Source organism: Epinephelus fuscoguttatus, linkage group LG18 (assembly GCF_011397635.1).
Source record: "Epinephelus fuscoguttatus linkage group LG18, E.fuscoguttatus.final_Chr_v1".
NCBI lineage: Eukaryota > Metazoa > Chordata > Actinopteri > Perciformes > Serranidae > Epinephelus > Epinephelus fuscoguttatus.
In genome coordinates, this window is record NC_064769.1 from 20,947,123 (window position 1) to 21,076,791 (window position 129,669).

The 129,669-nt window shown below is 40.0% G+C and overlaps 5 protein-coding genes, 1 long non-coding RNA gene and 2 other non-coding genes across 14 annotated transcripts; 4 read left to right on the forward strand and 4 right to left on the reverse strand.

The window, feature by feature from the left end:
• The first annotated feature begins 4,944 nt into the window (after positions 1–4,944).
• Positions 4,945–11,369, forward strand: ccdc80l2 (coiled-coil domain containing 80 like 2). The gene is made up of 12 exons (XM_049604316.1): positions 4,945–5,507; positions 5,598–5,686; positions 5,811–5,984; positions 6,134–6,285; positions 7,471–7,803; positions 8,004–8,244; positions 8,390–8,546; positions 9,337–9,473; positions 9,923–10,074; positions 10,388–10,491; positions 10,637–10,717; positions 10,876–11,369. The coding sequence occupies exons 1-12, from the start codon at positions 5,219–5,221 to the stop codon at positions 11,208–11,210; spliced, it is 2,244 nt and encodes a 747-aa protein (XP_049460273.1). The 5' UTR covers positions 4,945–5,218; the 3' UTR covers positions 11,211–11,369.
• Positions 11,370–17,296: 5,927 nt separating this feature from the next.
• On the forward strand, positions 17,297–35,498 carry fybb (FYN binding protein b). Of its 3 annotated transcripts, none has more exons than XM_049604412.1 (19): positions 17,297–17,530; positions 24,005–24,953; positions 27,382–27,517; positions 27,625–27,695; positions 28,187–28,209; positions 29,031–29,080; positions 29,559–29,691; positions 29,844–30,003; positions 30,270–30,390; positions 31,392–31,411; positions 31,531–31,603; positions 31,760–31,846; positions 32,345–32,385; positions 33,700–33,778; positions 33,921–34,020; positions 34,295–34,457; positions 34,583–34,616; positions 34,705–34,736; positions 34,854–35,498. In XM_049604412.1, the coding sequence occupies exons 1-19, from the start codon at positions 17,528–17,530 to the stop codon at positions 34,874–34,876; spliced, it is 2,298 nt and encodes a 765-aa protein (XP_049460369.1). In that variant the 5' UTR covers positions 17,297–17,527; the 3' UTR covers positions 34,877–35,498. The 3 variants fall into 3 exon arrangements, with proteins under 3 accessions (XP_049460369.1, XP_049460370.1, XP_049460371.1); XM_049604413.1 differs by having other exon boundaries at positions 31,775–31,846; XM_049604414.1 differs by lacking the exon at positions 31,760–31,846.
• Positions 35,499–37,016: 1,518 nt separating this feature from the next.
• Positions 37,017–39,385, forward strand: LOC125906038 (uncharacterized). The gene is made up of 4 exons (XR_007451736.1): positions 37,017–37,142; positions 37,992–38,046; positions 39,029–39,127; positions 39,294–39,385. It is a non-coding gene; the product is annotated as an uncharacterized LOC125906038 (long non-coding RNA).
• A 695-nt stretch (positions 39,386–40,080) lies between these two features.
• pde6b (phosphodiesterase 6B, cGMP-specific, rod, beta) lies at positions 40,081–54,245 on the reverse strand. The gene is made up of 23 exons (XM_049604216.1): positions 54,090–54,245; positions 53,595–53,906; positions 51,083–51,235; positions 49,200–49,289; positions 48,967–49,107; positions 48,781–48,855; positions 48,613–48,677; positions 47,663–47,729; positions 47,507–47,554; positions 47,241–47,390; positions 46,230–46,373; positions 45,966–46,031; positions 45,616–45,765; positions 45,426–45,533; positions 45,172–45,281; positions 43,433–43,520; positions 43,207–43,307; positions 42,974–43,081; positions 42,830–42,893; positions 42,665–42,739; positions 42,280–42,363; positions 41,916–42,069; positions 40,081–41,611 (listed from the first exon to the last, which is right to left on the reverse strand). The coding sequence occupies exons 1-23, from the start codon at positions 54,243–54,245 to the stop codon at positions 41,556–41,558; spliced, it is 2,565 nt and encodes an 854-aa protein (XP_049460173.1). The 3' UTR covers positions 40,081–41,555.
• Positions 54,246–56,831: 2,586 nt separating this feature from the next.
• rbp4l (retinol binding protein 4, like) lies at positions 56,832–66,916 on the forward strand. Of its 2 annotated transcripts, none has more exons than XM_049604934.1 (5): positions 56,832–56,978; positions 65,333–65,450; positions 65,537–65,673; positions 66,193–66,305; positions 66,391–66,916. In XM_049604934.1, exons 2-5 carry the CDS (start codon positions 65,334–65,336, stop codon positions 66,612–66,614), a joined length of 591 nt encoding a protein of 196 aa, XP_049460891.1. In that variant the 5' UTR covers positions 56,832–56,978; position 65,333; the 3' UTR covers positions 66,615–66,916. The 2 variants fall into 2 exon arrangements, with proteins under 2 accessions (XP_049460891.1, XP_049460890.1); XM_049604933.1 differs by lacking the exon at positions 56,832–56,978 and adding an exon at positions 64,808–64,956.
• A 12,020-nt stretch (positions 66,917–78,936) lies between these two features.
• si:ch211-243g18.2 (uncharacterized protein LOC559906 homolog) lies at positions 78,937–100,951 on the reverse strand. Of its 4 annotated transcripts, XM_049604557.1 has the most exons (11): positions 91,553–91,866; positions 90,230–90,292; positions 88,066–88,338; positions 87,787–87,912; positions 87,203–87,285; positions 86,194–86,350; positions 84,087–84,251; positions 83,379–83,504; positions 82,249–82,466; positions 80,692–80,720; positions 78,937–79,563 (listed from the first exon to the last, which is right to left on the reverse strand). In XM_049604557.1, the coding sequence occupies exons 3-11, from the start codon at positions 88,327–88,329 to the stop codon at positions 79,448–79,450; spliced, it is 1,284 nt and encodes a 427-aa protein (XP_049460514.1). In that variant the 5' UTR covers positions 88,330–88,338; positions 90,230–90,292; positions 91,553–91,866; the 3' UTR covers positions 78,937–79,447. The 4 variants fall into 4 exon arrangements, with proteins under 4 accessions (XP_049460514.1, XP_049460513.1, XP_049460515.1 ...); XM_049604556.1 differs by lacking the exons at positions 90,230–90,292; positions 91,553–91,866 and adding an exon at positions 100,930–100,951; XM_049604558.1 differs by lacking the exon at positions 90,230–90,292.
• An 8,744-nt stretch (positions 100,952–109,695) lies between these two features.
• Positions 109,696–109,768, reverse strand: trnak-cuu (transfer RNA lysine (anticodon CUU)). The gene has a single exon. It is a non-coding gene; the product is annotated as a tRNA-Lys (tRNA).
• A 2,673-nt stretch (positions 109,769–112,441) lies between these two features.
• trnak-cuu (transfer RNA lysine (anticodon CUU)) lies at positions 112,442–112,514 on the reverse strand. Its single transcript has one exon. It is a non-coding gene; the product is annotated as a tRNA-Lys (tRNA).
• Between the last annotated feature and the right edge of the window lie 17,155 nt (positions 112,515–129,669).

Consider the following 129,669-nt stretch of genomic DNA (forward strand, 5'->3'; position numbering starts at 1 on the left):
CAAAAGACCTCCAACTTAGACGCTCTGTCACCCCTATGGCTTTTAAATGCCTTATTTCTGATCTTGTTTTAATTAAGTGTAAATACTTATATCTATACATCTACACTTTCACGTTTATCACCCTGTATAACTACTTTTAGCATTCATTTATTGCTATTGTTTTATATGATTTCATTTGTTTTAAGTGAGATGCATAATGGTTCTTTGTTTGCTAATTGATTGGTTTAATGTCTTTGTTCATGCTTGGCATCACTGGAAATTAACTTCTTCCTCAATTGATTTCCCGAGTCTTAAATGTAGGTTTGAATGAACTCAACATTAAAAAATGTACCTGCACATGGGCCTACATCTGAATATGCCTACACATATGTTGTACGTGCCTGAATAATCCCAATAAGGGAGCATCCATCCATCCATCCATCCATCCATTGTCTGTACTGTCTTATCCTTGGCAGACTTACAGGGTACTGGAGCCTATACTGGTTCACACTGGGCATAAGGTGGGATACAGCCTGTACAGATCAACTGGGCCTCTTGGTGTTGGAATAGAGCAGGAACCACCTTAAAAGGGAACACCACCTAAATCAAGAAAACTAGTATGCTATTCCCATGACTGAGAAAAGTTCAGTTACTATTTGTGAGCACAAGCTGCTCTCTGTTGAAGCCAGAAACCACAGAAGTAAATCTCAAAGTTGTGATGTAACAGAGCAGGGGTAGGCAACCTGTGCCTTTGGCAAAAAAAAAAAGATAGTCTTGAGTGAATCTTACACTTTCAGTTGTAAAAATGTGTAGCCTATACACAGAATAAAAAATGTTTTTACATTCCATCAACTACGTGTGCGTCATACGGCCTATCACATTTTCCTTTAAATTTTGCCGAACCTCAATAGCAATGGCTTGTCTTGGATCTCCCTGGCTAAGCTAGCTATGGATTCCAGATTGTTTTTTGTTTTTTTGTTTTTTGTTTTTTTAAAAGTCTTGGAGGACAATAGAGAATTTAACAGTGTGGACATATTAGTTTGCTCTTACTGCCAACCCTACAAAGTTAAAATACCAAACAATCATAAATAGCCACTGCAGAGAAAACATATTAATAAATGCTCATTTAGACCTATTAGCAATGTTGATGGGTGAATTTAGTCTTACTGTTACCCTCAGTATAAGGCTCAAATATGTTTTGCGACTCCAGGCAGATTATTTGAGAGCTTCTTTGGCCAAAAATGGCTCCTTGGATAGTAAAGGTTGCTGATCCCTGTTATAGGGTCTGGAGCTGCTGCATAGACAGTGAATACAAGCCTGATTTTGTGGACCAACAGAACATCTGTTTTCTTTTTTTTTATATCCAAATGAGCTTTATTCTGTTGTTGTGTTCTCAGTTCTGAAACATCCCTCAGGTGCTCTCAGTGTCATCACAAACATCTTTCCCAATTCATTCTCTATGTTTAGTTTCTGGGTTTGGGAGAGTTGTTCATTTTACTGATATTTTTGGACTCTCTTAGACCATAGGAATAACACATGAATTTTGAAAATAAGTGAAGTTCCTCTTTAAAGCCATTTTCATTTCAGTTGATGTTGTGCTTCAATGCAAAACAAAATTTTCAGTTAAATTAGCACAGACCAGTTGACACATAGTGAGGATGGGGCTTTAGAGGCCACTGGGGCACTAGGGAAAAGGGAAGTTGCTAATTTTGCCCAGTCGGTAACCCAGGCTTACAGATACAAGTACCAACATGTTTGATTACATCATTTTTGGAAATACATTTTCCCACTGCAATATTATGTTCAGGCATTTCAAAAGAAGTACATCTACTGATAGGCCTACACATAGCATACAACGGGCAATTTCTTTTAACATTTCTGCCCATCTTGGAGGGAGGGTTGTGCCTAAAAGCTTGTTAGCTGGACAATTGATGTCTGTGTATTTTTTAAATAGGTACAGTCACAGTAACAAGGTAATGTTAAATCTACTTTTAAGTAGCTTTGTTCACCAAAATTGTACACTATCTTAAAACATGTTTTAAGTATCATGAGTGCCCCCTTTCACCTGTATTTTTAGAGTAGGTGTGATTTCCTGTTACAATGTAACCATGATGTATTCCTTTTTGTGTACTGTGGTATGTTCTAAATATAATTGTTAGCTGCTTTTCGGTGTCATGGTGCGATTTGTATCTCTTATACTAAATGTGCTATCTAAAATATGTATGCATCTTCACTTTGCATGGCAGCGCCACCCTGATTCCCCTTTTGAACGCCTGGCCCTCGTTGTAAGACTGTGGAGATAATCACACACCACGGTATGAAATCCATTGTTTTCAGATATTTAATCATTGGAATGGTGGTGTGAGGTCACTGCAAAGAGGGCTTTGAATCAGTTGGGGTTGTACATTAATCTAAAGCAGAGCATCATGACAAACAGATGTAGGCTTATAGGATATCTGAACGGATGGGATACTTTCATATATGTAGCAGTATTTTAAGTAAAAACAAATCTCTAATGTTACTAAAGTTTTGTCTTGAGAAATGCAGTATTTCTTTTTGCTTTGCAAAAACACAGAAAGGATTAAAATAATACTATAAACTGCCTATAGTCCAGGAATTTACCCTTAGTTGAACTTTGGTTGCCCCCCTCCAGCCCTCTTCATGCACTAATCACATCCTTTCACACTATAAGCAGTGGTACAGTTCAAACACGTGGTGCAAGGAAGAGGAAGAGGTGCTTTTTTCCATTTCTCTCTCTCTTTTACTATTTTACATATGTCGTGTGAATTAATTTCCTTTGCCTTCTGTCTAATTTTTGTAATATTGCTTCTGAAAATGAGACACAGATAACCTGGTCTGATAAACTAATTACACTAATCATTAATTACGTAGAATTATCAATGACGTTTTAGACTTTGGACAGCATGTGTCTTGATGCTTAATGTCTTCCATGGTACATAAGGAAATAAGATATAAGGTCAGTGACGTGGAGCCTATTCTTTCCTCTCTAGCACCATCACACTATGATGTGTTTGCTGACAGCATATGCACATTGCAGCACCAATGTGCAATAAATTCTGTGCTTGTGAGGGACAAATTGTATCTAAAGGTCGTTTGCCTTCTTTTAACTGCAAATCTTTACTAATGAAAAGCTAGCATTGAGACAGAACCTGTGTTGACACTCATTCAAGCAACAGGAGCAATAGCTTCTTTATTTATCTACTCCCTCTGCACCAGAACATCCCTTGACTTACAGCATGATATATGTCCTGTATACAGTATATAGACTCTCTCACACACATATACTGGTCATCTGGTTCTCTTTATAAGGCTCAGAGAGTGGAATGCATTGTTGCTGCGCCTGGTTCTCATTTCAGCGTTTCACCCAAAAGACGGTTTTTCTAATTGCGTTGGCTTTGCTTGAACGTCTTTGGTTTTCTTTGTTTCCCCTTATTCTCTCTTCATTTATTCTTCTTCCTGAGTGACATTAAAACTGTAAGCTAAACCAACATGTGTTTATTTTGGGCTCAAGGAGCAGGTGGAGGAACACTGCTGTTTGTAACTCGTCACTGTTTTCAGTCATTTCAAAGTGTCGCTCTGTTTAGTAGATGCATGTGTTTCTAATATATCACTAGTTGCATATCCATCTTTTATTCTGAAAACTATCCACTCTTTCTCTTTCAGGTCATATGTGTTTTCCATTTTTTTTTATTCTGAAAATCAAGGACAGAATGGAGACGCTGTTCAACTGTTAAATGTCTATTGACTGATGTTGGATTGTTGTATATCAATTTCCTTCTAAATTTCTGGACTTACGGTGACTGATCCTGGTCTCACATCAAAAAGGGGTAAAGATGCATGATCCCAACAATATTCCCCTTCCTATATGTTTATTTGAGCCACTGAATACAATGTAAATATGCTACATTATTTGTGTATGTTTACTTTTATTTTACACCATAATCACTTTATCTTTTGCAGACCTAGAAAGCCCTACATTTTGGGCATCTAGTGTTAAAGGGATGACTAGTTTCATGCTTTGGTTTTAGCTGGTGAAGCCTTTATGAGGCGCATAGTGGGAGGGCAGAAAGTCTTCAGGGTTAACCTGCCTTAGGGCACATTTTCCTCGATTTAACACTTTGAACTGGCGTGAACTTTTGACTCCAACGTCCATCAGCCTGTCTGGGTTATTTATGATTGCAGGTATATACCTTCATTTAAAAGCTTTTACTCCTGTTGAACAAATGGCTTTAAGATGAACCACTCCAACTCTGATCTCCCACTTTTACTCCCTCAGTCTGTCAACACTCAGTATTTCTTTTTCTGTGAGGCAGCCTGCAGTAGGTCAGGTTTGTGCTTGTCTCTGATGGATAGCGACAGATGTGAAAATACAAAACTGTCAAATACAATCAATCTGCACCTGGTGTAATTATGCAAGTAATTTTATCCTTGCAGGGATATTGTCCTACTCCAGAGGGAGGTCAGGATCACAGCAGCATCTCTGATACAGCTAGGCATTTAGTAACTTCTTGATCAAATACTCAGCGGGACATTTGCTTTCTCACACCAGCTATTCTATTAAAAGCTGTGTGGTTTTTGCATGTGAGAAATCATTTTTTTTTACTGATAATGGACACCAAACCAGTCAGCTGTGGGACAAAGCAGCACCACACACATACACCGTGTGTGTGTGTGAGAGAGAGAGAGGCAGATGCAAAGAGAGAGAAACAGGGAAAAAAAGATTTTTCAGCAATAAAATGCTTTGAAGTCGCAGAAAATTCCAGGAGTTTCCTGTTAACGATCCTGGGGTATAATCTGAACCAGGAGTGTGTGTGTGTGTGTGTGTGTGTGTGTGTGTGTGTGTGTGCAAGAAGAGGGAAGTCTCCTCGGTCAGTCTCTGCTGGTTAGAGGGGTTAACATCACTGCAGTCTTTGCTGTCATTTTACCACTGAGGTTCGAATTCAGATTTGGTCCACCCGTTTTTTTAAGGATACAGACTTCTTCAGCCTTTAATGCGGATTTCATTTTGGATCAGTATATGGGAATTTTCTCAGTTTGGTGACTGACGATGTTGAGCATTTAAACTTTTAAGTAACTTTTAAACAGCTGGCGAATCCATCTCGTCTGTTTCAGATGCAACAGTACTGCTGATGATCTTGCACAAACGTATTATGTAACCAGAGGAGGATTTGTGAGCTGCTAACCAGTTCCAGCTGATCAGCAAACTCCTCACTCAACCATGTCAGTGAGGATGTTTCATTCCTATAAGTCACACTGGCCCCTGCTGTTGTTTGCAGCTCTGTGGAGCCTCAGCTACCCAAGTTTGCTTACCGCCTGGCCGGGCATCGGTCGCAGCAAGCCCAAGGATCAGCTGGACCCAAATGTGAGGGACTGGGGAGACTATTCAGACCTCCCTCCGGAGATCGAGCAGGGGTTGGGGTTGGAGGAAGAACATGTAGACAACAGACGAGTCGTAGAGTCATCATTGAGCCTGGCTCCAGAGCTGGATTTCCTGGCTGACTTTGCAGGTAAGACAAAAAGAACTGATCAGCTGATGCATCTACTTGTCTATTTACCAACTTACAGTACCTCCACTCACCCTCCACCCTCCCCTCCAGGTAAAAAGCGACTGTGGGTGATAACAGCCCCATCACACAATGACAACTACCTTCGTATGATGGAAAAACAGCTGGAAGACATGGAGCAGGTACTGTACTTTTTTATGATGCACCCTTTGGAGATTTAATTTGGGAAAACATTACAGAGCAATTTCCCTCCTTTCAATCTCTCTAACTGTCTTGCCTCTTTGTGTCACTTCCTGTCTCTCACAGAAAGGGTTAAATTGCCGTCTCGCAGAAAGAGACACATTCATCATCACCATCATCCAGAACGCAATGATGGAAGGTCGAGTCCAGAAAACAACTTTCCAAGGAGAGGCCACAGTAGAGAGCCTGGACCCTGACACAGTTAGCAAACTGCTGCACTACCTGGAGCTAACCGGGCAGGTGATCAGTCAGTCTCTTGACAACATATAAACAAGTTACAGCCCATTTTATTTGTTTCTTTAAATTCAATTTTTTCTGAAACTACCGATTTCTCCTTTGTGGGCACTTCTGCTTGACTTGTAGTATTTAAATCACACCAATTGTTTCAGGAGGAAGGGTTCACCATGCTGGTTATGAAGAAAAACCTTCGGGTCAGCGAACGCTTCCCGTATCCAGTTCGTGTAGAGGCGATTTTGGAGCTCATTGATCAGTTCCCTGTGAGGAAGCTGGAGAAAATGACCAGAAAAGGATCCAACTTGAGGTTGTAACTGTTGTGACCCCCTTTAAACCTTGCATTAAAATGCGTAAGATCCAATTGAGATCCGATTACTCTGTGCAGGACCTATGGTAGCCTTCTTCACCATTTCCTTAGCCATTGCTTCCTAAATTGCTTGGTTGCAATATGAATTGCCAAGTCTTGCTTGTATACTTTTGTCAGACCAAATTGAAAGCAAGTGTCGTCTTGGCATGTAACTTCCACGACCCCCATGACGCAAGAGGGGCTCTGCAGTCCAAACATGCCCCGCCCCTGCCTGTCAACATGCTTTATGATAAGAAACCTTTTTAAAATTATTGTCATTATTTAAAAAAAATATATATGATTACATAGGCAAGAAATCATGATACTGTCTGCCTTTTCAGAGACAATATTAGCATAGAAATAAACATTTAAAAAGAGTTTTGCTGGTCCCTAGTTTTGTTTGTTATATACATCCAAACCAGTCGTCCACGCAAATTAAACAGGTCCTCCTGATTGTAAAGGTAGTGACAGAAGAAATACATTACAGATAAGGGGGACACCGCAGTACTGTTAGAATCAGACAAGAAAGAGACCACAGTGCGCCCCCGCAGGTTCAACAGAGCTGCTGCTGCCTTGCCGATTTGGAACGTATTCTCGCCCGCTGGTTGTATGCTGATTGAAAACCCAACTGCGTTTACACTTGCATTCAATGTGGGCACAATGCATCCCTGACAACCTTTAGAGGTGGTTTAACTGATCGGATCAATACATTTTGGGTGCGTTTACACCTTTATTTTCATGTGGTCAAGCACTATCCCACTAAAATCCCATAACCCAAACTGCACTTAAATACAAGGTGTAAAGTGGGTCTGTGTCATTCAATGTACTAATCAAGAACCTAGGGAGAATTTAAGAATTTAATTTAAGTTCATTCTGTCCACTTCAAATTTAAAGCAGTGCTTTTGATGTAAGTTTGGAAAATCTGGGATAATTCCTCTTCAGGTTGTCACTTGTCTTGAGTTGTTGATTCACAGATGGAAAGAATGTGTCACATTTGTTGTGCAAGACGCCGATGTGTGTTGTTCAAGTGATCATGCAGTACAATTTTATCTGTCTTTTCTTAATGTAATTTTGGTTAAAGTTTTGAATAAAAATCTACACTAATCCTCACTGACGAAATGCTGTTTGATGCTGTTTTCTATTCAGGTGCAGAAGCTCTAAAAAAAAGGTTGTGATGAAAAGGAAAATGACGAAGAAGAAGATCGTACTGAGCCCTCAGAGGCAAGGGAATGTGACTTCAATTATGGCAATACAAAGAAAACCTCCTCTGGACAAAAAAGCTGCCCTGAAGAGTAAGATCCAGGACATACTGAGTGGACGGTCAAGGTTTGTTATCCGTAAGGCGCCTACAGTGGAATCCACGAAGGGAAAGGACTTGAGCAGTGGTAGTCGGGCCACTTCTAACGGACAAGAAAAAGTGCACAGCCCTCCACCTGCTCCACCTGTGTCAAAGAGCAATGAAGAAGTGAAGAAAGTCAGGTGCTGTCTTTTTATTTTTTTGTCTATTTTTAAAGCGTAGCAGATGTAAGAGTGTGGATGTTTGATTTCACTTAAATCCTGCTTGGATTTGTGTTCACATCTGGTCTGTCATGCCTCCTCATCCCCTTACACCAGACAGAAGTGGGTTTTTTCAGAGCTGGATGAACATCAAAGTATTTTTTTTTTCTATTCTACTGCAGGCCTGACCCCGCTGTGGAAGAAGGGAAGAGAAGACATGGAGAGAAAAACAGAGAAGATAAAAAAGAGCAGAATGTAAAGGATAACACACAGGAAAAGCCGAGCACCAAGAAAAAGGGTAAAGGGAAGAAAGGGAAGAAAGGGAAAGGAAGAGGGAAAAAGTCCAACAGAGAGGCCAGCGAGAAGGATAAAGTAGCCCTGAAGGAGTTTTTGGACAGTTTAAAGGGCAAAAGAAGGTTAATGGTGAGATCTTTCTCTTTTTGCATCTAATCCTGATGTAAATGCATGCTAAACATTAGACTTTTTAGAGATACATGCACCTGATTAGTATCATCATAATCATCCATTTATAATGATGTATCTGTTTGTGTGTTGACACTGATTCTAGTTGATCGCAACGCCCAGCAGAGATGCAACACTGTACATCCAGCAGAGGGACGACAACGACAAGCAACACTGTGACCTTGCAATTAGGAAGATCACCGTGGCAACCATTGTGGGCGAAGGAAGTCACACCTCCCTCACGCTGCAACACCACCAGCTCGGTAGGTACATTTCTGTGTGTGAATGATGTTTTTTGTTTGAACATTTGCATCTAAAACATTTGCTTAGGCTCTCTCTATGGGTGATTCAAGTAATCGGAAAATCTTGTGCATGTATTATCTTTTTATCTTTTTTTTTTCTTCTTTTTTTACATATACAACTACTACTACAGAATATTCCGAGCCAAAAAAGGAACACGCTGTATTTTCCACTAAGGCGTGACCAAAGGCAAATACGGTGCTTCCATAGGTAAAGCAGCAGAGGTGTAATTCCCTGTACAGTAATGGCCTGAAACTGTATATTTCTTCACGCTTGCATTCGCTGTAACAAGAATCATACTGGTGGTTGTTTTTTCAAGTTTCATCCTCTTCACTTCAATTTACTTCCCAAAAAAAATCAGCTGCAGACTGCTCTTTGATTGTGCTGCCAACATTTGTTATTGAGCTGTGGTGTGTTTACAGGCTCTGGGTACGTTTGACTTCCATTTGAGGACATTGTGGGGCTTAGCCCAGAACTTTGTAGAGGGTTTTTGATAAACAAGCTCTATTTTAATGCTTTTTAAGCACTCTAGCATCTTAGTTCTAATCTAAGTACAATAACAAAACAAAACAAAAAACAACTTGAATCAATTTATTTACATTGTGAATTAGAAAATGGTCAGCAGGCCACCTAGCTCCCAATTGCAAGCCAGATGTGGGCCACGTACCATAAGTTGAGTATCTGCATTATGGTATCCCCGGTATTTTGTCTACTCCCTTCACATCATTCATTCAAATGTTTTGTGTGTTTCAGAGTCGGAGCCTCCACTCAGTGACCAGTCGGATCATTTCTCAGATTCAGGCCTGATCTCTCTGTTGAGAGCAGAGCTCGGCCTGTCGTCCCCTGACCTCTTTTCCATGACTGTCACAGACTACGACATCAAGCCCAGTGTAAGACAATCTCCTTTTGCACTTTCTTCTGTCTTTTTGGAGGTTTGATAGGCGTGCATACTTGTTTCAGCACTTGTCTTACTCCTGATCACACCTGCCAGCAGTCTGCTTCACAGCTGCTCACATTAATGAGAACAATATTCACCTCGTCTGCCAAGACTTTGTAGGTCAGCGCGCGAGCCAAACAGGCAACATTTCTTTCAGACTTGTGTGGCAAAGCTAGTGCAAGCCATTCATTTATTTGTTCAAATCTAAAAGAGATTTATTTGTGTAGTAAGAGATTTGCAAAATCCCAATGTTTTAAAATCAAGCTGTGTTATAGCTGTGTTGTTGTTGTTGTTGTTGTTGTTGTCAGGAACCAGGAAAGGAATGTAATACAAACAGACTTAATAAGACTAGACTCTAAACTTTGTTTTTCCCCCTATAATTAGCTTTTCTCTTTCTCCTAGAGAGTCTTTGAGGCTCCTCCATCAGGTCCTGCTCTGTTCGAGTACATTGACAACTTTCCCTCAAGGCGCTCAGAAAAAGAGAAGGAAAGGAGGAGTCCCCCATCCTGCTCCAATGGCAGGCAAAATCCTGGAGCTGAGAATTCACTGCTCAGGTACTATGCTGTGATTCAGTGCTTATTATTTCCTAATACTATATAAAGACAAACAACATCTGGAGCCTCTTTAGAAATCACATCGAAGACCATTTAACATGCCCTGATATTTCATAATCATTATTTGTTTCTTAATATTGATTAAACAATAAGAGCTGTTTGCTTAAAAACTAATTTTGAGGGTGAGTTTATCTAGTTATAGTCTGACATTACTACACAACCTATGTCTCAACACATCTTGACTGAATGAATGAGGTTGACTGATGTATACTACAACATTCAAACTTATATCACCATTGTAATGGATGTTTAGGTTCATGTCTAAGAGGAGACTGCTGCTCATCTCCGCTCCATCTAAGGACGACTACTTCTTCCAGCAGCAGCTCTCTGCTCTCAGCGGACAGGAGTGTCACCTGGGTCAGTAACACACCATGCTCACATCTACTGAACAATACACTGTATGTCTGCTCTGTAGGTTTTTGGTGCAATATGGAAATGTAACCTTCATTCAGCTATTTATATTAAACCTATATAGACCTAACATTTTGGGCCTTTTCATCAGGTATTCGCCACTTTGCCATGTTGAAGCTGACTGGAACTGGAGACAAAGCATCAGGAACTGTTGAACTCTTTCCCCTAAATGGTGAGTCACAGTCATGTGGGGCAGTCTGGGTACATGGGACTGTGATGCTAATACGCTAATATGTTTAACAATTTTACATTTATAGTTGAAATACAAAGTTGTCTTTTGTGTTTTGTAAAATGCACAACTTACTTTTCACCTGATCGTTCTTCTTCCAGGGCGTAGTCAGAGTGAGGTGGAGCCGTTATCCCGGGACATGGTCAACAATCTGAGAGAACAGCTGAAGATCAGTAAGGACTACTTCAACATGCTCGTTGTGGGGAAGGATAGCGATGTCAAGGCGTGGTTCCCGTCACCCATGTGGTCCCTGGATAACATCTACGACCTGGTGGACTCCATGGAGCTGCGCCACCAGGAGGAGAAGCTGCAGAAGAGACTGGGGATCCACTGCCCTGAGGACAGAGGGAGAGGAGGCAGTGAGGGGGGGCCTTATCACGGCTACGACGAAGATGGGCTGGATGAGACGTACTTGTATCACCGGTCAGAGGAATAATGAGACAAGAGGAAGAAGATTCAGTTGTGTAAAGAAAGCAAGCTCATAAACAAAGACCTTGAAAACTTATCTGCAAGACTCACACGAGCAGGACTCACATCTTCACAGACCCACAATTATTAAGCTGTACATTTTATGTTTGCATATAATAAATTTCAAAAGCAGAGAAGAAAATATTGAAATGGTTTTATTGAAGAAAGTCTCCTTAGGTGGGGTTGTATGAGGGCCTTATTCATAGTCAGTGTATTACCTACAGTAGATGGCAGTCGACATGCCCCCAGTTTGGAGAAGCAGGCAGTACTGCTAAGCAATGCACTTTTGAGGAGGGGTCAGCAGCAAAATGTATTTTAGCCACCTAAAAAAAAAAGAATATTAGTTTAAAAGTACCCTATATTTAGTCAGCCCTTTCTGACAGGAAACTGAAGCTGTTATACTGCTCTCTCCAAAGCCAGACTCCATTGATAAAAACAGTAATTTAACATTGCTGAACACAGGAGCTGCTGGTCTACTGCTGCTTTGATCAGATAGTTTGTTTGTGTTGTTGTGTGACTTAGGTGTTTAAAAGGGATAGTTTGAATTCACAAAAGCCACACAATGACGCAAATAAACTAGCTGATTGTGGCAGTGGTAGATCTGCAGCTCCCATGTTCAGCAAACTAAAATTAATGTTTTTGTCAATGAAGTCTGGTGGCTTGATGAGAGCGTAGATGGGGAACTGAAGCCATTAACGGCTTCCCTGTCACAAAGCGCTGTCTATGTCCAGGTAAGGCAACATATATATAGCATACATTCACACCAGATTTTTTTCAGGTGGCTAAACTATGTTTTGCTGCTGCCCCCATCCACAGCAATGCACTGCTTTGCTTCCATCGTGATACTCCCACCTGCTTCTCCAAACTGGGGGCATGTTGACTGACAACTACTGTATGTAATACACTGACTATGGACAAGTACCTCATGCAACCCCACTTGAAAACATCTGAACTATCCCTTTGATGAAAGCATATGTGCAACCTTGAACTGCTTTTTTTATTTGAAGAAAATATGGTGTTCTGTTATTATTTGTTGATTACAGCACAGTGAAACAGGAACAAAGTCCATCCAAAGCAGAGCAGATTGTATTTTTTGGCAACACTTCTGTCCACTCGTCTTTAAACACATTCACTTTGTATATAGTGAGTATATAAAAGGAAAGTCCCTCTATTAAAATGTTGTGATGTTGAAATTGAAATTGTACTTAAACCAAACACATGCTCTTTGCTGTAACTCTAAACTAAACATCTGTTTTTTAAAGAGCTGCAGTCTTCAGACACCTCAGGGTCAGTAAAACAAAGAGTTATTGATGCCGGGCTTGTTGCATGCCTCGGGATATTCTTTTATAGCAGTTCTTTAAAAAAAGCATAATTCAGCTTGTTTGCAACAGCTTTCAGTGGTTCATCAGCGTACCCAAAAACTGCACCAGATCTTCCATTATAGGGCTGCACGATATGAGGAACATTTGCAATAACAATGTTGAACATCACAATAATAATATTACCTGTGACAAATAGATATTAAAGTATACATAGTCCTGCCTTTCTGCAGCTTTTGGTGTACTGTTAAAATAAAAAAATAAAAACAACAAAAACATGGGAACTGAACCTTGTGGTTGTGTGCCTCCACGGACCAGTGAAGTTGCAGTTACAGTTTACATCCATGTCTTGTCCAGACACGTCTTCAACCCGACAGCGCATAAGATCTATACAGTCGCCACAGTTTCAAAGTGGACACTCAAGATTAGTGTCACGATTTCAGAGTCTGACCAAATGTCTCCTCTTCTGTTCCTGAGTTATGGTGTTGAGTAATGGTGAGAAAGGTGTCTTTATCGAACATTATGATGTAACAGTGAAGCTGACATGTAATCACTTCATTATTTTATTTTCTAAAGACATTTTGGGAAAATGTTGTCATAATTAGCATATGAATTCTTGAGTTATGGCCAAATACTCATTTTGTGAGGTCCATCCTTGAGTCTAAATTCCTTCAAGGCCTTCCTGAGATACTGCGTTCACAAGACTGAGACAGAGGCCAATTTAATTAGTTAATCCTTGAGTCAAAGTAAATGTTTCACTTTGAAGTATCCCTCAAGACGTTCTGGAGATATTGCTTTCACAAGAGTAAGACGTGCGGACTGACGGACAACCTGAAAACACAATGCCTCCGGCCAGGGCTGTCACTGGTGTGAAGGCATGAAAGAGAATGACAGTTATATTTGAAAGTGCAGTTTTCTACTGACGCTCTCTTTAGACTAACTAGAAAAAAATCCTTAAGTGCAATATCACAGTCAGAGTTGACATTGTGATGATGATAAAAACATGTCATATTATGCAGCCCTATTCCATGGTCATTTTAATTTCATTGTACTACAGGGTTGGGTGACTAATTGAATTTCATTTTCAATCACTGTTTTGGCTTTCAAATATTATGAAAACAAGATAGCTGAAATAAAAAACGAATTGTGCTCCATTCTGTTTTGTAATGATGCTCTTGTTTCGTCTTGTGTTATAATTCAGCACACTCCTTTCCTTTACAGCGGCATCCTTTTGCCCCTCCCTGAAAGCCCAAACTCACCTTCAGCCAGGCTGCTTTATGTGTATTTCACCTCCAACTTGTTTTTCAATCAATAACTGCATGACTAAATAACTGTGATTATTATTTTTTCTGTTATCTAGCAGTCATACTGTCCTATGAGGAACACTTTTGTTTTCTTTTTTAACATTTTTCTATCATTTAGAACATGTGACAGGTCACCAAAGGCCATATAAACAAAAAATAAACCTCATTTTATAGTAAGAAGACAGCAATTAATTTCACATAGACATTGACCAATCCAGGGCCCAGTTAAGTGAATAGTGAATAGCCATGACACCGAAAATATCCTTAGGTAATGTTCAGTAAAATGATCAAGATGAGAAGATCTGCAGACTCAGTTTAGGGGAAATGTACCTGTGTAAAAATAAACAGCAAAAGCCACCACTGCACACATGTGGTTGTTGAGTCTTGCAAGTGCAGCAGCATCTTGAAATAAGATGGAAGTACAAGTAGATAATTTCAGGTTTGAAAACACCTCAGTAAGCAAATGACGTAAAAAAATAACCAAGACAAGTGTTGATGCTACAAATATCAGTCAAAGCGACAAAGATCTGACAGCTAACAGCAGCGTGTTGCACCTTTTCTGACCCCTACTACTGTCTGGTGTTCTCTTTAGTCAGGGTGATTAAAGCAACGTTTTACAACATACTGAGTGCCAGAAACTTAAAAGTTATACTATGCACAGTTTTCCTGAAAAACAATGTCTGGGCTCATACAGAGGTAATCCCTCTCAATCATCTCTTGTGACCCACGAGTGTGTGGTGGCGTATTTATTTGCAAAGACTCTGCCATTTGCCTGTATTTTCCCATTTTCTTCTATTTTCTGTGTTTATTGTGATGTTTATGGCGTGTGCCCCCACAGTGCTCAGGTGAGTTCAAGGCTTTACAAGAAGAAAGTGACCAAGTGCCAGACTGTAAGCAGCAGGCATTCACGAGACACAGCGCCGAAAAAAGCAAATGTAGCGCCGCCAAACGCTAAACAAGAGTGAATTTGTTGTTGGCTTTAACTTTCACTTTTTATGGTGAGCATGTTCACAAACAGTAACCAACAATCCTGCATAGTTTACCTTTAAAGGAATACTTCACCCACAAAATGATCCATGTGTCTTTGAATTCATACAGAAAACTTTTTCTCTCATGCCTCCATGGTGAACGAAGAACCCAAAAAATGGAGAAAATTCTTGATAAATTGGAGAAAAAGGAGGCCGTGTATAATATAAGCAAAACTTCATACCACTGAATAAATGAGACTTGTTCTGTGTCTCAAATCACATACTTCCCTTAGTACACTTCCATGTAGTATACTATGTGCACTATGTACTTATTGGAGTAGTGCGCAAATTTCGACAGGGTAGTGTTGTCTCAAACCAAACACGGCTATTGTGCACTTACCGGAAATGATGACTGCAAATTAGCTAGTTAGCAAACTAGCATTAGCATTCGCGTTATTGTTCGTGGTACCAAATCATTACAGACTGCTAAATTAACCCAATAAACATACTGCTGGCTTATATCCGACAACAGTATGGTGGTGCTTAGTGAAAACACATGTATTTGTACAATGCAGCAACCAGGCTCTTTAATTTGGATTGCTTATGTCATGTCTTGCTGCTATACTAGTCCTTGTACATTGCACTTTAAATTGTAGCTACACTCTCTTGTTGTCATGTCTTACTGCTATACTCGCCCTTGAACATTGCACTTTAAATTGCAGCGACACTCTCTTGCTGTTATAATTTGCTGCTATATTTGCTTGTACATTGCACTTTAAATTGCAGCTATACTTTCCTGCTGTTATAACCTGCTGCTATACTCGTCCTTGTACATTTTACTTTTAAATTGCATTTGTACTCTTTTTATTCTTTTTAATCTTTATTTTTTTTACTTTTTTATTTATTTTTCTGGTCATTTTGCTATTGTTGTATTGGACCACTGTGCTCCTAGGTGACGTTATTATATATGTATATTTTGTCTATGTCTTATTGTTGTACTGTATGTTGGCCATGGTGGCAATCCAGTTTCCCCTTGGGGATTATTAAAGTTAATCCAATCCAATCTTTCACGGTCGCACAGTCCTCGGCCGCCATTTCCAGTTTGAAAAGTGGTCCCTCCCCTTCCACTACGTAGCCAAGATGGCGACTATTTAGGGTGAGAAGTGTCCATAGTTCCACTTCTTGACCGTTTTGAGTGCACCATCCGGGTACTTATAGTGCACTGCATTTTTCCATACTTCTGAGTGTGAACGCATTTATGCACTCAAACTATTAAGTCTAAGTACAGGAGTATGCGATTTGAGACACAGCACTGGATTACACTGCACGAGTTGTGTAAGAGTTTGTAAACAGATGTTTTGATATAGTTTTGCTGTTGTTAAATATGGCCCCTGTTCACATCAATTCATGAAGAATGTTGGCATTTTTTGGATTCCTCATTGACCAAAGAGACACGAGAAATACAATTTTCTTCATGAATTTCAACATATGACAGGGTGATTAACTGATGTATAAATAATCATTTTGTGGGTGAAGTCTTCCTTTAACATACACCGGCTGACACTGAACCAAAACCTTGTCAAGTCCAAAGTAGCTACAGAGTCAACACTCAAAATCAGTACAGACCAGAGTTAGCTCACATCTGATCCTAATTTGCCACAATATCTCCATAGCTACAGTACTTATGTAGATGAACACCTGGGAAATTTTGTGCAGACATTTATGGACTCCAGATTATGAATGCTACTGACTTCAGTAAACCCATGGTGGTGATCCCCTGACATTACCTCTACTGCCATCATCAGGTCAAAATCTTAACTTGTCCAATACTTTGGTTTATGACCAAATCATTTACCTGTAAAACTACGGAAACTCCCAACAGCCTCAGCTGTACTTGTACTGGACTATGATACTAATCCGCAAAGTTTAGCATGCTTACACTCTTAGCTAAGATGGTGGACGTGGTACCTGTGGAACATTAGCATGCTAGCATTGTCATTGTGAGCATGCTGCCATGCTTGCATCAGTATTTTGCTCAGTGCTGCCACATAGCTCTGGTAGCATAGCTTTGGACTGTTACTCTTATGCAGCAAATATAGCCAGATTCTTTACTGTAGTGTCTACCAGCTGTTGCTTATTATGACTATATAGCTTTTAGTCCATATTTTTGCTTACCAAAATAATAACAATAATTAACTTTATTTATACAACATCTTTCAGAGCACAGATCACATAAAACTAAAACCTAAAATCATCATATTCAAAGTGTTTATAATGGTTGCTAAGGAAAATGTCTCACAATGCTTTTTCTGTTTACCTGCCACCGCGTGAGTGGGCATCAGTTGTTGAGCACAGAGGGAAACTGGAGTTTGCCAGGGATAGGCAAATTAATGAGATTAAAACACGCAGATAGCAGAGGCTGTGAGACTCACACACCCATACAGAACGCACATACTACTCAGAGAGGAAGTAGTCTGCCTGTGTCACCGACAGTCGGAGTATACATCCCCCCCACATACAAACACACAGACTGACACACTCAATGCTTTGTCACACTCTCTGTCATTCACTAAACCACGGTACCTCTCTCTTCGACAGAAACTCACACAGATACACTGAGCAAACACACTCTCCACCACCTTTTACGACAACCATTCGGACGTAGCAGAGGTGCCTGGGATTGCTGTCCCCAGTATGGTGAGTGCAACTTTTAACTGTCAACTAAAAATACTTAGAACTACTGTGGAGTGCCTTGGTAAGATTTAATGTAAGGAAGTTGCGATCAGAAATGTAAATAAAGGGTTATTGTGAGTATTTCTTTGCAACAACACTCTCAAGTACCCATTCATTTTTGTATACATGATTTTAACAATGTCATGTTTGAGTTACTAAATGTGTTTAGACTATAGACTATATCTAAATAGTACGCTTGCATTCAACAGTACCTGGACAACAAACACTTTAGTGATGTGTGGGCTTTTAGTTATCCCAATATAATGTTTAAGACCCATGAGATTATCTTAATTAGATTTTATGTCTTTGTTTCATTTCTTAACATATACTTTGTAAAAACAGTTGTCACCAATTGGGTAGTTGTTTTCAAGTGTCAACTTGATTGAGCAAGACAACTCTGTCCTCCGCTTTTCATCACACTGGAAATAGAAATCATGGTTCCTCTTTGCTTTGACCAGAAGACTTATTTCACTCAGTCATTGGACTTGTACTTGTGCTTAATAACTGACAACTAGCTGAACACTGAACCATCCAGCGGCTTAAATGTTTGAAGCCAGCATGCTGTGGTTCTCGCTTCTCCTCAAGAATTGACACAAATGAAAGTGACCCTGGGCTAAAACAATGGATTGTATACAGGGTAAACTAATGTAATCATGTGCTTAACCAGAATGTGCAGTCAGGTGTCAGTTTATCAGTCACACCTAGCCAAAACTAACACAGTCTAATACAACAGCCTACAATAAACCCTAACTTCATTACATTTGTTTGACCTGCCAAAGGGTCCAATATGGCACTGGATGACTTCCCACAACTAATATTGATGCACTTGTGAAGGCTAAGAGGTATCAAATTTCAGGAGCAAGTTAAACAGTGACTAGCTACTTCATGTAAAATACTGCTTCTCAGGCTTTTCCACCCAGACCAGAATACATTTCTCTGAAAAAACAGTCAATACTTATTGTGAAAAACCAACTCTTCATGCCGAATTACCTTGAATTCATGAAGAAAAGTTTGTTTTTCTCACATACCTCCACAGAAAATGGCAAAGATATTTACATACTTAGCAATTGGGGAACATGTTAACAGCAAAACTACATCACAACAAACTCTCACACAACTCCAAGTCTCATTTATCCTGTCGTATGCTCAGTACTTCCCAAACACATGCATTTGTGCAAAAAGCCCTTTGGTATTAGAGTCTGGCTTTTAAGAGAGCGAACTATTTTTTAAAAGTAAAGTTTTAGTAAGGTTATGTCTTTATTGAGCATACAACTAGATAACAATGAGACTTGGATTACACCGCGCAAGTTGTGTGAGAGTCTGTAAACAGGTGTTATGTAATAGCTTTGCTGTTGTTAAACTGGTCCCCCATCAATTAATAAATCAATGAATTTGCTGTTTTCTGTCGGGGCATGCGAGAAAAAAGTTTTGTTAACAAATTCACTGATGCAGCATGACTGATTCATAAACAAATGGCAGCAGCTCGGTCCGTAGGGACTTGCGTTGGGAACCGGAAGGCTGCCGGTTCAAGTCACCATCCAAGCCAAATATAGAGTGGTAGCTATAGGGCCAGTTGGCTTCCTGGATACTACCGAGGTACCTTTGAGCCCCAAACTGCTCAGAGCCCCATGGGCAGCCCCCTCGCTCTGACATCTCTCCATTTACTGCATGTATAGGTCCCATCTGTGTGTGTGTGTGTGTGTGTGTGTGTATGTATTTTGGGCCTGTGTGTATATGACAACAGGATGAAAATAATTGAATTTCCCTTTGGCGATTAATAAAGTATATCTTATTTTTCTGAAAACATCTTAGGCTGTTCATCATCTGTTTTTCACACTAAAAGACAGAGAATAAATTGGAGGTGCACATTTAACTTTATGGTCACCTTGGCTGCAGTTTGTGGTTCTGTTGAGCTGTGTTAATGGGGTTTTCCAGGATTTCAAAGCATTTTTAAGTTTTCAGAAAATTGCAACTGCACAATAATTTTAGAGAAGCGGTAATTGCTACCGTCTGGTGCAGAACATATTGGGTAATTTTTAGTTTACTGCAGTTGAGAAAGAGAAGCGTGATGAGGGAACTTTCCTCTAATTTCATATGCAACCACACCATTTCAGGCTAAGTGTTAACACCCGTCATTATGCCACCACCACAGGATGTTACTGGCACCCTCAAAGTGACAAACAACCCAAAAGCCTTCATTTGACTTGACTCAACAAAGAGAACAGCTATGGCTAGCTTGACTGCTGTCGTACAGAATTTAGTAAATGTGAGACGTTTACAACCATCAAATGGTGACAATTTTCCACAATGAAATGGAAAGTGTCACAATCCTCCAACATTATCCACTTCTCCATTGCCCACACACATGCCCAGTATGCTGTTATGTACTGTATTGTGCTTAACTATGACTAAATAAAGAGCTTCTGGGTTACATGAATGTCTCTGAACAGCCCAGGTGTTCAAACTGAAGCAATGTTTTAAAAGGAACATTTCAACACCAAATCAAATATGCATATTTTGCCTCTTAACTATAGTGCTATTCATCAGTCTAAATTGTTTTGGTGTGAGTTGCCGAATGCTGAAGATATTGGCTGTAGAGATGTCTACCTTCTCTTGAATATAATGGAACTAGATGGCACTCAGCTTGTGGTGCTTAAAGCACAAAAAACACATTTGAAAAACTCAACAGTAAAGTCTCTTTCCAGAAGTCATGAGCTGATACTTGACCTTGTTGTGAGCAGTTTCATGCAGGAACTATTTTCTTTCAACTGACCCACAATCACCACCCAAATCAGCCGTCAGAAAAAAGCGTGCATCCACATAGTAATACATCTACATTGTAGAGGCTCATGCTCATGACAGTGTGAGATGTCCATGTCCATGTTCATGGCGTCCTCTTCAGATGAGGTGTAACGTTAGCTAGCTCAGTGGTGCTAGATCGGCGAGCAGTAGATGCATCAGCATGGTGATACGGCTGGTGGCTGTAGTTGCGGAAGAAAGAAAATAGTTCCTGCATGTCCCATCCAGTTCCATTATATTCAAAAGAAGGCAGACATCTCTACAACTGATATCTCCGACACTCAGCAGATCACATCAATACAATCTAGATTGACAAACAGCACTACAGGTAAGAGGAAAACTATGTATTTTTGATTTTGTGGTGAACTGTCCTTTTACTATGATGAAATAAACAGCTTCTGGGTTACACTAGTGCCCATGTACAGCTCAGGAACTCAAACTGAAGCAGTGTTTGTAGCTACATTTTGGATGGCTATTTTGATTTGCAGAAGTTTACGAAGAACATATTCTGTAATGCAACAAAAGTTCAAACTGAACATTGCTTTCTCCACAATATCTGCTTGTGGCAACAAAAGCATGATTTAAGTTTCTTTATGGTTGAGTTAAGGCAACTCAGGTTAAGGTTAAGAAAAGCTCCTCTTCCTCAGTGTTTCACCAACACCAAAATCTTTTACTACAACCTCTATGCCATACAAAAGCACTTTGATGACCTGAAAAGATGTTGCCTGTGAACGTAGAGGCAGCAATTTAACTTCTTCTACAACATATAAGCCAAAAAAAAAAAACAAATTTCAGTGTATAAATATATTTTTTAGGAGACATCCAACTTATTCATAGTGATTTAAAAGGCTACCGAGAGGCCGTATATAATATCAGGCTATACAAAGCTTAACTTGGCTTTTCCATCGCACGCAGACACCATAATGCATCACTCTGGTTACAATCACACACTGTCGCTTCTTCTTTTTATTACTGGAAACTACAAGGTTTAGTGTAAGTGTGACTATTTTTACAATATTCTAGTCGGGTGATGTGTTGAATATTATTATAAGATCTGATGCTCAGTGTGGTTTAACTTCCCATTTAGCTTCATGCAGTACATCTGTACTTTCCGTTGTACAGTTTTCTCCTGCTTTCACTGTTGTGCTGTAGGAATATAGGAGCAGCTGTGTGTCCTCGTGCTGTTATCTTTACTTCCTGGTAGGGTGCTGACTCCATTCAAACCTGCCTCATTAAAATAGGTGTGGCTGCCCCTGGGTCAGTTCATTGTGGCAGCTTGTGAAGCTGCTGCATGACTGATTCTGGACCAAACCTGCTATATTGGGCACATTTTAGATGCAACATTTTGGATGGTCTGCGCAACTCAGGTTGCTGATAAGACTTTCAGTTTCCAGATGTATAAATGGTTTACCCATTCATGTCACAGCCAAAGCAACACTATATACTTCCTTCTATAGACTTATTTTAATTTTAATAAGCTATTGTCAAGGCCCGCTCAACCTCAAAACAGGAACACTGTAAATATCCCTCTCCCTCTTCATCAAAAGTAAATACTTAACAGAAGTTCCTTCAGCTTGCCTACACTGATAGAAGATATTCCAGGAAGTCATACAAACATTTGTCTGAGAAGTAATAAAGCTCTTTATATACCTGTTACCAGCAATGATGGCCTATGTTAGCTAGTTGATTGCTCACTAGTCAATGTTTTATCTATTTTATGGTACTCTTACTTTTATTTATCTGCTTGTGTAAACCTTCTCTTTTCAAATATCACATTTGCTTCTCATTTATACATTTTAACTTTGCTTGTGACATACATTTGAGTTTGGTTTCTGCTCTCACCCTCTGGTTGGCTGGTTCAAAACCAGAGCCATCTTGATTTGAGAACAGGGCTAACCACTGTACCACCATGCTGCCCTCTATACAGTATGATCCATTACCAATAGTATGATCCAATCACAATAGCGTCTATGTCAAATGAAGAGCTTTAAATTCAATGAATGAAGGGGACTCTGTCAGCTAGAGTATTGGACACGTGCTTTTGGTTGCTAATGGTGCTTTTGAGCACTCTTATCATGTGATGAAGTAGAATCATTACTGTCATTTTTACAAAAGAATTATGGTTAGATTTGATTTCATTACTTTCCTGTTAAAACCATTAACAACAAGATAAAGGTGATAAATTAGGGCTAACTTGGCAGCAACATCAGCCCTGGGTGGTTCAAACATTTTGGCAGTTAATAACAGAGTGTGACACACACACACACACACACACACACGCACACACACACACACACACACACACACACACACACACACACACACACACACATTTACACATCAATGGTTGCCATGTGAAGGTGCTAGCCTGGCTGCTAAGAGTAATTTGGGGTTCAGTGTCTTTAGGGTAACTTAGGTATTTTTCAACCTGGACCCCATTGTCCCATTTTTTGTGTCAAAGTGACTACTGGAGATAACAATTAATGAAACTGGTTCAGTATGAAATGAAATGGGCTGTTAACATTAGTTTAACGTTAACAGACGTTTCCCCCCTCAATTTACGTCCACTAAAAGTGCTTGCCTTTGCCACTGATAAGCTCAGACTGTGATTATAAGTGTCTGGCAATATTATGGAAAGAGTCCCAACAGAGAAAAATCATTTTTGTTGCATCAGAAACAGCCCCAATATCACTATCACCACACTCACCAATTTTATTACTGTAAAACACACTTCATTCAGAGTCAGCACAAACAAAATAAAATTCACAAAAACTGTCTTGGTTCACCTTCTCACTGTTTCAGCAATCACCAACTCTGGTTTGGTTGAAATTAACTCTTAATTCATCCAGTTAGATGTGAAAATATGCTGCTTCTATACATGCTAAAATTACTGTTTATTTAAATGGAGTCTGGTTTGCGATGGTGATTTGGGGTGTCTTTCTGGTTAGACACTTGGAATAATAATCTGAGCCTGTCAGTGGCAAAAACATGCACAAAGTGACATGCACAAATGCCATGAGTGGTTATACTACAGCCTGTTTCACGGTCCCCGGCTGCAGCAATCTCGCTCCGTACTGGACTGGTTTTTTAAAAAATGTTGATCCTATTGGTTATTTAGACACAAACACATGGGAAAATGGGTCCAGATTAAAAAATACCAAAGTTACCCATTAAGGACAATTTAACATGGTCGACCTGTACTTTCTGAGACACAGCTGTGTGTGAAGTTGTTCTATGTGTATTTGCCATGGTTTTTGTATACAAGGTTGTGTGGTTAATGAGTTGAGAAAAGAGAACAAACAGATAAGTCTGTTAAGTAAGCACAGAGAGAGAGAGCGGGAGTTGCAGTGATGGGATGAAAATTTGGAAATAAGAGAAGGAAATGCCCTGATTGGAAATAAGGTATTTCGAAGTGATGCAACTTTCTGTTCCCATGTTAACTTTCATGTCTAAGGATGGTCGTGTTTTCTTTTATTCCTCTTTTACTTTGTCCAACAGTTTCTGTTTCTGTTCAAGGACCTCTGTTTAGTGAAGTCATTAGATATTCTGGCATGCACAGCACATCCTCATCTTATTTTCAATTCTGGGTTTGTGTTTTGATTTTTAACTCTGCTTCTGAACCTCTTTTATTCTTTCCAGGAAAGAAAAGCTGATGTGAAGGCCATCATGGCTCGCTTTCAAACGAGTGGGGGAAGCACTGACGAGACTTCTTCCACACCGCTTGGACATGTCAAACAATCCCTGCACCCCACCCTCTCCTCCGGCCCGACCATACAGGCAAAGAAACCGGTCTTGGAGAGCCTCTCAGGCAGTGCGATAAATGTTCCTCCAAAACCCGCTTTTCTGAAAAATACAGTATCAACTAAAAGTGACACAGATGCACATGAACCAAACAAAGCTAAAGCCCTGGCTAACAGGTTTGGAAACATGCAGGAGGACACCAACAACAAACCTCCCATAGCTAATAAACACCAGACACCACTGAAGCCAGCTTTTTCACAGGCCGCTGACGCTAAAGGCCCTCTACAGAAGCCCCCTTTCAACAAGCCCCCGCTGAGCTCCACCCTGTCCGACTCCAAACCTGCCTTTCCGAAACCCTCCCCACTCAACCCCAAACCCAGCTGGGTGAAAGAAGACAGTGGTGGGGGTTTACAACAAAAACCGCGCAGCAGCATTGTAAAACTAAAGCAGCAAAATGAAGAGATGGCGGGTGCGGGCACAGAGACTGCAAACAAACCTTCTGTTCCAGTAAACTCCATTCCTAAGCCCTCCAACTTCAGGACTGCTCAGAATCTCTTCAACAAAGAGGCAGATAGTGGCGTGAAAGCAGAAGAAATCAAAAAACCACTCATCACTGCTACTAACTCTGTTACACCTCCAAAACCTCCGGCCAGTAAAAAACCTAGCGTAAAGAAGCCACCAAAGCCTTCTCCTCAGTCCAACAGCATTAACAGTGATGCCACTTCAAGCCCAAAGTGTAACCCCCTCCCCAACAGTTTAGCTTTGGGCCCTCCTCCTGCCAAGCCCAACCGACCCCCCAGAGTCGACCTGGAGAGGTTTAAAAGAGATGCTGAGGCCTCGGATAATGGTAAGTAGGCCTTCATTCGCAGGAATTAACAGCTTTGTTTGTTTAACAATGACACAACTGATTTTGAGTGGGTAACCACCAATAAGGGAATATCAGTATTTGCATATATCAATCGTCACTGTGGTGCAATGCATTACAACGTTGCATTTTGCTAAGTCGTATTTTCAAGTGTCCAAGTTGCTTCACCAAATAATAACATCTTTTAGGGATAGTTCAGATCTTTTGAACTGGGGTTGTATTAGGTACTCATCTATAGTCAGTGCATTACCGACAGTAGATAGTGGTCAACACGGCCCCAGTTTGTAAAAGCAGACAGGAGTACAACCATGGAAACTAAGCAATGCACTGTTGTGGACAAGGGGCTGCAGCAAAATGTATTTTAGCCACCTAAAGAAAAGGTGATTTATTTTTAGCTTCTAGCTTTTTTCTTTTAGCATCTACTCTATGTAATACACTGACATCATACAACCCTCTTTGGTACAACTATATTTGCAGTAACAGCCGTATGAGTACAGTGCAGGGCAGCTGGGATTAGCTAGCCAGTGGGATACAAACACACACACACACACACACACACACACACACACACACTAACATGCATGCCTGGCCCTAACGACTACCACAATAATGAGCAGAGAGACTCACCATTACTTCAGTACAGATTTGCATAGCAAAGTTGTTTGCTGCTATATTAATGCTGTGAATGTCACATACAGCTCCTTTAATCATTTCTTAGAGTGGTAGGGTTGGACTGCATGGACAAATATGGACTTATGACTCATGGCACGGTGTAGGTTACTAACTTATCTGGCTTTGATCTTTTGCATCGGTAATTTGTGCTCAGGTCTCTGCTGCAAAAGAGATACTGATCTGAATAAATAAAGCTGAACTTACTTACTATTCAGTCAAACACTACAGCTTTCCCAGACAAAATGTAAATCACACAATGTTATAAGGAAAAAAATGCACTGTAAAGTACATATTTTTCAGTATAGATAGCCTTCCTATCTAATTTTTATGAATTTGAAGGCAACGTGTTAAAAGAGTGACTTGACTTCAACAGCTGGAAAACAAAGTTTTAGGAGAGTAATTCTGGCAGCCAGCAGGTACACACATGTGGCCCCACAGGCAGGAATACTTCAACTATATCTGGCAGCATTGAGGTCATTTGTTTTTGGTCTCCTGCTCCCAATTAGTATGCAACATATACAGCAAACCAACCACTGCAAAAGGTTTCCGCATAATTTGTTTCCAAATTATATAATCAACACACTATAAGCTCCACCAGGCGCTTGCTGTCAAAAGGATTAAAAGATCGAGGGCAGTTAACAGTTTGCAGGTTTCGTTACAGTATGAAAAAGAAGGGGTTCCTCTTATTTTGTTGTCTTAAGTGGATTTCCTCGCTGTCACTTGCAGCACTACTTCTGACAAACTTCATGAACACATTCTAGAAGTGTGAAAGGACTTACTTCACAAGTCAATGTGGTCATAGTGACACAGAAATGTGTTGCCTGCAGAGTTGACTTGAGATTATCTGACCAAGTTGCAACACAAATTCTGCTTGTGCATAAGAGCTTTTAAAGTCAATTATTGTTGACATTTTAAGATCTGTACAGTGCAAATCATCTGAATTTGCATTTTGTACACACTTTAAAAAATTAGTGCAAGTCACACAGAAGCTGCCGCATAGTTATTCAGAGCTTCAGATAAGAGAGCAAAGTCACAGAAACACACTTGGTTCCTCTATTTCCCCCAGCCAAGTTCCCTGTCCTGTTTCTCCTTTCTCCTCCCCCTTCGCTCTCCGCTCTGATACAGCTGAGTTTGTTTCACCACATGAGGAAGTAAGTTCTAGCAAACAGGGATAGTTTCGAGTGAGAGGCTCCGTTTTTAGACACACACCTGATCTGAATTGATTGCCAGTCAGAAGTGAGGGATGGCTGCTGGCTGATCAAATATAACAGTTTTGATGCTGCGGGCAAGGACGAAGCCTTTGTACATAGGGCTTGCTCTATCCACTAAGCCACCGACGCCCCCATAACGCCCATTTTGATGCTGCTGGCTGAAGCACTCTCGCTCAGTCCTGGATACTGTCATTAGTCAGATGTAAAAATGAGACGTAAAAACATGAGAAAATAGGATAGTAATAGGACAATTTTGAGGTAGCTTGCAGATTGCAAAGTAACTAGTGGAGTAAAAATTAAATTAGTAATTGATTTCAAATGCAGGCTTTTACTGGTAACAGAGTATTTTCACTCTGTCAAATTGTTTGTTGGGAGCTGTCTGACTTGGGGTTTCTGTCTGCATGGTCAACCACCTAGTTACCCCTCTGGTGATTGATAACGTTATCTCCATGTGCAGTCATTAAAGGACGCTGGTAAAGACACTTACAATAACTTCTCTATTTCAACACCATGCGTTTTTGTTGCAGGCCCTGGCACCTTTAAGAAACCCACCATCCCACCTCCTCTGGCCTCTCACCCCAGTAACCTTAGCAACAATGTGCCCCCGACTCAACCCCCTCAGCCTGCAGTTCCTAGTCTGCCCCCACGACACCCTGGAGCCATGTAAGCACCACATTTATACACACACACAAACACACTTACAAATGATATATCCTGTGATGTTTTCTGAAAAACTGTGACAAAAGGTAAATCCTGACTCTAATTTTCAGGATCCCACAAGATGATTTCTATGATGATGTTGATGAATTAAGCAGCGCTCCTCCGCCTCCACCACCTGCAGGTTCAGTAACAGTCACTATTTGATCAACTGTGATGCGTCATGACTATGTGACAAGGCATTTATGTTTTTAGCGCCACAGGAAGACAGACGAAGACTGTACGGCACTGAACCTTGTACCATATTTACATATCAAAAAACACACTTAAAAGGAAATAAGTGTGTCCTACTGTTACAAACTTTTTACCTGCCTTGGTGTGCTTATTTCAGTTATTTGCATATGATGTACTATATGGCTAAAACTGTACATTTCTTTGTGGTTTCTATCAATAACTGTCTAGACAGTCTAGTTCCCATATGTGAAACTTAACACATGAGCCTAAATGTTGTTTTACATAATTCATAATCAAGTGATAAAATGTTTGAGCAACCCTGTGACTGTTACCAAAGGACCAAAAATAGTCAGATCTGAAGTGTGAGTCAGATCATGATGATCGCAACTACTCCAAAAGGATCAAATCCTCATGTAATGTTGATTCATTGTTTCTCTTTAGGTCACCCCAGTCAGAGGCCAAAGGTGAGACATGCTGATTTACTTTCACATATAAACAGATTTGCATGCAGTTATGTTTGCAGAGGCTGACACACACCCTCAGATAAGAACATGTATGTGTATGTTCAAAGTGAACTGACTCCTACTGAGCTATTAACCTTATGTAAAGCCCTTGTATAGGCTAGTTCTGTACTAAACTGAACGTGACATCGTCAGACTGAAATACTATAGAGCTAAAGACATTCAGTAATAGTGTTGAGCTTTGGTCGTATGTACGGTGATGCATTCACTTACTGTATACGTACTGTACTGAAGTGCTTTTGAGCTTAGAGGAAGTGAATGAACTGCAGAGTCAGTGACTTTGAACTTTTGAAGTTATCTTAACAAAGTGACTAGAATCAGCAAATAAATGTGTGACTTCGACCTGAAAAAGAGACGAGACTAATAAACCTAGTGGTGCATTATGTAGTGAAAACATACACCAACAACATAGTAAGTTAATAGGAAACAAAGAAAAGATGAGTACTGTAAAGGAGAATAACTTTCAGTGATGAACAAAGCAAATCAGGTATGTAAGTATTTGTTAGATTGACCTCAGAACACAGTATGAGAGATGTGTGAATAAAAAAATGTAGGATTAGCGCATTAAAAGCAGTAATCCAGTAGAAATTAAAAATGTTAAATATCTCATGCAAATATATGTGACTATAAAAAGTGGAAATAAAAAAAGTGAAAAGAACATTAGGGCAAATATAGAAAAGGTGGTGTAAAGGACATTCAGTATCTACTGTATGATTTAGAAAAGTAAACTAATTACTGCTGTTTTCATCCATTTTCTGGCCCAGGGGGAAAATGATTCTGATGGAGAGATGTATGAGGATCTGGATGAACGATGGTGAGACTGTTCGACATTAAATCCTTAGATTATCATCCCACACCTCATTGGATCTGTCCTGTCTTGGAATCTGGTTTAGTTTTAGGTTTATATTTATGAGTAAATGTGTATATGCCCAGAGCGAAAAACTTTTATCAACACTGCCCTCTGGTGGTCGTTTTGCAACACTACAAGAAGTCATTCATTCTAACTTGGATAAACTCTTATTCTAATTTGTGTTTCCAGCATTGTCTGTGTTTTCTATTTCCAGAAAAGCCCAGCTAGTGTGTTAACTGTGCAAGTTAACACAGGCTAAGATACAATTAGACTGACAAAAAGCCTCTCCTCGTTTAAATAGTAAAAAAAAGTTTTGGTATTTTAGGAGCAGCTTGTAGTCTGCCACCAAGTAAGCCACATCTTGCAAGGAATTTTGTTTCTCTATCAGTCTGTCACAACTTATAATTTCTGTCTACTATCAATTCTCTCTTCCACTCAAAAGGGAAGCGGCTGAACAAAAACAAGATAAGAGGAAAGAAAAAGAAGATAAGGAGGAGAAAAAACGACTGGAGGCTGAGAAGAAGGAGCAGAAGGAACGTGAGAAGAAGGAACAAGATGCCAGAAAGAAGTTCAAAGTGAGTAAACAAGACTGAACTGAGTATGAAGCAGGCAGTTAGCTTAGCTTAGCATGAAAAAGGACAAATATCTTGTTTTATCTGTATAAAAACAATCTATTGTTTTTTTGTTTTATTGTCTGTGTGTGTGTTTGTGCATGGCTGTGTGTTAGTTGGTCGGGCCCCTGGAGGTCATCCATCAAGGGAAGGCTCGTGTGGATTGCAAAAGCAGTAAGACCGACCTTGCTCTGAAGCAGGGAGAATGCGTGGACATCATCCGTGTTCAGGGCAACCCAGAGGGGAAATGGTTGGGACGGACGCAAGATGGATCCAGTAAGTTCGCACATGTATCCGTCATTGTTCTCATTGTCCTCCCTTCCCATCCATCTCATCTCATCGGGTCTCATCTGTAAATAGAGGATAAGACTTTTAGTAACATCTCTTACTCTTATTACCTTTATATTCTCAACCTATTCTCAATTTCTCATTTAATAGCCTGTATTTGCACAACAGACATGCAATAATAAATCATACCCCACTTCCTAATTTAAATCAAATAATCACATCAACAATTTCACTTTGCTTTTTGTTTTTAACAGTTGGTTATGTAAAGACCACTTCAGTGGAAATAGACTTTAACACTCTGAAGAAACATCAAGCTCAGCCGGCGTACGAGCCAGAGGTATACGATGACATCGATGTGGTCCCCTCTGATAACAGGTACTGAATTTGAGATTCAAACTCTGCATCAATAAGTTGCACAGGCAAGTTAACACTGCAGTGTGGCAGGGTGTTTTGTTCCAGGTTTGGCCCCAAAATCTTAAAGTAGTAGTTTGTCGTTTTGGAAAATGTTCACTTTCTTGGGGAGAGTTAGAGGAACAGATCAAAATGAAGCTAGAGCAAGCAGCTGGTTAGCTTAGCTTTGCATAGACTGGAAACAGGGAAAACTGCTAGCTTGTCTCTGTCCAAAGGTTAAAAAAAACCAACCACCGGCACCTTGAAATAAATATTTCACCTGCAAAATGATCATTTGCATGTTACTCAGCCAGTGTTACACTTAATCTGTGAAGAAAAAGTTTAATTTATCCAGTACCATGCTCAATACTTCCCAAACAAATGATTTTTGCTGAAGCCTTACGATCTACAACACTTCCACATTACCAGTCTCACTCATGGATGAGTATTGTGCCACTGCAGCTCAATGGAATGCACAAGTAGAGTTCATACGTACATGCTGGGCTAGACGCGCTACTTGTATACGGAAGTGTTAAATATAGTAAGGTTTTATCAGAAAGGTAGGTTACAGTAGCACTAAATATTTGACTGGTAAATTAGACTTGGATTACACTGCAAAGTTGTGGGACATTGGTAAACGCATGTTTTGATATAGTTTTGCCTTCGTTAAACATGGCCCCCATTTACTTCAATTCATCAAGAATCTTTGCAGTTTTTGGATTATTCGTTCACTGTTAAGGCATGCACGAAAAACAAAGGTTTCTTTGCAAATTTACCATAACATGAGGTGAGTAACTGATATACAAATGGTAATTTTTCAGGTGAAGTTTTCCTTTAAATTTAACTAATTAACAAGTGCATAACATTGCTAATAAAGTTTACCTTTGGACCCTGTTTATTACATGTAACACCTCTTTAATCTGTTGTAAGAAATGAAAGTTTACTATATTTTTAAATGTTTGTATAAAATTCTTTTCTCTCCACAGTGGGACCAAAGGACCAGGAGGTATGCTTAAAGCCTTACATTCAGATAATTTATTTCATTATATTCTGTTACAGTCTGCACTAAAAACATGTCACCAGTTACATGACGTTGCATATGTATTTGTTTTTTTTCCCCTGTAGTTGTCCTGCCCCCACTACCAGGAGAAGATGGAGAAATATATGATGATATTCTTGATCCAAACCTGGAAGTCAGGTGAGAACTGATTTGTTTATTTACAAGAAACGAGTACGTTAAACGCACTGAAATGAGTGTTTCAGTACAAAATGCTTGAGATGGATTCACAGGAAAGATTAAACAATGATACAGAAAAAGAAATGCAACTCTATTCATGCTTGGTTGGCTCACTAGTCCTGTGGACTCCAGGTCATCTCCTCCGAAGCCTCGTGGCTTCCTGCGGATGTTTGACCGGAACAGACGTCCAGCCAGCACTAAAGTGTAAAATACACTCAGTAGTAAGACTGATCACAGATCTACTATCCGCTGTTGTTAATCCCTCATCTTCCAGCCGTCGTTCCCCTTTAATGACTTAACAGTTCCTCTCAGATGAAGTTTTGCTTTTGAATGTTGATTTTCACCGCAGGTCAGATCAACCACTTCACCTCTAACTGAGTAACATTAAAGGATGTTATTTTGCGAACTGAATAAAAGTTCTGTGATTACAATCAGTGTAGCTGATTATCTATGATATGATTTTACTAATCTTCCCGAGTCATTTGCATGTCCGTAATCGATGCATGACTATTAACCTAATCAGAAAATCAAGGCACCATCTGCTAACACCATCAAGTGTACTAATTAAAATACTGTGTTGCAATACATGAATATTATTATTAATTTGGGCTGCTTTGAATCATATTAACCTCATTTTAATTGATGATATTGTGATGATATAAATTATGTAACACTTTAATAATTTTTCTTCTCTTGTGCCAGATTGCCTCCACCCAGCCAGTTCACTGCAGACGGGAATTCAGGTACCACTTACTGTGATGATACTACCATGTGTTGAGTGGGTTTTAATGGACAAAAGATACTATATATGTCCTTCCTCAGAGTTTCTTCTTCTCTATTAAAAACAAAGTAGATGTGCTGGTTTGAATCTATGTTGTGACTAAAGGAAAACATACTGTACTCTAAATTAATGTGGAAGTGCCCTTTTAGCAGGGTAAATCTACCCTTATGCAACTGGCCTTTGGTCATTTAAAAACAAAAGTCTTTGCCTGGCTTCGTGGTAGGCAATATTAAAGTGAGACTATAATTTCTGAAAGAAGATATAACTCTCACAAATATAAAAATTTAAATTCATAAGCAATTAAACATACTATTGATCAATTTAATACACACTGTGGTGTTGCTGCTACAGCATTATTTGGCCTAATATGACCAGTAGCTCCTAGCAGCTAATTGTTGTTTTTAAAATTGGGATTCCTGAATCATTTTACTGACTTTATGACTTTTCTCTACTTGTGTTTCTGTTATGCTACATTTTAGCATTATATTGTCATAATTTGTGATGGGTGTTCAAGTAAAGCTACAATTGTTTTTAAGAAAAACTCTGTTGACACTTTTATGAATTTTATCTAAAACAAGTAATGTTTTTACTGATCTAAATTTATTTATGACATTAAAACGGGTCTGAGCCGGTGGTGGAAGAATATTAAGATCTTTTACTTAAGTTAAAGTAGCAATACCATGCTATAGATGTACTCTCTTATGAGAAAAAGTCATGAATTAAAAATGTTATTCAAGTAAAAGTACATAAATATTAACATAAAAATATACTTAAAGTACCAAACGTAACAGTAGCCCAACCATATATAATAGTAGAATATCTGATGCATTAATGTATCCATCATGTCCATTAATGTTGCAGCTGGTAAAGGGGGAGATGATCTTAATTCATTTTTATATATTTTATATTACATACTCATGGTTTAAGTACTTACTTAGTTAATCTACACCTGCAAAGTAACTAATAACCAAGCTCATGCCTGACACATAGTGAAGTAATGTATAAAGTAGAGGAAAATAGAAATACTCAGTTAAAGTACAAGTATCTTAAATGTGTACTTAAGTACAGTACTTAAGTAAGTACTTAGTCACATCACAGGTATGAGCATATCTTTTTATGTCAGCTTTAAGCTTCACCAGTCAAAATTAAAATTGCCCCACACCTCCTCTTTACATCCTTTATAGGTGACTATTGTTGTTATAAAAATGTTCCCACTAATGTCAGAAGTCTAAACGATAAACGTGTCACATTACTAACTTCTTCTACATTGTCACAGACAAACCTGCACCAATTGATGAGGAGATATACGATGATGTTGACTCCCAAAACGCGCCTCCCCTTCCTCCCATCAGCAGGTACAACTACATCAATCTTACAATAACATAGCCTTACAATAATTTCCTTTCATATCCATGATTTCAAACTTTAAGAAGACATATTTTGCTCAAGTAAAGAAAATTATGAGTAACCCATTAGCCATTTGTTTTTGCTCTCCAGCCTTCCACACCTGAGAGGCAAAGGCAAGACTGAAGAGATGGACCCAAAGAAGCAGAAAAAGCTTGAGAAGGAGGAGAAGGAATTCAGGAAAAAGTTTAAAGTTTGTCTCTCTATTACGTCTTTACGCTTGTTTCTGTTTTGCTGTTATCAAGAACTTTAGACTGCTCTACAGTGGGAAAAAATGTGTTACTCCCTACTTTAAATATATTAATATTTAAATTACAAATAAAAAGAACAATACTTTTGGTCAAAGTTCATTACAGTGTTGAGTATAATCATCCAAGTGAATATAAAGTTGAACTTGAGTTCTAAAAAATGACCTTAAAATGAAATGAATTCATAGTCACAATACTGATGACTTAATTCTCTTTCAGTATGACGGGGAGATACAGGTGCTGTACCAGGTGACCATCGCCCCAACACTCACTAACAAGAAGTGGGGTGTGAAGGAGCTTCCTGTCAAAGCAGGAGAGAAACTTGACGTCATCGTTAAAGCCGTGGATAACAAAATGATCTGTCGGAACGAGGAGGGCAAGTGTGAGTATCTGCTGAAAATGAATCAAAACATGTATTCAAGACTCCCACACTGCTGCTTTCTTTCATTCCATGCACCATAAAATTGGACCGCCCAAGTCTAATATTTTTCTGTGTGTATTTTACAGTTGGTTATGTTTCGATGGGCCACATTGTGACGGAGTGAGTACCTCAAACAGTCACACATTCATACACACAGATAGACTCAACACTATGCTGTCTGTACTGATTGGTTCATTTTTGTTTACAGTGATGGTGATATCTACGACGATATTGGAGATGGTATGATTTACCGTTAATCATTCATTGGTTCATAATTTGTTGATATCCACACAGTGAACCTAAATCATGATTCATAATAGAGATTATATTGTAATCAATATTATATTTTCTTTTCAGATTGCATCTATGACAACGACTAGAAACATCCTGCACCGCGTTTATTGTATTACACTGATATTGTTCATGTTATTTATTATGTTTACTGATGGTATACATTGGGAGCTGCTTTTGGTTAGCCTGATAACCATTTCATTTCCCCTCGTTATTTATTAATCAGCATCTGTAATCCCTGAATAAATTGGGCATACAGATTATGTTTCAGGGATTTGGAATCAGGCTAACTTTAATTCATCTGAACAATGTGATCCTGTTAAATTTTGTTTCTTCAAACAACAGCAGAACGGTTTAATGGGGTTATGTTGATTGCAACATTTCAGTTAAGTGGGAAACATTTGTTATAAAAACAGTATTTGCATATCTCTGTCTGCCTTTAGTGGAAACTCAGCAGCATTGTATGTACGTGTATGCTTTTACTGTGTTTTGCATTTTTTGTTTTGTTCTGCAATTTTATCGCTACATGTTGTAACATTACTTGTGATTTAATTATATATATATTTTTTCATTTATTAATGTTCATGATATGATACTGTATGTGTATTTCTTTGGCATCTGTAAGGCCAACTGAATTTTTAACAGCTCCTAAATTAACCTCAGCATCTTTGTCTCAAGGTTTAACATAAATAAAACTGTCTCAGTGCCAAAGTTTCTCTACAATACTGTCCACACAACAAGGAAATACTTGAATACAAATATGATTTTCCTCTACACATCTTAGTTTGTCCTGTTGTTGAAGTAAAAGCACATCTGCTATTAAAGGATGATCCTGTTCCATGAGTATATCCAACAATAACATGCACAGTACACTGTGGTGAGATGCTTGTAAACTTGGGTAACGTGAGTGCAGGTGTGTGATGTGTATAGGGCTAAATGGACACCTTCTTTTCCTGCAACAAAGAAATTGCAACTCCTCAATCATGACATCCTCTGTGCAGTTTATCTGCAAGAAGGGAAATTGTAACATCTAGTGGCAGCCATCAGGAACTACAACAACAGCAAACTTAGAAATGGGATTTGAATTTAGTAGAAGTTTAATTTTTGCTGTGAGATATATTATAGAGAGTAGAGGTAATAAAATCTAAGAACTATAACTGGGATATCTACCCAAGTGTATATTTGTATAGCCGATACGATTACTGAAAATTGATTAATCGACCAACATAAAATGAATTGAATGATTAATTGTTTGAGTCCCTGTTTGAGCAAAAATGCAGACAATTTTATGAGTTTTTTTTGGTTTGTTTTCATGTCGTAAACTATTATAAACTAACTATCTCTTCAGTTTTGGACAGCTGGATGAACAAAACAGCAGATCTGAAGATGGGAAACTGATTAGTGCACATAGCAGATTAGCAATCAGAAAAATAATATTTGTTTGCAGCTTGTACCCACGGCTTTACCAAACTGACTCAGGTGAGGTGGTGCCACAGTTGAGGTGGAGGCTAGATGAGGCATGAAGTCATGTCCCCTTGACTGGCAGCAGAAGATTAAGACCACTAGTGATATCATGTAAACATGCCATGAATGAATCCAGAGGTGCCAATAAGTGGGAAAATGCTAAACAATTCAGGGGCCCTGAAACATGCATGGGATTTTACATATTTATTGTGCCTGAGATGTTTTCCAGCAGAGCACCTGAATGGTTTTCACATAAAAATTAAATTAAATTAAATTAAATTTAAAAAAATAAATTAAATTAATTAAAATTAAATAACTGTGTCTCATATAAGAACTGATGAGATGTATTAGGAGATGAGATGCTGCCTAGTATGAACAGGGTTTTTGTTTGGACTAAGGCTATTTCTAGTTTGACTTTCTTGTTTAAGTCATTTGCATATTTCCCTTATCTGAGTAGCCAACTTGTTGTATAACCTGCCCATTTCCTCTAGAGCGACACTAAATTAGTTTTACCACTTCAAATAAATATGATAAATGTTCATGTTCGAGCCACTACGTATTCATTAAGCTAACTGTGCACTTGTTTGCTAATTGTTTGGACATTATTACCTTGTAAAGCTGGTGGGTCCACTGAAACTGTTACTGTTTGTTGCTTTGGTCCATTGTTTGTTGTTGTTGAAAAGGGCAATAAATATTGCATTTAGGGAAAATATATTTGTCTAACACGGTAAAAAACAACAACAACAACAACAACAACAACGATGTAGTTTTAACGGTTTTTTTTTTCTCTCATGTCAAGTTAAAAAAAAATTACGCACTTCCGCTCTGCCCCGGAAGTCACTTCATCGCTTCACCATGGTTCCCCCAGTCGCAGTGTCGCCGCTTATCAAGGTAACAAAACACACATTATTTGCCCTTAAGATTGTCATTGCTGTTAATTTGTCAATTAAAATTAAATAAATAAATAAATTAAAAACGCCAGCTGTCCCCTTTAGACGCGCAGCTATGGCGTCACTGTCAGTTGTTCTAGTAGCATGCTAGCTAATGTTTGCTAGCAGTGACATTGACAGACTGTACAGGTGAACATCAATCTGTAGGTTAAAATCTGGGGCGTCTTCCACATTAGTCTGATGCAAAATTCGTGGTTATCATAGCTACTTGTACAGCTACACTGTGTCATATCAATGAACAGCTAATATCGTCATCCACTTTGTCAGAAAGGTCAGAGATAAAGTGGACTCTGCTCTTATCACGGCTTTAACAGTTAACTGAGCATGTGTTGTGTACAGCTGTGTGCCGTTATATTGTTAAACGGTGGACACACCCTGGGTATTGTTGAGACAGACCCTCCCCAAAAAGAGAGGTTGTTATCTCTTAGCTAGTTGTGTTTAAAAGTGACAGTCACGTCAATGAGGTACTGCAGCAGAAACATATTCAGCACTGACAGGGTTGGAAATTGGCACCAGCCACCAGCCATGCTGGTAAAATACGCAAATGGATGCTAGATTTGCTTAACTCACCTGCCAAAAAACAATAGTAATCTATTGAATGGCTGGTAGATTTTGTAATCCATCAGCCACAGTGGCAGGTGGACAGAAAAGTTAATTTCCAAGCCTGGATACAGTGACAGAAGAATATCTTCATCAAAAACTTGCCTTGCTACATGTGTCAGCTCACACAGTTTGCTGACTAGTCATAGTTGTTTCATTTGGTAACACCTGTGAATCATTTTGATTTCAGACGGCCAGGTGGTCTGCCCTCCTGCTCGGCATGTTCTATGGCAAACAGAGGTTTGGTAAGTTCATGTCTGTGCATGCACCAGCAGAGGGTTTCTGCAAATGTCTAAACTTCAGTGGCTACAGTTCAACAAAAATAGGGAATAGTGGAGTTTCCTGAATTCTGTCAAATACTTAACTTATACTTAGATACTCAAAAGAGCTATTTTAAAAAATGTATTATTTAGGGGGCGATTGAAATTAAACCCTGAGGCTACTTCATGAAGCAAGTTCACCATGAACATAAAACAAAACCAGTGCTTGAAATACAGGGGATTTTGGGGCCCTTAATTAACACCAGTGACCCCCTGAAAAACTCAAAGACGGTGGATCTACAAATGAAGCCTATTACTTGGTATTTATTGATATTATAAAGTAAATTTCATGTTGAAAGGTAAGGAAATGCACTAAAAATGGCGACTCGCAACAAAATGGGCAGCTAGGCTATATGTGGCTGGCCCTTCTCTTGCTAGTATGGATATAAAGGTGCTGTATTTTAGTTGCACATCATAGATGAAGGCTCATTTATATATTTAACTAATCTTCTGCTAAACTGCTTCATGTTTTGAAAACCTATTTTAAGTTTTTAAAGACCAATAAACAAGAAAGTGCCATCCTGTGTGCAAAAGATAAACATTTAGTATTTTAACAGTTCTTTTGTCATTTGACAAACAAATAAAAATGAAAAATAAGAAAGTACTACTGGACTACACTTACTTTTAGTTCAGAGATGAGTTCAAGTTTTCACCTTTTAAATGTTTTTTAAAATTTACTGCAACATTTCCCAACAAAGAATGTTTAATAATGCAATAGATTTATATCTACTTTAAAAGAACAGCTGTTATGATCTACAATGTTAATAATACAACCGAAGTAAAGTGTACACATGATGCTTGACCCCTGTCATTAACATATTTTGCACACTGCTTAACGCTAAGTAAGTGTTTGGGATTTGTTTTGAAAAAATGATTGGTTTTCTTGCTGGGTGTTTTTCTTGTTCAGATTACCTAAAGCCCATTGCTGAGGAGGAGAGGAGGATTGAGGAAGCAGAGAAGAAGATCAGAGAGGAGCAGGAACGCATCTACCAACAACTTTCTGAGGGTAAGACAGGACTCACTCTTTGTTCCTGTATCTTTACCTGTCTGTCACACAAACATACAGTAATGTTTATTGTTGTTTATTCCAAAGAGGCATCACACGTTCCAATATTATGTCCACAAAATGTCTTAATGACATGTTTTCCCCTCTTGTTCTTTCCTCTCTGCAGCAAATTCTGACACCATTCTCAAATGAATGATCTCTGGACCTGTGTCGTTATGTTCGAAGCTCAATAAACAAACATTATTTTTCATGTAATAATCAGTGTTCTTGATTTTTTTTTATGTGTATAGAGGGGGGGGGGGGGGGGGGGTCTATCCTCACTAAAATATAAAACATCAAAACAGTTAGTTTCATTAATTAATTAGGTCGTCATTTTCAAGTCATTCTTCAGGTGTAGTTTGTCAGTTTTCTGGAATACAATGACAAAGACACACTATAGCATGTATCTAGTTCCTAGAGCACAGGTGTGTGTGTGTGTGTGTGTGTGTGTGTGTGTGTGTGTGTGTGTGTGTGTGTGTTGATGTGAGAGTGTGTAGCTGTCCTTCAGTAGGAGATGAGCCTGGGGAAAGAGCATGGTTGTAATCCTGGCCTAGTTTAGCAGCAATCCCAGGATTGGGGTCAGCCACCAGTAGTAGAAAGTGCAGTGTGGACAGAAGTGTTCCCTCAATACTGTGTGTTGTGTAATATTTATAACCTTCATTATGAAGTCCACCTTAAAGCGTTATGTAGTTCATGCTATTGCATTGTAGTTGAGATGGCCAGCTGACTGTAGATGAGGGTTTAGTATATTTTATGTTGCTAGTGTTTTCCACAAGTTAAACTAGTGATATGTCTTTAACAAGTGGTGATTATGTTCAGCAATGTAAGAGAGTGTCAGTTTCAATATCCCAGGCAATTAATCCACTCAGTTACCTCATAAAAATACATTTGCTTTATTGGGTCATTGTTGTATACATGGAGCACTTGAAGACGCAAGCATAGAGTGAATTAAGTCTACTTAAAAATGTTAATGGGCATGTCCACAGCATATTAAGGTACATTGTTTGCCTAAGATTACATGGTTATCTCTGATACACCTGCTCTTTATCTCCATATGTGGAATACTTGTAAATTAAATTAGTAAATGGAGGCAAGCATAATAAATAAAAAAGATATTCAGTAATTTAAGGGAATTAGAAATTACCCAATGACTCTTTTGCAAGTTACAAATCCCACTATTTAAAAAATAAGCATCTATAGTTTGACTAGAAAAATATTTTTACATATGTATTTACAGGGAGGAATGAAATATGTACACATCATTACAAGGAGGGTGCTGTGCTACTACTGACTCCCTCTCCTACTTGAGATGATTGCAGAAGATGAATATCCCATTAAGGATTAATAAGTGATATATTTGTTGCTCTTGGAGAGACATAGTTGCCCCTGTTATTGTATTATGCTAAGAATCACCATTATGTGACAATCATTCAGTCCATAGCAAAGTTAATCTTATCTGGAACCAGCTTATTTCCAGAGACGTTTCAACGTGCACTCATTTAATAAGACATTGTACTTTTATAAAATATAATAATCTACTATTACTACTCTCTTTGAAGTAAGTACTGTTTGAAGGCATCATCATTAAGCAACTACAGGCTTCTCTGTGGGCAGCAAAGCAAAGTTTTTGTCATCTACCTTTGGCTCTCTGCGATCAAGGTAAACAAACTCATTTGTGACTGGAAGATGTCAACATGAAATTAATCTGGAATATATGTACAGTAGTTCAGTTACAGTTCTATCTATCTGAGTTTACATTCTGGATCCTTAAACAAGTATTACATTAATGTACAATATACAGTATGTTTGAAAACAGAGCTCCAAACATGATATACAGTCTACAGTTATTTGGGCTTTGCAGCAAAGAATTAATTCAACAGTGTGTCTCATACGTATTACTACACATGGGCGTCACTTACTACACAGATATATGTACAAGTTTTATCCTCTCAACAATCACACACACATACATGCTGCATCTTAACAGCTAACATTAATCCTCAAAATATAAGAATATTGAATATTGATATGATACTGTATGAGGCTAAGTGAGAACCTGAGATTCAAAAATCACCTTAAAATTCAAAGTAGATGATGGCTGTCTGTTTCTGTTGTTTCTTTGTGATGTTTTTCAAGGAGGTGGTGATGTCCTGCCTTTTTGGCTCACCTGGTTAGTGTCTTTTAATGATGCTCATCATTCAGGTTTTTTCTTTCCTGATCAGAGACAGTTTTTCTGAAGAAATACTACAGCGCTGTGCATTCACTCATGTATCCGTCCTCTTGACTTTATTGCATTTTCTTTTGGCGGTGAGACAGACTGTGGTGCTCGGGTCATTCTCAAGTCATCTGTCATGAGCCGTCCCATCTAGTGCATGGCTTTTTGACCTTTTTAGCTCACTGAGCAGGTCTTTGAGCCGGAGCCTCCACCGGTGTTGTTTGTAGTAGCTGGGAAGATAGAGACACATCAAAGAATAGAGTCAATATATTTGTAGATCAGCAACATTGAGGGGTCAGCCATGAACAGCTGGAGCACTTTGGAGGTTAGGTGCCTTGCTCATGGGCACCTTGGCAGTGTCCAGGCGTTTCTTGGGATATTGGTTGGTACTCCACATAAAGTCACTATTTAAAAAAAGCCATCAGCTGATACATGGCATGCAACGGAACACACAAAACAGCAACTGGGCAAACAACATCGCAGCAGTTTTAATTCATTTCACAGTTGTGTGATTATTCCAAAGAATCACTGCACCTTTGTTGGCTGTGGCTGCTTCTTTAGCAGCCTTCTCCTCCTCCAGGGCTTTGAGTGTAGCCTCATACTCCTCTTTTTTTGCATTCCACTCCTTCCTGTTATTCAGGATGCCGTCCAGCATGGGTGTGATTTGTGGATGGAAGCGAGAAAACTCCTGAATGGAAAAGAGTCAAAGACAAAATACATTAAAAAAAGTTTGCAAATATGAAAACAGAGTTCAGGCTCGTGGTTTGTTCACAACTGCAGATAGCTTTTATTTTGTCAGACCTGTGGGGACCTGCCAAATAAATATAAATAATTTGCTTAACTAAAAAGGACCATGTACTGTGTATTTCATCTGTCAAGATGTGACATGAAACATTACCTTGTAGACAAACGTGCAGACAAAGTCAATGAAACCACACTGTAGCTTTGGAAGCTCTGCTGCCTTGTTCCTGTCCATCATGGGCTGGTGGGTTATAGACAAAATTTTGAGGCACTCAAAAACATATTGACATCCAGGAAATCAATAATAACAGCAACAAGGAATAGTTTGTTATTTTTAAACACCTGCCTGACATAAACTATGTTCCCCTGCTTTCTGAGAAGGTGACATTCCCTCTGGTGAGTTAAAGTTTAACACTGCTATGTTAAGGAGCTTAAAGAGACAGTTCACCCCCAAATCAAAAATACAAATTTTCCTCTGTAGGTTGGTCAAAGATGCACCAGTAAGCCAAATTTATGTCCACGCCAACAATTTGTAAACTCACAATAGGTTGTTGTTCCAGTACTGTCCTCTCCAGGTCACCCTGCTCCCAGAACTCTGCTGCTACAGACAAGGCAACCTGAAAGATACATACACAGTCATCTGTAGAGACGCAGATCACAAACACTACAGCGATACGGCACAGTTATGAAACTGTTATGCTTCTCACCTTGCTCTGTACCTCCCAAGGCTTTGTGATGGCTGACAAGTCACATGCGGTCATCATCATAGCCCTAACACAGAAAAGACTTCCAGTAGAGGATCACAGAAATGTAAAGGAATAAAGAGTTGCGTACATGTTTGTTGTACTCACATGACGATTTCTTTTCTGGTTGTTTCTAGGGACATGAAATCGACCCACTTCTTTTCATCCTCATATGTGTGTGACAGGTCCACAATCTTCTGGAACATGGTTCTTTTCCTGGCAAGGTAACAGGAGAGGAGCTATTTTACTATTTATCATTATGTGTTTTTAAAGTCTGGAGATAAGAGAATGAGCAGAATGAGAGAATAAAGTGGGGTGAGTAAAGATGAGATCGTGCTGACTTGAAATAAAGAGCCAGGTCAGTGGCAATGATGGCGATGTCCATGAGATGAATCACGTGGTCTACCTGTCGTCTGTTTAGGTTTACGTAGATGTTCAATGACTGCAGATGAGATGAGAGAGATGGGCATCAGTCATAGTTAGTGACTGCTGAAAATGCTTCTTTTTCACATCCTCAAGAGTTTAAGTTTGGTCAAGTTATTATCTTGTTCACTTCTTCTTTCTTACCTCGTCAGCCAAGAGGAACTTTCCAAATTCTAGATGGTGTCGTTCCAAGATGGATGAGCCATGCAGCTTTGCCAGAGGGTTGCCAGATCTGTCAGAATTAAACACCAGATTAACAACAGTCACCATCAGATTAAAGTATAATTGTTCAGTACATTAACTACAAACTGTCAAAACATAGTCTACCATAAAAAAACTTGAAACTTGCTTGAAATAAATAATTTATCACAGTGAACATTATTTCCAATTTTATTGTAATCAAAGCTGTTACTCGTGGATGGTAATGAAGCTGAATGACTTAAAATGCTCTAAAAACTTTGAAAATTAGGCTGACTAACACTCATGTAAAATGTATTTTTCCAAGCTATATGTGAGGACATGGATGCATCATTAGTATAGGCTATTTAGAATCAGCATGACATTTTAACTGCATTGTTACTATTGATGCAACTGATTATTTTCAATATAGATTAATTTGCCCATTATTTTCTCAATTAACAAATTAATCATTTTGACAATAAAATGTCAGAAAATAGTGAAACATAGTTCATGCAATTTCCCAGAGCCAAGTTGATGTCCTCAAATAATGTTTTATCTGACCAACAGTCCAAAAATCCAAAGTTTTTCAGTTTATTATCACATATGACAAAGAAAAGCATCAAATTCTCAGATTTAAGAATCATGTAATCAGCATATTTGGCTTTTTTGCTCAAAAAAAATCACTGAGAGGATTATTTGATTACCAAAATAGTTGCTAATTATTATTTTCTGCATGATGTTCACTGTGAAAGATATCTCACTGCCAGCACAATTTAAGTGTTTGTGAGTTGATTGTCATGCTGTACTAAAATGAATGGAAGCTAACAGTGCCCTGGAAGGTATGACAACCAAACTCAGATGTAAAAAGACACTTACAGTGTCAGCTTGAAAAAGACTAGGGATGTTCCTAAAGACTGAAAGACTTGGTTTAAACAGAAGTTAAAACTTAGACTGGTTGACTAATCTAAAAGTATGAAAACACTCAGAAAACGGCAAAAATTGAGCACAATTTAATCTAAAGGGTTAAAAAAAATGTTTCTTATAATAATAAATTGTGTATATTATAAGAAACATTTGAAATTGTCAATCACATTTTCCACTAACCAAACTTAAATGCTGCTGAAATGTGTGGCACTTTGCCAACAACAACTCACTAAATAATAGTTAACAAATAATCTTTATATAAAACAACATTCTTTAGGAGACGTGCCTGATTGCTACAAGAGCATTTTCATTGGGTGAATGTAATGGCATTGCAATTAGCCGTCCTGCAATTTAAAATAAAAATAGTCCTTACAATGTGTATTTATATGTAATTTAAATCTGTACATTAAAAACATATTAGTTACTTTATTGTAGTATTTCTGGTGCCGACTAGTGAGGGTCGCAACATTTTATTGCCTAGTTGACGAATCATGCACATCCCTAAAAAAGACCCGACGTGACTACGACTGCATTTCATTGTACAATCTTATATTGTATAATGACAATAAAGCTGGACCTTGAATCATACACATTCAGACAGACATGTACGCACCTACATCATACAATTATTCAGCATTATTCTGGCACACAGACACAGCAGTGTTGTTATTGTACCTCTCTGAATGGGGCTGATTTTATACCCGGGAATGTTTAGCAAAGTGTAGGTTGGATTTTTTTTTTTTCTACTAAGAAAGGAAAAAGTTCCCAGCAGCACTCACTTGACTTGGTACAAGTTGTTGGTCCCTCTGTGATCAATATCGTGCAGGAAGCCTGCAGTTATCATGGCCATAACCTCCAAGTCAGTGTAGTACCGTTTCAGCATTCCCGTCTGAGCACACAGAGACACACACAAACTGATCAAACTAATAAAGTACACAACATTTTGTAGAGAGTTTCTCTTTTTTAGGCTTTCAGGTATTAAGATCTAAATAAAAGTGCTCTTATTGTAAAATAGATTCGACAGTGTTAATACCGTTAAGAGTGTGAACATGGTCTGTCCCACATTGAAGCCATGACGCCAGTTGTGGTATGTGATCCTCCTGTAGCCTTTACTGACTGAGTACATGAACCGAACCAGCACCTGTAAGAAGAGAACTGTTTAATGACAAAGACTTGGTGCTTTGTAATAATGAATAATAATGCTGCGTGTGCTTCTAGGTCACCTCCTGAGGGATCTGGAACTTCCTGACCACTCCAACCTCATAGTACATCTGGATCCCGCACTTCACCAGCTCCATCTCTGTGCAGTTAAAATCCGAAAAGCGGAACTCGTAGATCTCAAACTTCTTAATAAGTGGAGGTAGCATTGGTTTCTAAGAGGAAACGAGAGCAATAGCAGTGTAAGATGAAATAAAGTACACAGCACAGTCATACCGCTGGTAGACACAGTTCTGCTCGAATATGAGATGAACAGACAAATTATTTTCTGGAACACAACAATATTTGAATTGCTCAAATCTCCCTCTTCTTTTAAAGATTCGGTGCTACCCATGGGTCATAGTTTCTTTGTTACCAGGATTTCTAGGAGATCCTCCTCTTCACAGTCTCTTGGTTCAAGGCCATAGACTTCTCTGGTGTTCTGAGAGCAAGCACAAGTACAGAGGTAAATACAGGAAGTCCTACTGAAAAGAAAGCGTGCAACATGGAGGCTGGACTATTACTGTTGCCTTGTTGAAATGTGCTAGTGCACACTGGAAATTTTGATAAATCTAAAACTTCTCTGAATATGCAATATTTATAATGAGTTAATAAGTGAAAAAAATGTTACAGTGCTGACCAGGATATTCTGAATCTCATCATCCCGACATTTGACATGGTAGAGCACCATGTCTTGAGCGATGTCTTTGCGGTTCTCCAGCTTGTTCATCTTGTCGTAAGTGTCCGTGTTCAAGACGGACCAGCCCAGGAACTGTGTCAAAGCCTGGTGAAACGGATCAGCATAATATGTACAGAGTGTATCAGGAGAGGATCATTCATTCATTCTCATTCTTAACCATCTCATACCAAGATATCTCAGTTTCTGATTTTAAAGGTCCAGTGTGTAGGATTAGAGGGATATATTGGCAGAAAATGAATATAATATGTATATTTTCTTTAGTGTATAATGACCTGAAAATAAAAATTGTTGAGCTGTTTATATCTACATAGGGAGCAGGTCCTCATCTAGAGTCTGCCATATTGCACTGCTATGTTTCTGCAGTAGCCCAGAGTGGACAAACCAAACACTGGCTCATGATAGGGCTGTTCTTTATTTTGCATTGGCAACCATAGTCCTAAACCCCTCCACAATAAGCCAAATAGCATAGTTAAAAAAACACAGATTTTTACCGTGAAACTGATTTAATAAGTGTTTTGACCAGTTTAAATTACCAGGTCTGTTTGTTTTGGAGAGGAATGGACCTCTGTGGATAATTCAGCTCCTGATAAAAACCTCCTGAATGTCTGGATCTTAAATTATCAGAGAAAAAAGGTGCGCACACATTAGCAGGTGCTGGGCTAGTGGTAAGTCTGAGCTGAAAAGTGTCAGAGAAACACTGATTTGTAATGTGAAACTTCTTTAACCAGTGTTTTACCCATTTTAATCACCTGGTCTGTTTATTTTTGGAAAGAAGAGACATCTGTGGATATTTTGGCACCTGGTAAAAACATATTTGGCACATAGGAGAAGTTTTAGCTGGTTGCATTCTGTAATCCTCACCACTAGATGCATCCTGCACACTGCTCATTTAAACACAAAGACATCCAAAAAAAGCATTTCATTGAGTGACACAGCTCAGTGTTTATATACCTCCATGAGCTGCTCATCCTGATCATCAAAAGGCTTTCCATCCTTTCTGTTGTAAAAAGTGGCCACGCCCACTATCTCTTCTTTTTTGTTGACGATTGGCAGCGAGAGAACATTTTTTATGGTCCAACCACTGCTGTCGAGCGGCTCAGTCTGCAACATTGGAGACATAAGCAAAAACACGTCATAGGCCTAGTGTATGAACGTCTCTGACTTATTTTTGGAAAGTCGTCTCTCTGACCTTTTAGCTGAGTGTAGCCATCTCTTACCTGAAACTGGAACATCTCGTCAGCAGCTGCATTCATAATGTTACAGATCTAGGAGGCAGAAAAAAACAGATTGCTCGAGGTGGAGGATGAGCATTTATATTCCTTTGGTTTCTAGTGATTCAAGGGATTGTGGTAACGTATTGAGAAGAAACTCACAAAGCCGCTCTCGGCTACATAAGTAGGCAGGCCGCTAACCAGGGCCCAATGATCTGCAGGCGGAGTGCTGTGTGTGAAACGGGCAAGTAGATAGAAGTTAGCAGATGCGAGCACAGATGTGTTCAACCTGAACCTGATGCTTTTAAAATAAATACCATTTACAATTCATTAGCGTGGTTCATATATCAAGTTTGCTTCAATCCCTGTTCCCGATAATGTTGCTAGCCCTGTCAATGACTTTAAAGCTGGAGTGTGGAACTTTTGTCTCCCCTCCTGACAGTGAGAATAATAACACAAACAATGTCAACACATGCTTATAACGTATGCCTGCAAGTGGGCTTGCTACATCAGCCTTGTTTCAGCATATGGTTTTAATCCTTCTTCTAAATGCAGAGTTTCTGGAGCATCCACTCAAGAAACCTTTCTTGGATGCTTTTAGAATTTTCCATCATAGCTTTTACCATACTCCTCGATGCTACGCCATCATTATTGTTTCTTCCCTCTTCCTGTTCCATTTATCTCTGGCTGTTTGACATAAAACACACCACTTTTGGTGTGACAGTGCGGAAAAGTCGCCACATATACCAGAAACAATAACTCTGGTGTACTGCCAAATAGTGAGAACTTCTCTGACTATAATAGGCTTAATCAGCATTGTGTGATCATGATCGCCAAGGGCTTAAATATGTGCAAAGACACTTTTTGTTTTACTTAAAAAAGTTTGCGTCCAGGCTTCCTTAAATTTTGAGTTGACTGACTTTGAGAAGAAGCTGTAAGGTAAAACAATAAGTTTCTTTTCACAGTGTAGCAGATGTTCATTTATATGTAAAGGTCCCACACTCCAGATTTAAATAACTTGGGCTGATTTATTAGAATTTTGTTGTCATATTAACCGCATTTTTAATGAATATTTGGACTAAAGCAAACAGTCAAAAAAAAGATTTACTTACGGTATTACTTTAATGTCTTCTTTTCCATGTAGAATATAATCAATCACTTTGTAGAAAATGATCTCCTGAAGGACAAAATAAAACACAAAGATTAGTAAAAAAACAACTATCTACTGCCAAGCAAAGTGATGAGAATAATGTCAGATAAATGAAATTTGAAAACAGTACCCTGCCATCAGGAGTGACGGGGCCAGAGTACGGTGCCTGCTCTCCCATCAACACCGGCCAAATATCAAAGAACTCCTGAAGGAAGACAGACACAAAAATGCAAAGAAAAAGTCAGCGCTTCATGGTAACGACTGCATGGACACAAAACACAGAATATTATATTAAAGACACAGAAAGACACGGTACCTTCTCCTTCGTCATGTCTAGTAAACCAACAGAGTAACGGTCACAGTTGAGGTAGGCTCGGACTGTGTACAAGGCCTTGTGAAACTGTCGCTCAATGTCTGTCAGCTCTTCAAACACCTTGTTGGCCGACCACAGCAGCAGCTAGGAAACACAACGCACATACAGCAGTCATGTGAAGCATTCAGTCCAGTGTGCATGTAGTAATTCTGTATTTGCACGTTAACATCCCTCACCTGTCCTTTACGCGTCTCACAGCTGTGGAGGTAACTCAGGTGGTAGATCTTCAAGTTCAAAGTGGCAATCTTTAGATACTTTAAAAAAAGCTAAACAGACAAGAGGAAGGAAAGCAATATGAAAACACGAAATGACACATAACAAACAAAAGAAACATTATCACACTACGCAAGATGTGTTGATGTGGTGTGGACATAGGATACAGCATAATAAGATGACTAGGGTTGTTTTTTTTGACACAAACCCAAAACGTCCCATCAGTTTTAATAACTCAAGCTTTTGCTCATTGCAGCAAATAATGCAAAAGTAAATTAATCTGTGTTGATTAAATATTCTCTTTGCTTTAAAAGAATTACTATTAAGCATCATGACAATACTGAGGCTCGTGAAATATGTTGACATTAACTGCTGTTCTTTGACAAATATTCCCACAAACCAGGAAACTTTCTCATCTCTACGTGAAACAATTTTGTAGATTCTCCTTCTCTACTCTACATTTTCTTTTCTCTTCCTTTGGATTCTTCCATTATCTGTTCATATTAGACTCTTTTCGTGGCTAAGCATCTAAAAGAAAGCAAAAGTGTCATTAAATGAATTAAACAAAGTGCGTTTTTCATGTTTAATAAAAGGCCATCATAACAGAGATGTGGGAATCTTCTTAATGGGTTCATTTAAAAGTCAGAGACCAATAAAGACAAAAGACAATTAAAACTACAATGTAAAAATGCACCAAAATCTGAGTCTGAGTGTAACACAGTGTAACAAATTGCTTAATAATAGGATATATCTGGATTTCTGCTGCTGTCATTCAGATAATATATGGTACTGAACTTTTATTTGGCTAATGATGTCTTACCCATTTTATAGTTTCATTTTGTTGCTCACTTTATAACATTTAATGTAGCATATTAAGCATTAGTTAATGATTAATAACTGGCTTGTAAACTGTCTTTAAACATTATTTAGACGACTATTATAAAGTTGCAACTGATGATCATAGTACCCTCTTAAATACTGTAACAATTCAGCTTTATAATAGCCACCAAAATAATGTTTACAGTCAGTTTACAAACCAATTATTAAGGGTTTGCAAAGTGTTACAAATTTGTGATCTGTCTACGTTGTTTTTATTGTTTTTGTTTTTTACAAACAATTTCTGAAAGGTTTAAAAATCAAAAATCAAACTCTGTAATCATAAAAAAATATTTAATATGGTATATAAAGCGTTAGAATGTATACAATATTCAGTATGCAAATATTCAATTCACCATTTATTAATAGTGGTTATTATAAAGTGCTGACTTTATTTACAGACGGGGTCATCATTCACAAAAATCAAAATAATTTAAAGGTCAGTGTTATATATTATCTGCATGACAGCAGCAGAAATCAAGATATTCCCTATAATATATATCTATAGCATATACTTGTTTGTTATCTTGAAAGTTTAATTAAGTATCAGTCTATCATTTATGTTGGTTATTATGATGTGTAGCCATCAAGTCATTAATCGGCTGTAGATTGGAGTGTTGCATGGGCTTGACCACCTCAAGCTTATTTCCATTTTGAAGCTTAGTTTACTCCTAATTGGGATTAATGACCTGACATATACCGAACACACACTGGTGCCACGTGTAAGGACTTTAATGATCTACCTGTCGGCTCAAAGGGAATTCCCTCCAAACTGTAGTGATACACTGATGGCAGTTATCATCACAATATGATATACTATAAAGGACTTTCTTTTGCTTTGAGTCAAAAGCAGACACAGATTCTATACAACTGTTAACGCTGAATAAACTCTTATTGTATTCCGATGTCAGATCTGTGTTTCAGCCGCGTGTGCTTTGTGCTGCGGTGCGTGTGTGGCTGTGGGACTCACATCTTCATCTTCAGCAGTGAAATGTGGTCCTGTGGTCTTGTTCAGAGCCATGATCACAGCCACCATGTCTTTGCCGTTGAGGATGGGTGTAGCCAGAATGTTTCGGGTCTGGTACTCTGTGAGTTCATCGACGAATGAGCTGAAGTACTGATTCTTAAAGACAGAAAATACAGGTTTTGAGCACATATAAAGTACACTTGCAGGACTTACATTAATTGCTTACATTACTATTATTATGCACAGTTTTAGAGAAGAAATGTTGTCCAAAATTACATTAATTGCTCATATAATATGCAGTAATGTTCTCTAACCTGATATAATAGATGTAATTTTCATTTAATATATTGTAGGGTGTAGAGTCATGAGTAGAGGTATTAGAGGTTCATTGTGTTTCTAATCTATGGTGAGATAATTGACATTAATTACCTTGAAATTAGTGCTTTTATGAAGTAGAATGAAAGACTTTTGTCCTTTTGTATAACATCATGTGGTAGGTAGGTAGTTCCAGACCTCTATAATACCATGACCATTATTGTAACAGTAACCAGGATGACAAATCACTTGACAATAATGCCTTTGGGGAAGAATCTAAAATCAGTAAATTTAACTTGGCGAGTAACAATGACCGGGCATATTTAGTGCATATTTAATTAGAAGATGGCTCATTTGTACATTTAAACATAACATTTCAGAAAACTTAAAGTACAAACTTGACATACAAATGTAATAAAATGTAATATCTCCCCTTTACTATAGGCAAGTATGTATGGAAGCTGTGCCAAGTAAACTTGTTTTGATCTGTTTTAGATTCCTGCTGACTGCTGACTAAATGCCAGAGGCGTCTAATCCACAGCTAGAGCAGAGGCTGATGGGATCTGGAAATAAATGGATTATGTCTGACAAGGGGATTTACACTCTCACTTGGTCAAGTATAGATACATGTCACTAACTCTTCCTTCGCTCGTCTACAACTGTGAGCATAATGTAATTAATGGAAATGTACAGGTTCAATGAGGTCATGCTATTAACTACTGTCAAAACTTAACATCTGATAGAGTTACAGTTTGATATGCACCAAAATATTGGCTAGTTTTTACTTGATAAACAGAGGAGGAGGAGCTCAGTGTGCACAAACTATGTTTTAAATCTTGGCTGCTCAATACAGTGCTTTTACAGAGGTGAGCTATGAGGTAATGGTTGGATGATACACTCCACAGTTTGCATTACAATGAGCCTTTACTTAACAGTCAAAAGTCTTTTTTAGCCACTACCAATGAAATATCACTTGAAGTGGGGCTGGGTAATATGGAAAAAATAAAATATTACGATATTTTTTATCAAATACTTCAATATTGATATTGCGACAATACTGTAGGGTTAACTGTTGATGCTTTTACAAAATATTTATACAGTGACAATGACATTTTTGATAAATAATTATCAGTAATGTGAATATAATGACTAAGTGGGTAAAGGCAAATAATAGTTCAGAAAATTACATCATTCCACTGTAATACAGCCTTTAACACCCAGGAAAGACAACACTTATTTTATGATATGAAGATATCCAAAAACCAAGACGATATCTGTTCATCACAATATCGATATCTATCTTTCTGTTGCCCAGCCCTAATTTGTAGGTTGCGCCTTAGTAATTCCTTAATTCTATACATTTAAAACCATGTGCTATACGATACTAACAATTCAGTAATGATGGACGCCATAGCCTTATTGCCTTTTTCAAATGTGAACAATCAGCACCTGTCCATCTACAACAAGCTATTTTTAGGTTTGATCTATATCTGTTTCACTGGGATTACTTTTGGGGACAAGAGTATTGTCCAGTGTATTCTTTCAGCAGCATGCTAGTCATCTTGGATTTTGATCGTCTATTGAACATCATCATGTTGGTGCGGTAAACATAGATGAATTCAATTTTGCCCAATTTTCAAAACTGTCTGATAAAACTATATATATATATTTTTGGGGAAATATACCACAGTATGAATATGGCAAAGTCTTGCCACAGCTTATTTTCACTAAGGACTGGGAAAAAACTCCCTGACAATGGCCTTAATGGTGCGCTTTGTGCTGTATGTTGATATTTTTATATAAAAACTGTGCTATGTGCAGTTTTATCTTGTGTGCACATCACATTTTCAACAGTACAGCTTCTTAAAGGGGCAGTTTGGGTGAGTCACATTGTATTAAGGAGTTAATTACATCACCCTTACTCTTATGAGCTACAACGGCGTTCTCGTAGCAAGCGTTCTCGTAGCTTGCTTGCTACGAGATCAAGATTTAATTGTAAAGGAAATCAACTTTCTTTAAATCATTAGTTAAAGCCACTGTGTGGGATTTAAAAACTGAATGATGTGGCGACATCTGGTGGTAATATCAGGAACAACAGCAGTGCAGATATGCTTAACATCTGCATTTCTACAGATAGGCCGTCATTATTCTAATCTTAGGATTACTGATCATTGGTGCATTTTTTCCACTCCCCTCTTACCTCTGTGACATCTTTCACATTAACAGTCTTCTTGGTCAGGGCCACATGGCCGACTATTCCCATGTCCAGCGGATAGACGATCTCAGAGTCTGGTGGCACCACACAGTCCTCCAGCTCTGCATCTGTGCTGACGTTGAAGAGCCTTGTGGCGAGCTCTCCGATGCCGTTCCGCTGCCGGTACATGAACAAGCTGCACCGGTCTGCGTGAATGAGCGCGGCGATTCTCTTCAGGATCTTGAACACCACCTTCTCTACGTTGATGTTCTCCTGCATGTCTTTGATTAGGTCATACATGATTCTGCTTTCTTCGACCTTGAAACAGAGCAAAACAATAGCCCCTTTTTAGAATTTGGTTCAGTAGAGAAGATTTAGAATAAGTACAGAATTTTGCCATAAGTTATATGGCTAGGCTAATCACTTACGAGAAAGTTTGGTCAACAGTCTCTTCATGCTCTTTTTCCCATAATAAACAATTACTGAAATGATTAAATTTACCTGAGAGAGCTCCTGGAACTGGCTGAAGTCAATCTGTTTCTCTGAGAGTCCTGACACCTTTGATATGGAGGCAGGGCTCAACTTCTTGGAAAAGTACTCTTTAGCAAATGCAGGGTTGTCCTGGAGGAACTTTTCCACATCCTTTTGCGCAGCCATGCTTCCTTCTTCCTCCTTTTCTCCCAAATGCCCCTGTCTTCTCCCTCTTCAGCTCAGTGACGGAGCTCCTGCTCGGTCCAACGCTGCCCCGAACGAGCTACTTCCAAAGATATAAAAGAATAAGCAAAACAAAGCACAGCCACCAGTTTATCCAGTTAATTCCCTGCAGAAAGAAAATGTGACACAGGTCTTACACGCAAAAGGGGAAAACAAAAGTGGACACATTCAAATGCAGGTAAAAAATAATCCCCCCCTGTTAGCGGGATGAGCGGACTGAGTGAGGGAGAGCCCTGAGGAGAAGGCAGAGGGCTGAATCCATACAATCCTTCTGTCATCAGCAGATAGTGCTGAAGGTTAGCAGGGATCTGCCTATGCTAAACTTGTCAGCTGATCATCTAGTAACGGATATGCGAGCCAAATTATCCAGCAGCCAGTGTGCTGCAGTACATGCAGTGCCTCTGTAATCAGTAATATTAACAGCAGAATGAAATAAGGCTGGAAATAAATAGAATAAATCTACATAATCTTGGCTTGGTTACTTCTATCTTATACCCTAAAAGCAGACAAGAAAATATTCAAAATAAATTGATTAAACTTGTGAAATAAATGCTAAGAATAGCAGAAATCTTAAGCAGGTTTTGTGTAGCCTTAAAGAGAGACTGATCAACATGTAGTAGTTCCTGTATTTCCGGTAAATTTCATATTCAAAGGTAAAAATACAGATATGTATGAAAAAACAAACATTACACGTTCATGAATATTTTTAGTTTACCATAAGTATCTTCCAGTTTTTCAGTTTGCTATGTGTCATCATGTACAGTATACTGTGTCTGTCTATCCCTCTCACAAATGCAGGTCTACCTGTACAAGCTCTTTAAGTCCTTATTAAACAAGGCCTCCTCTGGCATAAAGCCCTATTTAGTTAGGACACTAGCTGATTATCCCAGCACCCCAACTCTCCGTCTTTCTCCGCATGCAATCTTAAATGCAGTCACCCCGCAGTGCCTTTCTTAGTTTCCACAGCAGTGACTGTCATTATCATATTTAAGAGACAGGTAGTCGGTGATAACCTGAAAAGAATGAGGGCGTAAAGCCAGCTAAATGCTAGACACCAGTTTAACTTTCATGAAGTAGTACTATCACAAACAAGCATACACAGACACAAAGTGGGAACAGAGAGATGTTTAGTGCTTCCGTAAGAAAGTTAATGATTTCATTCAGAGCAGGGAGGACCTGTCTATAATAAGGTTACATAAACACCTTAAACAAAAGGTCAGATAGATAATCTGCTTCCACTATAATATATTGCAGCAGGTCCAGGGTGTGCGTGTGCAACACAGAATGAGTGATGGAGGGAGGGCAGAGTGGTTTAGGTTGGTCAGTTTGATAAGAGTGTGTTATTTGATGTGTACCTGATGTGTCTTTAGTGTAAAACCCACTAAAACTGAACACTGGGCCAACTTGGGCGTTAATAATGTTTTGTGCAGCAGCAGTAGCTACTCCACTGGGGTTCCAGGTTTAAAAACAGCAAGCTAAAGAGAAAACAGTTGTTAATGTATTTTAGTGTATCTTAATGGAAGGGCCTTAATCTAAATTTAACAGATTATTCTATTAATATAAAATATGTACTACAGTAAAACTTCAGTTAAAAGCCTAGTCCCAATTAAACACCCAGTCCCTTATACTAGCCCAATGTGGCTACACATTTTGACAAATAAAGGCCTGTCTTAATTAGAAGTTCTTTGGATGTGTAAAACCAGATTATAATATAAATGTTTAAACTTTTGTCAATATGGACATGCTACATATCGTTAGCTCTGTTCATTTCATTTTACTGAAACCATGAGCACCAGAGAAGACTGTAATCTTATCTTACTATATAATGGTGAAAACTCTGTGTGTCTGTTCCACGTTTTTCTCCTCCCTGACTTGGTCAATCCATGTGAAATTTGGCACAGTGGTAGAGGGTCATGGGGGAATTCGAATGAAGCAATATTACATCAATTAGCCAAAGGGCGGCGCTATAGCAACCAACTGAAACTGCAAACTTTGAATGGGCATATCTCATGCCCCGTATATCGTAGAGACATGAAACTTTGCACAGAGATGCCTCTCCTCATGAGGAACAAATCTGCCTCAAGAACCCATAACTTCCGGTTATATAGGTTTTCCGCCATTTTGAATTTTTTTTGGTATAATATGTAGTTTTTCCACATAAAAATGTCTAACAACGACTAAACCAATATTATATATTTTGTTTAGTTGTGTACTTTGATTATCAGAAATGTTTCCAGCAATTTTTCAAACCCAGATAAATATGAAATATTAATAAAAGTTACGGACCGTGTCATTAGGTCGCAATGGCGATGTAACTCCAGTTACCATAGCCATTAAATGAAGGAGAAGAAGAAGAAGAAGAAGAAGAAGAAGAAGAAGAAGAAGCGGACCGGATGAGACGTCAGAGAATGAATGTTACTGTTGCTAGGCTAAGCTAACTCGTCATGGATCATGATTATGCATTGACGGTTGCTGCACCTTCACTGAAGCTGTCCCGGTAAACAAGCCGGTAAAACGGAAACGTACGGGTCAACCAAGTGATCCCAGAAGAATTTGGGATAAGAAGAGAGCTAAATCAAGGATAAATATTGGTGTGGCCTTTCCGAGATGGAGAGAGCTTCGTGAAAATCTAGGACTACAATTCGACGCCGACCTCACGTGTGTTCTACTAGACAGGTAAGCAAACATCTGGCTGATGTTATCGAATATTAATCATTTCCACCAGTGTATTGCAAGCACTGCTGCCCGCCGGGGCACCAGCGCTCCGGCCAGTGGCCTCCGCTGCAGAGCGGTGTGGAGCGGAGGCGGGCTAACCACAACATCTAACGATAGGTTTCTATAATGCTGAGCTGATGCTATATATATATAAAAAAATGATATATATAAAATCATATATATATATATATATATATATATATATATATATATATATTCATAGTATGGCAAGAACCAATCAGCTAACTAAAGAAAAATGAGTGGCCATCATTACTTTAAGAAATGAAGGTCAGTCAGTCCGGAAAATTGCAAAAACTTTAAATGTGTCCCCAAGTGGAGTCGCAAAAACCATCAAGCGCTACAACGAAACTGGCACACATGAGGACTGACCCAGGAAAGGAAGACCAAGAGTCACCTCTGCTTCTGAGGATAAGTTCATCCGAGTCACCAGCCTCAGAAATCGCAAGTTAACAGCAGCTCAGATCAGAGACCAGATGAATGCCACACAGAGTTCTAGCAGCAGACCCATCTCTAGAACAACTGTTAAGAGGAGACTGCGCGAATCAGGCCTTCATGGTCAAATAGCTGCTAGGAAACCACTGCTAAGGAGAGGCAACAAGCAGAAGAGATTTGTTTGGGCCAAGAAACACAAGGAATGGACATTAGACCAGTGGAAATCTGTGCTTTGGTCTGATGAGTCCAAATTTGAGATCTTTGGTTCCAACCGCCGTGTCTTTGTGAGACGCAGAAAAGGTGAACGGATGGATTCCACATGCCTGGTTCCCACTGTGAAGCATGGAGGAGGAGGTGTGATGGTGTGGGGGTGTTTTGCTGGTGACACTGTTGGGGATTTATTCAAAATTGAAGGCACACTGAACCAGCATGGCTACCACAGCATCCTGCAGCGACATGCCATCCCATCCGGTTTGCGTTTAGTTGGACGATCATTTATTTTTCAACAAGACAATGACCCCAAACACACCTCCAGGCTGTGTAAGGGCTATTTGACCAAGAAGGAGAGTGATGGAGTGCTGCGGCAGATGACCTGGCCTCCACAGTCACCGGACCTGAACCCAATGGAGATGGTTTGGGGTGAGCTGGACCGCAGAGTGAAGGCAAAGGGGCCAACAAGTGCTAAACACCTCTGGGAACTCCTTCAAGACTGTTGGAAAACCATTTCAGGTGACTACCTCTTGAAGCTCATCGAGAGAATGCCAAGAGTGTGCAAAGCAGTAATCAGAGCAAAGGGTGGCTATTTTGAAGAAACTAGACTATAAAACATGTTTTCAGGCTTTGTCATAGTGTGCAGTGTTGTACAGACTGTAATGTGGCACTGAATATGTTTGTAGACTCGTGGAAAAGGAACAAGAAACACTGATAAATATGCATGTATGTGAATTTGTGACGAATCTGCTGACGGAGGCGCAGCACATCTGCGGCTGTTCGGTAAGGAAACCAGTTAAATTGGAAACCAGTAAGGACACAACACCGGTAAATTCACGGAGTGAGGAACTGCAGATCAGTATGTTATATGACTACAACTCCCATGATCCCACGCTACTTCGTGACGTCATCCAACTCCGTCTTCTGTTATTGTTTTGGTTTGAGACCCCTGGCGGCAGAAAATTACATATTGCACGTTTAAAATTGATCTCTTCCTTGGAAGTTTGGCCGATCTGCATAAAACTCGGTGAACATAACCTCGGGACCAATATCTAAGGCTCCCTCTTGGCAAAAGTTGGAAAACTTACTAAAACTGAGCTTCTATAAGGCAATGAATATTGCGGAGAGCGTGGTTCATCACATAAAGGTGTATAACATCTCAAGGGTTTCACCGATCACCACACAACTTTGTAGGCATATGACCACACATAATCTGAGGGGACCCCTCCATTATTGACCCCATCAAACAAAATGGGGGCGCTAGAGAGCTAATTTCTTACCTAGGCCTAACCACCATATTGATTTTTACTAAACTTGGTAGATATGTAGAACAGGACGCCTCAAGGTGCCTGGAGAAATTTAACTCTAAGTGGCAACTGGGTGGCGCTATAACAACAGAAAAATGCTTAAAAATGGCTAAAATGTGACCGATCGCTGTGGCTCCCCCTGTGGCCAATGTTTTTTTCTCAGAAAAATGCTTAAAAATGGCTAAAATGTGACCGATCGCTGTGGCTCCCCCTGTGGCCAATGTTTTTTTCTGTTGTTGTTTTTGGTATGATTAAATCATGGTATTGTATGCTGTACTCAATGGGTATGGACTAGTTCCTTCAGATTTGGCGACTTCCTTCCTTTGTAGCTGTCATTAAATCAGAATATGTGTCCTCAATTACTCACTAAGTTATTTACATTTCTTTAGTCTGTAAGAGTCCACCAATCAAATTAACCAAAAGTGTTTTTCAGAAGAATTAATCCAAGTTATGAATATTGTTTTAACAGGATAAAGTGGTGTTGTGTCAGTATGCTGTGTCATAACATATCACATATGTTATTCAAAGCCTAATTTTTATACAAGTAATATTCATACTGGTTCAAATAAACAATTTGAACATATTTCCCATCTTTGCTGAGCAACAGCTTTGTGTACAAGGAATTAAAGACCTGACCCAAATATAAACCTGTTGCGCTCAGTGAATTAAGCATATAATAGCCTGTGCTGCTAATTGAAGTTTTACAGTAACGTTATATCAAAGTGGGCCAAGTTAGCAGTAAACTATAGTCTGCTTTGAGCGTTTCATTTATTCACTTATAAAGGAAAAACGCTCATTAACGTTAGCATCCTAACACGCTCACAATGCTAACAATGCTAACATGCTCATGATAAGCAGGTGCTATGACGTTTCAGGAAAATTAGGCTACTTAATTTAACATTTTTACATAACGTCACGATTCTTACACAGTTTAAAAAAAGGTGATAATTGGACGGTGCACAAAGTTTAACTGTTCTCCTCAGTTTCCTGCTGTACTAAACAATTCTTCCTTTATATGTGCTGTTAATTTGAGTAGCTTTGTTTGCTAACCTAAGCACGTGCAATGTTAGCCTGTTGTCTCACAGGTGTGGTAATATATCCTCTTCTCTTAGAAGGATGCTTGAGACCCTGAAAGCCTGTTCTTGACTAGATACATCACCAACCCCTTTGAATAAAACACATGGAAAGTAATTAAAATAAATAAATGAATAATAAAAAAATAAACTACCACTAATAACAATAATAATAATGATAATAAACTACTACTAATAACAATAATAATAATAATAAACTACTAATAATAACAATAATAATAATAATAATAAAAATGCATCGGCCATTTTGTCCTGGAGTTCAACTCCACCTTAAGGCTGATTTTTCAATTTGATTTGATTTAATTTAATTTACTTTATTTTATTTGATTTCATTTTCTACCAGAGGTTTGGTTTATAACAATATCCGGCTGGTGGTTTTCAAGGTTTTCTTCAAATGGCAGGCATTCTGAAGAAGATAATCGGCATCAGTCATGATGACTGCAGTTACTATTTTGTTTTAAATACTTTTTTCTGTAGTCCTTAAAATACCATAAAACTTCAATTAGTAGCCCGGGCTATTACTTGCTTAAATCACTGAAATCAACAGGCCTATATTTGGGACAGATGTCTGTATGGTACAGGTCTTTAATTCCTTTCACACAAACCTGTTGCTGAAAAGAAATTGGAAAATACTATCAAATTGTTTATTTAAACCAGTATGAATATTACTTGTATTTAAATGAGTCTTCAGATAATATGTGAATTATTCATTTGATCTAGCGTATGGCACCTGGCATACTGACACATCACCACTTTATCCTGTTAAAACAATACTCACAACTTGGATACATTTTTATGACAAACCCTTTAGATTTTTTGGATCTGGGGACATTCACAGTATAACTTACATGGTTATCGAGGGATGCACCAGACCAGGCATCTAATTGAGACAGGTGTTTATTTGTCAAAATATGTAGCCACAATGGGTTAGTAAAAGGGACTGGGCGTTTAATTGGGACTAGTCTTTTGATTTATGTTTTTAGGCTACTCATATCAACTGGCCTACGAACAGACAAACAGTCAGATTAAAGCGGGGTAACAGGTAATAAATATTTGGGGCACTTGACATTGCATGTTTGTGTCTGCCATCATTTAGTTACCTCTCAAGCTTGGTATTTACCATGTCAAACTACTCTGTTCAGCCACTGACCTAAATTATATTCAATAATGGATAACAGCAGCAACTGAGGAATTTTCAATACCATGCATTAATGAAGAATTATTCATTTTAAAATTACTCACTGCCACTAAAACGATGGTTTTTTTCCTTCTGCCAGCATGTGGGGCTAATTCAGAATTTTCTGTTTGGTAATTTAAATTAAAAAATACCTTACACCTTACAGCTGTAGCTTTCATTGAGTAGTGTATGTCAAAAATATTTTCCTCCTTATTATCCAATCTCTTCATACCATACTGGGTTTATGTAGATATTTGCCTTATTTCTGCTCAGTAGGTTTAATTAGTTTACACTTACTTCTTTTCAAACTGCTAAAAATTCAATAAGCCCTCACTGGCTGTCCATTGTCACTCATCCATTTGATTGATATTATTGCTATCGCTTCCTTAAAATGTACTGGTTGCAATGCTGCCGTTCACCACAAGATGGTAGCAGAACCATATCTAGTGCCTGTCCATGCATGCAAGTGTTTGACTTATAGGATGCTGCTTGACAAGAAATCTACCCAGGAATGTGAGTGCACATAATACATAATAATTAATAAATATATGTTACAGGTGTGACTTACTGACATCACCCATATTCTCTTTTGGAGTTATGCTTTTACTGTAACTGCTGTAAATGAGGAATGACAATAACAAAGGCATCCTGGCAAAGAAACAATTTGACATGGCAGATGTAAATGTAAATTATCAGTGTGAATATTTAACATATAGCACATAATGTAATGTATGTTGATTTGTTTTTTTACATACACTTTTTTCATGTCAGCTTCCTTGACTTTTCTAGCCCAAGGCCCAAAATCCGGTCTTCTCCTGAGACTCATGACATTTATCTCTTTTCTTTCTTATGTCACAGTATACCAAACGTAAGACCACAACCCTAGCTGCCAAGTAATGTCTTCATGTTTTGTGAATGGGATGTCCAGTACAAGCTTAAGTTTTTAGGCAGCGGATGCTGGCGCAGTCCCTGAACGTGACAGCACTTAAATAAACGTAAACATAAACAGAGTGCTCCTGATGGTCAGCACAGGGTTTAATCGCTGTGTTAGCCTTTGCTCCAGCTCGATCTGAAATATCAGCCAATCAAATTCAGATGATGATGATGATGACCTGAGGTTTGGAGGGTGCTCTGTCGTAGCATTCAGGAATGTAAAATCTGTAGTAAGTCTATTTTTGTCAATCCATTTCGGGCCTCACAAGTAGGATTATAGTACTGAGCAGCACAGACAGTGGAGAAATAGATAGTCTTGACTGGCTTGTCTGTCTGTGTCCTCAGTGTGGGCTGAGTCTGCACTTAAAGTATTAACATATTTTATTTTTTTGTACAAGAGCAACAGCTTAAATGCCTTTAATTAAGCAAGGAGAAATGGATAATCAAAGAACAAGCTTACACAAGGAGAAGACTTAAGATGTTATTACATGATAAACAGTGTTATGCCAGCAGTAATCTCATGTGACCGAGGTTAATCCGGGAAATGAGACTTCATAAGTTCACAGCTGAGAGAGCATTTGTCTGTGTGTGTGTGTGTGTGTGTGTGTATATGTGTGTGTGTGTGGGGTGGGTGATTCACGTATGCAAAGTTATAGTTATATTGATTCCCTTTTTTACTTTGGTCATGACATGTAAAAATAGGTCACCAACCAGATTTTTTTTTTGTGATAAAACCTTCTCAAATGTATTTTATTGTATGCAAGCCCTTATATAACTGTGTTATCAGTGTTGATGTTATTGGAAGATGATCATTCCATTGTTTAGAAAGTTTGGTCACACTTACAGGCTACTTCCAACCCAATAGCCACAATAAATGTTGGCATTGTACAGCTCTGTAAACCACTGATTTGTCACATTTGTATGTTTTATACTGTAGCTGGTATGTTGAAACCTTACTCTTTTTTTTACGTTTAAATTTTCAATTTATTGTTGTGACAAGGCTATGGTTAACATGTGTTTAAGTTTAGGCACAAGAATCGGTTAGGAAACTATCATGTTTTGGCTTAAAATACCCAGTTTGGTCGCTGCAGAAACAAAATTTCTTGCTTATGCCGCTATGAACACGTCTGGAAATGTCCCAACCTATTAAAAAATACCCACTTTTGTTGGTCTCAAACATTTGTTCGCTGCTGTCTGTTGCTTGGCAGATGTCTAGCCAAGGTGCCACACCATACTCCTGATGAGAAACTCAGCTCATATACATGTAATCTCAACTATGTGACTTTAGAAACATCGACATAGTACGTACAAAACACACAAATATACTCATGGTGTGCAGATACGTAAAATTCCAATATTTTTTCAGGCGACCTCGCTGCTGCTTCTTATGTGATTACACACTAATTGCTCAACAACAACAATACATAATAACTAGGTAGTCCTTTTCAATTCACTCTGTCAAGTGGTGTTAGATAATATCCTTAAACTGTGCTGAATTACACTTAACCCCTTTGCAGTAGAACTTTAGCAGTGCATGGATTTGTATGTAGAAGAATATATACATATGCATTATTTAGATTAATTTTATTTGTGATTTTCTGGGACATCTTTTGCAGCTACATCTTACCATAAAACAGAAAATGCAGCCTTCACATTTCCCTGTATTTCAGCCTGATTATGACATCTTTCAAATAAATTTATTGACATTGAATGGTTATTGTTCACACAGTACTTTCCAGTCATTGTATTGGTTGACTCAGTATCTGAGGAGTTGAGGAGATTGATACCTCTTTGCTGTGTGTACAGTTTAGTACATGCCTTTTCCAAAAATGAGTGGAAAAATTATTTTGTCTAAATCTAAAGCATTTTAAGACCAAATTTACTGGGGATGTTTACAATATTCATGCTCAAATGTTGTAATCAAGCCCTGATTGATTAAATAGCTGTTTTCACATTTGAATTCTTCAGTGTTTTAGCTTGTTTTCTTGTTGATGCGACACCGACTTAGAGGTTATTCAAGTTAAGTTTCACAGGCGGATTTGTGCCCTTTGTACCATTGGGGCACTCTTCCAGTAACTGTGTGGCTTACATCAGGAATTCACGCTTAGAAACAGCTTTATCATGACACACGTGGACTTGATAATTTTTGTTTTGTCTGGGCTTGAATTGCAAGCTGCGAAATGAAACAAGGAAAATCCCTTTTGCTGTCTACTTTGCATTTACAATAAAAAAATGTTCAGGCATGTATGAATTACATAATGATTTTCTTAATAAGCCAGCCATCAGAGCTCAAAAGTGCCTTTTGCTATCCTGTAAGAATTTTCCTTTAAGTAAATAAAAATTTCACACTTTTTTTTTTTTTTTTGCAGCAATTTATCTTTAATTATTAATACTGCAAACACATCTCATATGATCAGTGTCATGCCAGCATACAAATTCAGTTTGTGTGTATGCATCTTCACCTGCTTAGATACACATGTACCTGTTTTATTGTGCTCCCAATCAGTTACATAAAGACCTAATTGTTTTCATAGTAAGTCTTGGGCAGGTTTCAACATAGAAGCCAGATTATGGTAAGTATTTCAACCCAACAGGATTACCTCTAGATTTAAGCACCTTATTTAGTTCCAAGCAATGAAAATCAGCCATAAGCTTGTCTGTGGAGTGTGTATATAAAGGCTGCCTCACACACCAGACCCAATCTGTTGGACAGCCACGAAGACTAGTGGACTTTTAATCACTGTTGCTTGTTTGCCTCAAAGCAGGTAAGACTCTGATGTTTTACACATTTTACTTTGTACTCACTAGTTTGGGGATTTCTTTAAGTTTCAGCACTGGATCAGATGTGAGATTGTGTTTTCTAGGAATGCAAAATTTTTGTTCTGTTAGCTGTGAAATTAGAGGCTTTATAATCACTGGACTTTGTAATGTGGTGTTACGGTTTTTGTCTACTGCCGCTGCTTTCTTTTTCCTCACATAAAATAGTACAATATATTGTTGGTGCATTTATAGTACATTAGAATACAAGAGATCAGGGTTGTTGGACTATATTGTCCTGAGACCCAAACATGCAGTTTTGTGCCAAATAATTAGCCTTATATATAAACATATGGTCCTAATACACTGCTACTTTCATTATAGAATGGAATCCTCAAAGCTTGCCCTGCTCCTGGTCCTTCTGTCCTGCGTAGAACGCTGTTTCTCTGGCTCCTGTGTCGTTGACAGCTTCACAGTCAAAGAGGATTTTGACCCTAAAAGGGTAAGTTCATTAAAACATGCAAACAGCATGCACGCTGAAAAAAATCAGGTGACAAAGATGTCTCACTTTCTTCCTTTTCCCCACAGTATGTAGGAAAGTGGTACGCACTGCAGAAGAAAGATCCAGAGGGCCTGTTCCTGCAGGACAACATCTCAGCTGAGTACACCATTGACGACGACGGCTCCATGACCGCCTCCTCCAAGGGACGTGTTACTCTGTTTGGGTGAGTCAGAGGGCCAGAGGGTGACTTTTTTCTTCACTAATTGATTTTTTACAGACAAAATAGATATTTCAACAAGCAAAACCAGCCTTACGCCTCTTTAAACCCCTCCTGATTAAGGCAAACGGTCAGTTTGGTCACAAGGACCTTCTTGACTAAGAGCTGGGGAGATGAGGACAGCTCAAATGTTCAGTTCTGGTCCCCCCACAGATTTAAGACAGGAACAGATTCTGAACACATTCTGAACAGTATTAGCTGGATTATGGATTTTTCATGCAGGAATGTGTGCTTGAGTGCACGTTTACTAGCAGATTTGAGAGCTCATGACACGGACTTAAAGCAATCTAGGCTTTATTCAAAGAAAATGTAGAATATACTGTTTGCATTTTATGTCTATTCTGTATGTTGTTATTAGAATTATTGAAGTGAAAAGTTCATGTATTTGCAAGAAAATGGCAGAGACTGATTTGTTGTACGTTGTTCCCCTTGAAGCTAACATGTGTTTGCATCATCATGTTGCAGCTTCTGGGTTGTGTGTGCTGACATGGCTGCCCAGTACTCTGTCCCCGACCCTTCCACGCCCGGCAAGATGTTCATGAACTACCAGGGACTGGCCAGCTACCTGTCCAGTGGAGGTCAGACATATCTCCCTCACACACCTCTCTTATAACTCCTCATCCCTCTACACACTCCCTGACCTTTCCCTTCATTTTTAACCAGGTGACAACTACTGGGTGATCGACACTGACTATGACAACTACGCCATCACCTACGCCTGCCGCACCCTGAAGGAAGATGGCACCTGCGAGGACGGCTACGCCCTTGTGTTCTCCAGGAACCCCCGTGGCCTGCCACCTGCCATCCAGCGCATTGTCCGTCAGAAACAGGAGGACATCTGCATGGCTGGAGAGTTTCAGCCCGTCCTGCAGTCTGGAGCCTGCTAAAGAGGAAGAGAGAGGAAGGCAGGAGAGTTTGGAGCTGAGAGAGGGCTAGTTGCAAGCTCGGAGGCTTGAGAGCAAGAGGAGGGAGAATGAGAGTGCGTGTGACAGGAGGCGTGTATGTGAGAGTGGTACTATGAAAGAACAGATGCAAAACAGAAAAATGAAGCACAGACCTGCATCTGTTATTATGCATTTCCCCCTCTATCACTCTGTTGAGCCATTGTTTGTCCAAGGACAATGTTCACTGTTGCTTTGGTGTTTTGAGCGAATGTGAAAGTTAAAATAAAAAATATTTTTCTAACCAATATCACTGGAATTTTGTCCTTTTTGTGCTGTAGAGAATTCATTTTTCACTCTCAGAGCACATATTAAAAAATAAAAACATAAAACCTAACTGTGTGAAGCATAAAAACTTATTTGTCAGCAGCTGAGGCTTGAACACATGTTGTCTGCGATCCCTCCTGAGCTCAGGAGAATGCAGCCAAACCCAACACAGTACGCACTGAGCAGTAATAAGCTTACTGGTGGTCTGATGTTCAGAGAACTTAGTCCTATTAGACTAACTCAACTGTGAGGCCACTTAGCTGCAGGGGTCAAGGATCAGCACTTGATGCTCAAACAGTCCTGTCTGTGTTTCCTTCATTCTATAATGTTACATCACAACACAGCTTAAATGTTGTAAACTGAGAGAAAGGAAGACAGTTATAAGATGGCCGACGGTGAGGGAGTGAGAGAGAGAGCGACAGACAGACAGGTGGAGACTGTTTGTTTCTATAGCTGGTGTGTAATCCTGTTGATGTTATGCAACAAGATGGAAAGCAGTGTGCTAAAGCTAATAGTGGTCAAGCATTACTGTAAACCAATAAAATACATCTGATGTCCTGGCTGACAACATGGAGGGAGACAGTCAGATAAAACGGTTTAGTCTGCTTGGACATGAAACTCAAAATGCAAAGATAACACAAGGGGAAATTTTATTGAACTTGAAACTGGAAACAAGTTGAATTACTTCACTCTTTGCAGCATTAATTAACTTATTTTTGAGATGTAAAATCACACCAGCCACTAGTTCCCAACCTTTCATTAAGGGAACACTTTATTTTATCCTTGAGTAAACTGAGTCTCCTTTACTAAGTATGGATATTTCAAATTACTTGTACATTCAATGCATAATGATAACAATACAGAACAAGTTATAAACTGTACAAATAACCCAAGTAATGACTGCAATAACTGCAGGAAGTTTGTGAAAACAAGCGATAGGATGAATTTTGAGCAAAGTTCTTGTGAGATGAGTTTGCCTGTTATTTTTTTAGTAACTTTTAATACAATTCTCTGTATTATGTATTTTGATGAATCCAGTGTTTTCTTCTCCCTGTTTTATTAGGTCATTAGTTGTTTTAACTGCATACTTCTCTAAAGCAGGATGAGGCGGAGAGGGAAGGCTCTGCAAATATTGTATTCAGGTCTTATAGCATAGATAATATCCAGACTTTACAAAATAATTTCATTTAGTTTTCGCCACATAAATCAATGGAATGCTGAGATTTGGGCCAACTCTGTCTTTCTTTTTTAAAAATTGATTTATATCTCTTAAAATCAAGAAGACCTCGCAAACCCCCCTTGGAACTTTGGTGACTCATAGTTCAATCAGGAGAGACAGACGAATGAAGTAAAGATAATACTTAAATACAGAATATGAGTGAACTGATTTCAGGATGATTTGTGCTGATTATGATCCAACAGAAGTCTTTGGTGCTTGGACACCAGAGGGAGATTTTTTGTGATCAAGGGACATCTGAGCAGCAGCAAGATAAATCCCCTCATGGAGCACAGACACTGGTGGTGGTGGCTGCTGACTCTGAGGCTGCTGACTGCTGAGGCGGATGAGGCTGATGAATCCGTAAAGACTGGGTGGTGATGGGGAGGTGGCGGGCGTGCACGACTGCAGCAAGAAAGAACAACAGCAGAGAAAGAACCATATTTAAAATGAGAAACAGTAAGATGATAGGCTGACAGAGAAGGTGTTTTGCTGTGCTAATGGATTGACTGTGAATCAGCTGATGACTCAATGGACCTACCCAGACAATTACACTGAGAGATAGTGAGTGAGCACACATCCAAGGAGTGAATGGCAGGGTGAGAAAGAAACTTAGAACCTGAGCATGAAAAGTATCTTCCAGACTGAACTTTTATTAGAGCTTCATCAGGGGTCAGGTCCCTTTGTTGGAAAACACTGTTTTAAACTCTCAGCTCCATAAAGAATACATTATGATAGAGTGTGAACAGCACACCGTGAAAATAATCATGAAACCTGCTGTGCCACAATGTTTTATTTCAAAGAATTTACATTTACTTTTCTTCTATGTACTGCACTGCATTCATTTTTAAATATACGTCTTAAAATAACTCAGTTTTATTTGGAGGAGCATCCCAGTTGTAAAACAGGATTGTGTGACAAGGGATTGTAGATAATCTCTGTGAGAGCTGAGACTATTGGCAGGACAGTGTGTAAAGTCAGTCTGCCTGTAAACTAGCTTAACTCTGAAGGGATCAGCTGTTTGGACTTACTGGAAATGAGACCGTCTGCAATACGCAATTAAAAGCAGCTACATTGTTTTATATCTGGACAAAGGAGACTAACATTACATATGCATCACTTTGGATGGAAAAACAAAACAAAAAATAATGTGGCCTCACCTTTACTGCAGACAAAGACTTTCTGTTGAAACCCAGACTGTTTTCTCGTAAATAGTCTACAAGCTGGAGGTAAGAATATAAGTGGATTTATCTGCTTCAGTCTGGTGAAGCTCAAACTCAGATAACCCACGTCTGGAGAATACCAGAGTCAGAGTCAGGGGGGTTATGGTCCTTACATGGTTTTCTCTACAGCAGCCAAACAAGTAAAGTGACAAAAGGGCAGTAAATTTTTTACTGTCCCAGCAGACTGTATCATGTTGCTGCCACGGGCGGATCCAGGCGTTGTAAACATTAGGGACTCAGCCCAAACTTAGGGGGGTCACCACCTTATTTAAAATTGTACATCATCATTGTATTTCACAATAGGCCTTTGTCACAGCAGATGTTTAGACTTGTCTTTGAAGGAAAAGCACTGGCATTACAAATAACACATTCAACCGCCCCAGTGAGTGACAGTGACAGCGATACTATGAACCTCAGAGCAGATAAATGGAATTTAGTTATCATTTATTTCATGATTTAAACCTGTCATTTTCCTTCTGTGACAAGTCAAATTGTCTTCCTTTAATAGCACTATTGTTGCCTTATTGAATGAATTGTATATTGACTGCTATGGTAAGATCTTACCACCAGGGGGCAGTCAGACCACATTAAACAGTCAACACTGAGGGCTCTAGTTTCGCAGACCAGGCGCGGCGGGGGCGCAGCGCACCTGTGCTTCGCCAACTGGGTGTGGCCAGGCAGATTTTGTAAGTTTGGCACACCGTGCGCCTGGCGCAGCTACTCCTCTATCCCACCTCCATCCCTCCTACTGGCGCAAGTCGGAAAGAGGGAGGAGAGAAGGCGTGGAGTGGGTTTTACACACATCACACCAATCAAATGAGCCCCTCTCCTCGCCCTTAAATGCGCCGCTCGAAGGTATGAGAGTTTACTCAATTTACCATGGCAGAAGAGTATGGGGTGCCGTTTGTAAAGTGTCTCACGCTGAAAATAACATCAACATTTTGCCACATTTAGCTTCAAACAATGTTTAAAAAAGTATTGTGATTTTTTTAACGTCACCTTTTACCTCATTTACAGCAATATTTGTTAACTTAGAAATATATTAAATAGTTAAATCTAAATATTAAATGTGGCACCTAAATGTTAAATGTTAAATCTAAATATTAAATCTAAATCTAAATCTAAATCTAAATGTTAAATCTAAATATTAAATCTAAATCTAAATGCTAAATCTAAATCTAAATATTAAATCTAAATCTAAATCTAAATGTTAAATCTAAATGCTAAATATAAATATAAATATAAATGTTAAATCTAAATATTAAATCTAAATCTAAATGTTAAATCTAAATGTTAAATCTTAATGCTAAATATAAATCTAAATGCTAAATATAAATCTAAATGTTAAATGTTAAATCTAAATGTTTTGGGTGAAACTAAATATTTAGCTAATATGCAAATTCACACTGCTGGTCACCGGAAGTACCAAAATAAAAGCTCGAGATGGTCAGACTGTGTTTATAGAATCAAATAACGAATTAAAACCAACTTATCGGGGGAAATGGACACTTGAACATACATTAGCGTGATAATAACTACCTAAAATAACAAGAAACGTGTTTGGAGAAATTTTATTTGACGTGTACTTTGAGTTGTTAGCGTCCCTTCGGAGGGATTAACAACCTAAGCTAAGCTAACAACCGTCAGTTCTTAGCCCCGTTAGCAGTGTCTGTAATGACTCATTAACTCTTAAACGGTCTGTGAAAAAAATATTTTTTTCCAGCGGATATCTTAGTTACAACATGACTGACCTAGCAAAACAGTTTTGTGTTGCGATGTGTGGTATTTATTCAGTTTTGGGAAATCACGATGTCTAGATAGCATCAGTGGCCGCAGCAGCAGCAAAGCTATCAGGACGTCATCTGTTAAATGTCTCCCGTTGTCGGATACGACATTAAACTACTCCAGTTAGCTCAATCATGTTGTAACTAAGACATCCGCTGGAAAAAATATTTTCTTCACGGACCGTTTAGAGCTGGTGAGTCATTACAGACACCGCTAACGGGGCTAACAGCTAACAGTTAGCCTCGCTAATCTACGATAACCATGTTATTAATTTCAGACCGTGATAGTAATGTTTGTTCAGTCATAGTGTTTATAGGCGTTACAAACACCAGATTAGTCTAAACGGTGATACAGTGACGTGAAAAACGTGAGCTGTGCATATATATATATATATATATATATATATATATGTTGCTAAACTCCGCTGGTTTTCTACCCGGAAGTATTTGTAAACAACAAGGTGATTCCCTCAGAAGGGACACTAACAACTCAAAGTACACATCAAATAAAATTTCTCCAAACACGTTTCTTGTTATTTTAGGTAGTTATTATCACGCTAATGTATGTTCAAGTGTCCATTTCCCCCGATAAGTTGGTTTTAATTCGTTATTTGATTCTATAAACAGTCTGACCATCTCGAGCTTTTATTTTGGTGATCGGCAGTGTGAATTTGCATATTAGCTAAATATTTAGTTTCACCCAGAACATTTAGATTTAACATTTAGATTTAGATTTAGATTTAATATTTAGATTTAACATTTATATTTATATTTAGCATTTAGCATTTAGATTTAACATTTAGATTTAGATTTAGATTTAAGATTTAGATTTAGCATTTAGATTTAGATTTAATATTTAGATTTAGATTTAGATTTAGCATTTAGATTTAGATTTAATATTTAGATTTAACATTTATATTTATATTTATATTTAGCATTTAGCATTTAGATTTAACATTTAGATTTAGATTTAGATTTAAGATTTAGATTTAGCATTTAGATTTAGATTTAATATTTAGATTTAGATTTAGCATTTAGATTTAGATTTAATATTTAGATTTAACATTTAACATTTAGGTGCCACATTTAATATTTAGATTTAACTATTTAATATATTTCTAAGTTAACAAATATTGCTGTAAATGTGGTAAAAGGTGACGTTAAAAAAATCACAATACTTTTTTAAACATTGTTTGAAGCTAAATGTGGCAAAATGTTGATGTTATTTTCAGCGTGAGACACTTTACAAACGGCACCCCATAGAAGAGAGCAGCAGCGTCAGACGGCGAAACTTCTCCCAGGAGGAAACTGATGTTTTGGTCCTGGAGGTCTGCTCGCAGTGTCCGAATATACGGAACTGCGAGCAGACCTCCACGGGCTGATGATGCAAAGGTAGCCTGGGAGGAGGTCACCACAATTGTAAATCAATGATGTGTTTCTCTCGTGCGCGCGCTTTCTCTTTCTCTCTCGCAGTCTCACTCTGTTTCTTTTCTTTTGACTTTTCTAAGATGACAGATGCTGAATATATACTCCCTATCTGATGCTGTGGCTGTTTGTGGTTGGCTGAGAGGGCTGTGAACTCATTAGTTTGTAGCTGTGTTAATCAAATCAGGTTGAGTTTCCATTACCCATGCCAAACGTGCCAAATGGTGCCAATCCCCTTTGATCTGACATCACATGTGATGGGACAGTGGATATAGAGATACATTTATGTGCTGATTGCAGATAGTTGCATTGAATAGTGTTTTGTGGGTATTTATTGCATTATTATTAATGTGCCTGATATTCTGGAAACCTGCCTGTGAGGTTTTGGTGACGTGTGCGCACTGTCCGCTGGTCAGCCAAACTTCGGTTTATGTCGGCTGCGCTCCGCCTGCGCTGACAGTAGACCTGGTTTCAGCTGGCGAGCTTTTAGCGCACCTTTGGCGAAGCCTTTTGGCACAAAACTGTCACTGCGCCAAGCTGGATCTGCCGACACCTCCCCCTGCTGCGCCGCGACACCCATCTCAGCGCACCTCGGTCTGCCAAACTACCAAACTGAGCGCGCCTCGGGTTACGCTGCTCGAAACTAGCTCTGCGCGGGATTCGCCACCCTGCGCCACCCTGTGCTGTGCCGGGAAACTAGAGCCCTGAGCCTGAAGACCTTTTGGACTTAAAGTAGTTAATACTCATGTTTATGACTATTAGAAACATTTATCACAGTCAGTTTCAGTCATTTTCATCTTTTTCATCAACTTTTTCATTTATGAACCTGACAGCCGATCACCATAGTAACAAGGAACAACGAGGCCTTCCACTTGATTTTTATTCACAGTATACGTTTCTATTTTATTGTATAGTCTTTGTTTATCATGCCAATGCTGTGAGGTGCCGGTGCATGAAAGAGATGTACGTATGTCAGTGCTGTTTTTCATAGTGCAGGTTTGGCACTCTCCCTCTGTATAACATTAGCAGGATATGCAGGTGAAGGGACCGAGGGTGCAAGGCGACGGAAGATAATTGGTGCCATTGTGTTTGTGACTGTGGGATCAGGGTGGGGATGAGATTTGATCTGACTGAGAAGGTTTTTGTAGTACCTTTAAAATGTCAACCTGTTGTTGTGCACTCACATAACCATAAATGGTTACACAAGAAAGCAGAAAGGAAAATATGACTCTCAACTACAGTTTAGTTTGAAACTTTTTTAGTGTTGGGATCTTCTAGTGCCAGAACTCGGAGGATATTTGAAGGTGTGCTTGTTTCTGAAACATCACCAGACCGCTTAATCCAATGATCTGTCTGCCTCCTACTCACCTCTGTCGTCATTCTCTCTCTCACTCTGTCTCTCTGGAGGAAACAGGAAAGACAGAAGGTGACTGCTTGTGTACTGTACCTGGCATCATTTAAAAGATATCAGGAAACATGAACAAGCTTCTGCTTGTGGAATGGGCTTCATGAGTATTTTCTGTAGGGGAAGCACCGCAAAACAAAACAGCAGCACATTAAAGACATTCAGTATTTAACATACTGTTGCAGCTCTTCTCAGGAATTTCCTCTGTAGATCTGGGTTTTTTTTTATGAAACAAAGGTACCTGCACCAAGAATAAATGTAATGAACTCTTGTTGCCAGTAACAAGAATCTGGCTCTGGTTATTGATACTGTCAATGTACTTACACAGAAATAAACATGTCGGCTAACAATAAGGACCACAAGGAAGGTAGACATAAACAATGACTACTATATACAGATATATACTAAAAATTATTTGCATGCTGTAAGATTATATACACAAGATAGTTGAATTTGGCAGTAGTATACAGTGTGCTTATATTCATATTGACAGTGATGATGTTAAAAAACAGTGTGCATAAACTGTAAAAATATATAAGACTGATGTTAACTTTCCTTGTGGCTGGTTGTTTTGGTGTACAGTGCTCTGAGGGCAGAAGCAGGAACAGGATGTGTCCAGTGTGTGAGGAGTCTGCAGTGATGTTACCTGCCTGTTTCCTGACTCTGGAGGTGTATACTGGAAGTCTAGACTTGCACTAATGTTTTTTCTGCAGCCCTGACTGTCTGTTGTAATCTGTTCCTGTCCTTAATGTGAATATTTGCAAAAGAATAATATTCAGTCAGCCTTCAAGACTTGTTTTTATTACAGATGAGAAAAAGTAATTTGATGCTAAATGAGTGAGATGACTCTCACTCTGATCCCAATGCAGTTTTTCTTGTTTCAGGATTGGAATAAGTGTCCGGGCCGGTTGCGCAAAACTCCTTAAGTTTTCTCCTAAGTAAGGTTTACATGAAACACCTCACCAATAACTGGGGGAAAAGATCCCGCTGCATAAAACTGCAGAGCAATCATTAATTGTAACAGCGTTGGAAGAGTGCAGCTTTAGAAAGTTGAGTGATCCAACCTCAGAAAGTCACAATCATAAATTGACTTCTGGTCAAATTTATAGTGCAAATTAAATCTCACCATTAAGTGTGTGTCCATTGGGTTCTCCTGGTTGTGGGACACTTTTCTCAGGATGCCTTAGTTTTTCTCATTTATCTCTATAAACTCAGCCATGTTGCAGCGAAGATGAAGTCAGAGGTACTTCAGGTTTTTGTCCTTACTTTGGTTACTAAGGTTCCTCGTGTGAGAGTTTAACAACATTGAAGCAATTTCTTAAGATAAGACCAAAATAAGTAGAAAAACCTGATTCCTTAAATAAACAGATTAAAGAAACCTTAGGCAAAGACTTGAGGATGTTTTACACAACCAATGTATGTCACAGAAACCTAAACTCGAACTTTAAGGGAAATCTTAACTTAGGGGGCTTTGTCCAACAGGCCCCTGTATCTTTAAACAAACCAATTGCACTAAAAATATCCTAAATGCTGTTAGTCTCACAGAACAAAGACCATTTAAATGTCACATGTTCACTTTCACACAAATACTTCCCACTTAAGGGAAATAGTTATCATAAAGGGGTTACAGAGGGCATTCACTCTGACGTTACATACCAGATGCCAGTGAGAAGGGCAGATGTGCAAGACATTCAGATAATAAATGCTGCTGAAACTTGTTAAATTACTGCTATCATGATCACAGGGCACCAGTGTGTGACGTTTCTCAGAGTTTCTTCTTATTTACTTTATCGATCACCTGTGTCTCTGTTTGTGCTCCTGAGTCACCTGACTGTCTGTGTTTTATGACTCACCTGACAGGGACTCTAGACAAATCTGTCTAACTGCTCTGTAAACAGACGGCACCTTTACATGAAAGATCTACATCCAGGCTCTTTTTCTTTTTCATTTTCTTTACAGGATGTTTTTTTAAGAAGCGCTGTAAATGTAATGTATTAAAAAATGCCAGGTTTACATTGTATTATAGAGCTTTAAAACCACTGCTTTTTGAATGTACATTTGTCATAGACGAAGATCATCATCAGCTAATTTTCTGTGTCCTTCCTTTTGACTTTTGTTCATGAGCAAGGTGACCCCACTCCGAAAGATCATGATCCTAAATTACAGGGTTGATGGAAGCCACAATGGGGTTGTTATGTCACGATAAAGTGTGTGCTCAGGTAGGATGCTTGTTAGAGGATCATCAGATATATTAAACTCTTTCAAGTGGAGCAGAAAAAAAAAACCTGCGTGTGCAAAAACCAAACCTGAGGGCCACAGCAGTGTCAGTCATTCTTACAGTTAAAGCAGAGACACTACTCTCAGCTGCATGAACCAACACACACATTGCCTGCCACTGAATAATTTAATTTTACAACCCTGTCTTATCATAGTAATTGCAAGATGTGTATTTGATGAAAGAGCTGCAGCACATTTTCTGGCTGAGACATTACTTCACACCTCACCTCAATGACAACAGATGTGTCCCACTTCATAATAATAATAGTAATAATGTGTTGAGGTTTTGCGTGTTATCAAGAGTGCTAATTGTAAAGTAAAATGTTCTCTTCTTTTCATCTCTGTGTCTTTTGGTGTCATCTTTTCACTACAGCTACTTTTATCTTTCCCTCAAAACAGTTTAAAGGAGATCGTTCACTTTCATCACTGAAAGTTTACATGACTCATTACAGGAAATCCCAATGACCACAAGATTATGTGACAATCAAGCAACAAAACATGACAAACCAAAGGGTTTTCTCTGCTGATAAGAAGTATGTGTGAGCACGCTAACATGAGAGCTAACATTAGAGCCCCCCCGCGGCCGCATTTTCCTGACTGAACCCGGCCCAAGACAGTTATAACCGAGCCCGGCCCAACCCCAACAGACTTTCTGATTTTTAAGTCCAAACCCGACCCAAGGCAGTTTGTTACCTGACATGGTTACCTGCATGCAGGGCTGCCCCTGACCAAATTGGAGCCCTAAGCGAAATTTTATTTGGAGGCCCCCATCCCAAATGTATCATAGGTACAAAATGACCGTACAACAACTTGCCATTTAACTTGACAACCTTTATTGGCAATAACAAATGTACTGTAGATACAGTAGTTTGGCTGTATGAGTCAAATAAAATAAAAAATTCAACCCGAAATAAATAAATAAATATTAAATAAAAATAACTTCAAACTGAAATAAATAAATAAACAAATCTGAGTCACAAATAGCCATCAATTACTCATCAAAAGAAAGTAACTTCCACCACCTCAATCCCCCACCCTTGATTAAACATTGAAAACAGAAATAAAATACAGAGACATTCTTTTCTATTTCCATCTTCTTTAGCTATATTTCTCCCTCTCCCCTCTCTGGGAGCATCCGACCTCCCGGCCCCGCACATACCCCCGAGGCTCGGGTCTCCCCCTCCGTGGAGCCCGCCCGTCCTCCCGTCCCCGCACACACTCCTGAGGCTCTTTTGGACATGTCGACAACTCTTCACCTGCTGCAGCTCTGCAAGTGCCTGCCAGCGCACCCCTCTTATTGTTCAGATGTCCAGTGCTGTCAATCATTGCAGCGACACATGGGCGGTCAGGTCTCTTCTCTCCTTCCTCGAGCTGATTCTACGCGCGCCTCACGGTAGCGCATGTGTGCATCCATTGCGCATATGCGCAAATGCATCCCCTCGCGCAAAATGTGGCCCCCCATGGAAGATGAAGCCCTACGCACAGCGCGTGTTCTGCGTTTAGGGAGGGGCGGCCCTGCCTGCATTGTTTTTGGCAGTTTTAAACTTTCCTAATAGCAAGTTTTGTCTAGCATCCTCCATTTTTATTAGTTCAAACTAAATATTTGCCGCCTTTAGCCTGTGTTGCGTTCAGGCGTTGTCATGTAAATAACAAATTCTAGCACTTGAATAGGCCATGGTACAACACAGCAGCATGTCAAGTGGGAAACCCAGCAAAATTTCTGACTTGTAACCCGAAACCGGCCTGTCCTGTCAGGTTCTGACGCGTCCCGTCAGGTCCCGTCAGGCTCGGGTCGGGTATCCACACTCTAATGCTGATGTTAGCATTTAGCACAAAGCTATACTTGCACAATATTTTGTTATCTTCAGACAAAAAAGTGTAGATGTTTCTTTTACATGCTTGACAGTTTCGACTGTGACTCCAGTCTTCCTCAGAAGTGTCATCTGACATGTTGCTGACATTTCAGTACATGCTGCAGCTGCCATTTTGAAGCCTGTACTGTTGCGTATGTGTGCATACAGTTAAGACACTTTACAAAACATTGTGTCTGACCTTTGACCCTCTTGCTCATATATGTGATGCCAATTCAAAGTATACATTTTGGTACACAGCACATCATAAACGTTACCTTTAATATACAACAAAACAGTATTTGTTGAGCTCTGCCATTGCTACTTTGCAATGTGCGTAGTCTTAACTTTCAGATTATAACTAGGCGACATACACTGCAGATTGTTTGTGACTTGATTGATAGTAGTCATTGTAGCTTCTGTCAGCTGTCAGTGAGCTTTCATCTGTCTGTGGGTCAGTCGATGTGACATTTCTTCAGCTGTGCAAAGGATTGTGGGTCAGAATAGCCAGAAAAGCATTCTGGCTTGCACTCTGCAAAATGTGACTGGATGCAGTAGAACATGCTGGCATTTTAGGCATACTGAATTTGACATACTATGTATTGGGACATACCACAAATATTCTTCTGGAGCACTATGGTAGTGTGTGTATTGGATTGCACTTAAACTGCAGCTAGCAGCAATTAACAGCAACCTGCAGCAGCATCACAACCACCTGAGAACTGAGTTCACTGAAGACACTGTATATTGACATTCGCTAATTTCACTTGAAAAGCCATAACATGTTTATTCTGAGTTACATAAGAACGGAAGGGTACAAATGATATTAAGGAGACTTTATTTAGACAGAGTACAAACACAAAAACAGCCAAAGACAATTCAATAATCTTGTAAAATAAGTAAGCATATGTGTTATATTCACTAAAGTAAACTTTTCCACACAAAGAAATAAACATCTTGTTTAAGTACACAGTATATAATTAGTAAGACAGTAGGAACTAGTTAGTTGGGTGCTCTCACACAAATGCATGTCTCTACTCTAACTTAAGCATGCAGAGCTACAGCAGTACTGGACATATACAGCATGTTTGTGGCATTATCACCAGAAACAATTCAATCAACTGTGGAAAAACATTTCTCTGAAAACACAAAGCATTCATAGTCAAGCAACGCCCCCACCCTCCAAAATTCCCCATTCAAAACAATATCTTTGTAGTAATAAATGATGCTCGGCAGCTCGTGTGTAATATTCTGACACTCCTCTCACTCTCTCTTTTCTTCCTTTTCACATCCCTTTCCGTTTTAATTTTCATCTTTACTTCCTCTATTTCTTTATTTCTTGGTCTCCTCGATCTGCTCCACCTCGCTGGATTCGTCCACCACTTTGCCGTTGACCATCGTCTGAGTCACCACCTTCACAATCTTCCTGGTGCGAACGTCAGGCTCCTCTGCACAGACAGAGATGAGATGAGATGAGATGAGATGAGATGAGATGACATATGGTAATATGAGTTTAAAAGGGATAACATGAGATTTACACAGGTGAGAAAGTAAGCTGCAATGAAAAGAGATGATGCAAGAAGAGATAAAAGATAAAGATATGGAAAGGTTTGATGGCATGAGATTAAATGAAGACGACAAGAAAATTATATCATATGGGACAAAATATTGAATAGTACAGTGAAAAAGATGAGTTGAGATGCGATGAGGTGGAGACGATGATATGAGAGGGGAGAAGAGACAAAAAAACATTGAAAGCAGTGAGATGAGGAGGGAATTTAAAGATGAGTCATTTTAATGTTATATTCCTTTGTAATTTGTGTCGATTCATGTACATGAGTGTGGCCTGAGTCACTGCTGTCTCTCTTTTATTTCTCCTGATAGTTCAATGTGTTGCACATTGAACTTTCATGTGTATGAACTGTGCTGTGTAAGATGTCATGTCTCAACAGCTTCTGGTTCAGTACATGCAGTTCTCACTAAAACACTTTTGTACAAACAAGCTTTAACTATTTGACTCCTCTGTCTCACGCAGGACGCTTACAGGCGTCACGGCTTTTGACTCTGTGTTGTCTTTCGTCTTCTTATGTTGAACATGTTCAAAACACCTTGCAGTTTGTTAATCCAGCAGCGTGACTCAGGTGGATTACGACACAGTTACAGCACTGGGATAAATGTTTTCACACCCACATTTGTTGCAATAGGAGCTGAGCTGCTGGGGGTGTTTGCATTGTTTTTTGAGGTTCTTAAAACAATAATTAGTTCTGCAGAACTTGGGTGTGTGAATGGATATGTTTGTGCCTGTCTGTCAGCTTCGCTACTTTGCTGTCAAATTACAACATAAACATTTGCACGACTTATCTGCGTCATCAATACAGCGTTAGTCACCCTTTACCTCGCTGATGATAAGATAAGCTGCATTTAAAATGAATAAATGAGCAGTGCTTCACTTTTTTCTGTGCTAATGTACTGTTATATTATATAATACTGTGCTTATATGTCGTTCTGTTGTTTGGGCACACAAGTTGTGACTTTGCGTTTTTCAATTGGCAAAAAATCATAAGCCAATTACTCACTCTTTGGTGGAGGAGGAACTTCTTTGACTCTGAGGGAGAGACGAAATATGTTAGTGGCTTTAAAATTCACATGAAAACATTTTGTGACATATGCTTATTTTTGGAGAGTATGATGAGTAGATATACCACTCTCATGTCTGCGCAGTTACTATGAGGCTGGAGCCAGCAGCTGGTTAGCTTAGCTTAGCATAAAGACTATAAACAGAGAGAAACAGCTCGCCTGGCCCTGTTCCAGGGTGACAAAATCTGCCTAACAGCACCTCTGAAGCCCACTAATTAACATGTTCTATCTCATTTTTTATACAATTTGTGGTTTCACTGGCGTTTTGTCATCTTTGGAAAGAGCCAAGCTAGCTATTCCCCTGCTTCCAGTCTCTGTGCTAAGTTAAGATCTAACAGAATGCAACCTTTAACCTTGCATGATCCTTTTTCATTCCCTCATTTCATCATGAGACTGGTGAATATCATAGACTGTATAAAAACAATGGACACTGTCACATCACCCATTGGTTTGTGGACTCCCATTTTGAAACCTCAATGGCATTTGGCTGTCAACATCTTGGGTTTCTGAACCCCGAAGTGGTGATATTTCAAGCCCTCAGCCATTTTGACATGGTGGCTAAATGGTGGAATTACAACTTCCAGTTCTGTCACATGATGCCATGGGGCCCAAAAAGATTTTTTCCATAGCCTCATGTCAAAATTCGGAGTGAATGGAAACCAGGCTCTTTGCCGTATGTGAAGAGCCTGGTTTCCATTCACTCTGAATTTTGTCTGGATTCTGGTTCCGGTCTAGAGAGCAGATCTGGAATTCACCAAATTCATCAAAGTAAAAGTGTTCACCAAAGTAAACTTTAAATTCTGGCGCACCATTGATTTACAATAAAAGAAAAAGGTTAACTTAATGGCTTGGGGCTTTTCTTGTAAATTATATTCTTTAAATTAAAAAGTTTCACCACATTTTTATTAGCTTGGTGCTTTTATTTTGACGGAAAGGCGCATCCATCGAATTCTGGATCCTGTCTCTCTTGCCCGGTTCCAGTTCCTTACCAAAACGGCCCCTAAACGGCCCCAGACTACTTTTTGCCATACACTTACATTGTGAAAAAGATGTCTGTTAATCAGTGGACATTTTTTTTTAGCATTACAGTCCCTGTGAAATGACTCGTTTCACCATCAGGATTGGATCCATTTGGTCTGGTGACATTTAAAAGTCTAGAAGAGCTGCATGATTAAATTACTGTATCCCCACTCAAGATAGCAGGGGCTTTACTGGACGTTAGCCAACTGGCAAGCAAAAGTCTCTTGTGCACCTGCTCTATGGGTCTCCGTACAGTTGTCAGAAATGGGTTAATTAATCAAAGCAATCTAAACAGTTTTATACATGTCTGTAAACATGTTTATTTCCTTTGTAAAGTTGGGCATTTTAGCATGCAGGTCTAAGAGGATTGACCCGCTTTTGGAGCCTCAAGTGGTCATTTGAGGAACTGCAGTTTTTGACATTGCCAGTTGGCTCAATTTTCCAGCTTCAGAGGTTGCCGCTTGGTAAAAACTCACGTCTCCTCTCCCTCCAGCAGGCGCCTATAGGTGGCAATCTCCATCTCCAGGTTCTGCTTGATGCGGAGGAGCTGCTCGTAGTCAGTCTTGGTGCGCTGCATGTCCAGCCTGAGCTGGGAGAGGTCGTCCTCCAGCTGGCTCAGGGTGGCCTGCAGCCGCTCCATCTCAGATGAGTATTTCTGACTTGTCTCGCCCAGGTTACCCTCCAGCGCTGCTATCTGAAGAGAGAATGGGAGAATAATAAGACAGTTGACATTCCTTATGGTCTAATATTACTATTGTGTGCATTTATGTTGCCCAGAATCATATCAGTTTATATGTTAACATCTACCCATCATCACAGTGCCTGTACTGACTGTATTGTAAGCAGTGTGCAGTAATGTGATGCTTCATGTTGGCTGCTATTAAAAGTTTTGGCTTTTCATCCTCCTCACATTTCCTCAGAAGATGTCTGCCAGTAGAAATCAAACCTCAGTGTCTCCTGATTCTGAAATTACTTCCCAAACCATTATCAACAAATACCTGTGAGCTGACAAGGCCCTGGCATCCAAAACAAACATTCGCCGCTCAGACACGATTATCCATCTCACCACCGAAACTCACCCCCATACAATTTAGCAACAGAATCCGCTATGGGTCCTGCACGACTTATCAGCGTGGGAGAGCATGTTTACTGTCAACACAGGATTACGAGAGAGAAAAACAAAATAATTTTTCTCAGATGCTGATGTCAAGTTAAAAAGAAAACAGGTGTGACTGAGACTCAGTCTGAACTTCTGTAAGGATTTTCTGTGTTGTTATTTAACAAAGCCCTTATAAACCCTGCCTTATTGCGGCTTTGTGCAAAGGTAATACTCATAACCATATTTTAACATCATGGCTGTGATGTTTGCGCTTCTTTGTGTGCATTAGAATTGTGTTTGCACAGCTCCAAATGTAGAAATATCACCTGCACGATTATTTTAAAACCAAAACACCACCACGGTACCGCCTTCTGCTTTCAGGGAAGAAAATGACATTTATCTTTCACCAAATTTCATCCTACTGTATGTCGCATAAAATCCTCTTGTGTGTGTTCATGGAATCATTTGCTCCACTTTTCAGCTCCCTCCTCAGGTGTAGGAGCTCACCTGTTTGTGCAGGCTCTCCAGTTCCACCTCCAGGGTCTGCAGGAAGCGCTGCCTCTCGGTCAGCTCGCTCTGAGCTCCTCTCAGAGCCTCGTTGCTCTCTTTCACCTCGTTCTGCACAGTCTCCAGCTGGACAGGACACAACGTACACACTTACATGAAATGCATGTACCGGACTGCAAGATGAATTTAACAATTGTGGGTTTCCCCTCCTTTCTTTTCTGAATATAGTATTATATTAAGTTTTTGTCTGACTTTGTTAAGGCTATTTAAGTCATAAACACTGATACAGTAAGATTAGACAGGTGGCAAGTCTTAGCAACAAAATATTTCAGTGTTGACACAAAACAATTTGTAATTAACTGACTTGTCGATTGACAGAAAAAAAATTGGCAACCATTTTAATAGATCAATCACCTCAGTCATTTTTCAAGCTTATTAAAGCTTCTCAAATGTCAGGTTTTGCTGCGTTACTTGAATATCTTAGGGCTTTGGACTTTTTGTTGACATAAAGACATCAAACTGGCCTCTTAGAAATTGTGATGGGCATTTTTTAAACCTATTTTTGGACAGATCACACACTAAACAGTGACACAATTCATTTAAAAAACCATATCAGTAAATTATTTGCTGATGAAAATAATAAGTTAGTTGCAGTTTCTATTAAACTTTCTCTTGCCATGAGAAAGAAATGGCCCTTTCTTCACACACCTTCTTGCGGTACCACTGCTCCGCTTGGTCCTTGTTCCTCTTGACAATCCCCTCATACTGGGAACGCAGGTCAGACAGAACGGTGCCCAGCTCAGGCCCAGTGGCCGAGTCCACCTCCACATTCACCTCATCTCTGGCAATACGAGACTTCATCTGCTCCAGTTCCTGTGGGGTGACAAGTATGTATGTATGCGTTTATTTTTGATTGAAAAGACCATCATGGATGCACTGTGTTGTGCCATATGTGTGACTACACAGGCAACAAAAGGAACCAGGGACAGTTGGGTGAATCCTACACCGCAAGGTGGCAGAGAGGATGTGAGGACATCTTCATAATTTAGAGGTTCTCTATCAATAGTTGATGGGGCATAGCTCACCTTACCTCTGGCTTTTCAACTCTCTGTCTCTCCCACACACACACGCTAAACTCTATTCAACTCTGTTGCTGGATCTCTTTCACTCTCGTTTCTCAGTGACATCGTTAGTGTCACCCAAAGTAATTTTGCAGGCCTCTGAAAATCTTGGGGTGGCACCAAAACCAAAAGCCATAACTAAATTTTTGGAATTTTATGATGCTGTTTTTGTATATAAGCTAGTTATAAAACTAGTCAGTATGAAAGTCATTGAATTGCATACTGATATACTTTGGTTTCTTACTTTAGGGTTAATGTTGCTGCTGTGATAGTGAAAACCGAAGCTGAAAAAAACTGAGATCAAACGTTAAGACTTGGCAGCGCTGGTCACATATAAAAATCTGTCTGTGTTACTGAGTTGTTTATTTCTCAGCTCAAATGTTTTCAAAAACATGTTTTAGCTCACTGTTGAACTGTAATACGAGATTGTTTCTCGCCAGCCAGCCACCATTGTTTAAAGCGGACATGTTCACAATGCGTCACCCACCAGAGGGAGCATTTATTGGTCTGGTGTGACACAGTGCATTCTGGTAGTTGTAAATTCGCTCCCTCTTGAGCAAAAACGTGCTTATTCTCTGTTTTCTCTGGTTCTATGGAACCAGTTTAAAAAGTATTTGCATCTTTCTGCTGCAGAGACATCCCAGTTTTATTAAAAGGCCATCTTTCTAGTGGTGAAATACTTCTTTAAATTAAAAACACCACACAGAGGACTCCAGTAATTTTCAAGAGGGAGGCCAGCAATTGTATCAGGGTGGCCTTGCCCCCCCTGGCCACCCCTTGGTGTGCCATTTGGTATAGTCTTATGTCATATGCAATCTGTTGTAATGTGATCTGACTGGTTTTAATGCTCTTTATGTTCATTTATACACATTGTTCCAGCCTCCGCTTGACGTTAAAGTTTAGTAACATATTTTATTTTATGCAAAGTGTTACAATGTTTGTGGGAAGCATGGCTGATGGGAAGTGATCTAGTTCCACAGCTAACCCCAGAGATCCTGCTTTTCTGTTCGCGGGAAAAAGTCTACCTTTTCAACATAAAGGACTGACATAGATTTCATAGATGAGCAGATAAAGATCGTAAAATAAGACAAACAAGCAAATGTAAAATAAGTACACATAGGTAATATGCATGAAGGATATATAAAAAATAATCTGGTGTAATTAATTCCTGATATCTGCTGTAGATCATGAATTGGCTCTGTGCAGCTTCATTCACATCTTGTTCCGGTAAGGCAATTTATCCTTCTCTTAGTGAGAGGGGGTAAGTTTATCTTAGCTTCTCAACCCCCCAGAGGACAGTAGCCTCAGATCAGCTGATTGGACAGAAAGAGCAGGTTTGGGAAACCAGATCTACCTGCTCCTTTTGTCTGTAGAGTAACCAGAGGACCACCTCTCACTCTCTTCCCCCTCCCTACACGTTTTTTTTTCTCCGCTTAGGCTCTAAATAAGACCTCTTGAGTCCATTAAACTGGGTCAGCCCGATATCAAACAACTTGGTTTTTGTGAGGGCAGGTTGGAGTCGAGGAGAGAGGGCCAAAATGGAAACGAGATGAGGCAAATGTTGAGTAATGGAGAAGAAAACGTGATAAAAACAGTGTTAAAAAGACCAGCATACCATCCAAATATGGGCTGGGAAGAAAAGAGCAGGGCTAAGAAACGAGTGCAGACATATCGAGTTAACAAAACACATTTACCTCCTCGTGGTTTTTCTTGAGAAAGTAAAGTTCTTCTTTCAGGCTGTCCAGATCCCCCCTCAGGGAGGCGATGATCTGCTCGTGGTCGGTCTTGGCCTTTTTCAGAGCGACACAGTCTCGCTCCACAGACTGACACATCACCAGCTCAGTCTCCCACCTAATGTGAGTCAGGAAAATAGCAGAGGAAAGCAGAGGAACTTTACTTTCTTTATCATTTCAAAAGAAAGTGCATCATAAACTCTTTGTGGTTGTTTTGTGTCTCTTTGTGGTTGTTTTGTATCTCTTGTGGTCCTTTTGTATCTCTGTGGTCATTTTATGTCTGTGTGGTCGTTTTGTGTCTCTTTGTGGTTGTTTTGTGGCTCTTTGTGGTCATTTTGTATCTCTTTGTAGTTACTTTGTATCTCTGTGGTAATTTTGTGTCTCTTTGTGGTTGTTTTGTGACTCTTTGTGGTTGTTTTGCATCTCTTTGTGGTTGTTTTGTATCTCTGTGGTCATTTTATGTCTGTGGTCATTTTGCGTCTCTTTGTGGTTGTTTTGTATCTCTTTGTGGTCATTTTGTGTCTCTTTGTGGTCACTTTGTATCTCTGGTAATTTTATGTCTCTTTGTGGTTGTTTTGTGTCTCTTTGTGGTTGTTTTGCATCTCTTTATAATCGTTTGTATCACCTTGTCTTTGTTCTTATGTTTCTTTGTGGTCATTTTGAGTCTCTTTCTGGTCAGTATCCATCTCTTCAAATGAATTTTGCAGAGTGGGGTCCCTAACACTTTGGGCCCTTGGGCCAGTTCAGTATTCCAATGATGGATATGAATTTACGTCAACAGTTTATCTAAATTCATCCTCAAATGTGACAAGAGCAAAGTGGCTGCTACAGCATGAAGCACGTAGTAAAATCGTAAACAAAGACATGGAATAACTTCTCAATAAGTCATATCTAAAAAAAGAGAGAGACGTCCAAAACCTTTCCATGTTTCCATTTGCTTATCTTCATGCAGTAATCATGAATCACTCACTTGATTCTGAAGTCATCAGCAGCCAGTTTAGCGTTATCAATCTCTAACATGAGACGAGCATTTTCCAAGGTCCTCTTCCTCACCTGACAAACATTAACGTGTGGTAACAATGTTATAATAGACAGTAACATCTTGCCTTCACACTGAAGTCATGTAAATGTGATGCTTCTTGTATAATGTTTACATGTTCATACTGTATTTAGTATATTCACAGTAAAACACAGTACCTGTTGTACTTTATAGCGGAATTAAACTTGAAAAATAAAGTTCTTGTCTAATAAGGTGGCACATTCCAACTTCATTAAACTGTAACTTTTTCTGTTTGGTCAAAACTGGCAAAAATAATTATTAACTTCAGACTTGGTTTGGTAACTTAAAGATCAGGTGTAGGTCAGATTCTGCCTCTGATGACTCTACTAATGCAGCTCCTGCTAAAAGGCTCTACATTTGCATGAATGTTTTGTCTATGTAAAATAACCAAAGTCATCATAACCTTGAGCATTGTTCAGTGACACAAAACCCAAAACCTGCTGCCTGTCTGTATAATGTTTGTCTGTGTGTTTGCATGTCCCTTTCGTGTCTACCTCTTGCTCAACAGCATGAGCTTGAGCCATCATGGAATCAAGGTCGTGACCTTTGGGAATGCGGTCAAGCATCAGCTGCTTGATCTTCGCCTCCAGGTCGGCGTTGGAGCGCTCCAGTGAACGCACCTGGAGGAAGACAAATAGACAGTTTTTAATGATCAGTGTGTCAGCTTGCTACCAAAAGTATAATTTCCTCATCTGGATGGTCACAAACATCCATTACTCATTTGGCTGCTGACCAACAATTTAACAGAGCTGGTACTGTGCTACGTGTCAGACCTTGTCCAGGTAGTTGGCCAGACGGCTGTTGAGACTCTGCATGGCTTCCTTATCGTTGGTGCAGTTGCCATGGAGGCCGTTCAGTTGCAGGCTAACTGGCCCGTTGAGATCCTGGCCGATGGAGGCCGAACGACTCAGTGGGCTGGCTGCAGCAAAAGAGACCGAAGCGCGGGAGCGAGCACGGCCAGTGTCCATCAGAGAACGACTGGAAAAGGAAGGCTGACGGCTCATGGAGAAGCTCCTCATCGAAATGCTGGAGGCCATGATGGGCGGCTGTGAGAGCACAAAGAGCAACACATGGAAACATCGGTGAAGATGAAGGAGGGAACACATGAGAGAAACAGAACAAGAGCACAATCACACGTTACATCTATTACAGCTGCTAAGGGTTCATCTTGTGTTCAAATTACAGATGTCATAGGGAAAATACATAACTTGAAATGCTAGACTGTTTGACCTATTGCAGCCATTTAAAGCTAGTGTTACATGAGATCAGGCTGTGGAAAAGCTCTTTTGTGGCCCTTAAGTAAATGTGTTTTATTCTAGCATTTGGCTAGACTTAAATACAAGTAGGGCCTTATATTCAAGGCCACTGAACGCCCCACTGAAAATGATGAAAGGAGTCTTTCAATGAGTGTACGTACGGCCGGCTAGTGGCTTTTCAAATGAACCATCTGCATCGAAGAGATGACTGACTTTACGGTCAGAGCCACTTCAGTCTGTCCGTCTCGGCTCCGCTCAAATGCAACTTCAACTCAAGTCAGTGTAAAATCAAAATGTAAATGAGCACAGCTCAACCCCGGGTCGAAGGAGAGCCTCTCACCAGGACTGAAAACGCTCTCACATAGTCTATTACTATGATAATAAGATGCATTTTATATTCAAGAAGAGACTAATAGAGGATTCATAAAAACAGGAAAAAAAGTGAAGAGAGGAAAATTGGCTCCCAAAAAACAGAAGCCTTCGTAAAGGGTTAGACTACTGAAGATGTGGGTAAATGTTACACAAATGTGGTTAAATATCATAAAAGATCACGAAAATTATGTTTCAGTTTAGATCCAGTTCATATGCAAAGAAAAAAAATCAGCAATGTTACTTTGTTTAAATATCTTTAACCTCATTTGATAGTAAGTTTAACAGGTGTTCACATTACTTCCTGTAGTGTGACTAGCTGGTGTCAAACACAGCACAGGACAGTATATCTTTGTCCGTGTGTGTTTCTGTAGATTAGCGGTCAAGGGAACCTCTCTGTCTCTCTGTCACTTGATCCTTGCAACACTGTTCCCACAACACTACAAAGGACCCAGCAGGAGACAGACGCTCCTTGTTCTGATGAAAGATAGAGCTTGGGAAAATGATCGGGAAAATATTCCGTGCAAATTCCAGTGACACAAGGAGCCACTTTGTTCCGCAGGATATGGACTTGCATTTCATTTTTCTTTTTAAATCATCTTGTAATTTAGCTGACAAATAGTTGTGATGACAGCTGCTGAATGAGAGTGAACAGGAAGATAAATTTCATTTGCTTGAGAGCAGTAGAGGCTTTTTCTTGCAATTATACTTTTGATTTAGATCAATGCTCAAAATTTCTTCATCATCACAACTAAAATAATTAATAAAAAAACAGACTAAAACCATTTAAGTTATTTAAATAATAATAATAATAATAATTATGATGAATCACATTGCTTAAACAATAATAATTTCACCACAAAACATCCTACTCACCAGTGTTTTGTTCAGATGGAGGCACAGTGGGATCCAGGGTAATACAAGAGGCTCTGTGCTGCTGATGCGACAGGTGTGCTTATATGCAGGTGTGCAGGAAGGGGGAGGGGCTTGCTCTGAACAGGAGGTGTGTTTGCCGCACCTGAAGGTCTTGAGACCTTCCATTTTCCTGCCTATTGTTGAGGTGCAATAAGCTTAGATGCTCACCTTTGTACTTTTTTACTACGAAGGCAGTTACAGAATTGGCCTTGTAGCTCAGCTCTGACAGGAGCCATTTCTTAGTAGTCAAAGTATTTTTTCTAGTTTGATCAATTCTGTAGAGAACTGTATCCCTGTATACAGTAATGCGGACGTAATCCCTTTTTATCCGCACTTATAACTCACTGGAAGTGTGGTGGTGTATTTCTCTGCAGAGACTCTGCCTGTATTTTCTTACTTGCTTCTTATTTTGGTGTGTTCAGGACGTCCCAGGGCACAGTGCGCAGGTGAAGTTGGGACTCTATAAAAAGGTAGCAACAGGGTGCCAGACTGTAAGTATGATCCATCCAAGACGAAGCAACAGTACCAAAAAAAAACAAAAAAACAAATATAGCGAGGCGAAATGCAGACAAAGCTCATTCCAAAATGAGATGCGGTGTTGGCCCGTTTCCTGATGGACAAGAAGGTGCTGGCAGTTAGCGAAATTAGCTTGCTAATGTATTGCCTCTTCCGTCACAACAAATGTTCCTACAATGTTGGTTTGCAGTTTATCTATGAACAGGCAGTGTAGGGAGGAGGGGCCAATGTTGTGTTTACAAACAGTAACCGAAAATTCTTGCATAGTATACAGTAACTTAAAAGATCCCCTCCAGACGTGTTTCAGACATGTGTAAGTGCTGGGCTTGTAATAGTAATTTGTGTTTCTCAAATAAATGTATAAATAAACCAATTATCGAGTTGAATTCATTGAAAAATGAAAGGTTCTATAAACATGCAAATATTCTTGATTTCAACTGTTTAACTGCGGGACACAAGATGTCTCCTACCTAACTAAAAAGTACACTCTTAGTGTAGGTCTATGTGCCCTGGAGGTTTCAAGTTTCCACATCACACTTTATTAGGTTGCCTATTTGGACTACAATTGGCTTCCAAACTAGTGGCTCATATGCAGTAAAACTCAGATTTAAGGTGAGGGCAGAGAAATTTGAAAACAGCCTTCTAGTGTGAAGCTGCACATGCATCACGGGGACTTTAAACGTTTGAGTATTATCACCTTATAAAGTTGATATAGTGAACATGCTCACAAACAACTTCCTGTTTACACATCCAACAGACATAGATCAACATGATCATTTATTTGGAGTCGTGTTTCTGGCCACCTGGTAAATGTATATTCACTCTCCTTCGAGCTCTGTTTTTGGTCTCCACTAACTACAAATAGCTAGATGCTCCACTTTGCTTACAAGCTGGTTGTTATCTGTCAGCTGTTTGGTGTTCTGCAGGCAGCAAACAGTCTGTTTCTAGAGCTTTTTCCAGTGAAACTGCCTGCTTTGGTTGAAAACACGATTGATGAGATCAGCGAGTGAACCACAACAGTAAAACTGTGGGCTGTGAAACCAAAACAATGAGCTGAAAGATGATAAAATGCTCTGTAGAGATGAGGAGGACTGCACAGTTGGATGATAATTTCTTGTGGGTTCATCGCTATGAGAGACCACTTTTACATTACCATAAAAATATAAGTTAGTGCAGCTTCGAATCCTAAAAAACACATACATACCAAGATATTCTCTCAACAGATATTCAGTCAGTGATGTTGACAGCACTCAGCTTCCACCCAGCAGCATCATCGGTGACAATAAAGCGTGCCCTCTCATGTATCTGTGCTATTAAATATCTCATTATCATCACCACCCCTTTACTGTCTGGATGTGGGCGGGTGGAGCACCTGCCTGCAGTTTTCTGGAGCCCTCCTGTCCTGCAGTCAGTCATCTCGCTGTAACCTGAACCTCCTCCTACCGGTCGCAGATAAAATATTCAGCGAGTCACTCACAGAGAAAGAAAACCTGCCGGCAGAGGCACTTTGGAACAGACATTTTGTAAACTCATAATAGTTTACATGCAGACACAAAATAAAGCTGCTGTCATTGTAAATAAACTTATAACTTTGAAGATGAAGCTTTATTTTAGCTGCAGGGTAAAAGTTGAGACTGACTATTGTCATCTATTTACTCCACACACATACACGTGTGTAACTGACAGACGCTGCTACAGTACAGTCAATATTAACTTCCAGTTACTGGATGGAAGTAAATATTCTCTTACTTACTACACACACACACACACACACACACACACACAGACACGCTCTCTCATGTTTACACAGCCCTACAGAATACTGATACTGTAGTTCAGTCCTGTGACTCATATGAACTTTGTCCATGCAAAGTCTGATAGAGACATAGAGGGGTGTGTGATATTAAAAGTGTGTGGGTGAAGCGTGTGTTCCCCTCATATTATCATATTCAAAGGTGAGTTGAAAATATTCCCGGTGTCTTTCAGTGTTGCAAATGTCTCTATCTGCGTCTTCAAACATTCTGCTTTTAGCTTCTGTGAGCTGTGTTTGAGCAAAAAGCAAATGGCTATAGCAAGCTGACTTTTATTTTTCTTTAATTTATCCATACATATCAGGAGCTGCAACATAAGTGAAAAAATCAGCTTAAAATTCTCTCAGAACAACTCTTAGTTGTAGCATAGTTGAGAACAAGATGCTTCAGGTTTGTCCTTATGGCTGGCAGAAAGTAACATCAGTAAAAGGCCTCAGAACTCATCAGGGAAAGAAGAAGTGTGTGGCAAAGAAAGGGCAAAGTAGCCGCATTGATCAGTACTTCCTAAGAAGTCAGTCGAGTCAGTCGGATGAAGTCCAGCGGCAGGTAGAAAACCACAGTTCGCAGGATATCAGTAACGCTGCCACTGAGGAGGAGGGAGTAGTAAGAGAGGATGCAGGTGACAATGAGGCCAGTGTGCCAGTCAGAGAGAGAACCATGGAGCAAAAGGCTAGAGTTAGAGCGCCTAGGGCAAATGACAGTAAAGAATGGGAGATAGTTAATAGAGATTTGTCAGTAATCTTAAGTAGGCTTAGAGGAAATGCAATAGAAAGGTTAGAAAAGATGGGAGATATAATTTACTCATATGGTACAGAGAGGTTTGGGTTGCATGAGAGAAAGAGGAGTGAGAGGGTACAGTCAGGTAAATCTAGGCGGCAAAGAGAAATAGAGGAGCTAGTCAAGGAAAGGAGACAGTTAAGAAAGGTGTGGAGAAAGGCTACAGAAGAAGAAAGGGAGGGGATTAATGTGTTGCAAGAGGAGTTGAGAAGCAGGCTAGCAGTTCTTAGAAGGGCAGAGCATCTCAGGAAAAAGAGGAAGAAGAAGGAACATGTAAGGACAGGTTTTTTCAGGGACCCTTTTAAGTTTGTTAAAGGATTGTTCAGCCAGGAAAAGGGAGGGCAGCTCAAAGCAGAAAGGCTAGAGGTTGAAGAATATTTGAGAAATACATATTCAGATTTAGAGAAGAATAGGATAGTAGGTTTCCCACCCGATATCCGTCCATTAGAAGGGATAGAGCATGAGATGTATGTCAGACCACCTAGGTGGAAGGAAGTTCAGGAGGTGGTCAGGCGTGCAAAGGCTTCTTCGGCCCCAGGGCCTAATGGAGTCCCCTACCGGGTTTATAAAAGTGCACCTGATACCCTTAAATTTTTATGGAAACAGCTAAGAATAGTTTGGGAGAAGCAAATTATACCAAGAGCATGGCGTAGGGCGGGGGGTGTCCTCATTCCTAAGGAGAAGGAGTCTGTGGACCTTAGCCAGTTCCGGATGATTTTTCTCTTGAATGTAGAGGGGAAGATCTTCTTTAGTGTAGTTGCGCAGAGATTAGCTAGCTACTTAGAAAGGAATAGCTTAATAGATACCATGGTGCAGAAGGCAGGAATACCAGGTTTTTCAGGGTGTTTAGAGCATACTAGCATGATTTGGCACCAGATTCAGGCAGCGAAGATTAAGAAAAGGGACCTGCATGTAGTATTTTTAGATCTTGCAAATGCATTTGGTTCAGTACCGCATAGCCTCATTTGGAGAGCGTTTGACTACTTTAGAGTGCCACAGGTAGTTGTTAACTTAGTGAAAGCATATTTTCAGGATATTAGGCTGTGTCTAAGTACAGCAGGTTTCACAACAGGTTGGCAGAGGCTAGAAATAGGCATCATGGCAGGGTGTACAATTTCTCCATTAACATTTACTATGGCGATGGAAGTAATCATCAGGGCTTCTAAGTGCGTGGTAGGTGGAGAGAGACGGCAGAATGGGTTGCATTTTCCACCAGTTAGGGCTTACATGGATGACATGACACTGGTGACCGCAACAATGCCATGTACAAAGAGGCTATTAGAGAAGGTAAATAAGAACCTCAAGTGGGCCAGCATGAAGATCAAGCCTAGTAAATCTAGAAGCATCTCGATACGTAGAGGGAAGTTAAGTGATAGGAAGTTTGTCATAGATGATGAGGAAATCCCAACAATTAGGGAAAAGTCAGTAAAGAGCTTAGGTAGGTGGTACAATGTTGAGTTGAATGATGAGGAACAGGTGGTGAAATTTAGGAAAGATGTGGCAGAAGGATTGGATTGAATAGATAAATCCGAACTGCCAGGAAAGTTGAAGTTGTGGTGTTTGCAATTTGGGCTATATCCTAGGTTAATGTGGCCATTGTCAATTTATGAAATTCCAATATCCGTAGTGGAGAGAATTGAAAGGTCGGTTAGCTCCTATATTAGGAAGTGGTTGGGTGCTCCTAGGTGCCTAAGTAGTGTTGCATTGTATGGAAAAGGGATACTTCAGCTGCCAGTATCTAGTTTAACAGAGGAATTTAAATGAACCAAGGTCAGGACAGAGCTGTTGTTATCTGGGAGTAAGGATGTGGAAGTTAGGAGTGTGGTTCCAAATCCAACCAAGGGGAGGAAGTGGAACCCAAGATTGGCAGTTCAGGAGGCAGAGGCAGCTCTTAGGCATGCAGAGATTGTAGGTAATGTTCAGTTTGGCCAGGGGAGGCCTGGGGCTTGGCTCAGGCAAACCAGTATGGAATAAAGCAGGTCTCAAAGATAAAAGAAAGCTGGTTGTAGAACAGATACATAGACAGGAAGAGATGCTAAGGGGTGCAAAGGTAGTGGCCCAGGCTAAACAGGGACAGTGGTTGAATTGGGAAAGTGTAGAGAAGAGGAAGCTTAGTTGGAGGGACCTGTGGAGTATGGAGGAGAATCGTATTAGATTCCTGGTAGGGGCTACATACGATGTGTTACCAACCCCCCAGAACCTAAAACTGTGGGTAAATGGGGACCCATCATGCCCATTGTGTTCAAGTACCGCAACCTTAAAGTTAGCTTGTCACAAGGCCGATATACATGGCGACATAACCAGGTGTTGAAATGTTTAGTTGCAGGCATCGAAGGGAAACGAAGACAAGTGAATTCAGAAGGTGTTAAGGATAGGAGTTTAGTAATTCAGTTTGTCCGTGAGGGAGAGAAACACAGAAGAGATAAGTTAGTGAGGAGGCAAGGGTGTGGCCGCCTAGAAGGTGCTTGTGATTGGGAAATGCAAGTAGATTAGTTTGTACCAGGCAGAGGCCTGACTTAGTGTTGTGGTCAGTGAGTCAACGGATAGTTTATTTCATTGAGCTGACAGTTCCTTGGGAAGACTCAGTGGAAGAAGCCTATGAAAGAAAAAAGCTTACATATGCAGACTTAGGAGCAGAAGCTGAGCAGCGAGGATGGAAGACTAGGATTTGTCCAGTGGAAGTGGGGTGTAGGGGATCCATAGCAAGATCAGCTGTCTCGCTCCTGGGGGAACTCGGAGTGCGGGGACAGAGTTTGAGGAAGACAGTGAGGGAAATGTCAGATGAAGCAATTAAATGTAGCCAGTTTATCTATAAGAGAAGAAATAATGTCAGTTGGGGGCCAGCAGGGGGAACTACTAAACAGGGCACATAACTCCTTGAGATCAGGTGGAGAGATCCACTTCCTCTCAGGAGGAAATCCAGGAAGAGGAAGTATTTAAGTGTGGGAGCGGCCTATTTGAATCCATTTTGTTTGAGGCCATGCGACAAGGTGAGTGTGTTTGCTGATCCTGTTACTTTATTTAGCTCCTTTAACTTTAGCTTATATTGTAGTTATGCTATGTAGCGTGTGAAATAGAGTATGGTGAATGTGCTAGGAAAGGTAGTATCAGCCCTGCCTCTACCTAGAGCTTGCATGTACGGAGCCTGGGTTTGGTTGAGGGTGGCAGTGCTGTTTGGGCTGAGAGAGCCATGTGTAAGTAAGGTAAAGGAGGTTATTGGGTTGGTGCAGGGAGGGGAGCAGTGAGACCTGGCATTAGGGGAGTGTCTCTGGGACGCTAGAGATCACTGTCTAGCCTCCTGGAGGTGTCGTGGGACCAACTAGACGAAACACTGGTGAAAGGAGGTTCCCACCCGATGACCCCAAAGACATGCTAGTTATCACTGCTCATTGGTTTGTATAGTTAAGCCTTGCCATATTAGCTTATCATAGGGCTTAGGTTTTTCACTGAGTGTTGATCCTTTCTCTAGAGCACAAACTTCTTGTGTTTATTTGAACAATTCACAGCACCACCATAGTGATCATGCAGTGACCATATTTCATTAAAATAATAACATCACTGTTGTGATGCACTAACGAAAGATTGTTTGCCAGAGCACATCATCCTAAAAGATAAAAAAAATGTAGCCTGATGCTGTTGTATTAAAAGGTGCTGTATGTAACTCTGGAGAAATACAGTTGATTGTTGAACCTCAGTCCCAGGTCCTCAAATACCAGAGCTTTGGGTTATTGGTTCAGTCTGACTTCCTAACAAAACATTGGTATTTGACGACCTGGGAATGAGACTCAACCATCAACTTTCTTTCTCCAGAGTTATATACAACATATTTAGGAATTAAGACGTGAATCTCTTGCATCTAATTATAAATAATAATGATTGATTTGTATGGCACTTCTCAAAACTAGTGTTCCAAACTAACAATACAACCAAAGATACAGGAATAAAATCAACAATATAGAACATATAGAGCATAATATGATGTCAAGCATATTATATCTATACATCATTGAGAGGTTAATTGATAAAAATCAGTTTTAAGAATCCATCTAAATGTAATTCAAAGGTTATAATGATTTTATGTAGGAGTAACATTGTCCTAAACAGTGATGGAATTTGTCAAGAGTAAAGTTAAAGTGGGTTATGTGAAGGACTGGAAGGGACAGAGAATGTTTAAAAACACACATTTGTATTACATTATTGCAGATTTTCATTGGCTCAGAATGTTGCCAGTGCCCTCGGTACATTTTCCCCATCAAACCACATCCCTCACCAGTCAATGATCTCCAATGTTACAGCTATCATCTATCTCCCCTCTGTGGTGGAGGCTGGTCAATACAAGTGAAATGCAGAACACAGCAGGCACCTTACTTCCCAAAAGAGGGCAGCAACAAGCTGTACTGTACTGCTAGCTATAGTCCAGTCATCCCAACAGACTGTCTGAATGGATTTTTCTATATTTTTAGGTGCTTGGAAAATTAAAATGTAATTTAAATGGATTTGAATAAGAATTAAAATAAAAAGAAACTATTAAAATGTCCTTTTTATTTAATACTGTCTTATAACTTCCACTTTAAGTAGCTTTAAGGCTGAAAAATAATCTTAATCTACACTGTTTGGCAAAATACGGAGTATATTATGTATCTGCTTGTTTCAGCCCCTTATTAAAGTTAAATTACGTTTATGCTGAGTGATATAGTCAAACTCAAGACTCCATTTCATCAAAATGAACTATTTGAATGTTTCTATTTTGAACTATTAATTAATTAATTTCTGGAAATCTGGTACAGTCTGGTATCTTTCAAAACATCTGGCTCTTCACTAGACTTTTAAATAAAGCATATTAAGGGGTTAAATAAAGACACATGTAAACTCAACAACACTTTGTACTAAGACTAGCACCAAATATGAGATGCACACGCCTACATGAGCTCAATCATGATCGAGCTGAACTTCAATCAACCTTTCCTCCTACTGTCACTTTCTCACTCTCCCTTTCTTTTGGCTCTCCCTCCTTCGGCTGCTGCGGATCCAAGTTTGGTTGTTAAAAAAATAAACAGGTGATTAGACTGGCAGGATGTCAGGATACTACTCATGACCCCACTTGACCCCTCGTGACCCCTGTCAGAAGCGATCATGTGACCACACCAGCAAAGTACACACACACCAGCAGAGGAGAGTGCTAACGCCGTGACACTGAAGACATCCAGGTCAGGTCATCACTTTCATAATATCACAAGATTTTAAACCGCACAGACAGGAACATTTTATGGTTTATTTGGATGATGAAAAATGGGAGATTCACTCTGAAATCAGCATGACAGTTTGGGACACAAACACAGAATCCACTTGTGATTTTTAAATAAGCAGTCAATTCAGAGGGTAAAATTGGACTTTAAGTTGACGACAAAACGTGACACAGAGGGACATGGCAACAAAGTCATAACAAAGCACAAATACAGTGAAAGCCAGAGCAAAAATACAAACAGATTTTTTTGTTATTTAGATCAGGTGAAGTCCTGAAAAAGGGCTGCAGGGAGAAACAAATGACTTCAGTGTCATGCTGTGCAACATCCTTGCCTCTCTGGCCACGGACATGACTGACGCCTCTCAATAGTCATTTTGCCCCTGAAGTGATTGCTTCCTTTTACAAATGCTGCTGCTCGCAGCGTTCGTGTTGGCTGGCTGACAGACGGACAAACAAACACAGACTCATAGAGAAGATGACAGACAAACAGCCAACAAAGAATCAGTCCACAACTTGTCTTTGTGCATTTATCATTTATCCTGCAGCATCCTGATCAGGAACGTGTTGAGTCCCAAAAATGATGCTTGAAAACAGGTGAAAATTGTTAAAGTAAACCTGCAGAGCCCTAATCTGGAAAAAGAGTGGTGTTTAAAAGAGCAAGACAAAAAGGCCAGCTACTCTGTCAGAAAGCCAGCAGTAATTCAAGTTTGAGCGCAGTGTTAGATCACAGATTTTGGGAGCGACCCAAGTGATGTGAGACAGGAGCAGCACACTGTAGCATTGCTGTCCTGTGAACAATGTGCATCCAGAAAGTAAGATTCATGAGCTATTAGTCAAAATGTCTGCGGTGAAAAAGGCCCAAGTGATGATGTTGTTATTAACCTGTGTGCTTCTTCTGTATTTATTATCAACTGACTGCTGTCTGTGAGCCAAATTAGCCTCTGTGGATACTGCAGCTTCGTTCTACTCCACTGTAACAGATGTATGTATAAATTTTATTAAGAATTGGGTCACTGCAGATCATCGAATTATTACGTAATATAAAAAAGCTTGGCAATCAACAGACCTAGGAGACCACAACGGCTTTGTCATGTGACTCATTCAGATTGGTTTGAGTCTTTTAATGATGCATGCTAGGGAAGAGGAGGTTGGACATTTGTTGAAGTTGTGAGGCGAGCAGTCTGTTGTTTACAATTCTTTACATTTCCAAACAATTAGTGTGATCACATCTAATTCAACAACATTGAGGTATGTTATTGAGAAAACATTACTGTAAATCATTAGAGGCAGCAACAAGTTGCACATGCAAACAAGCCGTGGACTCGACTGCAGGTTGTTTTTCCTACAGATTTTCTTCCGCCTCTGCTTCGTTTCTCACAGTTCCCCATCAAAAGTTGAAATCTAAGGTAACAATTGGAAGTGGATTCGTTATTCCACCAATTTAAGGAACTCAAAGCACCGCTCCACTCCAGACCCTGATTGATGCAATTTGGGCCCCCAAGTCCCCGTTTGATGGGCGGACGTCAGTACACCAGCCACCCTCTGATAAGAAGATAAGAATCTGCAGAGGAGAAATTACACACCGATAGCACCATATGTGAGCAGCTCTGGAGGTCAGCACCTGCACTCGCTCTCTCTTTTCCTTTGCTTTAACTGTACTTTTTTTTGTCTTCATTCTTCCATTTGGGTTTTCCTCCCCCTCCTGTTTGACTGCAGGTTGCTTTGTGTGACGGAAACACGTCAGACTGCTCAGTATGTGTGTGGAGATTATTATCAGGAGGGTTGGTAATATTTAAGATATGGATCTATATGCAAAGCTGGTGAGTGTATGAAAAGTTGAAAGGGAAATAGGGGGGTGTGTGTGTGTGTGTGTGTGTGTGTGTGTGTGTGTGTGTTAACCCTTATTTAACAGGAAAACTTCACTAAAAGCACACTTTTATCCCGTTCACAGCCTGGGATAGTAACAGCAGGAGGAGGAAGGGCAGCACCTTTGGGAGCTGCTCAATGGTGCAACTACAGCCCTGCTGACAGTTGAATCGCTGTAACTGTTTTGTTTTGCTCAGTGGCACCTCAGTAGTTGTTCCTCACAAACTTCCCAGTGTGAGGGTTTAAACTGCTGAGGCTCCGGTCAAGCCCCCCTTAATCTCTTGAAACAGATATCTACATGTATGCTGAATCTGTAGGCAACAGGACAAAATGTTGGTATTGGAAATGTTATGGTTTTTTGTTTGTGGTCTGACTACTCAGGTAGCCAAAGTGACCTGGTCCAGCATTGGCCCAAACTCGGCATGCCAGATGAAATTAGTGGGGTCGCATCCGATTGCCTGTCGGCTAAAACTTGGCATGAATGATGCCCCAGAATCGGGCCGAATCAGCTGCCTCAATTTCGGCTGCCAACACTGCCATCACTGGGTAGTGTTGACCAATTACGTTTGAGTGACAGGTGAGTGCTCCGTGTGGAAAGGCAGAACACAATGACCTAAATACAATTTTGTCTCTCTGCAGATCCTTTGCATCTTTTTGTTGTCATTTTGAGTCACTTTCTGCTCAGTACGTGTTAATTTGAGTGCCATTTTGCAGGTGAAGGCCGTTGGTCATGGAAAATGCAGGTAGACCTCCCACTCAATTTGTTATTGAAATGTCATAGCATACCTCTTTACACCTGATAACACCCTATGCATGGGGGGGGGGGGGTGAGTACTGAGAAAATACTTCTCTCCTCAAGAGAAGTATTTTCTCAGTACTCACTGATCTTTGAGAACTCAGACACCGTTTGTAGCGGTTTTCTCAAAATCCTCTGTCCAGCAGTAAGGTGTGAGGTGAGGTCCATCCTGGAGGCGGCATGAAGTCCTGAAGTCCATGAAGGCAACAAGGCAACAAGGCAAACTATCCAGAAATTTACAACACTAATAAATTCCCAATCTTTGACCATAAATGTCCATATCATTAACAATCCACATGTAATGTCCATACTCACTCCAAAACTTGGCCTAATGTAAATATGCCTCCCACTCACACTCAGTCTTCTTCTCTTCCCAGCTAGCGATGGAAGCTAACTAGCATTAGCTCACGGCAGACAATGGCGTCGCTGGAGTTTAGTGGAATTACTAACTGAAACAGCTCACTCTTCCATTTGTACCTAGTAACACACAGAAAAACCTTCCGGTGTTTATGTTCATTAACAGCATTAACTTTGAACAGTTTAAATTGGTTACAAATAGCTCTTAACATCTCTCCATTTTACTTCCGGTTTCTCTTTGCGAATCACTGAGCCTCCATCTTCTTTCTTTTAGCCCCGCCCCCTCTCAGAATCCGACACTGATTGGGTAATTAACAGATTGACACCCGGATTACCAAAATTAACAGTAGAAACGCCATGAGACGTTCAAAGACTATACAGAACAGAAGACATTTCGTGACCCTCCTAAATAAAACGCCAAATATAAAATTCTCCATAATAATGCAAAGTTATTTCACACCAGCCGTAATTTAGCAAGACAGTATTTCAAGATATACTGCATATTTGTTAATGCAGGGTCCTACATGCAGATAGGTTGCCTTTTTGAGGACATGGCAAATGGCACCATTCATAATATTTTTTTTTGTTTTTTTTAATCATTTGTCTTTGAACACAGGTGTATCTTCAAGGTGACAATCTGAATCACTTGCAAAGGCCTGCTCTCTCTATGGGCCCCTCCACCCAAAGGGCCTCAGTACAATCACACAGGTCCTGCATTCTCAGGTAGATTTGTGGCCCTGTTGTAGAGGGGCCATGCTACAAAATCAAAATTTGGAGGCCCTAAAAACCTGTTTCCTTATTCAGCTTCTTATGAGTGATGGAGTCTAACATGAACATAAAATTTCTGCCAAAGATGGAAGAGGGTGTTTTTTGTGTGTGTTTGTTTGTTGATGAGAGATTTCTGTATTTTATGTTGTTGTCCTTGTTTTTCTCACGGGTTGGAAGTAGGTAGGAACAGGACTTGAAAAAAGATAACATTATATATTTCTGTACCCAAGCTTTGACTTTGAGCATCAATTATGTAGTCATTCATCTTTAGTGTTTTTGAGAAATCTGGCACTAAGTTTTCAGCGGCTAATGAATGTTGGGTTGTGTCTAAGTGGGTTCTCAGTGTAAGGTTAGCTAAATATCACACGTACACTGTGGGCATTAGTTACCTGTTGGACCAATATTTCCTGCTCAGTAAACCCAAAAATGATGCCGGGACCAAAAAATAAAGATAATTTCCGACTCTCCAGAAGGGAAACTTTTGTCATCCTAAATCTTTTTTCCAAATATTAAAGTGACTGAGACTCTAAACCAGACGAGAGCGGACACACAAGACAATAATGACACAGCTCTGTGATCCATCGCTAATGTGATCATTGGATGTTTGTTTTGAGGGAGAGAGCTCAAAATCCGATGTTACTCAGCTTTCCTTCATTTGGTCCCATTAACCGCTGGCAGCGCTCTTGTTTTTCCGTTGTTGTTGAAAGAAGCCCTTTCATATTCATATTCCATGTTCTGAAGTCTGTACTAAGTGTGTGTATGTGTGTGTGTGTGTGTGTGTGTGTGTGTGTGTGTGTGTGCTTTCAGGAATGATTCCACATAAAAGAGCGCTCTCCAAAATATGAGTTAAATGCATAAGAAATTAGCTAAAACAGGAACTATAGTTGTCAGTGCTGAGGGTTAAACTGTGATCAGTTGAAAGGTTTGTCATTTTAACACAGTCCCTAATGAACAGCCATTAGTATAATGACATAATTCTGACCTATGCAAATACATAATTCATGCTAAAACTAAATGAAACTGAACTAATCCCTACTGAGCATAAGTGGTGTGACGTAAATGTGAAAATTAAAAACTCATTCTGATTTTGACCACTATAACTGAATTAAGAAAAGCCTGATAAACACGATATTTAAAAAGTGAAACATTTGTCAAGATGAAGACAAAACGTAAAGCCGTGTGCCATTACTGGGGGCAGTGAACTTTTAGTGCAGTTAATGAGTTAAGTACAAGCAGGAATTAATATTTGAACCAAGATTATTTCCAGATGAATGACATGTTTTGTCATTTCTTTTTGAATGTGACATATTAGCAATTACACCTGAGCCTGATTAAATTAAATACTCCCTCCATAGTTAAAGGCCTTGTCCTGCTACATGCTACTGTGTCAAATTTGACAACAGGAAAATGAAGAGTACTTTTTTTTTTTAGCACTGACTGAGCGACATGATACATTTCAGTGCTTCTTGCTTGAAGTAAGTTGTTGATCAATATGCCCAGCGGGTGCGATGAATATGCACGAGGCGTCCGCCGCGGCGGCCCGGTAATTGCCGGTCGTCAGGGGTGGCAGGCACGGTAATTTGCATCTTGGGGATCCTGCAATCAGCGTTCTATTCATTAGCGCGCCAGCCGCTTCATCTGCTGGCCACTCAGAGCTGCCAATCTCCCCTCGGCAGCCAAAGCATTTGAAAAAAAACAGAATGGAAAAGTTTCAATTACAAGCCTGCGGGTAGTGGTGTAACAAGTCTTAAACCCTATATTTAGGCGGTTTTATGCAGGTGATTGACTGTTACTGCATTGTGAGAGAGAAATGGGCAAAAAGCTCAATGGAACAAGCATAATCTCATGTATTTTATGTCACCTTTATCTTGGGTTGACCGTGTGCATTCACTCGGGAGGGAGAGGACTGGTGGCTCCGACATCTTTGCCCGTCTCAAGTGGGCCTTCAGCGCCTCTGTCGAAACAGAGGGGGGGAAGGGTTACATGAGAGAAAGCTTATTATACCTCTATAAGTGAACACTGGCACTCAAGGCTATTGTCTCATGAAGATTACACATAGTGGGCAGGCTATAGGCTAACACTGGGAATCTATCATTTTCTGTGCAACAATAATGCAGCGATTTCCAGCCTTGTAAGAGCGTATGGCTGCATGTGGCACAGGTTATCAAAGCAGGAAGGGTCAGTTAGCTGATATATGAGGGCGACGCATGCATGACACTTTTCTCTTTCTCTCCTCACAGCCATAAAGTGCAAGTCTTCTCACTTTTATTTCCTGTATCCTGTCCATGCTGTTTCCCTTGTGCTTTACTTCTTCTTCTTTTTTAACCCTTACTTTTAAAAAGAGGATACACAACTGTTGAAGCTTTGTCCTGACAACTTGTGAGCCCAGGGGATGTGTCACTCAGTATGTGTGTGTGTGTGTGTGTGTGTGTGTGTGTGTGTGTGTGTGTGTGTGTGTGTGTGTGTGCCAGCACTGCAGCAGGAAGGGAGTTCCTTGTGGTAGAAGTGAAGGGGTCTCAGGAGAAGTGCCAAAAGAGTGTGTGCATGTAGCGCTGTGAATCTCCTATTGTTTTACAGTGACATAGTCGCTGTTTCCTGCATCATAAATCCACATAACATATAATCTCTACACAGAACCCATTAGTATGCACAAAACCTGCACACACAGACGCAACAACATATTATACATATACAGTACATTTGCACATAAACTGGCTCACACACACCTCTCTACACACACAGCTCCTTTGCCCTACCATTGTTTCAAGGAGGAAGCCTGCGGCCGGAGGAGGAGGTCAGATCTTGTCCTAAACTGAAGGAGAACGCAGGGCAAGAGGGGGCCGATGGAGAGAAAACACCAGGATGGAGAGACGAGGCCGAGAGGAGGCGAAGGAGAAAGAGTTAAAAGAGGAAAGGGAAGATGCTGTTTCCAAAAAATCATATATTTTCTGACAGGGGGTTTCACCAGCTGTGAGTAAAGCAGTTTGGACATGAGGTGACTTCAGGAGGTGATGTATATAAACATAAGAGGGCCTTTTGTGTTGAGCAAAATTAGGTATCGTGGGAATAAACCTGAACAATGGGGTCTAATATAAATTTATTTGAAAAGAAAACCTCAAATATCAATCTGTAGTTTACATAGCTCAGTAAAGCCTCTCTCACACAAACACACAAATACACACTTACACTCATCAAGCGTTTGAGACTCTGATCGCTTTATAATAGCGTCTGCTAACTGGATAGAAATACTTTTAATTGGCACAGAGCTATTTAACTGATTAAAGCCACCACATCAATCTATGTGTGTGTAAGTTTGAGGGTGTGATTGATTCATTATTTATATGTTCGTAAAGAGCTGACGGCTACCATGATTGATATGTGAAGGCTGAAACAAAGCAGACAGTAGTCTAATTAAAAGAATATTAGATTTTTGTTGAAGGGCTTTAAAGCTTTTTGGGAAAACAAGAATCTGATCTCACCCTCAGATCTCAGTACAGGGTCTGGGGTGGGAAGGGGTTCTGTCACATATATGATGTTACAGTGTTGGATGTTCATATTAAAAGTGGCCAAAGTTTCAGCTAATGGGGTGAATGTAAATTGTAAATGTATGTTTTTCTACCTGAGAGACAAGCTGGTGATCAGCTGGTGACAGAATTCTTTATGTGATCATCTGCACCAGGCACGCTAGGCTACTGCAAGTGTTCTCATTACGTAGCCTACACTGCTACATGAAGCTACATGCTACATGTAGCCTACACTGCTACATGTAGCTACATGCTAACATCAGGAAATCATGCAATATTTGTTGCTGATGTTGTTACTACTGGGACATGTCTGGTTGTATTAAGAAACTTTCATCAGTGTTTTTTCACGGTAGTAAATGCTGATATACTGATGCTAGTTCCAGTCATTTCCTCCATCTGCAGTGATGGTGCAGAGTCTCCAGGGTATGAAACACCTGGAAACACTGACCAATCAGAGCAGACTGGGCTTTTTTGGGAGGGGAACTTAAAGAAACAGGCACTAAAAAGGAGCATTTAAGTCAGAGGGTGAATATGGATGTTCCAGCACAGTGTGAGGAAAATAAGGTGTTTTTAGACCATTAATAAAACACGTAAACCAACAGATTCTCACTCTGACCTCGTCACACATTGAGGTTTGGTCATGGATTTTCCACATCCAGATACAACATGCAAGGTACCCTGGGTGCATGGTTGTTGACGTTCTGGAACACTGTGTCAAGTTCTGCCTGTTACATGCATTGTCTTTCTTCAAAATACACAGAAAATGTCCCATTTGCATACAGTCTCTTTTAGAATAAGCACGCAAACACTGCTTCCTGGGTGAAAGCTGGTGTTTGTGGGACCCATCCACTACCCCTCCCACCGGCTCTACTTGGACTTTCGCTACCTTAACTTTGGTCCTTGTCCCGCCGCCTTTCCCCCCTGACGATGCCAGGTGCTGTTAAAATATAATGGCGCCTGGCAACGTATCATGACGACAGCTTTTTTCTCTTGTGTCTGGCGCCACAAGTCACTGCCCGAGCCCCAGATTTTGACGACTTCAGATTGAGAACGGGTCACATAAAACTCTTTTATCAGAAACCCAAAACACAAGTATGAACTGGAAGATGAACATAATAGGTCCTATTTAAAGTTCTACTCCATATTCCAAAAAATAAACAGCCTTTATATTGTAAAGATCATGAAATCTCAAAGACACAAATGTCAGCTGTGCCCTGGAGATTTAATCACAACTCACAGATGTTAAAAAACATATGTCACTACCGTTAGTTTGCATGCTTGTTTGTGTCTTTTCTGCCACGCACCTGTTCAGCTGTTTATCTGCATGTCAGTGTGTTTCACCATTTGTGTGTGACTGACGTTCATTGGTGTGCTGTGAAGCGAGAGGTCTCCTGCTCTATCGTGTCTTTGACCAACTGAAACCTTAAAATTTAAAATCCAAGGATAAAATCCAAGTATGAGCCTAAAAATTAGCATATCAAGTCCCCTCTCAGGACCGGACCACCTGGTCAGCGTTTATCTTTGTGATTTAAGCACAATGTATAAGTGTAAAGATGTGCCTCACGTACACATGTGAGAGAAGCATGTTTTAACACCAAGAAAAGTTGATGTGAAGCTGGAGGAAATAAAAACAGTTTAGTAGTCTTATAAACTGTGTATGTTCATATAATACCCAAGATGGCAGTCTGTGATTGAGAAATGACCCAAGCTGGACTGCCATTGCATGTTTGATACAAACTTGAAAACAGTGTCAGAGAATGTCACCAACCAACACACCCAGGGTACCTTACACATCGTATCTGGAAGTGGAAAGTCCATGTCCTAACTCTGCTATATGACAAGGTCAGAGTAAGAATGCGTTGCTCTTTCAGCCAAGGGGTCCTCGGCATGAAAAACATTAGAGACCCTTGATTTAGATGTTACATGGTTGTAAGGAGACAGGTTTATGCCACTCATTTATAACAGTAACAGCTACTCTTTGTTGTCTTTGCACCGCGCCCCTATACTGTATTAAAGTGATTTCTGTAATCACTGAAACAACATCACTGATTTGACATGTCTCTGTCAAATTACTATGTAGCACCTCTCCCAATTCTGCTTCGATGCATATCTTTGCTGTGCTATTGCAACTGGACTCTCTCTTTCTATCACACACAGGCACACATATACACACACACACACACACACACACACACACACACACACACACACACACAGTAACTCCCTTCCTCCAAATGACTGAAATAACACTATTACTCTTGCCATCATCATGTCAAAACTCTTTTCAGTGTCAGTCTGTCTCGCCCAGCATGGATGACCAGACCTGCAGCTGTCAAAATTCCACAAAAAATAATAAAGACTCCTCGAGACACAAGAAGAAAAAGAAGAAGAAGAAGGAGAGAGGAGCAGTTGAAAGGTAAGGTGAATTCCAGGGACGTAAAACTCTGGGAATTTATGACGCTCCTTGTCCGATTTAGAACAACAACCTCTTTTTTTTTTGTCTGCTGAGAGGTGTGAGGATACACCAGCACCGTTGCGCCTACCTGGACCTGAAAAGAGGGAAAGCCCACAGAGCCCTCTAAACCGCGACAACCTCCTGGCCCTGCCCACAGAGACACCTTGACACGCACCTGTCAGAGACGTCAAAAGAGTTTGTGTGCACGTGCGCGAGAGAGAGGCTGAGGGGGAGACAGAAAGTGTGAGTGAGTGGAGTGTGCAGCGCAGCTCTGTGGGTGGCAAAGGAGAGGGATCACTGGATCTGACAGGAGCTATTTGACTAATCCAAAACAACAGCTGTAAGGTAGGGATGAGGGGATGAAGGGGAGGAGGAGGTGGAGGTACAGGAGGTGAAGGGGGGGGGGGGGGGGGGTGGCTGTCAGTTAAGGAGGAGGATTTTGGGAGAAAGGGAATTACGGAAAGGGAATATGAAAATTAATTCCGCATGTAAGCCCTGAGGGCTAAGAGAACCTAAAACACCGCAAATAGAAAAAGAAAATGTTGGACGGGACAAAAAGAAAAGAGGAGGGTGAAGTGATGTAAGATCTGCAGGATTGTGACTGGGAAGAGGAGAGGAAAGAGGGGAGAGAGGGGAAAAAGGGAGACGGGCAGAAACTTGGTCAAACCCAACAGGGTGTCGCTGCATCCATTAACCTCCACACAGGGGGTTGTATCAGCACACACGGCAACACAGGTGAGAATGATTACACTCACACATACACACACCGTCCTCACACATACACCGGCCTTCATTACACATCTGGTTGAGTTTTATTGAGGGAAGCTGCGTTGGGGTGGTCCTCGCTCCTCTAACAGGTCTGTCCTGTTAACACGGCGGGCCACGGAGAGTCCATCACCCTGCGGGGCAGCATCTTAACATCTTAACATCTCCTCTCTGTGGAGCTCAGCAACGAGCACAGCTCAGTGTAGCAGTGCAAACAAAGGCAACTAAAATGGCTGGTAGAAAGATGCTGTTTGGCCTTTTTTTTTCATAAACGAGAAAAACAAAGTTCATGTCAAAGTGTAAGCTTGAAATTTGAGGGAATGCATCTATTTGCTATCGTGCCAGCTATGAAAACTGCAGACATAGCCCAGAAAAATGGAAACCCTTTCATTCAGGAAGAAGTCAACCTGGTCTCATTTTGAAGTCAATGAATAGCGACGCTTGGGCAGTGACCAGACAACAACGGAAGTTAAGGGAGAAAAATGCTGCTGGATGGGTCCAACAACTACTGACTTTCCAAGTCAAAGCCAAACCCTGTTGTTTTTCCTAAACCCCACCGAATTTGTGTTCGCTAAATGTAACCATGTGTGTTTGTTTTTAAAGGAAAAAAAGGTCATTTTGCGGTGTTGTACTGACATCGTAGGAATATTTTGAAAGAGACTCTATGCAAACAGTACATTTCCTGTGAAAACGGATGTGTATTTTGAAAACACAGTGCATGTGACAGGCTGACATGGCATCTCAGAACGTCCACAACAGACAGACCCAGGGTACCTTGCACTTGTTGACATAGAAAGTCCGTGATTAAGTGTGACGAGTTCTGAATGCTATTAAGGTGAGCTTTCAAAGCAGCATTGCAGTACATTACAGTTACACATGAGTGGAAGAGTGATGTGGTGACTTTACAGCTCTCTTTAGAGTCCTCAGTACAGGGTACACTCTTATACATTCATGTCTGGGTAGGTCTTAGTCCAAAACTGCTTCGCCCAACGTGGGGCTCAAACCCACGACCCTGAGATTAAGAGTCTCATGCTCTACCGACTGAGTTAGCAGGGCTCCACTTCCTTGAAAATTGTATATTTTTTTTGCATACCAGAAGCCCCTTTCCTCAGAAAGGTGTTAACCCTTAAGTGTGGTACATTAGGGCCTGTGTCCACAGGTGCCAATATCGTTTTTCGGCCACCTAGAGAAAACGTGGTGTGCTCAGCGTCTTTTATCAGAGCACTGGCTTTTTTTTATGCAGACGATCAAACACTTCTAGTTGAAAATATCTAAACTTTTAAGAAAGGTGCTGGTGTCGTCACTGCTGCCCCTTTAGCTACTGTCTTTCTGAGGGTGCTTTCAGACCTAGAGTTTGCTTGTTCTGGTCCGAATCAGGGACTAATTTTCTTACAAAGTTGCATATGTGCCTAGAATTGGTTTGTGTTTTCACGGCAGCATTTACAAGCGGACCAAATTTTGCAAGCAGACCAGATAAAATGCCTTGCGTGAGAAAGCTGCTCTTGATTGGTCAAAATTTTTTCATGCTGGACAAATCCAGAAAGTAAACAAAACGTTGAAGAAGAGTACACTTTCAAGATCAATGTGATACTTTCTAATGTCACAATGGAGGGACAACTATGCAGGTTGATTTTAAGGATGGTCATCGTGGACTATGTTGCTGTCATTGTTCATTTTAGTCAAACCATACAGTTTGAAAACGAGGCGTGGCTCCAACTAGAAAACAATGTTTTGATGCATTGGATGTGCTGAATGTGCATATTAAGGCAGTACAGGAGGAGGTGCACATTAAAGCAGCTGTGCGGAACTTTTTACCATTAATAAAACTGTCCCTAGTTCGTATCACCCCCCCTTGAAGATCCGCATATTTATTTGAACCCAACAGCGACAAAAAAGCCTTTCTCTATATGGCTATTTAGCATAGCCTCGCTCGGGTAGCGGAAGTCAGTAAACCAGAATACGGCACCCGAGGCGGAAGTGATTCTGCTCACTTGCTGCGGCCCGCAGCGATTAAACCACAGAAGTGTTCTTCGAGTAAGCAGTACGCAATGGGCATTGCTGAACACATAACACCTAACAGTTTTACCAGAGATGTATCTATGAGGACTTGATTGTACTTTTGATGTCATGGCGGATAACAAAGGAGCATCATTTAAAATTATCTGTGACTGTGACCATGAACACAAATATACAGCAGGCAGTTGTCCTCAGTTTATAAGAAATTCAGCGCCACACCAGAACATTTATGAACAGGTCTTACTTTATTACTAATTTGTGTGTAACGTTAGCATGTTTCCACTAATTACTTGGACTGACCTAACTTTGGTAGCGTTAGCTTTGCAAGAGAAGGCTGCAGGTAACAGCTTTGCTGTGTTAGGATTATGTTATGTCTTCACTGTGTATCTTCACATAAAAGAATACTCCGACAATTTGGGAGGTATGCCCTTTCTCTATCATTTTCATATTGAGACAACATGATCGATATCTTTTTTGTGTCTGTACGTCCAGTGGCTGGGTCTCAGCGGTTAGCATTGCACTTATAGGGGGTCAGTATGTCCTGCGCTGTGATCCGCGGAGGGATACACCGGTGAGCAGGCACAGACGTAGCCTGTAAACAAAACTCAGCTGTTTATTTAGCCTAACGATATCTCCGGATTTTATTAGCTGCAATGGACGACTTTGAACGCGATTTTGAAGAGTTTCTTGTAGCGGACACAGATCCAGAGCCATACCTGTTTGAGCTGGAGTACACAGATGAGGAACTCCTTGTGTTGTATGCTGAGCAGGCGAGAAGAGAGGCTGAATCCTCCGCTCCCATTTTGCTGCACACAATGGGATTCGGTGCTACCATCGAGGAAAACCGCCGTAGAGAGTGCATCACAAGGAGTGAAAACTTTGCAGCAATCACTAATCCTGGCGTGATTGAAACTTTTTTTCATGTTCCTAAGATGAACTGGAAAAAACGCCCCAGGCCTGCAGGAACTGATGGGCAGCTTTCAGTCGGGTGAGTAATATCGTCCGTGTCGTCTCTTTGTTTGCTTTTACCGAGTGACCTAGCGTACCTGTCCCAGAGCCAGCTGCAGCTGTTGCTCACCAGTGTATTCCTCCGCGCAAGATGTCGGAGTATTCTTTTCACATAATAATGCGGACTCAGCAGATGACTTGTTAACTGTTTATTCCTCCTTACACCAAACGTACGCAGCTGCTTCTCATTGTTTCCAGTACGGTTACTGCATTACCCAGAATAACTTGAGGCTCACACTACTATGGTAGCCTTAGTAGCTCAAAATACACAACAGATTAAATTAGATCAGAACAGAAACACAACAGGAGAATTTACTGAGTAATTTTGCTGTTTCCACTAATTACTTGGACTGACCTAATGTTGGTTAATCCTTGCGCTCTCCAAAACAAATGCATGCGGTAATTGCCGGCTGCAGTCGGAATTTTACGACACCAGGCTGTGGGTGTCATACCGCTTCGACCAAAGGGGCGCTATAATCAACGAAAACGAAAAGTTCCGCACAGCTGCTTTAATAATCCTGCAGGACTGTAACATGCTCACGTTTAACCCAAACAATGTGTAATGTGATGGCAGTTGGTTCCAATCAAGGTCGGAACATGTTCTCACCACAAACAAACTGCACCAGTATCTTTTCATGGCAGATTGCTTGCACCTCTTTATTGTAACACATACATATGTGGTCAAGCCTTAGTTTAAAAGGCCTTCGCCCAGCGTGGGGCTCGAACCCACGACCCTGAGATTAAGAGTCTCATGCTCTACCGACTGAGCTAGCCGGGCTACATCTGCTAGGAAAATGGATCAAATTTCTGGGCTGTATTTGCATATCAGAAGTCACTTTTCTCAGGAAGGTGTTGCCCTTGAGACTGGCATCTTAGGGCCTCTGTCTTCATGGCTTTTTGAAAAGGTGCTGGTGTCGTCACTGCTGCCCCTTTAACTACTGTCTATCCCGAGTTGTATAATAAGCCAGTAGGAAACTATCACAACGAAGACAGAAAAGCCCATCTGTGGAAGCAGATTAGTTGGACACTGAATGTTGCAGATGAGTGTTGTACTTTCATCACCACACACTTTTTAAGGTTGTTAACTGTGCAGTCAACCCTCTGTTAATGTAGCGTTATGTTAGCTACCTGGCTAACTTTAACATTAAAATATTGTTGTCATAGAAACAATACACAAGTGTATTGCAACGTTAAAAAAGTGCTCTACCAGCTGAGCTAGCCGGGCTAATAATAGATCAGTTTTATGCACTGCATTATAATCATACATTATGTAGTAAACAACACAATGACATAGTCATGATTTAAATTGTGCAGAGATTTAAGTAACGCAGCTGGGAATCAGTACATTGATATTTGATAATATGGTTTATGCATCATGTTTGCCTATTGACACACAACTATTTTCCATAGAATTCCCAAGTACTGGGTGAATTTTAACCCAATTTGGGTCATACATGGAACCCAGTACTGGGTCAAAAAAAACCAGTGCTCTTGGGTATAAAACCACTGGGTCACCAGTCATTCCCAAAGCACTGGGTCATTTTGACTCTTTTTCCTTTTCTTCTTTTTGTTTTGCACTTTCAAAATAAAAGACGTAATACATCAAATACTGGCATGTGTCAGATAAAGCGTCTGCAGTAAACTTCACCCAACAGTGGTAAATAGTGCATTTGTGGGGAACTATTTTCAGCTGTGGAGGTGGTGGGCCGGTGTGTATTCAAAGCTGCAGTATGGTGCATGTGGAATGGACTCAGAATAAACTACAGACGTGTCACCCAGACCAACGGGGTGACTCATGATTGTGATGAGGATGTTTCTGTTCGTCCACAGGTGATAAATGGTGCATTGCATTCTGTTTTGTGTTGAATTACCGAGTGAAATCACTCAGTTTAAGCATGTATGTTTTCATCTTTGCTTTTCTTCATGGCATAAACGTGAAAAAACAAACATGAGGTTTAACTGGAATCCAGACCTCTCTGCATACCAAGACAGAGGTCTGTGATCTGCGGTTCTGGGTTCTATTTAGCCCGCTGAGGTTACGTCGGTTCTGCTCAGGGACTTGGCTGTGAAGCCCAGTTCCTGTGGCTTCAGACCAAACCAAGAACAGAATCCTTTTTCCTTACAGATCTTTTCTAGATGTCTGGCTTCTCTCATCTCTCTATGCTCAGTGTCTCCTCGATTCTGTTCCAGAAACCGTGAGAGCAAAATGGGCTTCTTCTTCTCAGCTTCCATTGCTGTGGTATCACCGAAGTATCTGAGGGTTTCGCTGAGGTATTCTGAAGCATCACTTTGATGGGATCAGGCCATGTTTGGTCATGAATGTGGTTTTGGGCGAAGAGATGTGAATGAAAGGGAATGAAAACTGACAGGGTAAAACACTTCAGAGTGAAGGGCTGATGCAGAGGACGGCTTTGGCTAGACCGGCATAACTATCCAGGTGTGCTGCTGGCTTTGGCCGGAGCTCTGAGAAAATGAACAGCCGTCTGCAAGTCAGTGATCTGATATATAAAGAAGAAACGGACATGCACACATGCTAAGAAGAAGATAAGACAGCATGGAGTCAGAGCTAATTTACTCTCAAAAAAGAGACATGAGTTGAAAGTCTGAATTTGTTAAAAAAAAAATTGCATTCTTTTATTGCATTTAACTGCTCCACTGTGTATAATGCAAAAATTATTTTATAACTCTAATTTAGACCTCTTAAAATAATGATCCATTTCCTTCACATACACCCTCTTAACCCTCCCCGTTAAACCTGGGGGTCTAGACCTGGACTCCTCTTTAAAGTCACTTTGGGAACTTTAAATACGCCTTCATGTCTGATTGGGTCTCAGTTCTTCAGTAACTTATACAAAGCAGCTCCTGCACCATGCACGTGTGTGTGTGTGTGTGTGTGTGTGTGTGTGCAAGTGCTCATGACTGCATCTTGGACCTAAGTAGCAACAGATGCTGCGCTGACCTCAGAGGCTTCCTGGAAACGCAAATTTGTCAAAATGAAGCAGGAAAAGGAGAGAGCAGCAGTTTAGGTAAATGTAACATATAGGACACACACACACACACACACACACACACACACACACTCTTTGATGCACACACCCACACACACCATTGCAGCATGGGCACAGTTGTTAAGGGTAGTGTTACATGGGATGGACACAGCAAATAACCAGAAATACTCACAAAGCATCAAAAAGAAAGAGAAATCTACTGGACACACACACACACACACACACACACACACACACACTCCTTCTTGTAGTACTGTAAGTAAACTGCTTATGTGGGTTTACACGAACTAACTAATGATAAAATATCAAAGTATATGTCAAATAAAAAAGAGCTGAGCAAGATCGATTTTGATTTCTTTATTAACAACACTGAAGGTAAAACAAGTAATAATCTCCACAAGAGGAGCCCACACTGATTTTTGACAAGTCAGACCACATTTTAAAGACATAACAACTGAAAATGCTGAAAAAATATTCATTCTAACTGACCATGTAATCTGAGTGGCTACAGGAAGACAAACATCTCTCAAATTACAGCCCAACCAAAAGCAGTGAGATTAAAAAGAAAACCTCACGTAACCCTTTATTTAATTCTATGTTTCAGCCAAAGAAAATCAACAAAAATAAATCCATGCAGCTGAATGTTTATCTCCAGAAGAGGTAAAAAAAATTAGGCTGCATAGTATAGTTTTTGATAAAGTATAATTTCCTGCCGCTGTAATGGCCGAGCATTTGAAACACAGGTTGTAAAACAAATCATGTTCTTTCTTTGGCTTCGTTCCGGGGGCCAGTTTTTAGAGCGATAACACCAAATTATTCGATGTGTGATTTAATGCTGCAGTGCCTCACTGAGAACCACATTGCCCTCTCATACATCTCTGCTTTCCTTTCCTTTCTTTTCTTTCTTCAGCACCGGAAGCAATCACGCTGTATCTCGGTGACGAACAAGCAGCCTGACCGCATGATATCACCTCTTTAGGAAAACAAGAGGAAACGCGTGCCAGTTGCTCTCACATGCGATCAATTATTTTACGGTGAAGTCGGGCTTGGGGAGGGAGAAATTTTTCAGCCATTAGCCCTTTAGTGCAGGGATCATACTGAGGGTAATAGTGACTAAACACTGAATAAACACATTTGGCTAATAGGTCATTCGAACCTGAAGCCTGTTGATTGGCCAGGAGGTTGTTTTAAGTTCTTGCATTAGCAATATGTGCATGTACGCTCATGCACACAGAGCAGCACAGATGCACGCACAGTAATGGGCAAAACAACACATTATGATACAACAGCTCATAGTATGTTATGTCAGGACTGTCACAGGTGATTATACCAGCTACTGTAAATCACAATTTAAAGGGAAACAAGCTACACAAGTGAGTCACGCAGCGGACAAGCAATTAGCAGTGTGTGTGTGTCAGCTTTAATAGAGCTCTCAGGTCAACACAGGACAGTTTAGGACGGCCAGCATTTATGGTTATTATTTGAATCCTTAAAAATTAAAAAAAAAAATATGGTCATTTGAATTTTTTCAATCTGTGTGTACCTTTAATTTATTCCTAACAAAATACTGGATACTCATTCAAACATCAGAATTACACATGCACATCATAAACATAAAATCATAATCATAAAATTACATAAATATTGTAACTAACATGTACACATGCACATATACAATGGCTCCTGTCAGGGTTAATCATAATAGTATTGTGCTATTGTGTTACATTTTACTATGTATTAAATTATCACTTTATTTGTATAGCACATTTCATTCATGTAAGCTCAATATTCTTCACACAAATATAAACAAAATATAAAAGATAAAGGGAGAAAAACAAAATCATAAAAATAATTTAATCTCTGTCCACCCACTAACATACTACACCCACCCACACATACCCAAAGGGAGAGAGGGAAGTATTTGGATCCAAATAGCAATACCACATGGTAAAAATACCCAATCACAAGTTAAAATCAGGCATTCAAAAACTTATTATTATATTACTGAATCATTATTATTGATGCATTAAGATGAGAGATGTAGTTTAACATTGTGCTATATATTAATATGTGGTTTATTTTACAACAAAACAATATATTTCATAAACTGATCACAAGTTTTATATGTAAAATCTTAAATCTGAAAAGTAACTAGTAACTTTAAGCAACTGTAGTGGCATAAAAATGTGCAATATCCCCCTCTGCAGTTTAATTAAGTACAAATATTAACTGCAGTAAAATAAGACAGAAATAATCAAGTGAAGTACAAGAGCTTCAACAACATGTTACATAAACCAACCATCAAACTGTCTCCACAAAAACTGAGCTTTTTTTACCATCACATTTGTTTGACTGTATTTTAAGGTCTTTCCATTATTTTGTCAACCCTGTACACACACACACACACACATGGGTGCACACACATACACAGCTCCAGGCGCTGCATGAGCAGGGTGAAACCTAACTACTCACCTAATTAACACAGGCTGAAGGTTTCCCCTCTAATTCAAGCACCTTTAACCTCAACATAAGAACCGGGTACTCACCAGAAACCCTCGACCCCGCAGCTCACTGCAGCATATACAGTACAACCATCTACTCCAATATGGACGTTGTGCTTTTCTATTTATAGTATGTCTGTGTTTTTCCCATCCAAGAGCAAATATGAGGAGTTCAGTTACTCATCTTAAACACTGATTTTTTTCACTGAGTGTTTGTTTACACTGGATTCATCCTCACAATCATGAGATTTTGATGCCTGTCTGCAGCAGAGAGTGTGATTACACTTTTTAAACGTATTTGTTTTTACTGCAGAAGTCGAGGAACACACTGGCCGTGCTCTCCATTTCTCTCTCTTCCCATCACCCTCTCTTGTCTCTCCCCGCCTCTCTCTCTTCTTCCCCTCCCTCTGTTTATTCGTCTGGCGGTGCAGCAGGCCCCAGAGCCCAGAGGCAAGTCATGTTCTCAGGGAAACGGCAACTCTCCACAGAGCTGATATCAAAATAGTTTAAAATGTGAATTGTCTGATAGTTCCCAGTGAGTGCAGAGCCGAGCCAAACACTTCCAGATCCCCCTGCCAGCAGAATGTAAACAGAGCCGGGGGCTGGGAGAGAGCAAGTGAACCTGTTGTGTTCTTGTCATACGGCGAGCTCGGACCGCTCTGGTTGGTTTAGTTAGTTGGCCAAAACTTTTTTCCCCCTTTCTTTTCTTTTTTTTAAGTTAAAACTAGTGTGTTGCTTTTGCTCAAAAAGTCAAGGGTGTGCAGGTGGTGACTCTTGATGGGGAAATATTCTGTCGAAGCAAGAACACTGAGATAAAGCAGATGTCAGCAGAGTTATTTCTGCATGTCTAAAATGAAAAACAATGAGAAAACAGTGTTATTATTTTTATACAATGTTGTACAAAATTGCTTAGTCCGGTGGTCTTGTTTTATAAGATCCTGCCCATGTAATTGCTCCCAATGTCCCCCTCTTTCATCACTGTCTGCTCTCATTTTTGTAGTCTAATAAGGTAAAATGCCACCTCTCGCCCCCAAAGAATTACTATAAAAATGGATATTTTTGCACACAGAAATAAACTTTTCCACCCCATATAAACAGAGAGGTAAAGATAATTTGTGGCTTGTTTCTGAGATCATGCACATTAAATTTTGATTTCAGTGGCACAATAGTTCCTGTTTGTCACACAACTGGGCAATAAAATTTTACTCTAACTCCCCATATAAAGCATTTATAATTAATATACTGTACAGACATTTAATAAGCTGTTTATAAAACACCCTAATGTAGTTGTACACAGCTAAAACTACATTTTTAAGTGTTTAAAATGTTCAATATTTGTCAGCAATTGTAACTTCTCCTACAAATTCTCTTTTTATACTCCAGCCTCCACTTACAGATGCTCATAGGGGAATTTATAACTGTTGCTAAATACATGAATAAACACTGCTTACAATTATAGTGTGTAATAAACCATTTATTAGATGTTTATATAAGGCTTATAAATGCTAAATAAAGAGACTTAAAGTGTTGCCCAAACTGGTAATAGCACTGGGCTGCACATGAAACAAATGAAGAAGTTTTCTGTTACCCACAAAAGTCACTATAAAGTTAAAGCAGTAACGTGCTCAGTATCATCAACATCACATACTTAAATAATAAACATATTTATTAACTGTCTCTTTCTCCATTTTTTTTACTCCTCTTCAAACTGTGGGTAATATCTGTCGGTGCTACATAACGTGTCCAGAGACTTCTTGTAAAATCCATACAGCCTCTCAGAGCATATTAAAGTTATTATATATGATTGCTCCCCACAGCTCTTGGAAAGTGCACCGAACAACTTATGTAATAGTATGCTGGACTTCTAGACTGTTGGCGAGGGAAATTTAGGGAAACACCTCAGTGAGGTGTTTCCTTAGAGAAACACCAAACAGAGAAGCCATTATGGGGCAGAGCGAAAATGTTCGTGGCATTTTATTAAATGTGAAAAATGCACGTGTGTCTGTGAAAAATGAAAATGGAATTTACAAATGAGCTTGATGACAGTCGTGCACCGGAGGAAATGTCGTGACCTCAAGGTGTAAATACAAAATCCTGTATGTGTGAGATCTCAACTTCATTTTTCAAACCACTGAAATCTAAACTCCCCTGAACATGGAAAATTCAATTGTCTGCACTAGTTTGATGAAACAAAACAAAAATCTTTAAAAAATAAATGTATTTATTCTGCGTGTTTCTGTGTGGAACATTTCTAAATGCCCTGTATATTTTCAGTGCATTTGTGATTTGTGGGTTTTAAGATTTAATATTTCTGCATATTTGTTCAAAGGCGCCTGCATGCTGAAAGAAAAATAAATCTTGTATAATGCTTGATTTGCACCTTCATTTGTTTGCCCGCATGTTTGTTAGTACTGGCATCCAGTGTGCGTTTGTCAAGTAGCTGGAGATGCCAGCATGTAGTTACATGATGTAATGTATGAAATAAATTATTTTATCATCATCATCATCATCATCATCATCATGTCCAGGACAACGACGTGTGTGAAGTAGCTTTTTGGGCGCTCACATAGTGATTTTTATCTATTTCTTTTTCTCACTGCAAACCTTTTTTAATGTGCTTTTATCATTAAAACATGATATCTTAATTTAATGCCTTTCTTCCTGTGCCATTCTGCACAATAGATTTTTGCATTATTGAGTATTATCCAGTTCATCCATGCAGTTACATGTCACTCTGTAAGACACTTAAAAGCAAAAGAAAAACTGCAAAATAAAGTTAAAAAAGGGTTCCTGAGCATGCCTGCTTGTTGGGGGGTTTGTGGGCTTTGCCTGAATAAGCACTGGAACTTTCCAGCATTTCTTTTCCTTTTTATTTATTTTTTGTCTGTGTTGTTTTCTCAGTATTGCAATGCATCACTTGACATTACCCAAGCAAGTTTGAGCTGCAGCGCATCAGCTGAAAGCAATTTGGTCCGGAGCGCAGCTGCCAGGCGGATAAGACTTTCCTTCTTTTCGTTTACTTTGAAATGTTCCTTTTTTTTCAACATCCAAAATACACAAGGCAGCCAAATTGCTGACATGTGTGAGAGGGGCAGCGAGACTCCTGCATTCTTTCATGCCCCACTATGCAAAACTCCACATTGTTTATTTAAAGAACACTGAACACTTTAGCACTATTAAGAAACATGTCATATAGTAAACTAAAGGTTTCCTCTCAGGAAAAATCCCTGTCAGTTTATTTTTCTTTTGCAAAAAGTTATTTTAGTTTTGACTCACAAACTGCCTGCATTCACAATTAAGCAACAGTGTTGTAGCTCAGCCTGTGTGGCGCAGGATGCTAACGGGCTCAGTAAACCTGGAAGTGGTGTGATTATTTATGTGTTAAGGCATGGACGTGTGAGATGGGAGGACTGGACTGTCTCTTTCTCACTACCTCACATTGACCCAAACAAGACAACACTCCAAAGACGACTGAGAGGTGAGAAAAGGTGGTGTTGTCTTTATTTAAAGCTGTTTCTTTCTGCCTCAGCTTGGCTAACTCTCAGCTAAACACATCAGATTCAAAACACACTGTGATTAACTGTCTCTGAGAAGATACGCTCGGGCTGCAGCCTCAGCGAGCAAGATGTTTCCAGGAAAAAACAAAACATGATTCAATACGGCCTCAACACCTACAGCAATGAAATTTAGCTCTCCCTATGGCTCATAGTGGACTGCAGACAATTAGAGCGTTTGCTTTAATGCATGATGGGGTTGAGAGAAAAATTAAAGCTGACAAGTGAGGACCGTGCTCTGACACACCGTGATCTGAGTGGAAAGAAAAGAGCAAGACAGAGGGGATGTAAGGTCTGAGAGACACAGACAAGGAAAAACCTGACATGTAAACCCGGGACGACAGCCAGAAGACAGGCTGTGCGTCAGTGTAGGCGAGGTGGTGGGTGGGGAGGAGGGCGTGGAAGGAGGGAAAGAGGCTTCCAGAGAGAGAGAGGGAGGGCCCGCTGTGAGTGATAGCCCACCAGGGCCTCGGAGCGGCCCGACGCTGGGAACAGCTAACCTACCTTGACATGCGTAGGAAACCCAAGACTCTCTGAGCCCTCTGTCAGATAGGAGCCACCCAGAGGAGCCCCGCCACAACTGTGTAGCCCGAGCCCCTGTGCGTCCTTTTTAACTAGCTTTGTTTAGATGAGCGCACGGCGGAGGAATGCCTCAGTATACCTTGCAGAAACCACAAGCACAACAGCATTAGAGCGACATCAGCTTCCCAGCGCATGGGAATAAGTCAACTCTGGCTACTAGCAGGATTATAACTGCTGGCTTGAGTTCAGTGTGTGTGTGCATGTGTATGTGTGTGTTTGAGTGCATGTCAGCTGGTCTGTGCACTGCGAGTGTGTATGTATGGATAGACCCTTCAGTAAAAGTCCCTTTGATGCTGTAAAACTGAGAAAGAGAAGAGTTGACAGGAGTAAAGTGATTCCTCACTCCTCGTAGAGGAGACCTGAGAGTTGAGACTTGACTTGAGCTGGACTTGTCTGCAGTGAGACTTGACTCACTTGAGACTCGGCTGCCAGAATTGATTTGATTCAAGACTGTAAAGCCAGAGGTTTTTAAGTTTCAAGTTATGACCTAGTAAAGAAGACAATATTACGTGGCCTTGTATAGCGAGTGACACAGATGGAATAGTGCATTGAGTACTGCATTAACAGAACTTGCGATAAGGTCGAATAACTTTACATACCTTTACTCAACTAAAGGCCCAGACACACCAAAGCAACATAAAAGAACTAGGCCAAGGGTTGTGTCACCTCTTGTCACCTCCTGTTGCCTCCTGTTGGCTGTGTCTCGACCGAAAAGTTGCACTTGAACACACCGCAAAGACTACAGCCAACAGCTTACTCGCATGTACATTCTGCACCTGCATGAGAGGAAATAAATCCCCATACTAGCAGGCGGCGGTAGTCTTTGCAGAAGATCGACAGAACGGACTCAGGACTAGTTAGCCAGTTTGCACATTAACAACGCAATCTGACATTGAAAGAACAAATGATATTTACCATGTACAAGCGAACAATAACAAACATGAGAGCTCAATGAGAACAAAATAATCTTACCTAATAAGACAAGTTTGTTTCCACCTCACTTCCTCTTGACTTTAGCCTTTTCTTCAATTGTCTTACTTGCGTTTTTCTTCTTGTGCGAAGAGCTGAACTGCCAATCAGAGTGACTCCTCTCACCAATGGTCATGATGAATCAGCCAGAAAAGAAGCCGATAACAGCTGACTGGTGCCAACAATATTGAAAAAAAGAAAGGCGACAGACACTCACTGACAGCCCAACACTGAATGCAGGCTAGCCATCGGCTTAGTGTGTCAGGATCCTAAAGTACACTACATGCTGCAACAACAGCAGTGAATAACAGACAAGGGACTTTTTTAAAATTTGATTTTAAGATATTGACATAAATAGACCAATTATTATCACTCAGGAGTAAAAGCACAGGTGTAAATGAAGGGTTAATTTGCCAAAACAGATATCTCTGTTTTCATTTATTTTCCTAAATCATGTTTAATCATCATTTTGTGTGTGTGCAAGCCAGGCAATAACAGTCTAACTGGTGTTGGTTGTACTGATAACATATCTCAAGGTTTTTAAATGTTCATAAGTTATATTTTTTTGTGTGTGTGCAATCAAATGAATATTAGTCAGAGTGGTGGTTAATTAATTTCAGGAATGGCTCTTATCCGTTTTTGCAAATTAACTCTTCAAATAATATTAAATAAAATTAACAATGGCTGGTATTGTGCAGGCTGGTTTACTGTCACACTGTCATATTGGGAGACTTGAAGTGAACTGGGCCATCGTTAACACCATTAGTAACACCTGTTGTTTTCCTGCTATGACACGAAACCAAAAACTTTCAATTGATCTTTTTTATTACCCTGTTGTACTTGATAGAAGCTAACACAAATAGAAAATATAAAAACGCAATCGTCTAATTATGGGAACTGTCTTGTAGCATATATTTCATTGTTCACATGTCCACACTAAAGAATGAAATTAGATAAATGCTCACATTTTTGTCTCAATAAGGAGCACAGCAAGACTAATGCACATATCAGAGGAAAGAATGAGTAAAGGGCAGATGTGCATATTTGGCTGAGACAAGAAGAAGAGTGGAGTGAGACAGGGAAGAGGGAGAGCACTGAAACACAGCCTGAGATAAAGCAAATGATGACAGCATGAAGGAGAGGAAAGGAGAGTAGAGTAGAGGAGAGGAGAGGAGAGGACGAGGGAAGAAAAAGGATTGGATGTTGGCACGCAGGGAAAAGCAGTCTGCGGTAGACTTGTAAATAGCCGCAGGGACAGAGGGATGGAGGAATGGAGCTATCAGCAGAGAAGTGATGAAGGTCTGGGATCAGGCCAAGATAAACACAGGCCAGCCCAGAAGGAGCTGCAGCACCACACACACACATTCACACACACACACACACACACACACGTATGAATGTTACTCACACATACATGTAAAAAATGCACAAACATACAAACACTTAAGGCTGCGAGGAGCACTTTATATTCATCATACACCCACATCCAACACATGTACACAAACACACTCACGCAGGCACACACACGCCTGCAGACAAATAAACAGAGCACTGTATGGCTCCCAGACCACAACTCCTTGAGTGTTAAGCTGTGTGACAACAGCCTGAGCTGTCATTTAGACATCTCGTTTCATCACATACTTCACATTGGTCCATTTGCTAAGATACGGCAGAATAAACACGCAGGGAAAAGAAATGGCTGGAGTTTTGTTTTTAAACACGTGGGGCGAGCAGAGTTAGCCAAGTCTTTAGAAAATCTGTTTTAATGTCTTAGTGGAGTCATTTAAAGGGGACCTATTAAGCTTTTGCTTATTTTCTGTCATATATAAGCTGCGTAATGTTACAGCGTCGAATGTTCATGTTAAATGTGGCCAAAGTTTCAAATAATGAGATGTTTAATTTTTTTTTAATTTTAATTTTATATACTTTATTAATCCCCGAGGGGAAATTCAATTTTACACTCTGTTGTCAATTACACACAGGTCCGAACACACACATGCACAAACTGGACTTATACATGCACTAAGTGGAGAGACGTCAGAATGGGCTGCCCATGACAGGCGCTCTGAGCAGTTGGGGGGTTTGGTGCCTTGCTCAGGGGCGCCTCAGCGGTGTCCAGGAGGTGAACTGGCACCTCTCCAGCTACCAGTCCACGCTCCACATTTTTGGTCTGGACAGGGACTCGAACAGGCGACCCTCCAGTTCCCAACCCAAGTCCCTATGGACTGAGCTACTGCCACCCCGTAACCCTGTTTACAATGTTTTTTCTGCTTCCGAGACAAGCTGACGTCAGCTTGTGGTGGATTTCTTTATATGGTCATCTGCTGTAGGCACACTACTGCAAGTGTTTACATTTAAGTAGCCTACACTGCTACACTTAGCTACATGCTAGCCACATCAGGGGAAGGTGTAAATTAGTTCAGATGCTTGTATTGGTGTTTTTTCATGGTAAAAAGTGCCACCATAATACGATACAGTCATTTCCTCTGTCTACAGTGATAGTGCAGAGTTGCCAATGTATGAAAGACCTGGACATCCTGACCAATCAAAGCAGACTGGGCTTTTTGTGGGAGGGGACTTAAAGAGACAGGCACTAAAAAGAAGCATTTAAGACAGAGGGTGAATACAGGTGTCCCAGCATATGTGGAAAAAGGTATTTTTTGAACATTATTATAGCACGTACACCAACACATTCTCACTCTCTCACTACCTCGTTGGCATTTTGGTCATGGACTTTCCACATCCAGATATGACGTGCAAGGTACCCTGAGTGCGTTGGTTGTTGAGGTTCTGTTTCAAGCATTGTCTTCTTTCAAAATACACTTCCGTTTCTACAGGAAATTTACCATTTACATACCGTCTCTTTCAAAATAAATGCACTACGTCAGTACAACAACGCAAATTAACTCTCTAGGCATGCTACTGTAGGCATTTACATTTAAGTAGCCTACACTGCTACATGTAGCCACATGCTAACATTAGGAGAACATGTATTCTTGGTTGCTGATGTTGGTAATATCTTCCTAAATTCAGACCATATTCCTGCTGGTACAAGTCACGCTGTCATTTTTCATGGTATGCCATTATTCGTCGTTACAGTCATTTCCTGGCTGCAAAGACAGTGAAGGAGACTCTGAGGTACAGAATACCCGGACATGATGACCAATCAGAGCAGAATGGGTTTTTTCAGGAGGGGCCAGGCGCTATAATGTAGTGTCTCAGACAGACCGTGAATACGGGTGTTCCAGCACAGACAGTATGAGGAAAATAAGTGTTTTTTTTTTTTTTTTTGAAGATTAAAGCATGTAAACATGTTTTACTCGACACCCAAAATACAAGTATGAACCTGAAAATGAGCACAAGAAATCTCCTTTTAAAATACTACTCCCTCTCTTACAATAGAAAAATACGTACTTTGTAAATATCATGAATTCACAAAGACAAAAATGCCAGCTGTGTCCTGCAGATTTAATCTCAACTCATGCAGGGAGGGAGGATATTTGTCACTAAGTGCGTGCTTGCTTGTGTCTTTTCTGCCGCACATTTGTTCAAGTGTGTTTATCAGCATGTACATGTATCAGTGTGTTTAACCGTTTGTCCGTGAGTGTGTGACTGAGCTTCATTAGGGTGCTGTGAAGCGAGAGCTCTCCTGCTCTGTCTTGTCTTTGACCAGCTAACACCTTGAGTGAAACCTTAAAATTTGCTAAATGTTATCTTAGGCGTTGCATTCAGAGGCGTTTGGCAAAACTGCAGCATGAAAGAGCAGCTGTGAAGCGTGTCTGGCTGGAATGCAAAACACAAGTCATGGTCATCACTCTGTCACCATACAGATACAGGCCAGGCTTTGAGGACCTAAGGTCTGTGTGTGTGTGGGTGTGGGTGTAATTTTGTTTCCTGACAAATTTAAGCAAGGCACTTTACCCCCATTGCTACAGTAATATGTTATTAATAAAGAGAATCCATCCTCAACAAAGATAAGTTCATATAGAGGTTATTCAAAGCAGCTAAAATCTATATCTTTTTAAAAAGTGAATCAAATGACTAGGTATAATATGACAGGGGTCACTCGTAGAGCCCAACAGACAATAATGACCCAAATCTGCAATTCCCCTCAGCTCTGGCCAGCTTTATAGCATATTTTAGCTCAGTATTTTGGTTTTCCTGCCCCAACATTACTCTTAAGATCACTCTCAGCACTCTCAGCAGACAGCTGTCGTCAGAGAAGAAGCTCTGAAAGAGGACTGTATGTGGGATGTGACAAAATTAGTGGCATGCTTGTGAACATAGCTGAGCATTTAGCAGCCACAAAGCCAGATAGTTCTCTTGGACGTTGAATGAGACCAAAACAGAGCTAAAAGGAAAGTGAATGCTGGATTACATTTGTTAGGTGGCCAGAAATACAACTCCAAATGAGTACTAATGTTGCTCTGTATATTTTATGGATGTGTTAGTAGGCAGCTGTTTGCTAACAAGTTAACCAGATCGACATAGAAATGAAATGTTGGTGTTGTAGTCACAGACTGTTTCCACAGGGACCACCCATTGCTCTAATGGCCCATAATTCCAAAGCCCCAAGAGTCAGAAAACAGTCTCATTAGACCGAAAGCCTACTTGTACGACAGCCTATTATCCCGAAAACAAACGCCCATTGGTCTGGTGAAAGAAACAGTCATAATCTGTACCCACGTTCACTTTTCCCATCAGAATGAATGGACTCACTCAGGGCATCCGCTAATATACTAAAAGGGCATGAGAATGGCAAAACTCATGTGACACAGATACAGGAATGTAATCTTAAGTGGGCCATCTTGGTTTATCAGCGGCCTCTCGTTAGGTTTAGGTATGAGGAGTGAGATTGGTTAAGGTCAGGGTTAGCCAATCAGAGGCAGGGTGGGGAGGGTCATGCCATAGTTATATTAGGAGGTTACAATGACGTCATTCGATATAATAATTAGGCATGTACTTCTGTTTGGGGAGAGTGTGCAGCGCATTTTCGGAGGAATGGCCCTGCGGACCACTGGCTATTTGTTTTCCGGATAACAGGCTATTGCGCAAATGGGTTTTCAGTCCACTGGGACATTTTGCAGACTATTTTCAGACTATTATCAACGGCATGGCACCATTCCCACTGTCTCCAAATTGCAAAACATTTAACTTAGATCAGTAATTGCAGGATTAAAACAAAATTTTAAAGATTCCATTAATATTTCTGTTAAATGTAATATTCTACAACTTACTGAATTTAACTCATAATTTGTGCGGAGTCTTGGCCCTCTCCCATTGAGTCTCATTATTATTATCAAAACAGCTGAACAAAAAGAGCATTAAGAGTGCAGCAAATAGCTTTCCAGACACAAAATTTGTTTTTACCATGTCGTAATACAACATAGATATTGCTCCTATTTTCTTTCTTATTTAATTACATCTCTGATTTTGACAAACAGTGAGGCTGCTAGCGCCTGGGTACACCAGATAGCGGCTTAGCAAAACTCATTTGCACATCCTCACAAAAAAGCTGGTGTTGGTTTTACACTCCTGAGATGTTCTCGTCTCGTTCTCGTGTTAATGTGCCTGCATGGCTCTCCTGAGAAAACACAAAGTTTAAAAACAACACCGTCTGCTGTGTGAGTGAGCACATGTTGCATGTGTCTGAGTGTGTTTACCCTTTTGAAGCTCTCAGATTATCAATCTCCAGGAGTGCTGGTCGTGGATGCAGTGGCACTTGTGGCTTGTGGTTGTGTGTGTTATACATGGAGCAACCTGCATGGCAGTTCAAAGCCACCCTGCGCAGCGTGAGGGGATGAGAGGGAGATGAAAGCAGCACTCCACAACGCGTACAGTCTGAAGATCACAGAGCGAAATGGCAAGGAAGGCTCACCGACATAAACAAATCAAACACACCTACATTTGAGAGTTTATCAAGTCAAGTGCACCCACATGTTGGTGGCTCTTGATGGTATGGCTACAGCAGACGTCTCATGGAAGAAGAGTGCACTGTAGTGCTACTAATACAAAAGTAATGCACTTATGCAAGAAAATTCAATGTCAAAGATTTCAATTCAGACTTGATTATGTATCTTTATTAAATAGAGGCATTACCAAAAATTAGAAATTTGTTTTATGTCTCCTTGAACTTCATCTTCAGCTGCGACTGCTGGTGCTCATCACTACTTCAAACAGTCATTTTATTATGTCCAACCTGACGCCGAACAATGGGAATATTGACAGTCATGTGTTATGAACAAGTTGGGTTGTTTGAGTATTTTAGCGCGTCAGGCTCCCAGACGGGCTGTTGCTTTGTGAAAGCGGCGTATTGTATTTCTTTCCTGTGTTTCCTGTGGAGGTGCCGTGTCAAACGATGACCCTCTGTTTCCTGCAAGTCGCATGGAGACAGGTCTGCCACGAGCCCTGGGGCCTCACCGCCAGCCACTGAACAACCCCCGTGCCCCCACTCCGTCTGTCTGTCTGCTTTGAAAGTCCCCACCTTGCCCTTTCTGGATCGCCCTTCTCCCAGCCCTCTTTTGAGTCCTTACCTCCCTTTAAATCTTGCTTATTTTATCTCCCTCTATCCCTCTTTCATCCACCTCCTTCTTCCCCGACTGCAGTATTTTACTTGCCACCTCCTGTCTGTCCTCGCTCCTTTCTCCTCCATGTTTCCCTGTCCACACCTCCTTTCCCCTTAGCATCCCTTCTTCCCTCCTCCCTTTGTCCCGCTGTCCAGGTCAGAAGAGGGTCTGTCAGGCGTTTCCTGTGCAAGCCGCAGGTCCAGACCACACCTTGCGAGGGGATTTCTGCAGCTACCTTCAGTGACGCACTATAGAAACAAGGAGACATGCACCCTCATGTCTGCGTACACACACAGAGCTACTGTACATGCTCAAAGTACATGGTTGTTTTTGGCAATACACTGCCTCGCTGAAATGATGTCTGTAGGATAAAATGAAACGTGTGGGAAAAATGTTGAAAACACGCAGAGTAGAAAACACATTCAACTGCAATTATATCAATGCTCCATCTAGGCTAAGTCAAAACAAAAAAAGCTCAAAATGTATTTTTACATTTGCTGAATAAAATCACAGTGACCATCAGCGGAGAGCTGCCGACCTCCCTTATAAGTCAAGTCCCTGTGTTTTTGTGCACTGAAACAAGACGTCTTTATATCATATGCAAACACCCTAAGGCCAAATCTCTGCTTCTGAGTATGAGAAAGCTGTCAAATCACGCATCACTATCAGTCCCCAAAGACATCAACCACATGGCACATGGGTTTAAGACTCAACCTGCCTGACGTTTGTAGTGAAGCACATAAAACTCCTATA

Coding starts and splice junctions, on each gene's coding strand:
- si:ch211-243g18.2 (XM_049604554.1), bottom strand. CDS start 89,958: ATGGAAGGTCTCAAGACCTTCAGGTGCGGCAAACACACCTCCTGTTCA. Junction 88,339..89,793: donor TCCATCTGAACAAAACACTG/GTGAGTAGGATG, acceptor GTGCTCTCACAG/CCGCCCATCATGGCCTCCAG. Junction 87,286..87,786: donor CTCATGCTGTTGAGCAAGAG/GTAGACACGAAA, acceptor AATGTTTGTCAG/GTGAGGAAGAGGACCTTGGA.
- rbp4l (XM_049604934.1), top strand. CDS start 65,334: ATGGAATCCTCAAAGCTTGCCCTGCTCCTGGTCCTTCTGTCCTGCGTA. Junction 65,451..65,536: donor AGGATTTTGACCCTAAAAGG/GTAAGTTCATTA, acceptor TTTTCCCCACAG/TATGTAGGAAAGTGGTACGC. Junction 66,306..66,390: donor CAGCTACCTGTCCAGTGGAG/GTCAGACATATC, acceptor ATTTTTAACCAG/GTGACAACTACTGGGTGATC.
- ccdc80l2 (XM_049604316.1), top strand. CDS start 5,219: ATGTCAGTGAGGATGTTTCATTCCTATAAGTCACACTGGCCCCTGCTG. Junction 5,687..5,810: donor AGCTGGAAGACATGGAGCAG/GTACTGTACTTT, acceptor TGTCTCTCACAG/AAAGGGTTAAATTGCCGTCT. Junction 10,075..10,387: donor GCTGAGAATTCACTGCTCAG/GTACTATGCTGT, acceptor ATGGATGTTTAG/GTTCATGTCTAAGAGGAGAC.
- fybb (XM_049604412.1), top strand. Junction 31,412..31,530: donor TGGGACCAAAGGACCAGGAG/GTATGCTTAAAG, acceptor TTTCCCCTGTAG/TTGTCCTGCCCCCACTACCA. Junction 31,604..31,759: donor GATCCAAACCTGGAAGTCAG/GTGAGAACTGAT, acceptor TTGGCTCACTAG/TCCTGTGGACTCCAGGTCAT.
- pde6b (XM_049604216.1), bottom strand. CDS start 54,245: ATGGCTGCGCAAAAGGATGTGGAAAAGTTCCTCCAGGACAACCCTGCA. Junction 45,534..45,615: donor AGTTCCAGATCCCTCAGGAG/GTGACCTAGAAG, acceptor CTCTTCTTACAG/GTGCTGGTTCGGTTCATGTA. Junction 45,282..45,425: donor CCATGTTCACACTCTTAACG/GTATTAACACTG, acceptor CTGTGTGCTCAG/ACGGGAATGCTGAAACGGTA.